This window comes from Castor canadensis, chromosome 12 (assembly GCF_047511655.1).
Source record: "Castor canadensis chromosome 12, mCasCan1.hap1v2, whole genome shotgun sequence".
In the NCBI taxonomy this organism is placed as follows: Eukaryota; Metazoa; Chordata; class Mammalia; order Rodentia; family Castoridae; genus Castor; species Castor canadensis.
In genome coordinates this window covers 122,806,075-122,931,961 of record NC_133397.1, presented here as the reverse complement: position 1 = coordinate 122,931,961, position 125,887 = coordinate 122,806,075, and the positions used below count along the sequence as shown (strand labels likewise).

The 125,887-nt window shown below is 40.1% G+C and overlaps 1 protein-coding gene and 2 pseudogenes across 1 annotated transcript; 2 read left to right on the top strand and 1 right to left on the bottom strand.

Moving 5' to 3' along the window:
* The first annotated feature begins 30,558 nt into the window (after positions 1 to 30,558).
* On the top strand, positions 30,559 to 39,505 carry LOC141414954 (putative MAGE domain-containing protein MAGEA13P; annotated as a pseudogene).
* Positions 39,506 to 78,357: 38,852 nt separating this feature from the next.
* On the top strand, positions 78,358 to 94,674 carry Vcam1 (vascular cell adhesion molecule 1). The gene is made up of 9 exons (XM_020154650.2): positions 78,358 to 78,561; positions 79,103 to 79,378; positions 81,469 to 81,789; positions 83,261 to 83,527; positions 84,721 to 84,996; positions 86,721 to 87,041; positions 87,905 to 88,171; positions 90,392 to 90,658; positions 93,856 to 94,674. Exons 1-9 carry the CDS (start codon positions 78,498 to 78,500, stop codon positions 94,014 to 94,016), a joined length of 2,220 nt encoding a protein of 739 aa, XP_020010239.1. The 5' UTR covers positions 78,358 to 78,497; the 3' UTR covers positions 94,017 to 94,674.
* Positions 94,675 to 102,057: 7,383 nt separating this feature from the next.
* Positions 102,058 to 103,001, bottom strand: LOC109679449 (zinc finger protein 42 homolog; annotated as a pseudogene).
* Positions 103,002 to 125,887: the final 22,886 nt, after the last annotated feature.

The window sequence follows — 125,887 nt, the reverse complement described above, 5'->3', positions numbered from 1 at the left end:
CTGCTTCCTTTTCCACTGGAATCATAATCAGACTACTTTGCTAGGCTCCCTCTAATTTGACATGAGCTAGTGACAGAATTATGTCAAAAGAAATGTGGGTACAAGTGATTTGTATCACTTTCAAACCTGATTTCTAAAACCTCCTGTACGATACTCTATGCTCTGTCTAGGTCCTAGAGTCAGTAGGAGACTCCAAGGTCCTAGGAGATGGAAAGGCCACCAGAGCAGGGTCCTGAACACCCTTTGAGCTATCTGACTAGCAACACCCATGTGGACGACAGCAAGAGTAAAGCTTTATTATAATTCCCCTAAATTTGGGGTTTCTTATAGCCAGTACTTTCTTCTGACGTCCACTGTGACAAAGTGACTTTTTTTCTTTTTTGGTAACACTGGGGTTTGAACTCAGGGCCTCACACTTGCTAGGAAGGCACTCAACCATTTAAACCACTCCACCATCCCAGTGGCTCTTCTTTTCAAGCTCAGATCTAGCACTGGATTTTTTATGTAAATGAAGAAAAAAAAGTTTCTTTTTTCTCAAAATTCACATTCTGGTGGGCAAAACATATAATAAATGCTTAATAAAACTACAAAATATAATTTCTAAGAATGATAAGTGATGTAAAGCAAGAAAAAAACTGGGCAACGGTTTGGGGAATGAAGGGTGTGCAGAATGTAGTCAGCAAGGGAATGGTAAGGACGCTTTGTTGAGTGGACTTGAATGAAGCAAGGGATACTGAGATGGAGTCTGGAATAGAGTGAGGGACCAACTGCAGGAAATAGTACGGCTGTTTACGTCAGGAATCTCAACAGTACAAGAAAGAGCAAGAAGGCCAATGTGGCAGGAGTGAGGTGAATGAGGAGAGAGGCAAAAGGGAGTCAGTTCAGGGAGGTGCAGAGGCACACCAGAGTGCCTAGGATTTTCTCTTATGGAAATGGGGAGTCCCTGGAGGATTGTGAGCAGATGAGTGACATTTTTAAATGATCACTCTGGTGAATGCACAATGAATATTCTGGATCTTGGATTTATGGGGGCAGATTCCCACCTTTCTCCAACATTTTTGGCCCATGAAAGGCTTTCTGGCTGGCTCCCCCTGAGCAATGGGAGCAAAGTTAGTTGCTGCAGCGTCTTGGGTGCCGCAGACCATTGCCTATCTTCTGCTCTCATGCCTAGCCTCAGCCCATTGTCCTAATCTTCACCTGCGTACGATGTTGACAGAAACCCTGATGGCTTCTGTTTTTCTCAGGGCAATAAGAAGCAAATCCTTTGTTGTCAATGAGAGTAGGAGTGTTGGTGGAAAGAGAGAAGAGACTGGTTGGGTTTTGGTGGGAGCATACATTTTTTAATGAGGCAAAAAGAGACTAGACAAGGATTAGTCATTGAACAGATATGGTCCTTCCTCAAGAGACAATGAGTAAAGCACAAAGTAAACAGCTAGATTTTACACATCCAATCATCTATTAATTCAATCATGATTTATGAATACTGGAAGACTAGATTGCAGACCCTGTTCAGAGTCTACTATAGGGTAAAGAAAGTGAGTTCTCCAATGGAAGTATGCACACAGCTGCACTAGGGGAACACCAAGGAGGCCACTATGCGGTTTGTTTGATGGAAGTTATGAGAACTGAGGTGAGTCTTGAAGGATGAACAGATTGAGTCCAGGTACACCATCAGAATGGACAGGCATGAAGAATAGCAGAACACCCAACAAAGAACTGAAAACAACGTGACTCAAAGATGAGATAGTTATTGGGGGTCTGGTGTAGTTTGAGAGAGCTGATAAGGGAAGTAGGACTTGAATGGTTGGAAAGATTTGAAAGGTAGAAGTTTTAGGCTGAAAAAATATGGTTGGCAGAAGCAGGGTTTTATGCAAATGGTGGGGTGCTTAGAAGAAATACATGATGTTAGAAGTTGGAGGCATAAGCACTGTGTATGTCCCAAACTCTCCAAGCTGCCTTCTCCTCCTGCAGGGATGTAGGAGGAAAAGAACTAGACAGTGGTGGCTGACTCCAGGGCAAATCTCTGAGGTTCAGTTGCCCTTGGGTGACTGTGAATGGAGACATTTCCCCTTTTGTCTCCTTGTGGAAGCCAACCTCGTTTCTTTATGACTGAGGACCTTGGGGATAGACTAATATCCCCTAAGAGGGAAGCTAGGGGGCACTGCATTACTGCCCAGTTGCTGGTCTTTAAGGGCCCAGGGTACCTTTGGTTTTAAAAAATATTTGCTGACTGTAAACCTTTCACTGGAGCGTTGAGCTAGATGGCCTGGAAGCCTTCTGTGGAAAAGGAATGTGGGCTTTTTTTGTGCCAATTTTTTTTTTTGGTTCAATCATTAGTATTTGGCTCCATGTTAGCTACCAGATTTTTCTGTATTCTGCTATCAAGAGCCTAATTCTATTTGCAGGTAAAGATTATATTATATGCTACTTGAGAAATTATTTAGTAGGTTCTGTTAAGTAAAGCATTGTCTTCCTAAGCTTTGGTGAGGGGGAAAATGTCCATTTTTGTTTTTCAGTTAGAATTCAAAAGAGAGAAAGGCAGCTTCTCTCCCATCTCCACCCCATACTTGATGATCCAGTCAAGGAATCCCACTGAGGGCGAAGAGCTAAAGAAGTGTTTGCCTGGGTACAGTGCTGTTTTGACTTTCTCAAAACTTTCTTCCTGGGGAAAAGTAGAGTCAAGAACTAATTTAATGACACCCTATACCTGCTAGTCATCGATTCCAAAAACTAATGTTTGCCTCTATTACAGAGTGAGCTGGGGATGTGTCTAGACATTTTCCACTGACAGAACACGTTGGTCTAAAACATAAATTTGCTCTTGAACAAGTTAAGTGCAACACAAAGCAATTTTACCTAACAGTGAAACTTTCTCCAGAGGCATCCTAGTTTATGTTAACATTTTGCTCCCATCCACCATTTTTCTTTTGACTTCTAGTTATTACTGTATGAAACTAATATTATTGGACAAAACATTTGACCGCAATCCTTCTCGAAGCATCAATTGCAGCATCACCCTTTGTAGGAAGTGAAGGGATTATATGACTGTTAGCCGTGGATGAGCCCTTTTAGGGGAGTCAGTGTGAACCATCTGTGGTGGGACATAAACCCACCAGGATCAAATGTAGAGAAAGCTGGGAACCCGATTTTATGGCAGTCTTTGAAGTGCTACAGAAAATAGAGGCACTTGAGGGGTCAGATTCAACCCAGGCACAGGGTAGGATAAGACTGTGAGATTGTGACAGATAAATAGAGCCACTACCCTCCCCTTCCCTTAATGGATGGAAGTTGAAGACAGGACCAGAGAGAGAGGGAAAGAGAGAGGGAGAGAGAGAGAGAGAGCGTGCGGGGGTGCAGGACTGGCCTAAATGTATAGGACGGACCAGTAGTTTTCTGTTCTCAGTCCTTGTTTCATGCTGGTGTATTTTTTATATAGAAATGGTCACGCGTGTTTACTGAGCCTTCACTTTCTTCTATATGGAGGTGACGGAATGAGTGCAACCAACATACATGTAGGCTTGTCTGACTCAGTTTTTACTGTCCAGCTGAATCATTGCTTAGTTTTGTATTTCCAGTATGTTGAAACAGGTGCATTTGGTCCTAGCACTATGAATAAAGTAAAACTGTCCTGATCCAAAGTACTAATAAAAGTGGCCATTCAAAACTCAGCACGATGGTAAATATTCTCCGAGATAAGCAAATTTTTAACAATCTGATTTTTTTTTTTTTTTTTTTTGCTTTAAGACAGGTCTCACCTTGTTGCCCAGGCTGGCCTCAAAATCTTATGCTCAAATGATCCCACTGATTCAGCCTCCTGAGTAGCTGGGACTACGTAGGGCGTGCACCACCATACCTGGGTAACAATCTGATTTTGAAGGACTAGAAAGTCAGAAAACAAGAGCATAGGATGCAGAACGTGTGCGTATTTTGGTTGTTTTAGGTTGAAATCAACAACTGTGATGTTGAAAAGCCTTGAATATTTCTCTACGGAGTATATAGACCAATTTGAAAACCACAAAAGTAAACAAAACCTCTCAGTTCTTGGTAAACAGGCTTATTTTCCATGGTTAGTAAAATTTTCATTGTCAATGTATTTCTCTTCCTCTCAGTCACAATTCTGTCCCTGTTTCATCTCATTGGAGGAACATTTCCTACCTCATAGCCATGAAAATTACAGAGATCTGAGCCAGCCTGAACCCCATGGCATTTTCTTAGGTCCAAGAATCATAACAATTCCTAATAGTAACAGCGAACACTCACGGAGAGATTATTGTGTATGAGAGTGTGCCAGGCTCTAAGTACACGTGACCACCCAAATAATTCTGTGAAGGTGTCAATCCAGTAAGCGTCAAGGCAGTTTTCTGATATCAATGAGTAAGTGATCTTGGAGTCTTCTGAATGACATTAAGCTTTTCTTAATCTAAAATATGCCTTTCATATCAGCTTGGGAGAGAACGTCCTACAGAGCTGTCCTGCTGCCATTCCATTTTCCCCAAACAGAAAGCCGATTGGAGACTTGTGAGGTCTTGATTTCCAATGCAGACATATTGTAGCAAAAAAACCCTTTTCAGCAGTTTCACTGAAAAAACAGATCACATTCTATTGGCTGAGAAAGGAAGGTTTGTTCTTTTAAAAATGCATAATTGTGCATTTTAGTCAAACAAAATTAAGGATTTTTCTCTTTCTCAGAAGGCCCAAATATAGACAGAAGCTTTCTGTCCGTCCAACAGGATGCTTAGGTTGTGGCTAAATTTCCCCTCTGACTTGCTCCTGGGAGTTAAGGGATGTGTTTAATGTCCTCCAGGCCCCTGTCTTAGAAGTAAGGGGAGTACCCTCACTGCAGTTATTGGGGTTGTGACAGTCCCTCATTCAGCAGGACTTGACTTCCCCTTTGGTAACCCAGGACAGTGTGTTCTTGTCCCCTTGGCAGAAGCAGTGCAAGGTGATTGTTAGTAAGCTCTGTCAGATGTCTATATCCTTTTCAGGATTGTTTTTATATTTATTTCCTGCATGAAGACCTTGAGTTAGAGACTGTCAGAAAATGTTCAACCTCTGCAAAATGAGCTGAGCAGAGTCAGCCTCGTGTCCTGAGATAGCCCGGAAGCCCAGGGTCCCACCTCTGCTTCCCTGATCATAGGACAGTCACTCAACCTCATGGAGCCTCAACTTCCTTAACTTTAAATCAGGAGGGTTAGATAACAGCACATAAAGCATTGCACAAAATATTGGGTAAAATTTTTACTGAGTGTGCTGCCAGGAGCCTTGGGTGGCATCTCCACGTAATCTTCACGACGGTATTATGAGGTAGGCAGTATTGCTACGCCACCTCACAGAGGAGCTGCACCCAGCTAGGGAGGGATTCACTCATACACTTATTTAACATCATGGAAGTCACTGAGGCCAGGGTACCGACTTTATCCTCAAAGCGTAGTACACAGACTAGTAGCATCAACACTACCCCAGAACTTGTTAAAAATGCACTTCAGACTGAATGACTCCAAATAGTTGGGTATGGGGTCCATAAATCAGGTCTTTAACCAGTTCTTTGGGTGATTCTTCTTTGCATGAAAGACTTGTTCGTGGCTTCTGTAGTGATTTTCTGTATTCAGTGAATTTGTCAGTGTTGGAAGGTTGACTCTGGTGGTGTCTCCACACCCTCTCTGATTTGTGACTGACCCCTTTTCCCCACAGCAGCCCTTGACCCTGGGGATGGCCTGTGCCAGAAGCAGCTGCCAGCAAGGGCATGTGAAGAACACATTCCTCTGCTGTGACTGCCGGTATCCTCTTCCCGGCTCCCTCCTCACCAAATTCAATGCACATTAAAGTTTTGCAGCTAGAAACTCTTCTATTTTACAATTCAAACAGGGCTCAAACTACTGGAAAGTCTTCTGAATATAAGAACATTTGCCTGTTAAATGCACAAGCTTTCCTTCATTCCTACTCAGGGGACTTTGGTAGACTTTATCTGTTGCAGATTTCAAGGCTTTTGGTCGTGTGAATTAATCAGTGAACACTGCATATTTCTTTCTCTTAGAAAAAAGCCAAGTCTTGTTTATGACCACCAATGATAACAGATGCTGTAAATACAACAATGGGGGTGTTGCCAGATTGCTATGGAAACCTTCAGGGGCCTTGAACATTCTTCTAGAAAAGAAAAAAGAAGTGGAATTTTTCTTTTTTCCATGTGGCCTCCAGTCAATTCTGGAACTATTACATGCCATGTCGTCAATGTCTTCAACGAGTCTGGATTCCATCCACTTGGTTGCAAATTTGATAGAATGTGATTGTGTTACATTTGTAGAGTGTCAAGAAAAAGAAAATTCCAACAGGAAAGAGAAAAGCATGTGGATTTATATCTTTTTCTTTAAAAAAAAAGGTTTAAAAAATAACTGCCAGAAAAATTCAGAAAGCATAATAGAATACAAGAGGGAAATAGGTATCTCTAATATTTCCACTATTCACACTAACTACTCATGTTTCTAGACTTCGTATACATAGACATTTACTCTTTAGATCTAGGTTTCACCAAAATCCAAGCCCTGCTTTGTACACTGTTTTCCAAGGCAGTCACTGGAATCTCACTTCACGTGGCACGTGTACACGCGTGCAGTGATTCTTCTAGCAGAAAAGAATTGATAGTCACTCGTGAACCTCTGCTGTTCTTGGCTTGACATGTCAGCTATTTTGTGATACCTGAGACATCATCGAGTGTCATCTGTTCAGATGTGAGGAAATCACCAGGCCAAGACGATATGTTTCAGATGTGGTCACTTCCAAACCAAATAAAACGACTAAGGTGGAGTGCCCCTGTCACTCGTTCTGTTGTCCATGCTTGTCACATTTGTAAAGTTGTACTCTGCAAAAGTTCAACTTGAAGACACATTTTCTGTGATTAATCACTCCTTTTCCTTACCAATACAGATATTCCAAAATAAAGTCTGACTTCATTTTTTATTTGTTCTGTTTTTCTCAGGGAAATTCTGCCCCAGCACTTTTAGGGAGATTCCAAGGGTCACATTCAGGCCGTTGAGCCATGCCTTAATTATTTGGTTGTTAGAAATGCTTAGAGATAACAAGTTTACCGTAAGTGTAAAAGGCTCTAGACTAAGGTTGTATCCATACATAAATTAGCCTGGGAAGAAGACTTGAATTTAGTGAAACCAGTAGTGATGGGCCAGTTATCAGCTGGGTGTGGCTTGCGGCATTTTGTCAGGCTGATTTTTATGGGGAGACACTTTTCCTTGTGGTGGGTTTTTCTATCTCTTAACAGAAAAGCTTGACCAATCCAAAATACTTTGAGAAGAGATGCTTAATGCAGAGATTTATCTTGAGAACAGAGTAATTTGTTTGAATCTGATGCTAGGCAGTGGCAAGTTCTTTACTTTGTACATTAACCAAAGAGCAAACTTCATTTTCTTTTTTCTCATTTAAAAATTTTATTTTTTAGTTATCATACATTAAACACATGGGGGAATTTCATCATGATAATTCCACACGTGCATACAGCGTATCTTGAACAAGATCACTCTCTCCATTCCCTGTCTTTTCCGAACAGTGTTTGGTGGGTTCCATTATGCTGTCTTCGTGTGGGTATATGTAGTGTATTCCGTCTTTCCCCTCTCCCCTCCTGCTGACCCTCCCCAACAGTCCACCATGTACATTCATGTTCCATGTTATTATTGTCATCACCATCATCATTTTATTTCTAGCTTCCACAGATGAGCGAGAACGTGTGTATTTGGCCATTTTATCTTGGTTTATTCTGCTCAGCATGATGATCTCCAGTTCCATCCATTTTCCTGCAAATAATGTAATTTCATTTTTGCAAAGAACAATCTTTGTTGGCACCATAGAGGAAAGTCACTTCTGCTTAGATCATGGTACCTAAGTAAGTCACAATGGAGTGTGTCTTGGGGCACAGCACAAATTCTCAGAAGTGCACTCATTTGTCCTGAAATGGTCAGTCAGAATTCCATTATCTCTTCTCCCCAGACAGATATTCAAAACACAGACAGTCTTGTCAGTCATTTTCGAAGGTCTTTAGTTTCTCAAACTCTTTCTAAAGAATAGACGTTATTCTTTATTATCTGCAAAGTTGAAGACTACAAACAATGTATTAAAATGTAACAGGTCATTCTAGTTTAGAGGAGGGGCCCTAGAAAAGACATTTAAAACAGAACTAAATATCTTCCATTTACATTAATTCTATAACCACCCGAAGCCAAAACAATCCATTGAGAAACCAGTGAGTAAAAACAGGTATTCAAGGAAACAAAATGTTTTAAAAATTGATCTTAAAAATTTCTATAGCTTCTTCCTTCCCGGGGGCAGAGTATACTTTCCACCCATCATGGAAGAGCTGTGCTAGTGATTTCCTTCCAAGAGTACAGTATGGAAGAGGGGAGAAGGAGGCAATAGTGTCACTGTGGACAAAATGCAAATACTGTCTCAGCTAAGGCATCAAGGTCAACGTTAAGAGTGATAAGACATGTTAATATCATTTATCCTTGATATGATAATATCATATTGACATGTTAATATAATTTATCCTTGATATGATAATATCATATTAACATGTTAATATAATTTATCCTATGATATAGGATAATATCATATATCCTTGATGATAACACAGAGAATGGCAAATTCCTGTAACTCCAAATCCCAGGATAATAATGAAAAAAACTTGACAAGTTCTGCTAGAAAAATCCCATAAAATTCCTGACTATTACTTGTGCAGAGGGCGCAGAGTGTGCAGTGGTGCCAAGGGAGAAATCCCACAGTGAACAGCTGCTGTACAGAGCAGAAGGAGGGAGTGGTGAGAGATGGACCCTGGGGAGGGCAACCAGGGGCCACGCAGTGTCTGATTTTCTATGCTAAGAATTTTTGTCCTTCCCAAGTCGGAGACTTTCAAGAAAGGAAGAGGTGTGATCTTGTCTTGCCATGGAGAGATGACGCCGATACGCCTGGCTCTTCTATTGAATTAGGAAGCAAGAGACAAAATTAAGGCATGAAGTGGACGTGGGAAGAGAAGTTTTTTGGGGGAAAAGTTAAGCCCCTTCTTTATGTTGTTTACTCACTCAGTGGGTCAGTCAGTCCTGACAGTAGCCCACCAGCTGTGAGGCTGTCTAAAGTGACTGCAAGCCTGCAAATGGTGCCCTCTGGAGGTGAGCAATGACCTCCCTGCCTCTAGGGTGTCCGCTCAGGCTGGCACCTTGCTAGATGTGGAGTGACCAGTCCAGGACAGAACAGAACCAGCCACTCTCCATACACAGCTCTCCCCCCAGCCAAGGCCACACTAAGACTGCCAGCATCCCTGGGCAAGGGAATAATCTGTATTCCGTCACACAGAGTGGAATCTGACCTCTGGAGGGTGACAGTACTCTCTGCTCCCTGTCTGGAGTCCAGAGCAATTCAGCTCAGCCTCAAATTTGCAGATCTCACTGAGCAAAGTGAAAACCCTGGGGCTAATATCTTTAGGAGGCTGTTTAATTTGTCCCTTTGATGTTCTACTTCTCTTTGGGTGACAATTTTCTTTCTGTTCATGTTAGGCACTTTAAAAGAGACCAGGCCAATCTCCATGTCTTCTATCTTTTCACATTCTGTGAAATCTCACGCAGTAGGTGGCTTGGGCCTTGCAGTGGCTGGTCGGAGCAGCTCTCTGGCTCGGTTGCCCCTAACTGAGCGCTAGTCTAATGTGGAAGATAGACGTTAAATAAACCTTCATCAATATTGCACTGGAGTTCACTTGATTTTGTGACTTAAAGTAAATAACAGAATCACGCCAGCATCCCTAGGCACGTCTGTTTACCTTTGTTTTCCCTGGCAAATCCTGAATCCTCTCAGGGAATAAGTAGCTCGTGACTCTGTGGACTCCTTGGGGGAAGGTATAAATGGGCCAGGGGGGCAGAGCAGCCCACCTGTGCACGCTGTTCTTTTGTTTTGGGGGAGCCTGCAGCTTCCTTGGTGCATGGCAGAGCTGGGTGGGGACAAACAACGGTTTATACCAGCTGGAGAGTTATGCCACGGAATAGGCTCATTTCTCCAAATAAGCATCTCAATATAAACAGCAGCACGAAGGCAAGAGGTCAGGGGGAGGCTTAGTGTGGGTGTGACCCTAGCTGGGCGGGCCTCCACACGGGGAAGGATGTGCTGGGGGCCAGGGCACATGGCCTGTGAGTCTCTTTTGAATGGGCTGATAGGCAACCAAAATTTGGTAGGTTAAGTTTGACATCAGGGTCTGTATACTTAATTCTGAATATTCTCCTGGTTCCTCCACGCCTCTGTAAGCCACCTGTGCTTTCTCCTCTTCTCCCCAATTTCTGCCAGCTAGAGCTAATTGAGGTGGATCCACACTCATGTCACAGACGACTTTGCTGTGAATTTAAGCCACATTTACTTTCATTTTCTTTTTCTTGTTTTTGGCAGTACTGGGGTTTGAACTCAGGGTCTTGTGCTTGCTAGGCAGGTGCTCTATCACTTGAGCCATCTCTCTAGCCATTTTTACTTTAGTTGTTTTTTGAATAGGGTCTCACTGGCCTGGACAGCAATTGCCTCCTGGAATGATAAGAGTGTGTAGCTATGCTTAGCTTATTGGTTGGGATGGGGTCTTGCTAACTTTTTTGTCTGAGCTAGCCTCCAACTGAGATCCTCCTGGACTCTGGCTCTTGTGTAGCTGAGATTATAGGCATGAGCTACTGCACCTGGCCCCACATTTACATTTGTTTTGGTGGTACTGAGGATTGAACTCAGGGCCTCATGTTTGCGAGGCAAGCGTTCTACCAGTTGAGTCACTCTGCCAGCCATTTTTGCGCTGGTTATTTTTGAGATAGGGGTCTTGCTTTTTACTTGGACTGGCCTGGACTGCATTCTTTCTGTTTGTGCTTCCCCACGTGGGTGAGATGACAGGGACACATCACCACATCCAGTCATTGGCTAAGATGGATCTCACAAATTTTTGCCGGGGCTGGCCTTGAACCCCTATCCTCCCTATCAAGTAGCTAGGATTACAGGCATGAGCCACTGCACCCAGCCTGCATTTACTTTTTAAAGGAATATTTGTGCTCACTTTCATCTTCATGGAGAGCTGTAAAAGTTGGCATTGTAGTGACAGCAGCTCAGCCACACTGGAGTCAGGAGGAAGACTTGCCAGGGACACTTCTGAACTCCTACAGAGTGGGAACCATGGTGCCCAGAGAGGCAGAGCAGAAGCCATCAGCTTCACGGCTGTTGTTGAAGATTCGAGAGATCAGTCAGCCCTCCTCAATTTCCAAGCTCCTGACGTCATGACCATTTGTGAGGCTGGGAACTCAGGGGTTGGAACCCTTTCCTCTGTCAACAGCCTGACTTCATTTTGAACTCCAATTTTCTTTCTTAGTAGTTGGGCAGATTTCTTAACCTTGGAGCTTCAGACACTTCATCTGTAACACTCAGATAATAATAGCTGCCACCTCCCAGGACTGTTTGATTTCTGAAGGTTGATTGAAACGAAGCTGCACAGAGCTCAGGAAGGGAACTTGCACTTAGTCACATGCTCAAGTCAGCTCCTGGCTGTTACTGTGGAGGAGAAACAAAACTGGATTGCGCTTGGTTTCCATTGTGTTTGAACAAACATTGGCCCTGTTTCCACTGAGAGGAAGGGGTGCATAGATAGGGGAGGAAAGGGGGGAGTTTCAGCAAGCTCTAAGTGGTTGTGTCGTGCAGCTGTACCTCAGGCAACTGCAGGGATGTTCTGAGTGACACATCTCCTGCTTCCTAAAGGCTTAGTGCTGAAATAATGACATGGGTGACAGGTTTTCATCCCCCCCCAATCTTCCAGCCTACATGGTTAATCTAGGGACTCTCTCTGTGTGCTGCACCTGAGGAAGAACACAGGATTCCAGCAAAGATGAAGAAAATGTATGAAATTCTTGCATCCAACACCATTGTGTTATGAATCCCTCCAGAGCCTCTCACCTTGGAACATCATCCATAAAACATAAACAAAACCAGACCATGTATCAGAAGTTTTAAGCAGTGGCATTCCAGGCCCAGTAATTTGAGCTTTCACTATATTTAGACAAATTCAAATAGAAAACAAGAAACTTTAGAAAGTGACTGTAGCACTTACTAAACATTAAAATGAGTTATTTAATAGAGAACAAACTCTCACTTCTTTGGGTGACTTAGAGTGACGGTGCCTGAGGGAAGAGAGAGGTAATGGCCTTTACTGAGCTGTATCTTAGCATCTTGCCATCCAGTGAAAGTTCTTGCTTAAATGCTGTGTCCCAGCCATGTCACACAGCATCTCAGATTTAACTATGTTTTTAACTTTGCCTTCTTTGTAAGGTGGACTGTGTCAGTATGCCTACAATGCTATAGATCTGCCTCTGCCCTTACTGTCTACAGCACTTAAAATAGTTGGAAATAACACTGAGCACTTATTACACCTGCTGTGCCTCGACCTTGAGGCCAAACAATTTGCATGTTTTACTTCCTCTGAGCTATAATTGTATTCTGAACTTGCTACTTACCATGTGGATACTGCACAGGCATTCTAATCTTCACAGGAACAAAACAAAACTTACGGTTTGTTCCTATAAATGTGACTTTTTTCCATCTTAGAAAAGATACCGTTGGCCCCCGGGTAGCAGAAATATACAACAGTTAGACTTGATTTTGCCACTTCATTTTATGTATTTATTTATTGAGACAGGGTTTCATTTCACTATGTAGCTCAGGCTGGCCTTGAACTCGTCATCTCCCTGTCTTTGCCTCTTGCGAACTGGGACTAGAGCACCACTGCTTGTACCTGGCTCACCATTGTAGTGATATCCTATATCTAATCAGAGAGTCCCATGGTATCTATTTCCAACGAAAATATAGAATCTGTGCATTTCTCTCCAGCTCCGCTTTCAGGATCGTGGTCACTGGTGTCCCCCTTCACACAGACATTGCCCTGTACTTCAGCCAACGAGACCGTTTCTTCCCACCTCCACCTTCCTCAGTTGCATGCATTAGCTCTGGAGCGTGGCCCCCAGCATGTTCCTGTGATAATCTTCAGACGTAAACAGAATTAATTTTACAGTAAGCACCAACATGCCTATCAGCTACGTTCTGCCACTGACATTTTACGTAATCACGTTCCTGTCCATCTGTCCATCCGTCTATTGGTCCATTAGTCTGTCTTAATTTTGGTACATAGAAATGCTGGATATCACTATCTTTTCTTCTAAGCATGCTGAGATGCATTTAATTAGCTAGAGCTCAATATCTGTGTACTTTTTCCTTTATGCAAAAATTAAAACCCCACATTTGCATTTGAGGTTTGGCAACTGTGTAACCCTAATCCTCATCAAGGAATGGTTACTATCACTCCAGAAAGTTCCTTTATAGCCTGGCAGACGATCCCAGCCTCCATTCCCATCCCAGAGGAAAGCAATGTTCTATTTTTTCCCCACTGTAGACTAGTTTCTTCTATTATAGAATATCATAAAATTGGAACCATATAAAATATTGTTGTCTGTATCAGTAAATTCACCCCTTTTTATTGCTGAGTAATAGTCCATCATTTGCTTTGTTTATAATTCTTTTATTGGTGGAATGGTAGCTTTTCCAGTTTTGGACATTATGAATGAATTTGCTATGAACACTCTCTTTTGGTGCCATCTGACTCTGCCTTCTGCGGCATTTGACCCTGCTAACTAAGTCCTTTTATGAAACACGTGTCTCATGTGTTTTGTAAATACCTAGGAAGAGATCCAAGTAGGAGAATGCTTATTTTTAAAACAGAGTGATCGGTTAACAATATGCTAACTAATGTCACTATCGTGTTTAAATTCTCCAACCACTTCCTGTTGTAATTAGTATGAAATCCATCATTACACAAGCGCAGAAGGATCAGACTTCTAAATCTCATGCCATTCCTGGGGCACATCTCCCACCCCACCTCACCTGCCAGCTTTCCTGGCTCTGGTCTGTTCCTTAATGAACCAAATGTGCTCCCAACTCACACCATTGCTGTTACCCAGGCCAAGAGCCTTCTCCTTCCCACCCATGGTGTGGCTGGCTCAGTCTTTAGGAGGCCAAGTTTCTGGAGCCATGTCACACATTTGGTGGAGCCAATATGCAAATCCAAGCAAACAAGCAACCTTACCTCAGAACCCTATCCCTAATCATCTTTTCTTCTTTTTCTTTCTTTTATTCATATGTGCATACAATGTTTGGGTCAATTCTCCCCCCTTTCCCCCGCCCCCTCCCTCTCCCCTCGACCCCCTTACTACCAGGCAGAAACTATTTTGCCCTTATTTCTAATTTTGTTGTAGAGAGAGTATAAGCAATAATAGGAAGGAACAAGGGGTTTTGCTGGTTGAGATAAGGATAGCTATACAGGGCATTGACTCACATTGATTTCCTGTGCGTGGGTGTTACCTTCTAGGTTAATTCTTTTTGATCTAACCTTTTCTCTAGTTCCTGGTCCCCCTCTCCTATTGGCCTCTGTCCCCTAATCATCTTAAAACACAAAGCATCCTTCAATACTATGCTTATGATAGCTTTTTGCCTTTTCTGACTTAGTTACCATTCACTTCCCTTTTTAATTTTTTTAATTTGCTTTTCCTGTTCCTTGAAACTCTTCCTACCAAGGTTACCCATGACCTTATTTTTTAATAAATAAATTATTAAATTATCAATTTATGCACATATATATGCACATATGAATTAAAAATGATCAATAATGACTAATTATTAAATCAAATTATCAAATATTAATTATTAAATTGAGTGACAATATTATCAGGTACCATAGGACTTTGCCTTCTGTGGCATTTGACCCTGTTAACTTATTTCTTTTTCTTGAAAGGTTGCATTTGGCTTTTTAAGGCATATTTATTTTTAGGGTAGTCTCTCCTTTTATGGCTCCAGACTCTTGGTATCAGTTAGGGGCTTATCTTTCAGATGCTAGCATTCCAGCGTCCTTCCCCTGATCTTATTCTTGCTGTACCCACACTTTCCCCCGGGAGGTCTCTTAGGTCCATAGCTTCAGTCACCACCTACATATTAATCATTCTTCAGCTAGGTCCCCAGTACCCCAATATGTGTGAACTTCTCTAATTGCATGCCCCAGGGAAATGACAATCTCCAGATGGTCCCCAACAAGCCAGACTGCCCAGTCTTCATGCTCTATGGAGTACCCTGCCCTTGAATCTGGACTGACTCTGTGACTCACACTTAACTAATAGAATGCTGCAAAAGTGACACTGTGTGAGTCCCAAGGCCTGGACATTAGAATCCTTGCTGCTTTTGCCTAGGGCTCTTAAATGTTTGTTTTGGGGTACTATTTCTTATAACCTGCCTTTCCTGCCTTAAGAACCTCAAGCCACATGGAGAGGACATGCGTCAGTGGATAAACCCAGCGAGGTCCTTCCCGGTAGCCATAGTCATGCCCTATTGTGTCAAGTCACTAAGTTTATGTAGCACTAGATAACTGAAGGAGGCACATCTGATATCAAGTTCTCAAACTAAACAAGCTGTCTTTCATCTAAACCAAGTTTTCCTCTTATATTCACTGCAATTGTTAGTGACACAGATCTATACCTGATCCTAAATACGGAAGTCTCCTTTCTGTTCCCTCTGAATCAACTTCTCCATTTAGTCAGTGTCCCTGCTGACTTTATAAACTCCATCATTTAAATATCTCCCAGTATCTCTTCCTGCCAGCCCTGTTCTTATTTCCTTAGTTCAATCTTATGATCTTTTGACTGTGTCTCCCAAAAAGCATGTGTTGGAAGCTTCATCACCATTGTAACAGCATGGGGAGGGGGACCTTTAGGACATGATTAAGACATGAGACCTCTGCTCTTGTGAAGGAATTGATGCTGTTATCGTGGGAGTGGGTTGGTTATCATGGGAGTGGGTTGGTTATCATGGGAGTAGCCTTCTTATAAAAGGACAAGTTCAGCTCCCTCTTCTCTCTCTCTCTTTGTTTTTCCCACCATGGGCTGATAAAGCAAGAACACCCTGTCCAATGCCAGTCCCTTAATCTTGGACGTCCTAACCTCTATAATCAGCAAATTTCTGTTCTCTACAAGTGGGCTAGTCTGTAGTGTTCTGTTATAGCAGCAAAGAATGGACTAATGCAGACTCCTCACCATTTCTCACCTGTGTATTACATTGCTGTCTTAACTGGCCTCCTGTCCACTGGCCGCTCCACATCCTTTTTCTACTCCACTGTGAGCCATCTTCCTAAAACTCAGAGCTGATCTGAGTATAAAGTCTTTCACAGCTCCCATGTATCTTTCTGTACACCATCCCATAGTGATTAAGAGTTCCATCTCTGGATATTATTGTGGCCCTGTCACTTTCTAGTAGTATGACTTTCATCAGATTAATTACTTTCTGCACACCAGTTTCCACAATGGAAACGGTGTGGTTCTTATGGGGATTAAAAAGTTTAACACCGGCAAAAGCTTAGAGCAGTTCTTAGCCACAGTGAACATATGGGGCTGACACACCAAGTGAGTGTTGGTTGTTACATCAGCCTTCCTTTCCCTAGTGTTCTGTCTCTCACCACCTTCTCATCTCCCTGACCTTATTTTCCCAGAAACCCCTCTCTGTCCTACAAGACTCAGTTCAGCACCTCACTTTCAAGAAAGTTATCAATGAACACTCTCACAGTTCTTGGTATATGCAATCCCTCCCTGATGGAGGGAAATCTATGCTTTGTTACATTTTGTCATTGTGCTTATCACTCCATACTTCTGATATTTACCTAATGGGCAGAAAAACTGGAACTGAGTCCTAATGCCTAGCATATGACTGGGGCTCTGTATGCACTTGCTGAGAAAATGAGGATGGCCAAATTACTGAATGAAAGAAAACATGGTAGCAAACACTCCCAGTTGTCTTGGGAGGTGAGCGTTAGGGAAGAAAGGAGTGAAGGAGGCTGGGGTTTCATGGGGAACAGTTTTGTGCAGTGAAACTCAGTTGTGGACATCACTGGTCATTAGTAGTTTTTCCTTCGCCTGTCCTCATGAGCTGTAGACACAGCGAGAAGCATCTTAAGCTTGTTGTCATGCAGCCACTTGGCCTGTCTCACTGTGGGAGGTTGACACTTGCAGAAGGGTGGCAGTGCCACCTACTCTTTCCTGGGCAAACTCAAGAAGCCATATCAATCCAAGAGTGGGAGCCACCAAGCTGCTTCCTTTACCTAGGAAATAACTGTGGCCTGACTACAATTCCTGTCAAAGGATTTGACCTGAGGACAGTGCCAAGGAAGTGACTGGCTGGCTTATGACTCAGAGAACCCAGGTTCCTGGCCAGTACTAATGGGGCTGGTAAAAAGACCTCGAGTCTTTGAGATTTAAGACTATTCTTATCCAAGGGGAGAGAGATCTTACTTCAGGTAATGCAAGTGAAGAAGATAGGAGTAAACATGGTATGTCAAGTTTCAAAGGAAGTGCTTATTTATCAGCACATCAGGAAATAATGTACTGGTCCCTCTTGTCAGGGCTCCAGTTGACTATGTCCTCTACCTCCTGGTGACCATCAGCACTGGAGCTAGACAATCAGCTCCAGAAGTGGAGTCCAGAGTGGGCAGAAGTGGAGTCCTGCTAACTGGAAAGAATGCCTACAGCTCACTTATGTCAGGCCACTGCTCAGCTGTGACGGTCAGAGGACACTTTTGGTCCAGAAGCTTCCACCTGGCCAGGCTTGGAACAGAAGCTCACGCTGCAGTGTCCATGCCTGCAGGACTGGAGTCCCCTCAGTGACTGCAACCCTTACTGTCCTCAAAAGTAATGACAAGCGTCCCTTCAGGACCTCAGAGGAGGAGCTAGCCCTTTGTACAGAGTTCCTGGGATACAAAAATGCCCAATTTAGGAAGGCGTCCTGCATATAAAAAGCAAAATTGCAACACATTTTATAAGAGTTTTGCTCAGCGAGCTGAGTTTCTCACCGATATTTATGGAGGTTCACTGTAGGGCAGGAACAACTTGTTTGTCTTCATGTGGACGGAACCTAGTGCATTGCCTGGCTTATAGCGTGGGCTGCAGATTGTTTGCAGCCTGGCTGGAGATCACTGTGCACTGATGGGTGGCCCTGTCTCTGAGCTAAGTACCTTTTTATGGAACTTGGGCTTTCTGATTTTGTCCTTAGTTAACTGAGTCAATTAACTTAGTAAGAGAGACAGTCATTATTTGGAATGCCAGAATGTTATTTAATGAGGATCTTTGTGACTAAGCCCTTAAAGTGGAAACTTAAGAAAGAAACTGGCTAAATAAACTTGTTGTGTAAACATTCCTTTCTTTTTTTGAAAATTCTGGAGTTCCAGCTTAGTGCTAGCCTTTCCTCGCTGTGTCTCTATTTGCTCTGGGCTAGCATTTCTTAAGCTCCCACTGTATATAGAATCCTGCACAGGGTTGTGAGAAATACATGAAACAATGTTTTCTATCTGAGAGTCAGTCACATTTTGAATGGGACTGCAGTAAATGACATAGTCAAACAGCTTAACCATTGTAAATGGGGAACGTAACCTCTATGGACTTGCCAAGTGACTTGCTGTGACGCTGCCTTCTGTCACAGAAAAGTAAAATGTGGAAAGACAGTGAACCGTTCTGGAATTAGTGAATTCCTCCCTCCCTCATCTCATCCCCCTCCCTTCTTTTCCCTCTCCTCTCCTCTCCTCTCCCCTCCTTTCTCTTTCACCTTTTTTGTACATGGTGGTACCCCTATTCCTCTATCACCATATGACTAAAACTCATATTTTAAATATCAATTATGCTTAAATTGTAGACAGAGCCCTTGATGACCACCATTCCCCCCGCCCTCCCCAAACACACACACACACACACACAGAGAAAGAGAGAGAGAGAGAGAGAGAGAGAGGGAGAGAGAGAGAGAGAATGTTGGTTGATTGTATACACCCAATAGCACACTATACTCCCTCCATTGTGACAGCATTTATTATAAGGTTCTGTGATGTGGTTTCCTCTCTTCTTCTTGGTATCCCTCTCCCACGGGAGTGTAAGTTTTGTGGCTGTCGGGACCTCAGCTATCTTGTTCACAGTAGTTCTTCAATAAATTGCTGAATGCTTGGGTGAATGAACGAATGAATGAGTGTCAGAGTCAACATCAGGGTAAAGCTTTGCTTGTTGTTCAATTTCCTTGTGCCTTAACTTCTATGTGTTTTATGGATCTCCATTTCTTGTAGATGGTATAAGATGTTGCAACAATATTTGTTTACTAAACATCTCAGTTACTTGTAAGATTTAGTTCTCATTGCAGAAAGAAGGCTCTGACTGGATCCCTGCAGACACTAGTTGACTTCTCATCTGGAACATTCTCTATTTTAGATTCAGTAGCACCTCGGTCAGCATTTCTCAGATATGTACCATTCACAGTGCTGGGCCCATGGTTCAGACCAGCTAGGAGATGGGATATGAGTAACTTACAATAAACTGCAAAAAAATAATCTTAGGGACACACAATCCTCAAATTCCTTTTCCATCAAAAATCAGACCAACTCCTAAAAATTCATGTGTTGACATCCTAAGTCCCAAAGAAATGACATTAGAAGGTGAAACCTTTTGATAGGTGATTATATCATGAAAGCAGAGCTCTCCTGAATGGAATTAGTGCTCTTATCAAGAGGATTTTTCCTTCCACCATGTGCAAGGCACTGTCTGAGGAGCAAGTCTTTACCAGACAATACCTTAACCCTGGATTCCCAACCTTAGAAAATAAATTTCTGTGCTTTTATTTAAAACAAAAAATCATACCAAAACCCCTGGAAAGCACAGGGAATGTATCCCAGAGATACAGCAGTGGAAATGAGAACTAAATAACCAGCAGTGCTCAATAAAAAAAAAAATGATTTTTTTCCCAAAGAGCAAAGTAGCTAAAAATTACAACTAAGTCTTTGTTTTGAAGTGCCCTTCTCACAGGTCATCAGACTAGGTTTTGATTTAGCTTCCTAAATCCAGTTTTTTCTGTTAGTTATTAGAGATTTTTTTTTTTTTTTCAGTAAACAACTCAGGCAGAACTCTGGACTCTGCCCTGTTGTTTCCTACCTCACCCTGTGGTCATTCAGAAAGGAGTTCTCTTTCGTAGTGGAGGCTGGCAGCTTAGGGATGTAGCACCTCCTCATTGATGTGTCATATTCTTCCCAGGCACTTAGGGATTGAGATGAATTGTGACGAGTGAACACGATCCTAGACAGACACACAAAGGATGGCACACGTTTATTGTAACCTTTGAGAGAGCTCTTCATCCTGCTTACTTATTCTTAAGAGGGTGCCGTCTCCTTCCGCTCCGTGATGAATGAGCTACTGGGACTTCCAGATCTCCTGCTGCCTGTCACTCTGCCATCATTTCCTCAGAGTTCTCAATCACAGGTCGTGCCTTAGTTGTAGGTGTTTAGAAAATAAGGCTACCCTCTTTGAGTAGGACACTCTTGGGTTTCTTGTTTACTCTTTGCTGTGTGAAACTTATCTGATTTTTAGCTTAACACTTGGTTGTTCACACTGGCCACGAATTGCAATTAGTAACTTGAGCTTTGCAAACTATGGACAGAAAATGTTGACCTTAAAAATCTTTAGGACCAAGAGTTGGTGGTGCATGCCTGTAATCCCAGTACCCTGAAGGCTGAGGCCTGAGGATGGCTAGTTCAAGGCCAGCTTGGGCTACATAGTGAGTTTGAGGCCAGCCTAGCTACATAGCAGGGCCTATCTCAAAAACAAAGAAACAAAAATAAATAAACCATAATGACAATAATAAAACCTCTTTCCAGAACCTCAGACTAGGTGTACGGGTGAAAAATTGAGCTGGTTGGGGTCTTTGTAACTCCAGCTTGATCCATTAAGGATTTAAAAGGGAACTGGGAGGTCCATTTGCCACCACCTGCAGCAACAGAAACTGTGTAGTGTAGCTGTTAAATTCCAAGTTCAGAGAGATCTAGAGTCACTCTCACCTCTGCTGCTACTATCTATGTGACCTTGGGCGAGTGTCACATGGAGCTTCTAAGCCTCAGTCTCCTGAACTAAAGAAAAAGTACAATGAAGCTTGGGGCCTGGCTCCAGTGATGGAATGCCTGCCTTGCAGGTGCAAGGCCCTGAGTTCAAACTCCAGTACCTCCCAAAGGGCTAATAATAATATTTTTTCTACTACAGGCTCCTGTGAGATAGTAAGGTCATAATTGAGTTAAGTCATTTAAGAACTAACTGGGATAATGCTTAAAACAAAGAACCTGCTGTAAATTTTATTGCATTCATGGTGAAGGTTTGTATTTAAATGTACTCTGCATTGTCGAATGGGAAGTAGTTTTTAGGCTGAAATTAACTCCTGAATGGTAATAGAGGGACCTGTTACTACAGCGGTATAAGGGAAAAGAAAAACTGAGGGGAAGGGTAAGGTTCCTGACCTTACAGCTTGAGGGAAATACATTTTCAGTACTTGGAAAACAGGGATCTTTTAGGGCCGCCAGAAGAAGGCACATTCCAAAAGAGTTAAAACATCTTCTGTTAGAATAAACAAATTTCCTTCATAAAAAGTTTACTCTAGCTGACGGTGGTGTAATCCTGACATGGGAGACTGAGGCAGGAGGCTTGTGAGTTTGAGGCCAGTCTGGTCTATATAGGAAAAACTTGTCTTTAAAAAAAGAAAAGAAAGTAAAGTTTACTCACATCTAATTGAGGGACTATTCATACATTCAGTGAGAAATAAATCTTTCCTTTGTGGGTGGGCTGTACGAGCAGGGAACCAGTAAATATCCTGGAAGAGAAAAGTTATCCATGAAAATAACGATTGGTATTAAACATCACTGCAATTTTACTTTTTGACAGAAACTGTGCTTAGGTGTAGAGAATCAAATATAAATATGTCCTTTAAAAAAGTCATATTCTGGGATTCTGGGCTGGTGGAGTAGCTCAAGCTGTAAAAGCACCTGCCTACCAAGTATGAGGCCCTGAGTTCAAACCCCAGTGCTGCCCAAAAAAAGTCATATTCTGCATGAAGGGACAAAAACCTTAGAATTAACTGACGGTCGACAGCAGAAGAAAGTGTAATTCTCATCTAGAAAAGGAAGACCTGGACTCTCGTGTTGATTCCACTTCTTACCATGTCTGTAGCCTGTGGGGTTCACTTAAGTTGTTTGATCTTTCAATTTTCAAGGGCAAAATGGCGATGAGAACATCTCTGTACCATTCTCATCAGGTTGACGTGCAGTTCAAATGAGTGAAGATTTCTGAAGGCGTGTAATCAACTGTAATGCTACAGCATTGACCTTGGTGCAATCATTTTCCTTTCTCTGCTCCTCAGAGAAAACCATTTTCCTTTTTGTTTCCTGCCTTAGCTTACGAAATGTCTGAGCGCTCTGTCACTGTGTGTGCATTGTGAGCGCATAATGAAATCTTATCAACCCACAGCACAGAACTAAACACAGATCTCTGGACTCCTAAGCACTTGTCCAACACTAAATTCCGAAGACAAATTTGTCAGAGGAGGAAGGAGGCTCTCCAAGACCGGGTCTATTTCGGAGAGGAGTTAATGTTCCCTCCATTTACAGTGGAGGGAACTGAGTATTTTATTGAATATATCTTCAGTAAAGGTTTATGAGGAGCCTACCCTGCTACCACCTGAAAGGATGAGGTCAAGAAAAGCTGTGAATTCTGTCCCATGGCCACCCTTCGCTGGAAACTTCTTGACATTGATCAATCTTTCGTTTTTCTGTCTTTTAATTTCCTCCTCTGTAAGCTGAGAGTTGGTTAGTTCCATGGCTGGCATTATGTCTGGAAATACTGAAATACAGAGACACAATGAAAAAAGAAGGTGTGACCACCCATCTAATTGGAAGAGGGAAGGTGGGTGCTACTCTGGGAAGTTTGGGTATGGAACTTGAGTGGGGTTCCCTGCTTTGTTAGTTCTCTTCCTCTAGGGAGTGGCGAGGGTGCTGGGGTGAGATAAGATTGCTGGCTTCCAGACTAGGAGCTCCTGGGGGAACTGGGGCGGGTGACTCAGTGTCGGTACTTAGGGAGTTTCAAAACTAACGTCATGGGCCAAAGGAATTTTTGTGGGGTGATGAGAGCTCTTGTACCTAAAAGCAGGTATGGTTCTACACTAGGTGACTTGACACTTTCTTCATCTGGATTGTCCGTTATCTTGTCACAGCTTCCTGTGAAATATATTAAACATAAGTAAGTGCAATATTTAATAAGAAGATAAAGCAAAAAGAAGTTAATGGAATGGTATTCAAGACAGGAGCTGAAATGAGCTCAGGAGGAGGTCTGAGAAGAAGACACCGACATGTGTTGATTTCACCAGGGCCAGCTGGGACCCAGGCACTTTCACATCTGTGACATAACCTGTGACAGCCTTGCAAGGCAGCTATTCTATCACCCTAAGGCACAAGAGTAAGTGGCCTGTCTAAAGTCAGGGAATGGCTATGTCTGAGATCAGATTTGGACTGTGGACTCCTGTCAGAAACTCTGTCACAGACTGAACAGGTTCAGATATTCATCTTATCCTTAAAGTGTGGTCCCTGCTTGGAAAAGGAGAGGCACCTGCCACAGTTACCATTACCAGGTTTGCTAAAGCCGGAGGCACTTGGACTCAGGCACAGGTGTGAAGTTTCTATTGTCACCTTGTGGTAACTATTGGGACTGGAATGTCACTAAGCCTGTTTAGTTAGATGCAGACCCTTAATTCCACTGTCATTTGGAAAGATGCCCAAATGAGAGTAGGTTATTCACTTCCCAGAGGCCAGACATTGGAATCGGTGTATTTTCACAGACTCACAGAATCTCAGAGCTGAAGAAACTGTAGGGGTAGATATTTTGCCCCATTATCCAGTCTAGATTAGGGGAACTCTGGACAAGAATTCATTCCTGGCTCTCCCCGTCCTCCTGTGCTCAGAACTTTCCTCTCTACAGCATTGGGTGCATGATTAAGCTATTTAAGTCCTGAATTTGTAATTTTTGAACCCAGAAAAGGGCATTAATCGTTTGAATCATCCTAGAAGCATGTGTCAGAGATAGGGAGGGGAAAATTTCTTCTAAAAGTGCTATTCTGGGTATTCAAGGTACTGCTTTGGAGAGACAGCCAGACCTTGCTGACCCCGGGCCCAAGTTCTCCCAGCCCTAATGAACCGGGAAGTGTAGGCTGAAGGTTCTGCTCAGTGGTTCTCATCAAAGACAAAACTGAAAATAGGAAGCCTTTGAGTGCTGACTGTGAGATAAACTTGCTTAAGTACTCTGCCAAAAGCAGTCGATCATATGAAAAGCCACATGACTACCCAGAAATAATTGGAGCTTGGAAGATGCCAGGGTCGATGAGTAAGATCTCCCACCATGGGATCTAGTTAAAGCAACTCACCCACTCATAAATTCTTAAGTGCCATTATGTGTTACCCTGGAATATGTCTCTGGCCCTGAGGTGGCAGATTAAATGATTTCATGAACACAGAAATGTCAGCCTTTATTGACTACAACTAGCTGTTCATTTATTTCTGCCTTTTATTAACTTGTTTCTCTACCCAGCCCATCCTTACGACCTACTGTGTGCTAGGTGTGGGGGGAAGAAACAATAGTTCCAGTGTAATGTAATCTTCCAGAGATTTATTAGTCATTTGTTTACGATTCTCCCAAAAGACTTGTGACATGTTGCTTTGTATTGTAGCAGCTTAAAAACATGTTTTTTGTTATTCTTCAAAACTAACACAACTGCTTTATAAAGTTTTATATGTCCCATGGTACTTAAAGTAGTCTTGGCCTAGAGAATGCTCTCAGCATTTTGGAATGAACGACTAAATGAATATTTGTTGAATTGGATAACAATTTGATTCAGTGTAGGCTAAATTATGATGGTATAACAACCAACTCCAGATTTCCGTAACTTACGACACAGTGGTTTATTTCTCATCTATGTTAACTTTCTGTTGAAGGAGGTATAGTCTGCTCCCCCTCTTCTTCATTCTGGGATTTGGGTAGTAGGAACTAAATTAGGATAAGCCTATCTTGTGACAGGAGACAAGAGAGACAGCAGAAACGTCTGCCATCTGGATCAGAAGTAAAATATATCACTTCTGCCAACATTTCATTAGCCAAAGCCAGTCTTGTAGCCAGATCTGTTAGGAGGGGCAGACAAGTATAATTCTCCCAGGAGAAAACAATAAATATCTGACAATAAGACTATAATCTACCAGAGAAGTCATTTCATTTTTAAGGAGCGATGGAAGAACACTGATGGAGAGAACACTGTAGCACAGAGCCAACTAAGATGAGATGGATGAGAAGATAAGGAAGAGGGGAAGACCTATGGTGTCAAACACTTCAGAAAGTGCCAGAAGGATGACAACTCAGAAAATGACATTGAGCTCAGAGTAGGGCATCACTGGTGTTGGCTAGGGAACAAAGGGGAGAGAGAGAGAAATAGAGAGAGGCTGAAAATGACTAGACAGTGGTGACACCATTAGTAGAATTAGAAGCATAAAAGAGAACTGACTTGTAAAGAATGGAATGTTCCTTTGAGATCTGGTAATGAAAATTATGGAGATGGAATGGCAGAGGCAGAGTTGGAAGGGGTGAAATCGAGAGTGCAGTGAGTTAGCAAGGGCCAAAGAAGACAGACATACGTCCTGAGGGGAGTACAGGAGGAAAGACTTGCTAAGAGAAACTGTAAGCCAGGAGGCAGGAGTTAAAGTAGCTCTAACCAAAGTATGACATTAAAAAATGATTTATTACTGAAAAACCAAGGTAACTTTTTTTTTTAGGATTTAAGAATATCTTTTATTTACCTTCAGCAGTTTGCAAAAATAAGCCCATTTTTAGGCTTCTTCAATACTTAATCATTTTGACTTTTTTTAGAAACAAAAATCAGTTTTGTGCAATCAGTGAAGGGGAGCTGAAGAACTTTCCAGCAACTGTATCATGTTCATTTTTGTACATTTGTTGTCTAGTGCTTGGCAACCAAATATTGACATGTGGCAGACAGTTACTGGGAATGTATTATTGGGCTTCATGAATGATAATTTTAAGAAAGTGTTTTTGTGACCTGGAGCTTGTTAATTGGTATAAATGTCCTTTGGGGTGGGGGAGAAGGGCACATTAGACCTTTTTGATGGTACAGTCAAAAGTTCTTACACCCAGTGGTTTGAAATTGTTTGCAACCCACAAAACTCTGAGGGGGAAGTAAGACCCAAGCAGAGCAGAACTAGGTTATTCTAAGCTGCTCTCTGTGATACGAAGAGGGTCCTTGGGCAGGAAGAATGGGTGAATTTAGCAAAAATAGATGTTTGAGAATATTTATTCACATATTCCTTCATTCAGTATTCATCATTCATGTTCATTCAACATTGCACAGTGTTTACTGACTACCTGTCAGTTGCTGTTCTAAGTGTTGCATACAGACAGAGCCTCTCCGTTCATGCAGTTGAGCGAATAAGAATGCCATGTGGTGTCATTCAGACATGAGTACTGTGAAGAAAGGACAAATCAGGTTAAAGGGATACACCATCAAAGGGTGTGGGCATGGGGGGTTGCAGCTATTTTAAATAGAATGGTCTCAGAAAACACTGAACAAGACCTGGATGATCTGGGGGAAGCATGTCGCAGTGAGGGCAGCCAGTGCTAAGATCAGTCTTCAGGCAGGAATGAACTTGGCGTGTTTTGAGAAGTGCAAGGTCAGTGTGGTGGGAGTAAAAGCAGTGAGTGGAGAGTAGCAGTCATGACACTGGAAAGAGAGGCCAGGTCTTATGGGATCTAGAAGGCTTTTGTTCTCAAAGCAATAGGAAATCCTTGAGTGGGTTTTGAGCAAGAGAAAGATAATAGGGATTCTGTTTTTAGAGGATCACATTGACTACTGTGTGGAAATAGACCATAAAAGTGCAAGACCTTATACAGAGACTGGTTAGAAGGCTGTTGCAATAACACAGTCAAGAGGAAACGGAGGTGTGTTTTAGATACAGACTTTGAGGGAAAGAGAGATAGTAAAGCTGTGGCAGAAGCAAAAAAATGAATGCTGGTGCCATTTGCTGAGTTGCAGAGCAGCGGGGAGAAGAAAAGTATCATATCACTGGATTAAGAGATGACCTCTAGGTTCATAGAAAAGTGTCTGGTGTGCTGCAAATGTAAGATAAACTTTCACCTGTTCTTTCTATTTTGGGACACAACGAGTAGATCAAAGGTCCCGTTACTGAAATCCAGATACAGAGTCGGAAAGGTTAAGAAGAGAGACTGATCTGATGTGCAGAAGCCAAGCTAAGAACCTAGGAAGTTGGATATTTCTGATCTCTAGATACTGGATCTGACTCTAAGTTATGGCAGGAGAAAGATTTCTCCTGGAAGACACACAGCAAATTATCACACAGGATGTTTTCTCTGGGAAGCCAGAGAAGAGATTATCTTGTTGGATATTCTTGTCGGCTGTAGAATGACTCTTGTTACTATCCTTTCATGGAAAAAGAACAAAAGAATGTATCAGGTTCTGCATCCTTGTTGCCCAATACATCATTGATAAGTGAAATTTGGTGATCTCCACTGGGATTCCCCACCATTAATTCTGCAAGCTTGATGTTGTGATGTGCCAATTGCTTTTGAATTGTGTGTGTTTACTTAGTAAATTTACAAACTTTAAAATTAATGTGCAGACATATTTACAAGACTCAAACTTAACAGTAATAGTTCACATTCATTACTAAAAGTTAGAGCTAAAAAATTTGAAGAGCAGTCAAGTAAGTGGAACATGGAGAATACCTGGGAGAGACAGAGATGAAGTGTGTTAATCTGAAGTGTTTGGTTTGAACTTTTGCCTTATCTTGAGCATTGGGGCTCGCTTGTCTCAGTTCTGCACCACAGTGTGATCAACCACACTGCTTTGTGACTTAAGACAACCCTTTTTTGTAGTCTCTTCTAGTGTTAGTTGACTGAGCTCCTCTAGACAGTGTTTACCTGGGGTCTCTCATGTGGTTACGATCCCATAACTGCTGGCACTGAAGCCGTGTGAAGGCTCACCTGGCCCCGTGTGCACAATGGCTCTTCATCACCCATGTCTGACACTTCATGCTTGTCCACTTGATCCTTCTTTTCAGCGAAATAACTTGCACCTATGACATGGAAGTTGGGAGCTCCAGGAGTCAGGAAGTCAACACTTCAAGTCCTCATGAAAGCAAGCCCTGGAGCTGACACAGTGTCACTTTTGCCATATTCTATTGGTTGAGCAGTCAGAGATGAGCCCAGATTCAAGGTGGTGGAGGGACAATCCCCATCACTACATGGGGGTGTGGCATGCAGATAGAAGAAGGGAAGAAATTGGTCACAGCCACTTTGGACATGAGCCACATTTCATCATCAGGAGCCCATTCTTGCCTCAGACAGGAATTACCAAGTCTTTTACTAAAGGATAGCTTCTAAGAAATGAATACTCTGATCACCCATTGGGATGGCTACTATGAGACCAACAAACAGAAAATAAGTATTAGCAGGGGGAGGGGTGTAATTGGAAACTTTGTACGTTGGCTGTGGTAAACAGTATGGTGGTTCCTCAAAAGAATTAAAAATGGCCATATGATTCTGCAATTCCACTACTAGGCATGTAATCTGAAGAACCGAAATCAGAGTCTTAATTAAAGAGATATGTGTACACCCACATTCATAACAGCATTATTTATAAAAGCTAAAACATGGCAGTAGCCCAGTGTCCACTGATGGATGAATGAATAAACAAAATATAAGGTGTACATACAATGGAATATCACTGAGCCTTAGAAAGGAAGGAAATTGTGATGTAAGGTGTGACATGGATGAATCTTGAAACCACTAAGCCAAGTGTATTAAGCCAGTCACAAAATGACAAACACTGTACGATTCCACTCAGATGAGCTACTTAGAGCAGTCAAGTTCATACTGTAAGTACAGTAGTTGTCGCCATGGGCTGGAGGAGGGAGAATGGGAAGTTACTGGTGAATTCATATAGTGTTTCAGTTGGAAAAGACGAAGAGTTTTGAAAGTGGATGGTGGTGATAGTTGCACATTATGAAAATATTTAATATCACTGAAATAGACACCTAAAATGATTACAATGATAAGTTTATGTCATGTTTATTTTACCAAAATAAGAAAATTGGAAAAATATCTCTGACTAATTTGATCAAGAAATAAATAAAAACTAAACATAAGTCCATTCTATAGGCCGAAAATCAGAGATTTATAATTGTTTTGCATCTTGCAAAACTTATACAATATCTGAAAAGGATTTGAACCGATAGACCCTTACACTAAAGGTATTAACACACCATGAGATAGTGGTTTTCAAAAATCTAGATAAGTGGATTTCTCTTATAATTTTTTGTTGCTTTTTAAACTAGCCATTTGAATAGAATTTTATTTTATTTTTTTATACAGTTAAAAAATAATTCATTTATTCACATTGCATACATTGTTTGGGCCATTTCTCCCCCCTGCTCCTCTCCCTCTCCCCCCCTCCCCTCACTTCCTGGCAGAACCTGTTCTGCCCTTATCTCTCATTTTGTTGAAGACAGAAGCATAATAAGGAGGACAGCTTAGCTCTCTATAGGCCAATGAAAGGAATGATTAAAGAGTCACCTGGTGACTCTTTAATTAGCTTTTGGCTAATGTAACCCATTTAATTTAAGGTACAGAGGCGTAGTAGACATGGATGTTCAGATGTGCCTTAGTCAATCATGTCCTATGGGTCAAATCCAGAGCAGGGTGGCACAAGAGTTGGAGAGCAAATGAGGTGGAGGAAATCTAGAAGTGACTTGGAGTTGAAGTGATATGCGGAAAGAATCAGCAACACCAGTTGGGAGGTATGAAATGAGAAGGCAGCCAAGCATATTTTCAGGTGTTTCTGGAAAAGAGCAAAGGGAGGGCAGTCCAAGAACAAGAAGCAACCAGAAGAAATCCCCCAGAGAACAGCAGTTAAGCAGTGGTGTAGAAGCAGATAAGTGAATCACCAACAAGCTGCTTTAAATACTTAATGAGGCAGACATGGCTAAAGAGAGCAGGAAGGAGTAATTGAAAAATACTCTCCTGAGTCGAACGAGTAATTCTTCAAGACAGGAAGCTGTCAGCCCCTGCCAGTCATCCCTAAAGATGCTTTCCTCAGACTGGACAAATGGTTGCACAATCTTCAACACCTGTAGGTGAAGGAATTCCTCATTCTGGTCGTGAAGAATTGTCTTACTACTCTGCCATAACATGAGTTTTCAGTTTACCTGTGTGATGTGTTTGCAGTGTTTGGCCATAACTCTCACAGTGAAAGAATTTCTTTGGCCATGTAGCAAGAAGCAGGGCCTGCACCCTCCAACTCCCACCCTGTGAAGGGTTATCTTGCCTTGTCATCCACACGCTGAGTAGGTTCTCGCATAACCTCATGCTACTGACTAACTTAAAAGAATTAGTAGTCACCATAGTTCTTGGAATTGTGCATACAGAGTCCAACGTAGGAACAAATTTGATAGTCACTGAAGAGTGCTTGTCTACGTAGTATGTGCCATACTCTGCTCTGAGCCGATTTCTCCTGAAGGAAAGTTAAATTAGGCCAACAGAAGTTAAGGCCATCAGAAAGGAAAAGGCTTGAGGGTCATATTGGTCTTCATGATAAGGAGTTGATAGAATTCTGTAGAAAGGTCCAACGTTTATTCACTCATTTACTAGGAATCTAAATAAACATTTAAAAATAAAGGTGGAACATCATAAAAATCCATGCCGTTGCATCCTGTCTTAACAGAAACTTTCAGTATCACACCCTGATAGAAAGGGTCAGTGACAAATACCGTAATTCAAGTGAAGAATTCCTAAAGCAGCCTTAATTTCCAGAACTGCCAGTTAATCAAATAGCCTGGAACCCTTCCCAGGATTCTTTTTTAAGTCTAGACAAAACCCCAAGATAACCCTTGTACCATTGATCTAATGCCAATGGGATGTGAGAAGGGAGTTAGAGAACTGTATTATCAAAGGGGTTTTACAGAGAGTAAGGTGCTTTGTGAAAGAAGACTGGGACAGAAAAAGTGAATAGGAATCATTGGTGTGTGGTGATGGGGGTGGGAGAGGGCAGGAGAGCGTTCAAGGGGAAGAAGAAACAGTTCTACAATGAGGAGGAAGTTGATCAGACTTCAGCTTCCCCCAGAGGATAAGCATAATGTTTTTATTAACTTGTACTTGGCAATGGATTTGTTCTCCACAGACTTTAATTCAAGCCTAGGAAAAACCCGAAGAGAGGGGAGGAGACATTTTATTGAAGATGGGTGCTGAGGATGCAACAACGAATGAAAATCTATGTTCACTGGTGAATCCCAAGGGGAAGTTTCAAATCCTACAGTGGCCAATGGAAAGGTAAAGTTATATGAGCACCTCATTAACTTTCCTGGGAGAAAAGGATTGCTTTGTAATTGCTTGGAAGTCCATAGATAGCTGTGGGTTACACCAAAGGTCTTGCCGTTGAGTCTAATCAGAGCATTTCCATCTTTCCAAGAATTTTTAATGACCAGAGTATTTGGAACTTTGGTATTTCCTGAGTCTCAAATAAATTACATAAATAAGTCTCATTGGCTCATATATAGTATGTTAGTGATGTAGTTCAAGTGTCTTCTGACCTTATTCACTTAATCCTTGAGTTTTCACCTAGAAGCACATCTCTGTCAAATAATATAATAGACTCCAGTGGAAGATAATTTTTCTCTTATCACCATTGTTTAAAAACTAGCTAAAGATTAAGGTTCCAAACATAGCATCTTCTATGATCCATAAATTCTACTTGTAATTGGAATTTCAGGAGAAATATTTCCACCTTGAACATGTACATATAGCTTTATTCGTAATAACTGAGAGCTAAAACCAACCCAAATGTCCATCAATGCAAGAATACGACAAAACAAGAGAGAGAGAGAGCAAGCTATAAAGGTATGGAATGACATGGATGAATCTCACAGGCACAGTGGTGAGTGTAAGAAGCTGGACATAAAATATCATTAGGATTCCATTTATATAAGGTTCAAGGACAGATAAGACTAATCTATGGAGAGAGAAGAATGGTGTTTATCTTTGGAGAACATTAACTGGGAATGGCCACCAGAAGATTTCTGGGAAGCTAGAAATGCTTTATCTCTTGTCTGTGTGTATGCACATGTAAATTGTGACTGAGCTGTACATTTAAGATTTGAGAAATTTATAATTTACTGAATGCATATTACAACTTAACTTAAAAAAATAAAGATGGAAGCTGGGTGTAGTGGCTCATGCTTGTAATCCTAGCTACTTGAGAGGTGAAGATTGAAATGATAGTGGTTCAAGGCCAAGCCAGGCAAAAAGTTTGTGACATCCATCTCATCTAATGTCTGGGCATGGTGGCATGAATCTGACATCCCAGCTAGGTAGGAAACATAAGTAGAAGGATTGTGGCCCATGCCAGCTCAGGCAAAAAAGCATGACAAAAAGGGTTGGTGCAATGGCTTAAGTGGTAGAGTGCCTGCCTAGTAAGCACAAGGCTCTGAGTTCAAATCTCAGAAGACGAACAAAAGGCAGGAAAAGAAAATCCCTTTCAGAAATGTATATTTGAAGATCCAAAATTAAGCTTATACTCAACATACCCATCCTTCATTGGTGACACATTGGTGATATGGTGGTGGCTAAATCCAATAATTCCACGCAGTATAGTTTCTAGCCCAGAATTTTAGAAAAACAAACATAATAGCAAATTGCAATCAAAATAGCTCTTGCATATGCATTGACGTCAACCTAGGTAATATAAACCACTGCCAGATATTCACACACACAGTACAGATGGATGCATTTGCCTTCGACAAACATTTGTGCTTGTTTTTATCAACCCGAGTTTAAAGAATCCCTCAAGAATGGTGAAGTATAGGAATATGAACTAGGCAAGTAGCTCTGTTATGAGATTGCCAGGCCAAAGCTGATTTCAGCCTGGCGGCTTTGTGTTACAAGTGCATTATGAAGAGCGACTAAAGAAAGGGAAGCTCAGGCCTTCTTCTCCAGTGGTTTTACTTCTGTTTCCTAAAAGACAGTACCCTCCCATGGTTACTTCTTTGCTTCTGGTAACTAATCCTTAGGAATAATTAGCTTTAGAAGTCTTAGTTTTAAATGGCATAAAATAACTAATGTTTAACTTACTGAATGGAAAATGGAAAAAAATCTTTATGTTGTTTTGTCTGATCTTCCTTTTTTTTTTTGCAGTACTGGGGTTTGAACACAGGGCCTCATGCTTGCCAGGTAAGCATTCTACCACTTGAGCCACTCCACCAGTCCTTGGCTGACTTTCCTAAATGGCTGGAATAAACCATTTCTATAGCTACAGAAACCATAGTCCATTCCAAAGGGGAGAAACTCTTGCCTACTAGGGGATTTAAAATCACTCAGGGATCCAATACACAACAGAGAGCCCAGGGACTGCTAGGGCCCTGTAGACGTTAGTCATGAATATTGAAGAAATCCAAGAGGTAAGGTCAGTTGAGAGCAGTTTCATTTCCAACTGACTATAATTTCATTTGGGGGACATTCTTTGCTGGATAAAACCTCATTCATTTAAAGCTGAGCCCTAATAATCTGTAGTAGAACCAAATGTCTAGAACAGCGATGTCATGAGTTCATAACCTTTGTTCCCGCTTCAATTTCAAAACCCTGTTTCTTGGCTGTTGTTTTGGAATTATGAGAAAAGGTCAATTGAATCACAGCAGTGGCCATGGAGAAATCACAACGAAAAACAAAACACTGGAAAAAAAAGCTTGAACCTCTTATGGAACCTCAGGAAGCTAAAACTTTTAAGGGAGAAGTCCCAGCTCCTAGGACTTCAGGGTGGGTGGAAACTGGTGGGGGGAGAATGGGGTCTGATGGACAGCTTTTTTACGGTGCATTCTAAATTGCTGTTTTCTGAAAAAGGAGTATTGTACCAGTATTTATGGAGATTAGTGGGTAACCTCTAGTCCACATTATTTGTAAGTTTGGAGAATTTGTGATTATTAATATGTTTTTGGAGTGGGATGCTGTGAAGGATTGAGCAAGCAGTTATCTTAGTGACTTAAAATGAATCTCTTCCATATCTGTTTATTCTGAACACCTCTTATGTGCAAGGTACTGCAAGAAACATTGGATATAAAAGGCAGCACCTAACTGCCTTACACACTAGTGATTTAGACAAACAAACATGCAAGTCTTATGTGTCGGATTAACAGGCATTTAGTAAGTGGTGTGTCACTGTGTATAAATGACAACTGGTTTAGCTTAAGATTCTTGGTCTAAGACACTGGTTGTGAGGATTAAACAAGGCTATGCATTTCCACTCTCTTTGCATTGTTTGGCAAGTAGTGAGCTCTCAGTCTTTAGGTAGACACAGGTGTAGGCATAGACTACATAGGATATGGGAGCATATAGGAGTACATTGGTCAACTTGAGGGCAGAGCATCAAGAAAGGTCTCTTTCAGGAGGTGGCTGCCAGAGGCAGTGGTGGGGTATAAGGGCATGGAGACAATTCAGTGTGGGGCTGAAGTGTCAAAGATGAGGCAGAATGGGCTGAGTGCTCTTGTGAGCAATTTCTATGCTGTAAATACTCTTCCTTGGCCTGAATTCAGATTTTAAAAATCAGCTCTGTGGCAGGTATAGCCTTCCAGAATACCATGGTTGCTGGGTTGAAGACTGATTGACTCCAGGGCAATGGGCACACATCATTGATGTGCTTTCGGCCAGGGAGACAGAGAATGGGATTATAATTTTAAAAAGGTAACTGGCTCCAGTGAGAAGAAAGAGGACCATGCCATTCCAGAGGCAGGGAGGCCAGTACAGTGATTCAGATAAGAAATTAAAGTAAACTTAGTGATGGTAGTGGTTATTTAGATGGGGGGGTGGTGTGGATGGAGGTGATTTTAGAGCCAACAGACTGATAGATGTGGAGGCTTACGAAGTGAGTCTCAGTTTGGGGCTTGGGCAGCAGGGTGGGTCCTGACACCATTCTCTAAGAGAGGGAGCTCAGTAGGCAATATTTGGGTGGTGACACACTAAGTTTCACTTTTGAACTCAGTAGGTGTATCTCCTCATCCAAGTGATGGCCTCAAGAGGCTGCTAACTGCATTTCTTGGCCCAGAGATAAGCTAGGAATAGAGAGACATGAAAGCCATCAGCAAAGATGGAAATCAAAGCTTTGATAGTGCCTGAGCTTAAGGAAGAATCTAGAACAGAGTCCTGAGGACACCACTGTGGACAGGATTGGGCCAAGGAAAAGGAGCACATACAGAGGACGAGGAGTGGCCAGATCAATGGAAGAACAGAGGAGATGGCGCTATGGAGCTAGGAGAAGTGAGCCTGTGGAAGAGGGAATAATCTGTGACTTTAAACTCTAGTGACAAGTCAACAAAAAGTGAGAAGCAGCTCTTGGAACCAGCAAGGAGTGTTCAAAGAATGTCCTCAGGAAAGGGTGGATTTAGTGAAGTTTAACTGCAGGAAGTTTGGTTGTAAACACAGGTGAGGAAAGTTGGGCAGTAGATATGGGACACTCAGGAGGTGTGGACAATAGATATATGACAAAGTGTTTGATGTAATCAGTCATCAGGGAAATGCAAATCAAAAGCACAGTGAGCTAGTGTCCCAAGAGCCATTGGTGAAGATGTGAAAAAAAGGAGCTTTCATGTACTCTTCATGGCGATGTGAATTAGTACAGCCACTATGAGAACAGTATGGAGGGTCCTCATAAAACTAAAGATAGAACTATCAGATGACTCTGCTATACCACTTCTGGATAGAAACCCTAGGAAATGACATCAGCACACGATAGAGACACCCATGACCATGCAGCAGTATTCAGAATAGCTAGGGCACAGAGTCTACTAAAGTGCCCATCAAAAGATGAATGAATAAAGAAAATGTGGTATGTGTATACAATGGAATATTACTCAGCCATAAAGAAGAATGAAGTTCTGTCATCTGCAGCAAAATGGATGCAACTGGAGGAAATTATGTTAAATGAAGTAAGTCAAACCCAGAAAGACAAGTACCACATGTTCTCTCTCACATGTGGAAGCTAAATGTAGACTAGTGATGACAAGAGGTTGGGAAAGGTGTGTGTTCATGGGGAGTGAATAAAAGGAGACTGGATTTGATCAGAGCATGCTGTATGTGTGGTCAAAATATCACACTGGACCCCACTAATATGTACAACTAATGCACATTAATAAAAAATAAAACAGGGCTTTACCGCTTCCTCGGCAGTTGAACAGAAAGGAGGCAGTGGAAGTCCTGTCAGGCCATTTGGTTTCATCACCCTTCTTTGTCAGCTGTTCCTGGGACAAGTTATAATGGCTCACAGCCAGAAGCACAGCAGGAGCTTGAGCAAGCCTTTCAGGCCCAAACAGAGCCCCAGCGTCTGGTGGGTGCACAGGTTCCTGCAACTGAGGAGATGCATGCCACAGCTTCCTCCTCCTCTGCTCTGATCTCAGGCAGCCCAGAGGAAGTGCCTGCTTCTGGAAGTCCAAGTGCTCCCCAGAGTCTTGAGGAAGCCGGTTGCTCCTCCACTACCATCGAAGCCACTCCGTCAAGCAAATCAAAGGAAGGTTCCAGTGGCCAAGAAGAGCAAGTTCCAAGCACCTCAGAGGCCTGCCCAGATTCTGAGTTCTTGCTCAGTACTTCTCTGGGGAAGAAAGTGGCTGAGCTGGTGAAGTTCCTGAGTGTCAAGTATACAACACAGGAGCTCATCACAGAGCAGAAATGCTGAAGAATGTCATCAAAGATCACAAGGACTTCTTCCCTATGAGCTTTAGAAATGCCTGCGAATGCATGGAAGTGATCTTTGGCACTGAAGAGAAGGAAGTGGATCCCATCAACCACTGCTACGTGCTTGTCAGAATGCTAGACCTCACCTACGACGGGAGGCTGCGCGATGACCAGGGCCTGCCCAAGACCAGCCTCCCTGTTACTTGTCCTAGGTGTGATCTTCATGGAGGGAATCTGCACCCGTGAGGAAAAGATCTGGGAGGTCCTGCGGACGATTGGGGTGTATGCTGACAGGAGAGATTTCATCTATGGGGATCCCAGAATGGTCATCACTGAAGATTTTGTGCAGGAGCAGTACCTGGAATGTCGACAGATGCCTAACAGTGATCCTGTTAGCTATGAGTTCCTGTGGGGCCCAAGAGCTCATGCAGAAGAAAGTCCTGCAGTTTTTCTCCAAAGTCAGTGGAAATAACCCCACATCCTTCGTATCTTTGTACAGGGAAGCTTTGAGAGATGAGGAAGAGAGAGCCCAGCTTGCAATGGCCACACAGGGAGATCCTCCTGCCGATTCAAGTACTACAGCCAAGTCCAGCGGCTTCTCCTGCCCTAAGTAAAGGCTGAGGCAGGTTCTTCACTCTGTGTTTGAAGACGGAAGTCAGTGTTCTAAGTAATGAAGCGATTTTAGGGTTTTTTTCTTTAAAAGGTTTATTAGTTTCAGAATCTGGGTTCATTAATTACTTTGCTCACATATTTACTACTGCTTATAAGGTTTAAGAATAATACTGGTACTCTAAAATGTAAATTGAGAATCTGTTTATCTTATTTTGTGGTCTGGAACAAGATAACATGGTGGTGGTGTTGGAACAGAATTTTCCTTAGAAATGTAAAAGAGGCCAGTAATAAAATAAATGATACCGGTAAATGTAGAAGAATGTAAAAGATAATTACGGCAAGAGCTCCTGTAACTCTTCTAGTCCATCATTTTGCCAAACTTAAAGATATATACCTTACTTGCCTTGTTTATTCAAGAATGTGTGAGACATTTACATCTTAACAAATAAAAGATAACCCTGGCAAAAAAACAAAACAAAACAAAAAAAAACCAGAACATTTAAAAAAAGTACAACCAGTCAAGGAAGGAGAGGTAGGGGTGCTTACTGGAGAGGGAAGTGGAACTTGGAAGAGCATAGCAAGGGTTTGGCTCATGTGGGAAGGGAGAGACTGTACCTTCAAGAGTTGAGTCAAGGGGAATTACTGTGTAGGGGATCTACATTTGGTATGTTTAAATCTGTGGCCGTTGGTCTATTATGCACATTTTCTAATTTAACATTTCTAATACAACAAAATAATAAGTGTGAAGCAAAAAAAGAAAAAAAAAAGAGTTGAGGCACTGTTGTAAATGCTTTCCATATGCTCACCAATTGCTTCAGTTCTCACAAGGGAGATATTCTTATTATCTCCATTATGGAGTTGGAAAAAGTAGCCTAGGGCCACACAACTAGGACAGATAGGAGTCAGGACCTGCCCCTCGCTGTCTGGCTCAGAGTCCATGCTGTTAACCATTATCCAGTGCACCCCTTGGGGTTGTTCAGCCAGCTATGCTGACAGGAGGGAGTCAAGCATGGAAAGGGGGTTGAAGGCATAGGAGGGGGAATGGCACAAGTTACTTCCTATGGCAGGAGGGGAATGGGCCTAAGAGCTCAGTGAAGTTGGCTATAACAGGAAGAAATGCTGGAACAAGTGGAAAAGAGACTTGACAGAAAAGGGGTAGCTGTATGTAAATTTGTAGGTTCAGTGACAAGAAATAGAGAATTTTTCAAAAGCATAAAGAGAGAAATGATTTGGAAGCAGCAGTGGGGAGGACCTGATCTAATCTCTTGACCCCAAAGTTTTATATGGCCTATGGGAAAAGAAGCAGGATTCATGGGAGAGGGCTGCTCAGTGTCTCAAGGGAGAACCAGGTTTTAGTTAAGTTGAGGAGAGAAGGCTCAGTGAAGTGACCCACAGTGGAGTGGAGCTTAATCACGGCATGAGAGTCGCAGAGGGCTCTGAGGAAATAGAAGATACAGAGGATACGGGGTCGGGAAGAGAATAGGATGTTAGTGGCATCTTGGGTGAGGAGGAAGGATAACAAGGTTGGCTCTACTGCAAGTTGTGAGTTTCCCTGACTGAGAGCACACCAAGAAGTCGGTCTCCTGGTTGGGGGAGCAGGTAGATGAGGTGGTGAGGACAAGAGTGAAGGAAGTGGTGGGCGGTGAGGGTGGTTTAGGAGTCAGGACATCTTGGAGGGCCAGCACTTTCAAAGAGCCGCCATTTTGCAAGATGGGATGACTTCAGCCTCTGCTAGAAGTCACCTGTGAGGGCTCTTGGGAAAAATTTGCTAGGAAGGATTTGCGTGTGTGTTGGGAGAAGTGTCTTCCTGGTGTTTCAGATTGGCAAGTCCTGTGACATTTTGTACCAGTACTCTGGTGTATTTCAGTAAATGGGTATCAGGGAAGGCCGGCCATGTCATACATCAGAAACGAGAAATGTTCAAGCAACTTGGTCACCTGGCTCCAAAAGGTTACCACCAATCAGACCTCTACACTGTGCCCCAAACATCTGCAGCACACATCAGACAACTGGAAAATTGTCTTATTGTTAAAGAGACATACACATAAATAAAAGACAAAATGCCTCAAAGAGGAATGGGTAAAAGACCGAAATGGGCAATTCACAGAAAAAGAAATTCAAGTGCTCAATAAACAAAAATCCTGAACCTAACTGTTAATGAACTACTTTTCACTCTATTTTACAGTACTAATAATACTTTTTAACCTTTTTATTTATAAATATATGAATAAAAATCAATTCAACAGAGAGATGGTGTCTCCTTTTTTTTCCTATACTGAGGCTTGAACTCAGGGTCTTGCACTTGTTAGCACTCTACCACTTGAACCATGGCCCCAAATCTTGTGTGTGTGTGTGTGTGTGTGTGTGTGTGTGTGTGTGTGTGTTTTAAAGTTTGTTTTTCAGATAGAATTGCACTAACTCTGCCTGGGCTGTCCCCAAACTGTGATCCTCCTGTCTTCATTGGCTGGGGTTGCGGGTGTGAACCACCACATCTGGCTCTCTGATGTTTACTTCTAATAGAATAGTAGATACCTATTAATTGGGTAGAATTACGTAGACTTCCTCAATATATTAAGAGGAAAAAATCAAGGTGAAGGATAATATGCTGTGTAAGATTCCACTTGCAACAAGTATGGAATCTGCATATTCATATATGTGCTTGAAAATGGTCAGAAAATGTTTGCAAGAATAAAGAACAAATGTTCATGATGTCTCCTCTGGTGAATGGGATTAGGGACCTTGGGGATACAGACCAGGGGGAGGGATACAAGACCAGGGGGAGGGATACAGACTTTTTTAAAAAAAGTCTTATTATGGAAAAATTCAGACATACACAGGTATAAAGAGTGATACAACAAACTCCTCTCATTCACACTTCCTAAGTTCAGCATTATCAGCATTGTTTGATAATGGTATCCTTTTGTTCTGTTTGAAAAAAATCCTACTTATATGTATTTTTTAATGTTAAAAAAACAACATAATGAAAGTGATTTGTCCTGATGCCCTCATAGCTGTGGTTTATTAGCTCTCCCCTTAGTCCCCAAAAGCAGGAGCAGGTTCCAGGGTTGAGGATTGGGAGCCCTAGCCTCTGTGCTCCTGAACTTTGTAAACTGGGTAGCTACAGGGACTGTGAACTTTGTCCAAATACCATAAAGCATACTTAATTTGAAAAGTGACATCAAAGGAAGGCTGTATTCTCTGTAAGGGAGAATTTAATAAGCTTACCACTCTCCACTCATATCCCCTAGTTCATGTTTTTATGGGGGAAATAACTTGATTTATCTTAAGCTTATTTTCATCTCTGTATTAAGGTTCACTCCATTTTCCAACAGAGAGGAAAGCTAAAACAACAATGGCTTCATTGTCTTTAAATTAGTGCCCCTTGGGCACGAAAACTGCTATGGTCAAGTGCTACCCTTGGTGGTGGATGGATACCGCCTGACAGTGTTCAAGAAATTTGGAGAAATATATGAATTCCCTTCCCAGTCCCCATTTGGGACAGAGTGCCCAATTCGGAGGACTCCAAGTGAAGATGCCACCCTCTACCTGCATCCACTCATTTATTCAACCTTCATTCATTACCGGTACCTTGGTTGGAGTGAGGATGATGAAGTGGTACAGCACTTGACCCTTGACCTTCTGGAGCTTACAGAATCTCGAATGAGGCTCCCATGATTTTCTCTGCTTCCTTTGCCCGGATGGCTTTTTCTTATCTTGCCCATCTAGTCTCACCCATTCTTCAGAATGTAGCCCACAAGTCATCATGTTTGATGAATGATACTTAGAACTTAGGTTTCCTCTGCTGGGAGTGCCCTTCCTGTCTTGTCCATCTATAGTCACCCTGCAAAACTCAGGTCACTGGTCACCATCAGTACAGTGCTGCCCAACTCCAGATCTGAGCAAGTTATGTGCTTTTAAGGGCGTGTTACAGAGTCTTACATGCTTGCTTCCCTTTGGGTGCAGCCTGTGACTTGCCAAGTCCTACATGGTGTGTGGCCCGTATACATTTATTGAATCAATGTGTGAAGCAGGTAACATAATATCTTTGGGTCTTATGCCATTTAGACTTTCCTAAGTGGCTTCAAAGGTAATCTTTGGCCTCAGAACCTCCACAGCTCTTTCCTTTTCTCATGGTCTTCCAAAGTACCAATCTTACTTGAAAGTGCCAAAGGCTCCGAATGGCAGAAGCAGGTGAATGGCCCAGTCCTAAAGTGGATGCCGAAACCATTGGCTGGTCCTTTCTACTTTAAATTCTTTAAGTATAAGAAGAAATTGGGGTTACAAACGTAACCCTGATGTCAATGTCCTGATACAAAGTCATCAGAGGTCTTCTGTGTGATTGCAGAACTTTCAAGAAACACCAGCCAATATATTCAGGAAAAGAATCATAAAGAAGCAGCAGCAGGCTGAGAACCAAGGAACCTGGCCTCAACTTTCCTTTGAGGCCTGCATTATTTCCTTCACCAAGGAGGAAGAAGGGGAAGAAGTTGATGTTTGAGTGATTTCCGCCATTCTCTGGCTCCAAACTCCTATGAGTTCATAATTCAGGAAACTAATATTTTCAGTAAACTAAAACAAAAAACAATTCTCTTATCCAGTGTCATTTTTTCTCATCTGCCAGAAGAGACTCTTTCCTATAAATAGCCATTAGGACATACACTTATTTATGTCATTAATCCTTTCTGTGAATTGAGGCACTTACAGGTAACCAGCAAGAAAAAAATTCCCCTTGGGAAATAGACTTCAAGAGAAAATTCCACCTTCCATTGTTTTCCTTGATTTCTTTTTGGCAAGGTATCCTAATTCTGGCAGCCATTGCATATTTTGAATTTAATCCAATAGAAGAGGAGATTCCATTTTTATTTATAACTCCCTTGCTGATGGCTCCCAGCATGGGTGGGAGCCCGGTTTTCTGGAGCCAGTCTTGGCACCTGAGTTTCTGGGATGTGGCAATCCTAGAGGATCCTGTGACACTTCCTGAACTAGGGTCATTGTCTGTACTACTGTCTTCCCCAGCAGCAAGACTCCAACTGGGCTTCTTTACAGTGTAGCCAAGTTCAAGTTTCTATTTAACATCAGTGATTCTGCTAAGAGACATCAGGTCCTACCGATTGCAATGAATCCTCCCAATTCAGATTTACATCAAATACCGAGGAGGGAGGTAAGAAATGGCTTCTTCCTAAAAGAAAATTAAAATAATGACTAGTAATAATGACCAGTGCTTACTATGTGGCAAGACTGATCTCATTTATTCTTCACAAAACACCATGTGGTGGCTATTATCATATGCTCAGTTTTGTAGATGAAGAAATTGAGGTTTGATTACACATTCCACCAACATGGTGTCAGACCCAGGATGCCTGACTCCATAACTCCTCTCGATACTACCTCTCAAGAACTGTTTGTATATGTGTACTCAGGTATACAATTCTTACGTATGGATAGGAATTGGGAGCTGGTTTTCAATGGATTTTAGGGTGGCAATAAAAGCTAATTGTTGGCATATCTCCCAAGTTTGGATAACAAATAAATAGAAGTCTTAAAAAAACTGAAGAGTAATAAGCTCAAGAAACATCCACTGGATAAGAAACTCAGAAGCCATTAATGAATTATATTAGTTAGAATAAATAGCTTTTAGCTGCTATAAAAGCACTCCCACACCTCAGTGACTTAGAATACTTCCTTCTCAGAGTCCAATGAGGTCAGTAGGTGGAGTCTGTTCCACATATTATTCAATGCAAGGCATGAAATTTTAAGGGGATGACCAAAGCTCTGTATAAAGAAAAGTAATATTTTAATACAAAATTTGAAAAACTTAAAATAAATGCAAAATTTTCATGATGATCATAGTATCAAAGTTTTAAATGAAGGCAAGATCTGACTAACAGGGCTGGGTTGAGAGTGAGGTGAGTGAGAGTGAGTCATACTGGCTAATTAAAGGCTAATTGTTAAAAATTCAACTAAAAGTAGCACGACCTTTGCCAAGGAAATATAGAATCACAGGTATAAGAAAAACAAACACAGGTATTGTTTCCCCCTTTTCATCATGCCCTGACCCCTAAAGGAAAAAGAAGTGTTCCTAGACCAGTGGAGGAGCAAATGTGACATGTCCCATCATTGTAGGCAAGAAACGGAGCCCATGGATGTAGATTCGAGATCGAACCTTGCTTTGGCTTACATGGCATCAGAAGGAGCTGGATTCACTCATCCAGATAGGGATATTTATTCCACTGGGAAGTCCACTCAGTGCCTGTCCTGGAAAAACAGCCCCAGGGAGCCTTTTGTTTCAGGGCTGCCATTTGCCTTTATGGAGTATCACTGAAAACCAATGATTATCTTACAGATCAAATAATTTTAACACCCAAACATAAACTCTTCCATTACAGACAAATTGCATAGATGTACTTTTAATACAGGACCCACAGACTTCAATGAATTTAAACCTCGGTCGAATGGCCTTAGAGAAAGGGCTTTGTCACAAAGTGGCAGAGGCAGGCAAGCCCAGGACTCAGGGGAGTAGGCTCTGGGCACCTATCAGTACACATTTGTTCAGGTGGGGAGGAATTAAAGTGGCTCCCCCATTACTTACTGTCACATGAGTATAGTTAATTTCCTCATGGTACTTATCACATTCTGACATTTTCTTGATTATTTATTAATTTTTTATTGTCCTTTCCCCATCCCAAACTCACCCTGTTGTACCATGAGATCAGAGAGCCTGTCTTTCCTGTTTGGCTCATTATCCTCAAAACACACTCGAATGCCTGGCCACAGAAGGCCTTTGAAAAGTTGGAATGAATAAATAAATAACTTGAAGTCAATGTATTGTTTCTTTCTGAACTATTCTGCCTTCACAAAATTCTTCCAAAGCAATAGCACATTAATATCCTCAGTTAACAATAGCTATAATTGTTATTATTGTGGGGATTACAAAATATCCCTGGATAAGTGAATACTAAGGAAATATAATTACAGGAATACTATATATATATATTTATATTATATATGCTATATTGTATACTAGATATATTATGTATATATTATATATTATATAATACTTTATGTGCTATATAATATAAGGAAATGTAATGTCAATTCAGGTCTTTGGTAAAAGGAATACTTTTATCCAATAAAAGAAGATCAGTTTAGAAAATGGCACTCTAACAGTACGTATAAACACAAACATATATTCGTGCTAATAAGCTTTGTGTTTAGAGCACTGTATTTTCCAGGATTTCCTATGATTTTTGGTGGATGGTGAACGTGAGCAGAATTCTAGAAAGGCAGTCTAGGGGAGGGAGCTTTTAACAGATGCTGAGCACTCAAACTTAATGACTCTCTCTGCACACAAAGTTAGGATAGATAGATAGATAGATGATAGATAGATAGATAGATAGATAGAAAGACAGACATACACACATAGGTATGAAAGTAGAAACATAGATCTGTGTATGTTTCCTGACAGTAACTAGAATAAAAACATGTCAAAACTCAACACATGGTATCAGTGTTCACACCTGGGCTCTCACCCATCAATTTCTGCATTAAGAGTCACTTATCAAACAAATGGCTTGAGCCAATTTATGGTCCAATTTTAATAAGCTCTATTAAAAAATCTAAATCTTTTAGATACTGGGTATCCTATTTTCTCTAGTAGAAGTACTCATCCCATGATATAATCAGCGATAATAATGTACAGAAAATTCACACTGCACTGTACAGAATGAAGTCAGTCCTCCGCTTTGACGTTCTCTACATTTTCGTATTTCAGCATTACCTGCATTTAACATCTCTGAAATCGAAATGTCTTACAATCAGCATCTTACGAATATACTTTTTCCTTTTTCTTCTTAAAAAGATGTCATTGAAGAAATGATGTCTTTCTATCAATGGCAATTGAAGATCAAGAAAGTGCGGTATTTGCAAGAAATATGATAGGCAGGTTTATAGTTTTGATACATTAGTAACTTGTAAAAAATGATAAGACAAGCAGAAAAATCTTGAGAGGTAAAAAGGCAAAGAACATGAAGCTTCCATTCTCAGAATAGAAGTGTAACTAACCAGAAAATATAAAAACCTTATGAGGACTCAAATAAATGCAAATTAAAATAAAAGGGAAACTTTCAGATTAGCAAACAATACTTTTTTAAAAATTCCACTGATAAGGCCAGGTATGGTGGTACGTGTCTATAATCCCAGCTGCACAGAAGGCAGAGGTGGGAGGAATGTGGTTTGTGGTCAACTGAGATGAAAGTTAGCAAGATACTATCTCACATCTGGATGTGGTTATGCATGCCTGTAATCCCAGCTACGAGGGAGGTGGAGGTAGTCCGACCATGGTCCAAGGCAGGCCCTAGGCAAAAGCAAGACTCTACCTGGAAAACTAAAGCCAAAAATGTCTTGGGTGCGTGGCTCTTGCCAAGGGGCAAAACTCTTGCTCAGTAAGCAAAAGGCCCAGAATTCAAACTCCAGTATCATGAAAAAAAAAAAAAAAGAAATCCACAAGTAATGAGGGTGAAATAATGAAAATCCTTATCAAATTCTGGTGGGTAAATTGAGTCAAAATTTCTGGACAGCAATTTGTCAATATAAATCAAAATCCTCTGGTGTTCACATTCTATTGATTCTCCTAGGAAGAATCAGGAAGATCACAAAGACAGTAGGTGGAAAAAAGTCAAGATACAAAATTTATATGCCTCGTTTCAATTACATAAGGCATTTTAAAAGGATTATAAATATGCCAAGATGGTGAGGATTTTGTTCCTGTTCCTTTACACTTGTATGGTTTAGACAAATCAACATGTTTTAATGATCAGAAATTATTAAAAATAAAAATAACTGCAGGATAGTCTGATACAATTTCCATTTAAGAAGGAAAATGGCTTCCCACAAAGCCTGTTGTTGTAGGAGAGGTACACACCAGAAATTATGTGTGGGGGTTTTTACATGTTTGTGTATCATGACATACAAGATAGAACATTTCAGTTTTTGCTAGATTTAGAAAACTTCCACGTCCTGGTTCTTGAATTTGAAGTTTTGGAGCTTGCATTGTTATTGTTGTTATTAATTGTTATTGTTCCTTTCTTTTTTTGCCCAGCCGGCAGCTCCTTGGTTAAAATTCCCCTGGGAAGCCTTGCCTTCCCGGATGAGGAAATTTTCAGTGCCCTTACTAAATACGGGATTAGTCAGCTCTTTATTATCTCTTGCAAATAATATTCGGATACAGTTCATACCATATAAATGTTTATCCAAAAACTCAACAAAGACTGTCTTCTGCTAGTTAACAATTACGCAATAAGAACATTGCAAAATTTCCTCTTCATCAGATGCCTGAGTCCAATTCAGTACTGCTTCAGCAGGGAACAGTACTTTGGAGGTCTCGGCTGAATTTTATTCTCCCTACGCTCTGCCTCATTTCTAATCTGGAGATTTTAGTTTTGCTTACATTTTCTAAAAACTAACAAACACCCAACCTATCTTTGCTTTGCCTCTGATATCAGGAGAGAGAAACTCAGCAAGCAAATTGGATACTAACTTGATAGTCCATATGTTTTATATTTCAGGAACTTTGTAATTATTATTTCACGTGTTTATTTCTTGTATTTTATTTAGGTGTGCTGATAATTTAGGTCCACAAGCATTTTGTCGACTAGTTAGGGGTGGTGAGATCTGGGGGCAGATAATCTGGTTGTATGGTTTAAGGGGAAGACTATCAATTTTTCTTTTACTCGACATAAAACTTTGTGGGCATGATTAACCAGAGAGAGCTGTGGCCATTGAGATTTAGGGGCTAGGCCTTGGAAGACAGTGGGAAGAGATAGGGAAGAGAGGTGGGCTCTCATGCAGCAACTCTGACCCTCCCTCTTTTATCCCCCCATTTCTCCTCCAACCCCTCCCACCCTGAGTTTCTCATTCAGTATTTTTGAGGTAAGAACTAGAGCCTGAAATGTTTTTTTAAAAGTTCTCCTTGATAATTCTGATGCATGACCAAGCTGGAACTTCATAGCCACAATGGTCCCACGTGGAAGTAGGGAAAACGCTGAAAGCAGGTGCTTCCTTCACTGAGTCATGTTTTCCTCACAACATCTTGCTGCTACCAGAATTTTGGTTCAGAACACAAAAATGTCAATCGTATTCTCTCTAACTCAGAACAGCCATAGGTCAGACTGTCCACACTCTTCCATATGGTTTGTAGCCTTTCTAAATCACTGAATTAATGCTCAACTCAAGTTATTTCTTTTGCTTTTATTTTAAGCTGTCTTCTTACGAAAATTATGCTGTGGCCCAGCTTTTTAAAAATTGTTTTTTGGTTGATACAAACCTGTGACTCTTCTCTTTTTCAGTTCCACAAATGTGCCCTATTTTCTTGCCTCTGGGCCTGTGCACACGCTCTGTGCCCTATCCTATTCATTGGCACATTCATACTCAGTGATTTTTAAATTTTATTTTATTGTTGTGCTGGGTGGGGGTACATTGTGGCATTTACAAAGTTTCTTACAATATATCAAATATATCATACTTGATATCACCCCTCCATCATTCTCCTTTATCCGCCCCCCCCTCCATTCCTGAGAAATCTTTTTTCTGTTTACGTTCATTTGTACACAGTGTTTCCATTATGTTCACCATCCCACACCCTTTCCCCACCTCCTCTTCCTTCCCACTGGTACCAACCTCCCAACCTCCCCCCAGGCAGGACCTGTTCCACCCTCCTGTTCTCTGATTTTGCAAAAGAAAGGAAAAAGAAATGACATTTTTGCTTGTTTACGATAGCTACACGGGGAGTTTCCTTGTGGCACTTCCATACAATTTGGTTCATCTCCTCTATTTTTGTCTTCTTTCTACTTTAGTCCCTTATGGTTGTTTCAACCAGTTTAAAAATTCTATATTCATTCTTGGATAGAGAGTGTCACCTTAACCTTCTTCTTTTGCCCTCCCTCTCTCATGTGTGACCTCCCTTTTGTGTGTCCTGTTTTTCATAACATTGCTGCATTTGTTTTAGGTCTACAATCTGCGTATGAGGGAGAACATGAGGCTTTTGGTCTTCTGAGCCTGGATAGCTTCACTTAAGATGATGTTCTCCAGTTCCATCCATTCACCTGAGAATGACAAAATTGAATTCTTCTTCATGGCTGAATAAAATTCCATTGTGTATAGATACCACATTTTCTTGATCCATTCATCAGTAGTGGGCCATCTTGGCTGTTTCCATAACTTGGCTATTGTGAATAGCGGTGCAATAAACATGGGTGTGCAGGTGCCTGAGTCACATTCCTTTGGGTATATCCCCAGGAGTGGCATTGCTGGATCACATGGCAGTTCTAGTTTTAGTTTTTTAAGAAGCCTCCATATTGTTTTCCATAGTGGTTGTACTAACTTACATTCCTACCAGCAGTGTCATACCCAGTTATTAAGTGTAGGAAAGCAATCAATCTTTGCACATACAACGTCTCAAAAAATGTAGCTCCTGTATACCCTTGCCATGGAAAGCTTCTGGAGGACTGGTGGTGCAGGAAAGAGGAAGACAAGCTTGGGAGACAGCTTGTTAAGAAGTAGCAGCCAAGAGAAGGAAAATCCACAATGACAATCATGCAGGAGGATGCACAAATCCATAAGGAAGAGCACCAGGAAAGGAAAAGAAGAGGTCTTGAAAATTATATAAATATTAGACAAATATCTGGCAGACATGATGGATTAATCAGCCACATAGAAAACTTTGGAAATGCCAAAAGCAAGCAAAACAGAAAATTATAATTCTGTCTGACTCAGCAGTAAATGATATTTATACCATTGTCATAGCCATTGATGGTTTCTTTTATTGCAAATTGGGATATGATTTTACTGGGACAAGGTGTTTGAGCAATGGTGGTGTAAGGATGCTAGATTCCCTAAGGATGCAAAAAGGCCATCGTGAAGATGTATGTTTGACAAGTCCAGAATCAATACGCATATTGGAAAAGAGCAGGAAAAAAAATGGCAGAAGCAATGGTGTAAGAATTCAAAGTGGTTTCCTCAGGCAAGGATGGTTGGATGGGGTGGAGGGGTGTGTACAGGGGATGGTGTTGTTTACACATGAAAGTCTGAAACTTTTAGGATGTTTTAATGACTTTCTCATAGCTACACAGATTTCTTTGATTAAAAACAACCCAATATGTATATCTCAAGTTCCTACCATGTGCTTGGCAGAGGCTGACTGTGTCCATGACAGGACACAAGTGATCAGACAGGGTTCTGATGCTCCAGGACTGTCAGTTTCTTTGGAGGGGATATACTTCAACCGTATTTTAAAAAAGTAAATTTTAAAGGGTGGGATTAAATCTGAGAAGAAATCCAAGTAGATTTGTATTGAAATTATATGAATCTTAACCTTTGGAAAAAATGTGTTAAAAAAAAAAAGTCTTGTTGAATTTTTTGCTCTAAGGACAATGACATTGAATTACTTTGTTCCTGCTGTTCCCCAAGTGGCCCCATTGAAGCCACTGTGAGCACAGGACTATTTTGAAGAAGCAGTTCTCTGTACACTGCTGCAATGATGCCTGGGTCAGTCTTCAGTCTTGATTTTACTTAAAGAAAACTTGACTGAGTGCTTGCTTTGTACTGGGTCCTTTGTTCTGACAAGATAAGCATTGGGTTCATGTTCCCTTTTGCCCAATAACTGCCTTCAAGGATGCTGCAGAGACAGCTAGAAAACAGAAAAATAAGGAAATTAAAACCAAAGGGTCAGAAGAATGGAGAGCAGAAAGGAGAAAAGAATACAAATACTGTGTTTGTCAGGACTTTGGGGGTAGTTTCACAAACATATTTCTTGCCATTGTTGCATATTTTACTTGGACCTCCTGTCACTTCCCCTGTGCCCTCTGACATAGAAATGTCTGTGAGAAAGGTTAAAATCACTCAGAAGTTGTTCCTTGGAAGAGATGCATTGCAACTCCTCTGAGAAGTTAAGCTATAGCAGATAATGAAGCTTACAGCAGGATTAAGTAGCTGAGAAGATGAAAAGACATTGAATGCACTTGAATTAGAAAGAGAGAAAGAAATTTCTGGAGGAAGGCTATATCTTAGACATCCACTATTGTGTATGCACTCTGGGCATTTTCCCCTCGAAGTTAATAAACCTGGCAGTCTCAGTGCTGAGACCTGTCTGCTTATTTAGACTACTGGATTGGAAAGTTAATGCTTGCATAGGAATTTTACTTTGGAAAAAGAAGGCAAGTACTCAGAAGAAAACTACCATCTCCTGTAACCGCACTGCTGGAGTAGATTAGTACCAGTTGACAGTGATAATGTGTATGTTTGTATCTGTGAAAATATGTCATACGCACTAGAAAAGAGGTGTGATGTTGTGTTCAGATGATTTGTCCTCAATGTTTCATCCACTGACATTCAGATTTTCTTTTCCCCCATGCTGGATGAAGTTGCTAAGAATTTGAAGTTTTATCCAGGCCTTAAAGGAACAAGGCAAAGCCTTAAAAATCAATAAACAAGAACTCCAGTCTTTTTTTTTTTTTTTTTAACCTAGACCTGAAAACTTGGAGGATTTGGTCTTCACTAGAGTTAAAGGTCAACTTGAAGGTAGAGTACAAAAAAGTCAGGTGTTTTCTATTTCTATTTCTACACAAATAAAAAAATATAAATTTTATCCTGGAAAGATTTGTGCCCAATAAATATTAGATAACATACATAATTAGGCAGGGCTAGCACACGTGGAAATGTGTGCATTGTATCTGAGAATATGTGACACTCTAAGCCACAAGAGCACAGGGCCACAGAGTGAAAGCAGTTTAGGCCTCAGAGTCATCATGTTGAGGAGTGCACCCCAAAAGGACCTTCCTACTGGGAGTTACAGTAGAGTTTGCATGGGGGAGAATTTTATGTTAAGCCACTGAGATTGGGGCCCATTAGTCAACCTTCATTGTCCATCATCGATGTTTCTCTGCCTTATCGCCTGTGTTTTGGTCACCAGGTCACATAGATCGTACTTTTTAAGAGTGTCTGAACTAATTTTCTTCTACCCAAATGCTCTTCCCTGATTTATTTCAAGCAGAGACACACCAAGGGGTAAGGCCAAGCCAGCTGAAGGTCTGGGATGCTAATCTAGAAGGGGTGTTAAGGTCACTGGAAACCTTTCATATGTCGGGTTAGTGCATCTAACCTAATATCAGCCTTTGACTGAGGGCTGAAACCTTCATGGGACTGGCTTTATAACAGTGGTTGACCATCAAACTGTTTTAGGAAGCAGGTGGCTTGTGGGTAATGCAGAACTCCGGTTTTGCTGAGTGGGGATTAGTACCAGTTCCTTCTCCTAACAGACGTTGAGCAAACACATAGAAAATACCAGTTTGTAGGGGAGGTAAATGATCACTCCACACAGGTTCCCCACCCATCTCAGTGTGGCCCTGAGTGGAGGATTCCAAATTGTCCCTTTCCCACTGATCCTTACTTCTGCCTGGCTGATCTGGAAGCCGAACTCTGATCACATTACCTTTCCCTTTAAAACTCAGGCTGCTCATTGCTCAGGGTAATTCTTCTTAGAAAGATTTTGTTTCTCCAGCACTGGGAAGGGAACGGGAGAGAAAACCATTCAAAGAGTGCAGGCTATGATGCTCCATCCCAAACCAGAAGCTCCTATCTGAGAATGAGATATTTTTGGGTGGCAGGAGTCTTCTATGCCTGGATGTTTCTCCCCTGTGTCCCTTTTTCACAATTCCAGAAGAACAATATCCACTTATCTTGCAATCTTAGCTCAAGGTCATCGCTTCCATGAAGTCTTCCCTAACAAACTTTCTGCCCTTTTAGCTCTTCCTTTGGGTCTTCCCTTCTTCTCCAAATCTAGCCAGTGATTGAGAGACTAAAAACTTCTCCTTTGGGCAAAGGAAAGCCCATTTATCTTTTTATCTTTTCCTCTTCCTGAATCCGCTCCTTCATTTGGGGGCAATCAATTATCCTTTTGTTAGGTAAAGGATATTAAATGTCTTACAGTGGGTTTACCTTGTAGTTGGAGCGATGTTAGAGGAAGAATTATCTTTGAGTGGGAAACCCCTTTGTCATGCCATGTGGCTTATGATCCAGCTGACCTGACCATTGTCAGTTTTCAGGAAAAATAGTCCTTTTTAAAACATTTTTTGGCCAGCATGTTGGAAGGGCTCACCACCTGTTGACACTGCTATTATTTAATTAGCAGCCTTTGGGTGTCAGGCCTGCTAGCTTGGATCAGTCAGCCTGTCTGATGGAAAGTGAATGCAATCGATAACATAATTTTGAGATGCCTGTTTTATTTCACTAAACTTTCATTATGAAGCAACAGCCTTATTGAGGATTTAGAACAAAAGCTGATGGTGATAAATAAGGCCTCTATGTGGTCTTTACTCATGTTGGGTTCTATCATGAGCTCTGGCCTTCCAGCCGTAGCTTGTGGTTATCAAAAAACAAAAAACCAAAAAGCATAAAAAAACACTGTGCAAACCAGGTGCAGTGGCTCATGCCTACAATCCTAGCTATTCAGGAATTGGAGATTAGAGTGGTAATGGTTAGAGGCCAGCCTTGGCAAAAGTTCGTGAGATCCCATCTCAGCTGATTAAAAAGCTGGGTGTGGTGGTGCATTCCTTTCATCCCCATGACATAAAGTGGGGGATCTAGGTTGACCTGGGCATAAAATTGAGATCCTATTAAGAAATACTTAAAACAAAAATGGCTGGGTGCATGCTTAAGTGGTAGAACACCTGCCCAGCAAGCACAGGCCCTGAGTTCAACCAAAATCAAAACCACTTGTGCAGTTGACATGTAGATTTGGTTCTGAAAAGAAATGCTTAGTCTCAAGCCAGAGAGGTTTTTGTTTGTTTTGTTTTTTTTGTGAATGTGGTCAGACACTGAGGTAGTATGAACACGTGTTCTTTATTTCTGCAGACAGGTCACCTGGACACCAATACACATGAGTAAAGTTTTCATCACCTTCTTTCTTACCAAAGGCAAATTCACTTATCCATCACATACTGAATGTTTTAACCAAAGGGATGGTAAATCTTATGTCCTCACTCTCCCCCAATTCCCATCCATGAAAACAGCACCAACGGATCACAAGAGCCTTCTCCTCTGAGCCTCGGACTCTTGTACATAGCTCCTGATGGCAATTCATACCTTTGCACTCTCCATGGTCCTTTACGTGCCAGACATCAATTATGCAAAGGTGAACCTCACACAATCTGCTTTCAAGGCCACCTACACTCTCATGAGTGAAAGGTAACAGTGTTTTACCTTCACTTCCACCCCTGGTGGATCTTCTGTTGAGAAATTCATAGTTAAAAGCAAAACGGCCAAGACCATTTCTTTAATTCCCAAGTCTTTCCTTCTTCTGAAAGGTAGAAGATTGAAATGTGTTATTTAATTTAAAAATTTCATAGTTGTGTTTGCTTTTCTCCTAATCGTGGGCTGATTCCTTCTGGCCTAAAAATAGCAGAGTTTCAGAGTGGGAAAAGTCTTAATTTCCTCTTGGTGGTTAGTAAAGGAGCCCTCCCACCTCAACGGGATTTTTTCCCCCTTACTGACAAGGTAGCCACAACATTTCCTTCCTCAAAATCACGGACTAGTAAAGTGGTGTGATTTGAAGCTCACAGCTGGCAGGAGAAAGGAGAATTGTTCACTCCTTTGTCTTGCAGCCCTGCGAATAACTGGCCTAAGCTCTGAGACTTCAAGGGTCCAGGAAGGACCCTTGGCGGCTTCCCCCTGAAGCTTGTCCTGAGTCTTCACACAGTTGTCTTGATGAGGTAACTGAGCCTCTCAGTCAACAATTACGAAGCTTCAAGTGCAAGTGACCCCAGAACAAAGGCTTTCATTTTACCCTGAGGTGTGCATGATTGCAAACTGATTTGTAACCTGAGGAATGAGAAGCTGGAGAAACCTGGCCAGCAGGCAGAAGGGGCCATGGGACTTTCCCAGCATGAAGATTCCGAAACAGGGCATGGGAAGCAAATCCACGGTGGAGACCTCCAGATCTGTCCCCACTGCTCATGGGTCGCCCTTCCCTACTGAGAAAGGCAGCAGGTTCCTGGAAGCTCTTGACAAACCCAGAGAAGAACACATCCCCGAGTTTCAGCTGATTCCACCCCTGCTAAGAAAGGCTGTTTTTTTGTTTCAGCATCTGTTTTTGTTCAGTGCTGTCTGAGAAAACTCCATTGTGAAGGAGGAGAAAAGGAGGCTCCGTATATGTCTGCTGGAATAGACCATCTGAGGAATGCTGACAATGGTGTTAGGCCCTTCCCTGTCATGCTTGGATACCACTGCGTGAGGATGCCTCCTTGCATTTGCAGCAAGCTCTGCAGTGCAGTGAAAGCCCACTGTGGCTTGAATTGTTTCCTTACACCCTCCATACCTCCTTGAGGACTAAGAGGCCATTTCCTTTTCGAGTTTTAACTCCTTTCAGTGTGTCTGTTCATGACAAGGGTTAGACTACTAATTAATTACGTGCATCTGATGGGTATCGTTTTTTTCTATTACTTTAATATCAGTGTTTGATATACAAGGGTTCAGAACCAGCTCTATCTAGCCCAGCGATCCTGGTCAACTTCTATGACCTCTGTGAACCCCAAGTGTCACCGTCTCTAAAGTGAGAGTGCCACTACCTAACTTGTCAGGTACCAAAACTAACTGGGCAATATTATATATTTGATAGACATATGTGACAGTATTATGACATGGAACTGTACTATCCTTAATGTCACTTCTTAGAGACTTTTAAGATCATCGTGAAGTTGAGAAAGAATAGAGATGTCCCAGCTACTCCACGGTGCATCGTCTCTGCCATTGTCCACACCCCCATCAGAATGGTCCATTCTTACAGTTGATGAACCCACATCAACCATCATTGTCACTAGAGTCCATAGTTTACATGAAGGTTGGCTCCTGGTTTTTGGAAGTATATATATATATATATATTGTATAACGACACGTATCCACCATCGTATGTGAATAGTTTCACTGCCTTAAAACCCTCTGTGTTCTGCCTATTCTTCCCTTCCTCTGTCCGTAGCCCAGGCAACCACTGATTCTTCTTTTCTCACCATCGTTTTTGCCTTTTCCTGAATATCATATAAGTGTAACTAGACACTATGGAGTCTTTTCAGATTGGCTTCTTTCACATACCAATGCGTATTTAAATTACATTTCCTTAATGTCTTTTCGTGGCTTGGTAGCTTATTTTTTTTAGTGCTGAATACTCTCCATTGTCTGGATTATTACCACAGTGTATTTATCCATTCAACTACTGAAGACATCTTGTAATTTTTAAAACATTGAGCAAAATTGCTGCTATCATGATGACAACAACTAAAATACTATGACATTCATGGAACAGAACCTTGCTACAAACACTTTTTACATACTTTTTTTTCATTTGAGTCTTATCAATCTGGTGAATTTGACAGAGCAGGTGTTTAAAAATATCTATTTTAGAAATTTGAAATTGACAATTTCAAGAGAACCAGATTTCAAGTCACACAGCCAGCTGAACAAATTAATGAATGAATTAATAGTGCTCACTCTTTTGATTAAAATATCAAACATTTTTTGAGTGGTGGGACAGTACTGGGATTCAAACTTAGGGCCTCACACTTGCTAGGCGGGCGCTCTACCACTGGAGCCACTCCACCAGCCTGGCAAGCAGGTCTTGTGTATTCTATTGTCGGGGAAAAAGCTAGTGACATTCAAAGAAGAGTGACTCTTTGCGAGGTGCAAAACTAGTAAGCAGAGATGAAAACCGGAAGCCAGATCTGATATCAAAGCTCACACTTTTTTTGTCATGATAAACTAATTTTAATTTTCAATCATGGAATTCTGCATAAAGGTATTAAAATACTTTTTTTGTGAATTGAAACGACATTCAATAACTTTATTTAACTTTTGAAATTTGCTTCATCCATCACTTCCTGAGAGAGGAATATCAATCTTCTCAACTATCATCTGTGATTTCTTGAGCTTTGTGCATTTTCTCAGCATTGTGGGATAGCTCTCTTCAACTCTTAGGATGTTTTTATTTGGAATTGTATTTTAATATTAAATTTTCTACCCTAGCTTTCTTTTGGTTCATACTCACTTTCTATTGTTTTATTTTCAACTCCTCTTGTTCATTTCTTATAATCCCATGACTCTTGTAGACTACTTAGTCCTTGGTTTTCTAAACACAACATGGAGGTTGCCTCTTTTTTGATCACTGAGCTTATCTATGCATTTCTCTTGTAATTACTGTTTTAGTAAAACTTATTACTGCTAATTCATTTCACATCTTCTAATTATTTTCATGTCCTTAAAATCCTTTCCTGCCCCTGTCTGGATACATTATTTTCTAGCCATTTAAATGTCAAATATTCTCTTTTATTCTCTAGTGGTTTAATTCCTGTACTATTACTTTATTAATTGACAGAATAGTTTCTCTTATGTAAGCAGACAAGCACCCTGACATATTTTCATCTTTTCTTGTTTGAAAAATCTTTCTTTTTTTGTCTTCCATCTCTACTCTTTGCCTCGTTATTTTCTAGAATTTAGTTCATGAATGATACAAATATTTTTGAGAATTGGGAGTTTTATTGCTATTTTCTTGTTTTGGATATTTTTTAAATAGCAATATATTTTGGTAAGTTTTTTTTAGGCCATTCTTTTTTTAGGTATGGTGGCTTAAAAGGTGTCTATAAATTCTTCACACTTTTCCCAAAAGAGGTAGATCTAACTCTTGGCACCTTTGATATGGTCTCAGTGACTCACTCTTTTTTTTTTTTTAATAGCTTCACTAAGATAAAATTAATGACAATAAACTGCACCCATCTAAGTGTACACACCATGGTTTTGACACACATATGCTCCCATGAAATCAAGTTGAGAAACAAATCCACCCTCCCTTCTCTCCTAATTCTCCCTATAGCCCTCCCCGCCCTCCACATCACCAGACAACTCCAGATCTGCTTTCTGTCTCTATAGATCAGTTTTCATTTTACAGAATTTTATATCAATGTAATAATATAGAAAGTAATGTATGGGCTGACTTCTTTTATTCAACACAGTTATTCTGAGGTTCATATGTGTGTTTGTGTGTAGTTTATACCATTTTAGTGCTGAATGTCAGACATAGCACAATTTGCTTTTTTATTCCACTATCAGAAGACATTGGGGCTTTATGATCTATACATTCAGTATAGTGTCTAAGAAAGCTCTGCCTAACCCAAACTCACAAAAATTTGCTTCTATGCTTTCTTCTAAAAGTTCTGTAGCTTTTGTTCTTACATTTGGATCAATGATCCTTTTTGAGTTAAATTTCATACATGGAAAGAGTGAATAATATTAAAATATATCACATCTATGTAGGAACAAGATACAACAAAACACACCACTGAACAATATGGGATAGGGGAAAGGGCAAGGAAAGTAATAGAGGGGGTCAGACTGATTAAAGGACAGTACATTTGCAGGTAAAATAGCAATGCAAAATCCCACTGAACAACAGACACTTCAACAATAAGGACAGAAATGTAAAACAGGTCATGTTAAAGGGGATGATGAAGGAGGTGAATATGGTTGATGTACCGTCTATACATGTATGAACATGGGACCTTGAAAGTTGTCAAGGTCACTGTAGTAAGTGGGAGAGGGAAGAGGGAGAATAGTGGAGGGGATGAACCAAACCATGATACACTGACTGCATACATGGAAATGTTAACCAAAACCCCTTGTGAGAACTATTATATGTTAGTAAAAACATTTAAAAAATCTGAATGCTGCTTTACTTCCATTTCCCAATATTTGAAAAAGAAAAGAAGAGTCTTTAACTCTAACTGGAAATACAGGGAAAGAAACTCTGGGAAACAGTTCATCCTGGCAAGGTAACACATCACAAACCACCACTGGGGGATACAGCTCAGGGATAGAAGCGGCACAAAGCCACCACCACCTCAGTGTATGGAGGGAGAGGAGGGAAAGAAACGGAAGGAACGTCCCAAGATTACCTGCTGGGCACTGCCCAGCAGAAACCCTGTGGTTTCTGGGCAGCACTGTATTAACCTGGCCGTTTATCTTCTTGGAAGCTGCAATGAAGAAAACAGAAACAGCCCTTCTATACCATAGGAAGGGAGAGAAACAAGCACACTCCAAATCTCTCCCTTAGCTTATTTCTTTTCTAAAAATTATTGTTGTACTGGGGATTTACAGAATCCCCAGTGACATTTACAGAAGTTCTTACAATATATCATAGTTGACTTCACCCCCTCCATCCTCCTCCTCTACCCTCCCTCTCCCCATTCCTGGAACAGTTTCAACAGGTCTCATTTTTCCATTTATATACATGTGTACACAGTATTTCCACCATATTCACCCTCCTACACCCTTTCTTTATATCCTCTCCCCTCCCACTGGTACCTACTCTCCAGATAGGACCTACTTTGCCTTCCTATTCTCCATTTTTGTAATAAAAAAATCATTTTTGTTTGTTTAAGAGAGCTATACAGGGTGTTTTTCTGTGACATTTCCATGTATAAATGTGTTTTAGCCCGAATTGGTTCATCCCCTCTATATTTCTCTTAGTTCCCATTTTATGGTGATTTCAGCAGGTTTAAAATTCTATGTTCATTCTTGTATAGGAAGCACATCAACCATATTCACCTTCTTGACTTCCTTCATTTACCCTCCTTCTCTCCTATGTGACCTCCCCTTCACATGTCCTGTTTTTCATAATATTGCTTGCATTTGTATTAGGTTTCTATTCCACATATGAGAGAACATGCAGCCTTTCGCCTTCTGAACCTGGTCAACTTCACGTTCCCTCAGCCTCTTTCTCATCCATATTCCCCAGCATCAGCCTTAGGCTGCTGTTTTTCCCATCCTCATGCTCCCTGTTAACTGCAACACAACTGCCTTCCAATGGGGCCTCTGAATTCTGTTAGTGTTTTGTCCCCATCACATGTGTGGTGACACCAAGAGGAAAAGCTAATAGGTCATTGTTTACGATCATGTCAGCTAAAAACCACCATGCATACAAATTAAACTTTTTTTACACATAAGAAATTATTAAAATAATCTAAGGAAATAATAGAATAAATGACTAGTTTTGTTGATTATATTGCTCAGCTTTTCTGGAGAATTGTTTGGCATAATGCATTTCATTTCTGACAAGAGAAAAGAGCCAGTTAAGATTATTCCTTGAACCATCTGGTTTTTTAAAGAGTTCTCCATTTTTGTCTCATGCATCAGAGCAGAAATGCATTTAAAGAAAGTTGGTCATCTCAATTACTCTCATGATGACAGAGCAAGCCTATACCATGGCCAACAGCTGCTCTTACTATTTTGGAATACCATCCATCCATAAAATTCTTCCCTTCGGCTCCATAAATTGCTGCCATGTATCCTTAGAACCTGAAAGGGAAAAACACACTTTCCAGGCCTTTCATATCTAATGCTGGTTTGTGATTGGTTAGAGCAAATGGTAGCTTCCAGCCTGGCCAACAGATTTCTGTGTGTCTCTGAGATGAATTTTCCAGAGTTGTAATACTAAAGCACAGGAAACACAGGCAACCTTTTGTCCTTCTTCTGGTAATGACAATAGAACTTAAGCTGCCACAAATCATTAAAATTAAACCCAACCACTTAATGAAGTCTACCAAAAATAATGGTGTCTCAAAACTGTTTATTTTTTAGCAACTAAGAAATCAATATTTGGAACTTTTGGGAAGTCACAGAGCATGCTGGCCCAATAACACCACAGAAATGCTCCTAAGTCAAGTCAACAAAAGACAACAGCAGGGGGTAATACTTCTGCATGTTAGTGTTCCCTTTGCAATCTATTTCTGGAAGCCAAACTTCTGTGGGCAGGCTGGATGCCATGCTTTCTCATTACCTTATGGGATCTGCAAAGCTGAGTAATTAAGATTGAGTGAAAAACACAGAGTGTCTGCAACACTTCAACTTTACAGAGAAGTTTCCAAGTAGAAGGGGACAAGTTCAGTGACTGATCTTCCTGACAAAATGACAGTGTCTTGTCAATGGCTATGAAAGCCTGATGACCCCTGACAACTCATGAAACAAAGAAGTCAGTAGAACGAGGTGAAATGTTACAGGGGGAATAGAAGAGACACAAAAGAGAGATGACAAGGTGACAAGTTAAACATAATCCACAGAATAAGAAACGTCAGAAACCTCCCCCGCAGCACACCTACAAACACCTGCCCTTTTAACACATAAAAGAGAGCCTCTCTGTAACCCCTTAACTTCCTTAGTGAGGGAAGGCATCCATGCCTGGGGTGTCTGTGGGGGAGATTTCACTGGACAATGCACCCAGCAAGGTGTACCTTACCTTTAATAAGTGTCCTATTTGTTACCCCCAAATCCTGGTTATTCAAGTCTTCCAACTTGATCTTACTTCTTCTTTGATCACCCCACTACAAATCTCAAATAAGTTAGTAGGTTAAAGTAGACATATTCACTGAATAATCCATGTGTGTTGGGAAGATTGTAGATAGACCACCTTGACATGAAAACTTCTCACAGAGCCAACTTTCAGAGATAAGAGCACAACCAGCCACTTGTGATAGTTCTTCTTTGATTATATGAGACCCCATCTGAATTTTCAGTCTATAGTCACTGACTTTTGGGGATCCTTGATGTCTCTCCTGGCAGCAGTGGAGTGCATTGAAGAGCTCCCCAGTAATTCAACTGTTTGCCTTGCCTTAACTTCCATGATGAAAGGGTGAGCCCTTTATTTTAAGTGTTTCTAATAATAATAAAAAAAATAGTATTGGAGTGAATAAGACAGTGAGATTCAAATAACTTAATGTAAATGAGTTATTCATTTCAGTTTCTCTAATGGAAGAAATGTGATATTTGAATAAAGATCAGAGGAAGGAAAATCCATCAATGAAGTGTTGAAAGAAAGATAAAGAGTGTGGGGTAGGAGCCCATATTATCTTCTTAACAAATATCATTCGTAGGATGTACTGTTTTCCTTTCTGGACATCACACAGAGCAGTGAATTAACAGATCTCTTAGCTCATGGCACAGTCTCTTCATGGTCAAAGAAAGACCTCATTTGTTTTTCATTTTATTTCCCATCGGTAGCCCTTTTAATGTATTAATTTTGTGTATTTTGTTCACACATGTTCTTGCAAAGTGTATATTACATACATTTAATTTGCATAAGTAATGTCATATTATACATTTCAATGCATTTTTCAATCTCCTTTTCCTCAGGACCATATTTTAGCCCATGTTGCTGTGTGTACATCTGCTTACTTGCCTCTAACCACCTCACAAGGTATTGAGTTTCTAGACATCTGAGCAATGTGGCTCAGATTTAGTCTAGTTACCTCACCTCAAATGACACTGTCATCAATATCCACGTATGTGAGTCTCAACAGACTGTGTGAGAATCTCTTTAGACTCTCTACCCAAGAGCAAAATTGCTGGTAACAAGGTTAGAATATTTACATTCTGGTTTTATTTTTTGTTGTTGTTGTTTTCACTACTTTTTCTTAAAGGTGAGGTTGGTGTTATCACCATCATCTTTTACAGGTTAATAAATGGAAGGGCACTCACAGTCACTTAGAGAATAAGGAGTGGAGCCCAGGTATGGACTTATCTCTTCTGGTTACAGTGTTCTCTCTTTCTCGCATGAGATCACAAGCCTCCATGAGATCAGAAAGTGTTGGGATTAGATTCATAGTAACACATCTCCTCCATTGTCGGTACCATGAAGAAGCAGCTCATGTCGTTGGGCTAATGATGTAGGAGAAACAAGCATTTCATCAAAGCCTTGTTAAAATGTTTCCTGGTGAACTAGAAATGGGATTGTGCATTAAGATGAAGGACAAGCAAATGCCTGTAACTGATCGGCACGGGTCTTAGAGGTGGATGTTCTCCTGGAGGTCTATCAAGGCAAGGGCTGTACAGCTTTTTTATACCTATTGTAAGTCAACATAGAGAAGACCTGACCAAAAAATGACCCTGGGCTTACATAAAAGGAGATTAGGCTTAACGCTGCTAAAAATATAAAATGAAGTAAAAGTATTTTGTGATAGATTCCTCAAAAATAGTTTACAAATACTTTATGATAACTTATCTTAGGGCTAGAACAATCATATTTTAAAATTCATATAATCATTTTATATGCATTATCTTGGGGTTTTTTTTTTTTTGTGGTACTGGGAATTGAACTCAAGGCCTCATGCATGCTAGGCAAGTGATCTACCACTTGAGCCATGGCCTCAACCCTTATTTTGCTTTTAGTTTTTCAGATAGGATCTCAGGCTAATTTTGCCCAGGCTGGCCTTGAACCGGGATCCTTCTGTCTTCACCTCCCAAGTAGCTGGAATTATGGTGTGTGTTTATTTTTAATGTTCTCAACAAAGCCCTTACATTCTTCTGATGCATGGCAGCCCCCGTGGGAGCTACTCCTTTTTATCAACACTAGGTTCTCACCACTCAAGAAAGTCTGATATGGTCATTCCAGACATTCTCTCACAGACATGTCTGTCTTTTACAAGGGTTTCAAGTTTTGATGCTGAATCAAAAGAATCTGCTTACAAGGGAGACTGCATCCTATTATTAATCACAATAGACACTTCATAAGAATAGTGATTAATCTCAACTTGGGAAGAGGAAGACGGAGAGTTTTCTTCAGTCTCCTGGATGCAGGAGTGTGTGTCAGGGAGTGGGAGCTCTTAAACACTGCTGTCCTTTACCTAAAAGATCTAATCTCCTCCTCCAGAGGTTTTCCAAATGCCCATTCCACCCCTTCTCATTCTATGACTTTTAGGACAACTTTCTCCATGACTCTTTGGACAATCTGCCCCTATAGACTGTCACCAGCTACTTGAGTAGATGTTTTTACAGTGTAATAAAACAAATATTAGGAAACAGGTGGTGGGATGGGCCAAATGTCTTTTACAGTGTTTATAAAGCAAGCATTAAGAAACTGGGTGGAGTGATAGGCCAGAAGAGAGCTTTAAAAGAAAAATGGTCTTGGGTTTCCCCAATTGAAATGATATTTTTATTTTTCAAAGAGTAGCAAAATATGTTTTTCTGGGACTGGGGCATGGCTCAAGTGGTAGAGTGCTTATGTAGCAAGCACAGGCCCTGAGTTCAAACCTCAGTAACACCAAAAATTAAGAAGTGTCTATTTCTACTGAAAAATCAGTGACATAATTTTAAACAGAAGCCTGGGTTGCACTTGCCCTTTCTGTGGCAAGCAGACATGTGTGTTTGCGATCATGCTGATTCTTCTGGGCTTTAGACAGACTAGGAAAATGCCAAGATCATGTCCAGTTCAAAAATTATTAAGCTATTTAACATAGAGGAAAAAGTAGTCTTTACTGGGACCTTCAAATATTTTCAGTTGTCCTCATTTTCAGGCTGGGAGTGTGGCTCCGGTGGTAGAGCACCTGCCTAGCAAGTGCAAGGCCTTGAGTTCAAGCCCCAGGATTGCCACAAGCAATTGTTTTCCCTTTCTAATATTTTGGATCAAGAATGTGAAATGCTGTTTCCTCTTGACACTCTTTCCACGATTTATTCTTCTCTGGAGCAAAACAAATATGTGGAGGCTCAGTTCTAAGAACAGGTTGGACCACAGGGAGGATGGATAGCCTGGGAAGAAAGGGGGACTCTCTAGGGAAGGAGTCTTCAGAAAACAAGTTCTTTCACATACTTCAACAACATCAGAAATCACACAGATTTCTGGGTTCCACCCCAAGATACTGATCCAGTATATCTGAGGTGGGGTCTGAGAGTTTGTATTTCTAACATGCTCCCATGTTAGACACCACACTTGGAGAAACACCTTTGTAGAACATCATTTACTCACTATGGAGACAGTGATCTCAATCTTTTCATGTCAACCTTGTCCCCTGCTTAGAGCAGGTGATGTCAAGACTTCTGTTATGTTTCCAGAAGATTCTGTTTTCCAGTTATAATCACTATACAAAAGAGGAAAACAGCAACATAGAAAATGGAGGGCAGGAAAAACTTACAGTCACTGTTTTCCTATTCTTACTCTTATTGTGGCTCAAAACTGTAGACAGCGCAGTTCAGCTCATGGCCCTACATTAATAAAAAGATGGATGTATTTTGGATGATACACCATCAGTTTTCACCAGAATGCAATAGATGAAGGCCATAAGCCAGAGTTCACTAAGGGATCAGCGTCCCTCCCTTTGTCTCAGGAGTAGTTAATACTTACTGAATACTTTGGGCTTACTGTGAAATATGCTACTAACTTTACGTTTTATCTCATGTAACCCTGGAGGCAATCCAACCGGATGGACACCATAGACAGACAGAGAACCCAAAACTTAGGCAGAGTAGCCTGAGGTTGTTCATAAAAGAAGTGGTGGAACTAGGGCTTGCTACACAAAACTACCTCCAATACTATACTAGAAAACCACAAAGCATCCTCTTTATTGCCTACATTCTGGGTTTGTCTCCCAGGGATAGAGTGGGAAGGAATAATAGGTTTATTGATGTTTATTGCAGCACTATTCACAATAGCCAAGTTATGGAAACAGCCAAGATGCCCCAGCACTGACGAATGGATTAAGAAAATGTGGTATCTGTACACAATGGAATTTTATGCAGCCATGAAGAAGAACGAAATGTTATCATTTGCTGGTAAATGGATGGAATTGGAGAACATCATTCTGAGTGAGGTTAGCCTGGCCCAAAAGACCAAAAATCATATGTTCTCCCTCATATGTGGACATTAGATCAAGGGCAAACACAACAAGGGGATTGGACTTTGAGCACATGATAAAACAAGAGCACACAAGGGAGGGGCGAGGATAGGTAAGACACCTAAAAAACTAGCTAGCATTTGTTGCCCTTAACGCAGAGAAACTAAAGCAGATACCTTAAAAGCAACTGAGGCCAATAGGAAAAGGGGACCAGGAAGTAGAGAAAAGGTTAGATCAAAAAGAATTAACCTAGAAGGTAACACCCACGCACAGGAAATCAATGTGAGTCAATGCCCTGTATAGCTATCCTTATCTCAACCAGCAAAAACCCTTGTTCCTTCCTATTATTGCTTACACTCTCTCTACAACAAAATTAGAAATAAGGGCAAAATAGTTTCTGCTGGGTATTGGGGGGTGGTGAGGGAGGGGGCGGAGTGGGTGGTAAGGGAGGGGGTGGGGGCAGGGGGGAGAAATGAACCAAGCCTTGTATGCACATATGAATAATAAAAGAAAAATGAAAAAAAAAGAATAATGACAATTATTTGGAATCCAAAGCAATTTATTAAAAAATAAATTGATATTTATTTCAAACAAAAGAATATTGTTATTAACAATAAATTATTGATAGCCAGGCATAGTTGTACATACCTGTAATCCAAACTACTTGGGAGGCAGAAGTGAGATTGAGCTCCAAGGCTAGCCCAGGCAAAAGCATGAGACCCTATCTGAAAAAGGAACTAAAAGCAAAAGGACTAAGATGGCTCAAGAGGTAGAGCACTTGATGGAACAGGAGAACATCATCTTAAGTGAAGTTAGCCAGGTTCAGAAGGCCAGAAGTCATGTTTTCTCTCATATGTGGAATACAGACCTAATATAAATAAAGGCAATATTATGAAAAACGGGTCATGCTAAGGGGAGGTCACATACAAGAGGGGTAGGGTAAAAGAAGGAATTTAAGGTGAATGTGATTGATGCACTCTCTATCCAAGAATGAATATAGAATTTTTAAACCAGTTGAAATAACCATAAGAAAGGAACTAAGGTTAGAAGGAAGAAAAATAGAGGGATGAACTAAATTGGGTTATAATACAGATAAACATTGAAGTGCCATAAGGAAACTTCCTGTGTAGCTATCTCAAATAACTAAAAATGTCATTTTTTTCTTATACAAAATTGGAGAACAGGAAAGTAGAACAGGTCCTGCCTGGGGGGTTGGTAGCAATGTGAGGAGAGAGGAGGTGGGGAAAGGGTGAAGAAGGGTGAATAAGATGCAAATATTATGTACACATGTATATAAATGGAAATTTGATATATTGTAAGAACTTTTGTAGATGCCACAATGTACCCCTACCCAGCACAACAATTAAAAAAAAAGTTAGAGTACTTGCTTAGCAAGTGCAAGACCCTGACTTTACTCCCCAGTTTTGAAATAATAATAATGAAGAATAATAATAAAATTGGTGATAGCTCTCACACCTGCTCATCACTCTGTGGCTGAGAACCACAGGACTAGATGACTTTCAGATCCCTTCTCACAAACATCTCCTCTATGGTCGTGGACTTTTATCCAGTAGACCTCCATGATAGTCTTTGCTGCTTTGAAGATGAGTTTTACTGCCCAATTACTTCTATGCTTTGCCCAGTTTGCTAACCTACAAAAACAGGGTGTGTGTTACAATCATTTCTTTAAGAAAAAACAAAAAACAAAAAACAAAAACCCCAAAACTCAGCCCTGAGAAACAAATGAGCTTGCCAGATTCTATCATTTATTTCCTATGGAATTTCAAGAGGAGTGGAAGACATCAATCAGGCTACACAATTCTAGATGGCTGGTGAGGATTGTTGTCATCTGAAGCAAAGATGGCACTGTCCCCAGAGGGGGAGACATCAGAAACCCCTGACTCATAGGGGGTCGAACCCTTCAGATGGAGAAAGTTTTTAGGTTCAACTGCTCACTTGCATTTTTCTATTAGCATTTCTCCCTAGTCACATCTTTATTTCCCTTTGGGTTCTTAAAAACCTGACTGGAGAACTGTTGGAAAAGATTTGTAGCCTCTATAAGGACAGAGAAATATCTGTTATAATTTCCTCTTTAACATTTAATCACTTGGTATATTTATCCTACTTATCCTGGCACAAAGGCAAAAACAGGATATTCTCCCTAAGTTCTATTTTAGCTGTAATATGGCAAATCACAGGCAAGCTTTTCTAATTTTTATATGAAAGCCTTGGAATTTCCACAGCTCTGTTCTGAGCCAACAAAAATATACAGAGATGGAAAGCAGGGAATTTTTGAATTCCTATTACTCTTTTTGCAGATAGACTTGCCTAGCAGGGCAGTCGATTTTAAGTCTGACTTAGAAAGGGAAAGTTAGGTTGTGTGAACTCAGACGAAAAAAATGGTAAAAATACTTTGTATCCGATGATCCCACATCCCAAGAAAAGGTGGTACCTATGTTATCTACAAGGCTTTCCTGGACGTCTACCAGTACAGGAAAATCGAAAAAGGGCCGAGGTGAAGTTGAGTTGACACTGTTTTGAAAGTAGACACTGACCTAGAGTGGAAAGGACACCCAATGGAGAATCAGAAAACTCAACATCTAGTCCTGGTTTTCTTATTACCTAACTATGTGCCTTTGAGCAGGTCAGTTAACCTCTCTGATCCCCAGTTTCCTCCTCCTCACCCTGCACACTTCCTAGGAGGAAGGTTTGTTAGGAGGTTCTTATAAAATTTAATATCTTTATAAATTTATGCCAGGTATGGTGGTACACACCCATAATCTCAGCTACTATAAAGACTAAGGCAGGAGGATCTTAAGTTCAATGCTATTCTGGGCTACAAAGTGAGAATATGTCTCAAAAGCTGAAAAATAAAAAATAAAAAAGGACTGTTGATGTAGTTCAGTGGTACAGTGCTTGTCTACAATGTGTGAGGCCTGGGTTCAATCTCTAGTACTCCCTCCCCCCAAATAAAATAAGTAAAATGAAATAAAACAACCTTAAGAATTTTTACAATTACAAAGCAGGTTACAAATGTGAGAGATCTTTATAGCATCTCTCTAAAACTCAGCTAACTTTGAATACTGAATGTTAGAATTGGGTAGGATGTCAAGGTCGTTTGGAACATTTTTGCTTTTTTATATTATTTAGCTTATACCTTTGTAAGTCTATCCAACTGTCTCTTCAGCTCAACAAATATTAATAGTTCTGCTATGAAATGCAAAGGAAACCTACCAAGTGCCTATTAGTGTGTTAAGACAATACTCCTCCATTCTGCTCTTCTTCCAAAGCAGAAAGACCACCCTCCCCTGCCTGTCTTATCAGTACAGAAGATGGTAACTAGAACTGGTCTCAGGGCATCTTCTAACAGATCATTGGGTCTAATCCCACCTCTACTTACATCCCATTGACAAGATCAAACTTGTGCACTCATTGTCAATCATGTCTACACATTCTTTATTCTGAGCCACTTCTGGGTTTCCCAAGACATCCGCTGTGCACTCTAGAATTTGAGATTAGTCATTTTCAAAATCCTTGATGCTGTATACTTTTACTAAGCCTTCCCTTCATCTTTTTATCCTCATAGAAGCTTGGTTTGGACAAACAACATTCTACCAGAGCCCCGTTGATGGAGAATCCCACATGCCTTCCTACTGGTACTTTCAAAACATTGCTCCTCTCCACTACTGCCAAAAACCCACCTCCTTTAACCTTCTGATACCTTTTAGGAGCTCTACTTCAATCTTGAATGATTTTTGGTTCTATCTCTCCTCTCCAGCATGCCTATCTTTATCATGGACCAGGCCTCTGAGTTCCTTGACTCCTTGCTTGTACTACCATTGCACCTGTCTAACATTAGCCATTTCCTGTTGTGGCCATTCTCTAATACTTGTCATCACCTATAATATTCCTAGCTGAAATCTTGAAATCAAGAGTTCATTTTCTGACCATCACATCCTTACAGAACTCACTTACTATATTACAATCCCAACTAAATGGTTCTTTGACTCTGTCTTATTGTCCCTCTTCACCATATTTTAGGTTCACCCTCATTTCCTGTGCCTCTCTTTTTCCCCCAACATTGGTTAATTCAACATATCCTCCATGCTGAGTCTGCACTGCTGCAGCTAAACCTGACAAGGTGTGTGACCTCTTAAGATTCTTATTTCACCCCACCCATAGTTCATATTTCAGGCCACTGACATCTCTCCCATTTTTGAGACAGGGTCTTTCTTTATAGGTGAGGCAGGTCTCAAACTCTCGATCCTCAGCATCCCAAGTGTTGGGGTTATAGGAGTGTACGCCACACCTGGCTTATATCTCTTCTTGTAAAAATAGACTAGAGAGCAGTTTCTGAAAGAAACTCACAAACTCACCTTCTCCCCACTCCCTGTTTTTTGGTCATACTGACATTGGAACTCACACTTGCTAGACTGGTGCTCTACCACTTGAGCCAGTCCATCAGCCCTTATTTTGTGTTGAGTGTTTTTGAGATAGGGTCTTGCAAACTATTTACCCAGGCTGACTTTAAACCACTCACCCATCTCCCTGTCTTGTTCAAGCATTTTGTATTTCTACCTGGTATTTGCTTTGCTTCTCTGTCTTCTCTAACTACCGCCCTCTGCTAGTCATTTGTTTTTCATTTTTCTTTGTTCTGTTCCACTAGAATATAAACATCAAAGTAGGGACACCACTGTATTTTTGAACATGTATCACAGTAGATGGAACTCATTTTGTCGCTAACATAGAGGGGAAATAGCCATAACCACATCTATCCAGGGACTCAAATAGAAACACTGGAGTACGCAGAGTAAACTCAAGAGCCAGGGCCTGCAGCCAACAGCTGAAAGCCTGTCTACAGCAGGATCTTCGTGAAGTTTCTACAAAGATGGTACGCCTTGTCAGAGGACCTGTGTTGGTTTGCTGCTGTCATAAAACCTGACCCACAGATACGGTCAATTCGTCTGTGGTTCTCTACTTACTCATTATTGGCTCAGAAATCATAATGATGAAAGGATATTTATTAACCCACCAGCTTCACAGGAAGAGGGCAGAGAGCATTTTGATCCATCTTTGGGTACAGATGTGGACTTTAGTTTTAAATCGTGGAAGAACTGGGGCAGGAGGCAATATACATAATCAGGCAGCCCCAGGCAAAGTGTGGCTTGTTATCTTACTTCTGATTCTGCATGGGATTCCCAAAGAGTTGTCATTGCTGTCATCTCTTGAGGGGAGCAATCTGATTCTCACTGCTGATTATTCCTGCCCCAGGGTGTGGACTTATCATCATTGGTAATTATACTCATTTGGGGGGTGGTCTGTCCTGCAAGGCTCTGTTGCTCCTTGGGGTAATTTGAGCCCCTTGCCATAAAGATGTTATTGATCAGTCCTGTTCTTCCAGATCACCAAGGTGACTGTAAGAAAGAGACTCAGAGCAAAGGAGATATGTGTAAAATGGAGGCAGGGATACCAAGCATTTATCCTGCTTTTAGTTAACTTGTGGACCCGAGTAAGAAGTCAGTGCTTTTCACTATTCACAATAGCCAAATTATGGAAACAGCCAAGATGCCCCACTACTGACGAATGGATTAAGAAAATGTGATATTTATACATTATGGAATTCTACTCAGCCATAAGGAAGAATGGATGGAACTGGAGAACATCATCCTAAGCGAGGTTAGCCAGGCTCAGAAGACCAAAAATCATATGTTCTCCCTCATATGTGGACTTTAGATCTAGGGCAAAGGCAGTAATAATATGGGACTTGGGTCACATGCCAAGAGGAGGACACATACAGGAGGAATAGGGAAAGGTAGGAAACCCATAACTTGAAATTGTTTGATGTGCCCCCACCTTGATTAAAGTTAATACAGTAACCTTAATACGACAAAGGTCAATATGGGAAGGTGACCGGGAAGTAGTGAAAGGTCAGGTAGAGATGAATCAATTCAGGTTATACACACATGTGCATGGAAGCAATGCTAGGAATCGCTCTGTATAGCTTTCCTTATCTCAACTAGCAAAAATGCTTTGTATTTCTTATTATTGCTTATGTCTTCTCTTCAACAAAATTGGAGAAAAGGGCAAAACAAGTTCTGCCAGGAAGTGAGGGGGGTTGAGGCGGAGAGGGAGTGTGTGTGTGTGTGTGTGGGGCAGCAAGGAGAAATGGCCCAAACAATGTATGCACATATGAATAAATGAATAAATAAACCAAAATAAAAAAAGAAGTTTGCTTTTGAGCAAATGCAGTCTCTAGCACCAATTAAAAAAATGGCAGAAAAAATTATTTTTCTCATGTGCTGTGTATAGTGAACTCTGGTCACCGTAATTATGAGATCACTCCTGACTTATATGAGAAGACCTTTGGTTTAGCATGATTTTCTCCTAAAGCCCTTGCTCTTTTTTTCCTTTCTCATGTATTTACTTATCATTGACTACTACAAGATCATGAAATGTTTTCTTCAATTCTCCTCTCACTAATATAAATAGATATTTTGCAATCATTTTAGAATGAGAAGAGATCTGAATAGTTTCATCTCCTCCACTTCTTAGTGTTATCCATTACTGTGCAAATGAGTAATGAAGTTGCGTTCATTTGGGCTCAGGAAGCATGGTAGGATGGGCTTTGGGGGCTGCTTTACCAGGCTACAAGATCACGGGGAAGAGGTATGTTTTGGGGCTCAGGGATGCCATTAATTTTCCTCTAAGCTCCAACAAGGGCCTTCAACAAGGGAATTCCACTCTTGAATTGATAGCTTTCAGTCCCTAGTGTGTTCCCATACCATCTGCTCATCCCTTTCCTTCTAGGATACCTGCTACAGATTCTGAATGCTCAGTAATGGTTCTTATGGTATTTAAAATTCAAAAATGGCTTCAGTGGTGGTATTAAGAAGGTGTAGCATCGACTTGAGAAATGGGTGCAGTCTTACAGTCATAACACCCGCCATATTGATAGTGTTGGATTGCAATTTGATCTCAGGGCTTCTGAGACACCTAAGTGATGTTCATATTTGAAAAGAAGGTGGATCCCTTCAACAAACACTGAAGCAACTTGGAATAGTGCATCAGGTGGTGAGAAGAACTGGGTTTAAGATCCAACTTCTGGTCCTCATTATCTGTGTGCTGCTTCACACCAAACTTCTGTTTTCCGATCAACACCGTGAAGGTGTTACATTCACTTTACTTCTCTCATATGGCCGTTGTGAGGCTTGTAGGCGACAATCTCAAGGTACCTTTAGATGAAGAGTTATTTAAATAGGAAGTGTTATTCGAAACTAAAAGAAATTTCTTCAATATTGCCTCAGAAAGCATGCACTTATTTATTTCCTATCAGTTCATAGACACTCAAGACAGACCAGGCAACATATAAAGATAAGCAAAACTTCTGCATCTAAAGAAGCAAAATCTATCAAGAAAGTGAAGGCTATGCTGGAAATAGTAAGTAACAGAATAACTTCAGGGAAGATGTTTTTAAGAAGGCCAGAGATGGGGCTGGGAAGAGAGGATGGAAAGTCATCCCAAAGGGAACTGAAACACACAAGTGCCTTTGTAAATATCACAAGTAATAGAATCTATTTTGAGAGGGGTATTCAGAAGAGGTGCAAAGAAATCTCCACATCTCTGTCTCAGATCTCTCTAAAATATAGCATAAATTACCTACACAGTGCCTGAAAAAAATAATTGCTCAACAAATTGCAGCTGTTATGATTTTACACACACACACACACACAAACACACACACACACACACAAAGCCAAAAGCACCTTTGTCCACCTGAATGCTGCACTTAAATACATGGGATAGTCAAAGTATAAAGATTAAATTCTGAATTCTGTTAAATAAACTTATGAAAAGGAAAGAAGAAATAACTTTTATGTTAGCAGTCTTCTCCCTATTATTATTTTATGTAATATTCTACTTCTTTATTAACATTCAATAAACCACTCACTTAGGATGTATGTGCTTTATTAAACAGAACATTTTTTACTTTTAATGGCAAGCAACATTTTCCTCAAAATTCCAGAATGTCACAATAAATTCATGGTGAAGTAGGCTTCTGAACACACAATGATCCTTCCTGTAGTTTGCTTTACAGAAAATCTCATACTTTTATCAGTTCTCTGGAAGACATTTTATTTCCTGATAACTAAATAAATGGTCCCTTTATTGAGTTGAATGATATGAAACTTCTTCACTGATCCATGCAGGTCTTTTTCATCCTGGTTAGGACCTGTGTCCAGCTCTTCATTTATGTACACCCAGGGCTTGTGTGATGGCTATAGAGTACTTTCTCAATATACCTTCTATGAATTGAACTGAATTAGGAAATTATAACAGATACTGCTAGTTGCCTGCCCACACCTTATCCATCCATCCTTTGTTCTTATGAATGGAATTCTGATTTATTTGGGGGCATGAATGTATTGACTTGAATTACTTAATATCCTCTCTTTCAATGATATATCAGTGGAAGTTACTGTTTGAGACTTCTTGGGAATCTCTTAAAAAAGGGACACTGGCTTTGACTTCTTGCCCTTCACTTTTTCCTGTTTCCTATTTGAAATATTGATGTAATGCTTAATGATGGAACAGCCATGTTAGATCAGGAGAGTAAGTCACATAATAAGAATTACAGAATCAGAAGTAGAATTAATGTTGGTCTTCATTGTTTTCTTCAAATAGCTGATCCAGACTTAAATTTCAGACTCAGGCCTCTATTTAAGATGTCATTGTGAAAGATTTATATAGCTATAAATGGAATCACAGATGTAAGTTGTGAAAATCTATCTAGCATAGTGATTCTCAAACAAAGAAGGCTTCAACATTGTAGAATCTTGCATGTCATTTTTTTTTTATTTCCTTGCTACATTTGATATGCTCTGCAAAAAGGCATTACTCTTTCTTTCACTGCTACAATAATGAGCCACACTGGCTGCTGTGGGAAGATTGCTTCCCTCAGATGTGTTGGGCCACTCAAGAAAAAAGGTTAGGAATCTCTGTTCCAGGGAGGCTCATGTTAAATTAACTTCATGGAATCCATGACAGGGATGGAGATGATGTGAAAGAAATTCATGTTTATTTCATATGAAAGAAGCATATCTCAGCATCTCAGAGTTCGACCCCAGCCACATCAAAAGATGCCCACAATTTCAAGTGAACAGTGAGCGGACTGCCGATGTTAGGCTGCGAGAGACAGACAGCACTGACCGTGAAAACAGAATGTTAGCCTTGGAGGGAACTTGGTGGGCATCCAGCTAGATATCTTGTACAAGGCAAAATCTGACTTGTATCACATTGTTGAGAGATATTATCCAAACTTTTAATATTTCAGGTGATTCCCAAAAAACTAGATAGCATTTGTTGCCCTCAACACAGAGAAACTAAAGCAGATACTTTAAAAAGCAACTGAGGCCAATAGGAGAAGGGGACCAGGAACTAGAGAAAAGGTTAGATCAAGAAGAATTAGCCTAGAAGGTAACACACACGCACAGGAAATTAATGTGAGTCAACTCCCTGTATAGCTATCCTTATCTCAATTAGCAAAAACCCTTGTTCCTTCCTATTATTGCTTATACTCTCTCTTCAACAAAATTAGAGATAAGGGCAGAATAGTTTCTGCCTGGTAGTGAGGGGTAAGGGGGGTAAGGGAGGGAGCGGGGGGGGGGGGGGTAAGGGAGGAGGAGGGGGGAAGAGGGGAGAAATGACCCAAACATTGTATGCACATATGAATAAAATAAAAATTTAAAAATTTTTCAGGTGACTTGTAGCTGTTGCATTCCCAAGTCAGCCCTTACCTTGTTGAACAGATTTAATAACTGGAAAGTCCTTCATCTATGAACTTAATATGGCTGTACCTTATTGCTACTTACCATTTATATAACACTCTGTTCTATTTATTTAGAATTCACCTGGTCAGTTTTGATTGGTTGATCATAAAATCATGTGAATTAGTTGAAATGGTACTACTCCTCCTAGCTGAACGCATATAAACCTGCTCAGAAAGACTAAATATTCTTAGGTAGAATAGCTGGATTTGAACTCAGGGCTATTGGTTCTAAGTTAAGCTGTTTTTCAAATATATTCAGTGGTGTTTTGCTGAGCCCTACTTTCTACTTGTCACTGTGTTAAGTGCTAGAGCTGTAACAGTGCATAGGACACACACATTGCTGGCCCTTCTAGAACAGATAATCTTGTAACTACTCACCTGTGAGTCCACCTTTTAGCCTTTGTTATAACAGAAAAAGAACTCTCTAGCCAGTAATCATTCGGGCATCACACTGCTTCAGACATGTCTCTTCTCCGTTTCACTCTTCAATAGCTCCTGCTGGGTAGGGATTTTGAAGCTATTCACCATCCTCATCACTTTTCTCAGGAACATTTTATTATGTGAAGTTTTTCTCCTAAGGAATGGTACCCCAAATTGGACACCCTGACTCCCAAGATGGTCTGGAGAATGTGCAAGTGCTCAGAGATCATGGCCTCAGCAATTAGGCTGAGTTACTATGAGTACAACCTGAACTCATCACAGTGAGGTTGCTTTCTTGTGCCAATGTAAGCTCATGTTCACTTCATAGTTGACCAAAACTACTAGAGCACCTTCTCATGAGTGATGACCAAGTCAAACCTGCCCCTGCTATACTCTAGCTTTTGATACTTCACACTTACATACTGGAATTTAAGGCACTCCTGTTACATTTTACATCACCATCTGGACCATTACTGCATCTCTTGAGACCCTCCTTGTCTTAATTCTGTCACCTCTAAGGTTAACTATCCCAGTTTTACATTATGAAAAAAATCAGGTAACCATGTGTTCCATGTTACTGATAGAAATGTTTAACTGAGCAAGTTCAAAGACAAAAGCCAGTGATATTCTATTCAGACAGGGAGGTAAGTCTTAATCTGCTAACCATATACTGTAATACTATTCAGTTATTCATTCATTCATTCCATAAACTTTAAGAAATGCCTAATTCTGACTTAGATGCTAAGATGAAAAAAATGAAACCATATGAGTTATCAGATTAAGAAAGTTGGACGTGTTGTCAGGTAACTACAGACTCACAGGAGCTCTGTTGGTATGTACTTGTAGTAGGGAGGCCATGGAAGAGGGTACAATCACCTTCACTTGAGAGGAGCAGGTAGGCCCTCAGGTGGCACCCAACTCAAGAAACAATAAAAAGCTTCATCAAATATTTGCTGAGACCACTAGGAGTGAAACAAATAGATTAGGCACTTTTTCCAAGTTCCAAGCTTGGACTCATACCCAAACTCAAAACTGAAGTAGTATATCATGACTTGGTCATCGTGATCCCATTTTGGATTCTTTTTTTTTTTTTTATGATTTTCTTTTTTTTTTTCTTTTATTATTCATATGTGCATACAAGGCTTGGGTCATTTCTCCCCCCTGCCCCCACCCCCTCCCTTACCACCCACTCCACCCCCTCCCTCTCCCCCCCCAATACCCAGCAGAAACTATTTTGTCCTTATCTCTAATTTTGTTGTAGAGAGAGTATAAGCAATAATAGGAAGGAACAAGGGGTTTTGCTGGTTGAGATAAGGATAGCTATACAGGGCATTGACTCACATTGATTTCCTGTGCGTGGGTGTTACCTTCTAGGTTAATTCTTTTTGATCTAACCTTTTCTCTAGTTCCTGTTCCCCTTTTCCTATTGGCCTCAGTTGCTTTTAAGGTATCTGCTTTAGTTTCTCTGCATTAAGGGCAACAAATGCTAGCTAGTTTTTTAGGCGTCTTACCTATCCTCAGCCCTCCCTTGTGGATTCTATTGGTCATTTGTCTTTGAGCCTCAGAGAAATGTATTACTCCTTAACAGCCTTTAGATCCATCCTAAAGTTGAGCAGTGAACTCTCACAATGCTGATAATCTTCAGTGACACAAACGTGCTGAAGGTCCTCTAGGCTACTGTTTGCCAGCTAATTTGGCTTGAATTCACCTGTGTGATCCCTAGACATTTGATGGGTGAAATTGCACTTACATATCATCCTAACCTTAGAATATATTCTTCCACTGCATTTTTCTCTCTTTGCCTCATGCTGGAAGCCACATCAATACCCCAGGGGAGGCCCTGAAGCCTCTCCAGACATGTGGGGGCAAACTTCACATGTGGACTTTGTCACATAGTACAGGATTATTTATTTTCCACATAGCTGTGGGTGGGAGCTTTGGAATTGTCTTGTAGAATTTAAAACTTTTCTCATGTAGTACTTACATATTATTAATATTTTGGAAGTTTCTTTTCCAGATTTTTAATATTTAGTTTTGCATTTCCACTAAGTGCAAAGTCATGCATTGGATATTGTAGAGATAGAAACAACCATGAACAAGAACTGGGTCTGGCCATGAAAGGAACTGATAACCCAATGGGGGAGGTAAACTGTGTGTATAATACAAGGAAGTCTCCATTCCGGTTTCTTTTTGATGGACAAGCATTTTGCAAAGACTTGGGCTATTTGTGCAATACTAAATCAGTCAGTTAACTGAGGCTTTAAAAATTCATTTTACTGGGAGGAAAACAAATAATATAACATTAGTTATCATCCCTCTTCTGTAGGGAAACCAAGTTGTCTTTCATGTTTTAATTGGGTTTGTGGTTAAATCACACAGCCAGAGAGATTTATCATAAAAGATTTATCAGATAAATCCCACACATTTGCACTCAAGTCTGCAAAAGACTTTCAATTATCCAGCAATGAAACAAAAGGTTGGTAACTTTTCTGAAAAAAATAAGAAAATTATTTCCCTTATTTTGCATTAATAGTCAGTTATATTCCTTTATTTCCATTCTAGAAAATCATTTCAGAAAGCTGATTTTTTTTGTCAAAAAAACTATTTTTATGAATAAAAAGTAAAATATTAAGAGGTTTGCTATCTTGCTTTTTAAAAGTGACTCATCAAAAGGGAGTGCTGGATTTTTTTTTTCTTGAAAGAGAAAATTTAATATGTATTTTAGAACTGCAAATACATTTTCTTAATGGAGAAAATTAGTTCCTGTGGCAGTGGTTACTTATCCAGTTTAAATGTATGTAGTGTAATCTGTGTCTCTCTGCTCCCACCCCCTGCCCCATTGGATTTCAACAGTACATTCTGTAGTGAGCATTGTCCTCTATCTTTCCAGCAGAGAAATCCTTTTGGAGTTGAAGATCAGAAAAAGTCTGTGTTTTATAGTCTTGGAAGTGTCTTGTACTTTCAGGACAGAGTAATTTAGCTCTGAGATTAACGGAAGGGGTTAATCCTGGAACTTGGCTGGATGTCAGTTAAACTTTTTTTCCCTGGCTCTGCCCCGGGTTTCCCCTTGAAGGGATTTCCCTCCCTCTGCTTGCCTGTGCAGCAAGACCCTTTATAAAGAGCAGACTTTCCATTTCACTCACATCAACCTTGCAGGCTGTAGGAGCTGAAGACTTCCCAGGCTCCTTCAAGTGGGGCAGAAACAAGGGTTTGCCAACCATTATCTTCTCAGCACAGCAGCTACTTAAAATGCCTGGGAAGGTGGCCGTGAACTTTGGAGTCTCAAATATACTTTGGATAGTATTTGCAGCTTGTAAGTTCTTCTTGATCTATTTCAAACGTTAGCATTCCATTTAAGCCTTGGCTTTGGCTTTAGTCAGCTTTACTATGGACGTGAAGAAAGCCACTAGGGTTTTAAACAATGGGAAAACCTAATTTAACCTAATTTTTAATGTGCTATTGAGTTTTGCAATAGAACACTGCATTGTCATCGTTTGGGCTGCACATTGATGGGTTTTGATATCTTTTTTCCAATGTCAAATGGGAAAAAAAATCGGATTCTGTCTGTAGTAGGTCTATCTCTTCAGTTTCCTGTACTTGATAATGAGGGCAAACTTAGAGAATAACAAAATGACTTTGATAAATGGGCACCAAGATCAGAACTCAGAGTTCTCATGAGTGATGATGATTCCAACACCTTTGGCAGTGGCTTCAGGGCTTTTTAGTCACCCTGCAGTCCATTTGGGGGCAATTTAGGAAGGAGATTAGCCAGGCTGTATTTTGGACATTGTACAAGAAAAGAGAATACTGGACAAATCAGTAAGTTTGCTTGTTTTCTTTTTTCGCTTTTGCAGCTCAAGCTTTTAAAATAGACACCTCCCCGGAATACAGAACTCTGGCTCAGATTGGTAACTCCATCATGTTGACTTGTAGCACGGAAGGCTGTGAGTCCCCATCTTTCTCCTGGAGAACTCAGATAGACAGTCCATTGAATGGGAAGGTGAAGAACGAGGGGACCAAGTCTACGCTGACCATGGATCCTGTTAGTTTCGAGAATGAACACTCTTACCTGTGTACAGCAACTTGCGGATCTGGGAAGCTAGAAAAAGAAATCCAGGTGGCTATCTACTGTGAGTGCTTTAAAAAATCTTTGATTTATGCTCTCAATTTTGCCTTAGATTGTTAGAGGATATTCATGCCTAAATTCTTGGCTGGAAAACACCTGGCATCAAGAAACCTAGAGAGAGCTGAGACCAGCACTAGACCAGGAACCCAAATTTTGTCTTCTATTTCCATGTCTGTCACAAATATGGTGACATGAGTTCTAATTTCCTTAGCTATAAAATGAAATCTTGAAGGTTCTTTTAATTTTTTTTTAATTTCCATTTGTTTATATCCATCCATGTTTACTTGCTCACAAATCTAAATGATTTATAAATTTTATCCTGCAGGGAATTTTCATTCATTTATTCTTATGCAGTTTGGTGCCTGCAATCACTTTAAAGATTAAGGACAAAATCTATAATTTAGTGATAGGCTTCTGTATAAAAGTTTCTCCTTAAACACAATGAAAGTGTCTGTAAACATGTCACTCATTTGACCTTGGTGTTGATAAATTCAGGAATTTGTTGTTGCCGTAAAGTGTTGGTGCTCACATTCAAAAGGGCTTCTTAGAATGGGTTAGGTATACCTCGTTAATGTGAATGAATACCCTCAGTGGACCAGCCTACCAAAAATGCATCACACTCCATTCTCAATTCAGCAAGTAAAATTAGCAAGAAGACTAAAAAGACCAACCTTATATAAGTCATTTGCCTTTGGCTATTGATGGCCTCTTTTTCTAAAACGTCTATGTTCAGATATGGTAACCTCATTTGATTATCTTATAATTACAGTGGTTCCTTTCTACTGGGCCAAAGCCCAACTTTGCCCAGTAACCTTAATTGAATTTCAACCCCATGTGTTGCTAAAGCTTCCCAAGGAACTGTGCCTAGCCAGCTGCTTTCAATTATGCTGTTGTACATGAATAGTTTATGTCTGTACAGCCTCCTGAGCGCCTTGAAAGGCCCCCTTATGTAAATAAAGGGAAAAGTGTAAGTGCTTATATTACCTGTCATAAAATTGTGTGGATTATATGCATATTTCCTACAGAGTATGAGGAACAGAAATAATTGGTGGAAATAATAAAAATACCATGTTTTCAGATAAGAAATCATTTCTACTTGTCTTTTGCCCACTAGTACCAAACCATTGAAGATTTTAAAAAGGAAAAACTGAAGACCCTTCTGGCTTTAATTATGTTGCCTGAGGTTTTTCTTTTTCTTTTTCTTTTTCTGGAAGAATGTCTGCTTTTCATTATGTTCAGCAGTTCTGCTCCATTCTGCATTTGGTTGCAATATTCTTTGGCATGGGGCCTTTGTCTTCTTACTACATAGTTTTGAATTTACCACTGTGTTACCATCACGACAAGAGTATAAGGAAGAAAGTAACCAGTGCGAAGGAGATGAGACAGTGTGGTCCTCTGGACCAGAAGGCTCAGTAGCGTGCTGGTTGGAGCATTGAGTTAGGTATCTCAGGAAGCAAAATCTAGCATTGAAAGCTTGCACAGAAGTATCTGTCTTTCTGATGGATGAATTCTTGTCAAAGACACCATTTTTAAAGCCATCTTTCTGAAGTCACTTTTAATTTCTTAGCATATCTTGCATAACTATTCTTTGCAAAGATTGTAAAATAGAACTATGTCTTTCCTGACTAAAACAAGAGAATAGTATTAATCCGCAATAATAGAAATCTCAAATTTCAATCCCAGCTTTGGTGTTCACCATGTGTGTGTCCTCAGGCAAGATGCACAAATGATAATCCAAATTTTCTTAACTGAGAAATATGGTCCTTATCGCTTATGGTTATTGTGAGGATAAAACAATCATTTATTCTAAATCTACAACAAATACAAGTCTCAATAAATGTTAAGGTTTCCTCTCTTCTTTTACTCTAACAACCTACAACTTTTAATATTTACAGATCAAAATTGAAGAACCCTCTATTATGTGGTTAATTCTGAATCTTACTTCTAAGGTATAAAAAGCTACTTAAACAATTAATTCTGCTATTTTAATATGACATTAACAAAAACATTAGATTTGATTTGCATGGTTTTAGAGCAGTAAGACATTTTATCAACCCAAGCAGAAAGCCCCCTTAATGTATTCATGTCTTGCAGCTTTCCCAAAGGATCCAGAGATTCATTTGAGTGGCCCTCTAGAGGTCGGGAAGCCTATCACAGTCAAGTGTGTTGTCCCTGATGTATACCCGTTTGACAGGCTGGAGATGGATTTATTGAAAGATGACCATCTCATGAAGAAGGAGGAGTTTCTGGAGGATATGGACAGGAAGTCTCTGGAAACCAAGAGTTTAGAAGTAACCTTTACTCCTGTCATTGAGGATATTGGAAAAGCTCTTGTTTGCAGAGCTAAATTACACATTGATGAAATTGATTCTGTGCCCAAAGAAAGGGAGACTACCAAAGAACTTGAGGTCTACAGTAAGTATTTGTATAGTATGGTCCAGTCTATGGGAAGTCAATGAGAATTCAACCCTGGTTACATATGTGCTTAGCAGCCAGGCTAATAAAAAACTCATTTGCTGTTTGTCACTTTGTTCTTATTTATTGTGAGCACAGTATTTTCCAGTAGTATTATGAAATGAAAAGAACAGTGGATTCACATTGAGAAGACTTGAGTTTAATTCCTGGCTCTGTCAACTGTGTGACCAAGGGTTACTTAATTTCTCTATTTCCCTGTCTATCAAAGGGGAATATAATAATATCTAGTTGGGTAGTAGGAAATAGGCTCAAGTGATAAAATGTTTTCAATCATAATTTGTAAACTCTTATACTATGCCTTGAAGTATTATTTCATAGAGATAGAAACTTGAGAAAGTGGGTGCTTACTCTGTGTGTGCATGCATATACGCCTGCACTCATGTGTACATACATGCATTGGGTGGGGAGGTGATGGAGTTTGACTGCCTTTCATGTCCTTGAGACTGCCACGGAATTTAAAGAGGTCTTAGTGTCCTAGAATTGTGTACAAGGGGACTCACTGTGCTCTGTTTTAGACTAAAATGTGTTCTTCCTTGGACACTATATCTAAATGGACTAGCACCAACTAAAACATATTTAACCAAAATCAGATGGAAGGGCTTTTAACAATGTTTTGAGAAGAATAATCAAGATAGGGAATATTTTCCCCAGAGAGGATAAAGCTTAGAAACCGGAGCTCTAATTAAGTAACTAAAAGACAGTTGTGTGTGAAAGGATTTAATTTATTCTGTAACAACACAGGGCTGAACTGTGACCAATGTGTAAAAGTTAGCTACGAAAAAGGAAGATTTCAGCTCAATAGGGAAATTTCTCAATAACTACAGATGTTCAAAAGTCAGATGGACCATTCTGTAAGACAATGGGGTGCCTTGCTGAGTCAGTGTTGGAGCTGACTTGGATAAGTTCTTCACAAGGATACTTAGATGGGATTTCTCTCCTTATGTAGGAGACTCTAAGGGCCCCTTTTAATGTCTAAATAGTTATGTCCATCTAAAAATAACAAGCATTATACTCTCTCTACAACAAAATTAGAAATAAGGACAAAATAGTTTCTGCTGGGTATTGAGGGGGTGGGGGGGAGAGGGAGGGGGCGGAGTGGGTGGTAAGGGAGGGGGTGGGGGCAGGGGGAGAAATGACCCAAGCCTTGTATGCACATATGAATAATAAAAGAAAAAGGAAAAAACAAACAAACAAACAAACAAAATAAATAAATAAAAATAACAAGCATCAAAAAGTAACTCAATCAAGCTAGTCGGAAGTGAGAGTGACTTTTTTCACGACTCAGCATTTGTAGCAATGGCGGGCTTTGTCAGGTTTGTGCAGTTGTGTACACGCAGTCTGCAGAAGTACATTTCCCTGTTGGATGGAGGTGATTCTCAGTGATTGCTAATGTTGTGCTCTGCCTTTTCAGTCTCACCCAAGAACACAGTTATCTCTGTGCATCCCTCCACGAGGCTGCAGGAAGGTGACTCTGTGACAATGACATGTTCTAGTGAGGGCTTACCTGCTCCAGAGATTTTCTGGAGCAAGAAATTAGATAATGAGTATGTTCAGCTTCTCTCTGGGAACGCAACTCTCACTTTAATTGCCATGAGGATGGAAGATTCTGGAATTTATGTGTGTGAAGGAGTTAACTTGATTGGAAGAAATAGAAAAGAGGTGGAATTAATTGTTCAAGGTGAGTAGAAAGTGAAAGAAGAATGATAAAGTTGCTGAGTTTGGAGTTGAGCCATAGTGACACTATTTCAATGCTGAAATTGTTTCTGTGTCTTTCATTGATGACCATCTGATCATCATGTATTTTAGCACAAATGTATACATTTATCACACTCATTCTGTTAGGAAGTCTCTCTTCCCATGGCTTCCATGGCTCTGCTTTTCTGATTCTTTTCTAGTCGACATCATTTCCTCACTGCCTTCTTCCTTGGCTTTCTCCTTTCCTTCTGCCCCATGGATGTTGACAGTTTCATGTTACCATACCTGGTCCTCTTCTCTGTTCACTCTAAATACCCAAGAACAGAACTCTTACACACTGGATATTCCTGAACTCATGCTCCCACTTTGTGTCACCAACTCTTGTCAGGTCTATCTCCATGTGATCCCTAGCATCTGGTCTCTTCTTCAGCCCTCTTGCTAATCTGTCAGTTATTAATTCTGAGTTGGGCTTTACATGGTGTTCTTAGATAACAGCATTTACCAAACACCTGCTGTGTTCCTGGCACTTAATATAACTTAACTATAATCTTCAACAAATGACTAAGGGTTTAGTCTCCATTTACAGATAAGAGAATGGAGTCCCGGATTAATGATGGGACCATGTGCTGATTGCACCCATAATATTTGCAGGAGTTCTATATTCCATTTTATGTATGTTCTCAGACTTCACCATAACTCTATAAGGTAGCTGCAAACTCAGCCTCAATAGAGAAGAGAATGTGAAGACAAAGAGAAAATAACAGCACTAGCTCATGAAATTGTTGTCAAGATTAAATGCAATAACATATGTAAAGTGGTGTGCATGAAGCCTGACACACAAGAATTGTTTGAGCTGTTGTTGACTATTATAGTAACTTGTCAAACTACAGCTAAGCAGAGTTTGGATTATTGCCATGAAACAATGCCGACCACTCTATTGAGACATTTGTATCTACATTCATTCTGATCGTCTGATTAGGCGATCATGGATTCACCCTGAAAAGGTGTGGTCTCATTCCTGATGGTTCCAAAGTGAAAGGAGTAATTTTTTCTTGACACAGATAGAAGCTGAAAGGACATCAGGATAAATGAAGGTCACATATAAGAAAATGATGAAAGAAGAAAAGAATCGTAACTGCTATTTATCTTGTTCTTTTTTTTTTTTTTCCTTCCCAGAAAAACCATTTACTGTCGACATCTCCCCTGGGCCCTGGGTTGCTGCTCAGATTGGTGACTCAGTCGTGCTGACATGTGGTGTCACAGGTTGTGAGTCCCCTTCTTTCTCTTGGAGAACGCAGATAGACAGCCCTCTGAGCGGGAAGGTGAGGAGTGAGGGGACAGAGTCCACGCTGACCCTGAGCCCTGTGAGTTTGGAGAATGAACACTCTTACCTGTGTACTGTGACATGTGGACGTAAGAAACAGGAGAAGGGAATCCACATCGAGCTCTACTGTAAGTGACTTTCAGAACTGGTTATTGTTTTGCTTTCCATTTCCATTGGAAGAAAAAAATTAGAGTCTGTGATACGCAATGAGATTCATTTGTTTAGGAAGAGAATTTAACATTGTAAATACTTCCTAAGTCTCTGAAACAAAACAGCTTAATGCAACATAATTGGCCTAAATCTTAAGGGCAGTATGCATTGCATATGTACACAGAATGTACAATCCTTAGTTTGTGTCTGTCACACTGTCTCATCACGCATTTTATCACACTCCATGCCCCCTTCCCGTTCCTTCCATGGGAAAATGAGGTGTATAACTGTAGAGGTGATTGCCACTCAGCTATTCAAGTTGAGGCTAGAGTCTGAGCCTACTGTATTAAAGGCACTTTGGAAAAGCTGATCTGTAGAATGGGGGAAAATGGGAAGCAGAGAAAAGTTGAAAATAAAAAGAGAGTGGACTGGAGATGAGGAGGGTCAGTAGCAGTAAGTTGGAGGCAACCCCAGATCTTAAAACTGATTTACACAGCAAGGGCTTACTACACCATAATAAAAGAACTCCAAATCTGCATGAACTTGGTGTTGCTAGAGTTCCCCAGTCTGTAATGAGTGAGGAAAAAAATATGCTAGCTGGCCATGAAGTTATTTTTTTGTTTTGGAGATGTCACCCTGTCCTGTTTATTCAGTGAACTCCAGAGAACATATTGTGAAGATTTTTCACCAGAAACCCTGTGCAAACTTGAGCTACCCTTCAGGATTTAGTGCAGAATGAAAGTGCACATGTAAAGGGATTTAAATCTCTCAGAGGAAGGGTAAATTTTATTGCCTTATCATATTACCCAGAGTCTGCTGATGCAGGCACATTCCCAAGAGAAATGAGAACCAGTGCCCAAGTCTTTATTGTGATACGGAAATATTTGAAAACAACATTTTGCTTGAGGAAGAGAGTTTTTGAAGCATTACTCTCATTTGCCCTCAATAGCTATTGTAGTCTCAATTTATTGATCCATATAAATGCTATTATAAGGATTAGATTCTAAATAACAAGTTCTTTCCTTAATCACAAGAATTATCTGAGAAATAGTTAAAATGTTATCTAAAGTCAGTCATTAGCTATTAAACTGTCTAGATTGAGAACTGCCTTGTGGGTCTCATGTGGCATCAAGAAGCTGCAGAGCCTGGATTCTGAGGTCAGAGAACAGGGATTTTGAGCTTAGCTCAAGGACTTACCAAGTATGATGCATAATGAAAAGTCTCTTAAACGCTGAAAGTTTCAGTTTTCCTAAGCTATAAAATAAGGTAAATAATACCAACTTTATCAGGCAGCTTTGAAGACTGACATGATGAATATCCTGAGGGATTAGTTCACACTAAGCATTCAGTATATTGATATTACTTAAAACATCTGACACATAGAGTTAATAAATAAAATGACAAAAAACGAAGCATGCTTAGAAAACATCACGCAGGAGCTCAACAAGATGGCATCTTAAGAAGAGAAAAATAGGCAGTTAAAAATTCATTCCTTGTTGTACTGTGTATTTTTGTTCCCAGCATTCTCTTTAACTAACATTATAGTTATGTGTGTAAACTTGATGTCATTAGGTGAGTGTTCAGGTCAGTCTCCTTCAGCTGAGTTAAAGCTATCATTTTGAAACCTTTGCACTTAATAGAGTTTAACTCAGTTTTCCTTTGAATGTCTAAGAAAAGCGTAAGTTTTGCTTGACATTTGCAGCATTCCCTAGAGATCCAGAAATTGAGATGAGTGGCTTGCTGGTGAATGGGAACCCTGCCACGGTGAGCTGTACGGTTTCTGATGTGTACCCCCTTGACCATCTGGAAATTAGACTACTGAAGGGGGAGGCTGTTCTGATGAATAAGCACTTTTTGGAGGAAACGGACATGAAATCCCTAGAGACCAGAAGTCTGGAAATGACTTTCACCCCCAGCCCTGAAGATTCTGGAAAAGTTCTTATTTGTCAGGCTAAGTTACATATTGGTGAAATGGAATCTGAACCCAAACAAAGGCAGAACACACAGACCCTTTATGTCAACGGTAAGTGTGCACACGGTATGGCCACTGTTTAACATGGATTTCTTCACCATGTTTGCCAGGCAAAAGTTAGCAGAAGGTTAACAGCTAAAAACTCCGTGCAAAAACAATAACCAAAAAGAAAAGTCCAAACAATAATGATCATGGCAAGCCATCCCCCAAATGTAAAATAATAGCCATTTATTTGTTTATGATTCTATGCATTGGGATTCAGGAATGCCAGCTGGGCAGATATTCTGCTCAGCATGGTATCAGCAGAACTGATTCACACGTGTTCAGTTAATGATCATCAGGGTGGATGGACTCAGATGGCCTTGAGTACATGTCTGGGGTCTCCCTATCTTCACGTAGTGTCATCCTTAGGGGAGGTAGCGACGTTTACTCTCCAGAGCACAGCATTTGCAACATTTCAGGGAGGTGATAATGCAGGCAGCCTCTAAAGCTGTGTGCTTGGGAGTCCCATGGTGTCAATTCATCCACATTCCTCTGGTCTAAGTGAGTCCAAAGGCCAGCCAGATTCAATGGGTAGAAAAACAGATTCTGTTTATACACAGAGGAGACTCAAATAAGAAACAGTCATGCTTAATGCATCAAATGGCAAGATTCTATCACTGACCACCCATGCTCTGGTAGTAAAAGAGTTCTGTAGAACTTACTTCCACTAGAAAATACCCACCTTTGTCCATGTTTTATCTATTATTCTGCATCACCCAAAGTAAGCGGGGACAGAAACCTCCCGTGCTAGTTATCAAGATTTATAAACTTTTCCAATCCACTGAATCCATAATAGTTTTGCAACACTTTTAAAACTCTTTGGAACTCAGGGCCTAAGCATGTCAAACTAACAAGTGTCTCTACCTTTTCAGTCGCCCCCAAAGATCCTACCATCTTGGTCAGCCCCTCCTCTATCCTGGAGGAGGGCAGTTCTGTGAATATGACATGCTACAGTGATGGCTTTCCAGCTCCAAAAACCCTGTGGAGTAGACAGCTAAATAATGGGGATGTTCAGCCCCTTTCTGAGAATACAACTCTCACCTTACCTTCTACAAAAATGGAAGATTCTGGCATTTATGTGTGTGAAGGGATTAACCAGGCTGGAATAAGCAGAAAAGAAGTTGAATTAATCATCCAAGGTGAGCAGAGTGTGATTTTTGAGTAATCATTAGTAGTGCCTTTTATATTATGTTTCTGATTATGAACAAAATCCTCTTTGGAAGCAAAAACTTTTACTTTAAAAATGTATTGAAGGTTTTTAGCACTGGTGGCTCATGCCTGTAATCCTTGCTACTTGGGAGGCTGAGATCAATAGAATCACAGTCTGAGGTCACCCCGGGAAAAAAATTCAGGATACACCATCTCAACCAATAAGGTTCGGTGTTCCATGCTTGTCATCCCAGCAGCAGTGGAAAGCCGAAAGTAGGAGGATCACAGTCTAGGCCAACCTGGGATAAAAATGAGACCCTATCTCCAAAATAACCAGAGCTAAAAAGGGCACTGGAGGCACGGCTCAAGTGGTAAAGCACCTGCCTAGCAAGCCTGAAGTCCAAAGTTCAAACCCCAGCACCAGGGAAAAAAGAGTATTGAGGGTTTTTAAAGCGTTCATGATGCATACTACACGTGAAGAGCTCCTTTAATGGTACTTTCTCATGAACCAGGCCAAGTCACTTACCTCCAAATTCTCTTAACCTCAAGTTAGCCCAGTGACCCTGTGGCATTCCTTACAGTATTAAAGTAAGGCTAGGAAGAGATACATGTATTTGGAAGCTGTGAAGGCTTAAAACCACCATATCGGGCTAGACTGGGCCATGAGGGATAATCTCACAAGACGCCTGTTAATATTTGCTTACAAGGCTAGGAAGGCACCTTTAATAAATTCAGAGATTAAGAGTATCAGTGATGGTGCCCTGGTGCCTGGTGACATCAAACCACTGGAGTGGGTCAAGTCATCAGATGTGTGTCTGTCCTCTCCAGGATGAAGACCCAAGGCTGTGAGCAAAACAAGCTCTACTTGGCACATTGAAGAACAAAATCATGAAGTGATCTATTGGGATTGTCCCCACACTTTCCCTTTGGAGCATTAGGGGTACTTTTCTTCTCCAAGGCTGTCATTTACTCTTGTATCGCTTGTGTTTATGGTACTAGTCCCACCAAAATATTAATGATTTCTTGTTAGGTCATTTCAGTGATCCCTCTCCTCTCTGTCTCTCTCCATCTATAATTTTTTGGCAGTGCTGGGGTTGGAACTCAGGGCCTGGTGCTTGCTAGGCAGGCGCTCTACCATTTGATTTATATTTTATAGTAAGAACATTGGAAGGATAATGTACAACCTCAAAGAAAACCTTTAGATGCTAAAGTAGGAGGATCACAAGTTTGAGGCTAACCTGGGATACATAGGGAGACCTTATCTCAAGAAACAGCAGCAACACAACAAAACAACAACCAACCTCCCCTTAAAAAAAAAAAAGGCAAAAACCCTTTAGGATGGATGTCATGCCACTGTGGCTTTGGGTGGGGAAAGAGTCTCAAATAAAATAAAAAAATAGATGACCTTACCAGGAATGTCTTTTATAAAATGGTGATCTGGTACTTTCCTGTCAGGGTTGTAGCAGAGTTTGGAACTTGATAAATGGTGACTATGTTGTTAAGGAAAGCATAAAGCCCATCTCTGTACAACTTCATTTCCTTCTGGGAGGATCTAGCTCAAAACTCAGAAGTCTGCAGAGACCTTTGTACTTCAAGGGAAAGTTTGGTACACAGTGTGACAAAAATTTTTAATTTTTTTCACGGTTGAATTCTATGGCTATTGAATACCTATTCTTTGTGCTGGCTAAGCCAAAGAATTCTATTAAGGGGCGTGGAAAAAGCATAAGACACAATTATTAGCCAGGCACAGCAGCTCAAACTAATCCTAGCTACTTGGGAGGTGGAGATCAGGGAGATCAAGATTGCAGGCTAGCCTGGCAAAAAAGTTCACAAGACCTCATCTTAACCAATGGCTGGGTGCTGTGGTGTATACCTGTCATCCCAGCTACACAGGTTCAGCCCAGTCCAGGCATAAAGCAAGACCCTATCTGAAAAATAAGCAGGGCAAAAAAGGCAGGTGGAGTGGCTCAAATAGCAGAGTGTCTACCTGGGAAGACAAAGCCCTGATTTCAACCTCTAGAACCATGGCAAAAAGTAGTTGCCACGTCACTGGCAATAATTCAGTAAATGCTTGACTTCCTCACTCGTCTTTCCTAACATTTCACGCAAACAGCAAGCTCCTTGGTGGCTACTGTTGGTGTCGTTAGATTAATACGGAAGTGGTTTTATCCTTCACTCAATCAGAAGTACATTTTCAATTCTCTTTTCAGTTTCTCCAAAAGACATGCAGCTTACAGCTTTTCCCTCTGAGAGCGTCAAGGAAGGAGATACCGTCATTATCTCCTGCACATGTGCAAATGTTCCAGAGACTTGGATAATCCTGAAGAAAAAAGCGGAGTCGGGGGACACGGTGCTGAAGTCTATTGATGGCGCGTACACCATCCGCAAAGCCCAGCTGCAGGATGCAGGCGTGTACGAGTGCGAATCGAAAAATGAAGTCGGCTCCCAGTCGAGGAGTTTAACACTTGATGTTAAAGGTGTGCTTTTCGTTTTACTTTTGTGTGGGTGTGTGATTGTCCAGAGGTTCTGTGCGTGCTAATGACATTCTCATATTAGGTGAGTGGGCTGGCAAAATGAGGCTGAATTTCGTGTTGACTGTGGTTAGGTCCTGAAATAATTAGGAACAGCTGTTCTATCTTCCAGAGCTTAGCGAGGAAGTTGACGTGAAGCGTTGCTGAAAGTGGAATTCCCATGTGCTTTTTCTCAAAGTTGACAATTCATCATTGGTCTCTGAGGCCTTGGATTTGCTAAGTGTTTCGCCATATTTTCAAAACCTTTCCATGGTTTTTAGTTACAGGGAAACTAAACAAGCAGGTGAGGCCCATCGGAAAAAAGGAATTCTATCCAGACCCTCCTTCCTACCGGAAGGAATGCTGTTTTCTGAACATGTGGAGTCGCTTCATATTTTCTTGAGTGATTCTTTTCAAGACAATCAGGAATGGCAATCTTGATCCTAGTAACACAAAAAGATCTCTAGACTATAGAATAACCCCATGCCTCCACCCCTACCCTATTGTGATGAGAGAGAGACAGTGGGCAATGGCCTCATGAGAAAAAAAAAAACATGGTGGGGGAAGGGGATTAATGTCTTACTCCCTCTTGTGAATGCACAGCAAGTAGGATCTGTTGATCTGATTGGAATAAGGGAACTCTGTCAGCCTTCACTAATCAGTCTCACACTTCTCACACACTAATGAGCTCCTATTGTGTAGTTGGGGCACTTCTTGGCTGCTGAGTGAATAGTCCTGCAAATAAATGCCATCTCGTAAGAGGTCTGGTGTGGACTATCAGAGTTAGCAACTACTTGTCAATGTAGAGAAATCAGAGCCAAAGTCAAAAAGTAAGTAAAAAGTTACTAACCTGGCCAAGTTTTTCAAGATTACCAGCCTTGCCATACATTTTCTGTCTTTGCTGTACCTCCTCAAAACATAGCATTATCAATACAGCCTTCTGGAAATGTTAAAGGAGAAACATCCTAATTACATCCAAAACTGACAGTCACTCAGTGGCAGTGGTGATCCTGAAGAGCTGACCTAGCCAATAAAGTCACTGTGTGTTCTTACCTTGTATGGTGTCACCCAGAACCACACAGGGGTTTATGGGATAAGTGCTTCCAGTGAGGTTGGGGATGATTCTAGACAAGTTGAAGTCTCAGTTATGAAATTCATTTCTTCTTATTTTCTTTAATTCTGGATGCCTCTGACCACTTGTAATTCACCCTAGCCCCAGAAACTGAACTCTGAACATTTTATTAAGACATTAAAGCTTCTTCTTCACTCTTAAACTCTTTCTCTTTCATGCATTTCTTTTCTAATTGCTTTATTAAATTAATCACTTACATATTTGCTACTCTTTATTCATTATTTAAATGAACAAAGAATATTAGGCACTCAGCTAGAAGTGCAAATTCATTCCTCACAATGACTATGGTTTAAAACAGCTGGAAATGAATGGAAGACCGAAGTTCGACATTTGGGGAGATTTTGAATTCATTTTCCTTTGTGTTTTGCTGGGTTTTTAAATTATTTTGTTTCATCTTGGCTTGACTTTATTCGATTGATGGAAATGGTCAGGAGTAGTCTGAGATTTTCAGTGTTTATATAACTAATAGAAAATCTTATTAAAAGATTGCCTTGGCAATTGACTCAATAGTGAATCTGTTTTTCTGTGGATGCCTGAGGGAAAAACTGGAAGGCAAAAGATAGCATTTATCAAGTTGAAAGGAAAATAGTAGGGTTAGAAATATTTTTGCCCCGTATGTCATCAATACTGATACTTAGTCACAATTATGATGATGAATACCCCATTAAAATATTACTCTAATACTTTGATTAGCTCAACTCTACCAGAGAAAATAGAAAAATGAGGCAAATATCATTAAGTTTAGAATGAAGTGTTTTTTGTTCAGTAATTTGAAAAAACTCACTTCACATCATCTGATACTAATGATTCTTTTCTACTTGGGTGACTTTCAGTGTTTAGAAAGCTCCAGAAGGAATGCAGTGATGCCCAAAGACAGATTACTACTTCCTGCCAGGACTGAGGCAACACATACACCACTTAGTGAAATTTAATCGTGAGACCATCACGCAGTGCTGTGAGAACAAAGTGTAGACAGAAGCAATGTTGTGTTCTTTGCAGATGTCCTTACACGGTTCAGATGTTAAACAATAGTGTTGCTGTCAGATGATTTCCCAGTAGGGTAGGAAGATTACTAATTTAAAAATTTTTGTCTACTATTATCTCCTGCACTCTAGTTATGATTAAATGGCAAAATGACAGATTTAAAAAGAAAAAAAAATCAGCGTTCAAAAAAGATTTTACAAGTACCCTTTATGCCAAGTAGTGACGTTAAGTGATGGCTATTCAGTGGTAGACCAAAAAAAACCAGACATCCCTGTCTTTATGTAGCTTACAGTCAGCAGAAGGCACCAAATTTAACAGGTAATCATATGGACACACGTTAGTCAGAAGCTATGATGGGGGCTATTAGGAGAAATTATGGCGGGTGGTTTGAGAGTATGTTAGTGTTCTTAATTTAGTTTAGGGGAGACGTAGATCAGAGTGAGTAATGTTTACGCTGACACACAATACTATCAAAGACCTTCAGTAAGTCAGAGAGGACATAAATGCTGACGAGAAATGACACATATTAAGATGCCCCTGCTTTGGACATACAAAGCATAACACATAAGCATATGCACACCTTCAACGAGAATTCTCCCTCTTACTGTCTCACTATATGTGACGATAACGGTCACATTGTAAATGCTACGAGGAATTTTTGGAGAACTGGTGAGTCATTTCAATTCAGGATGACTAAAATCCCAGTACTTTAATCATCAAACAAGCACCCCTCTCTGATTCCTGCTCTTATGACAGCTCCCTAAAGTCTTGCACGTTCCCTTCCATTTTACACCCGAAACTGAATCTTTTTTATTCAAGTTTGTAGAAGTCAACAGCTGTCTTGTTTAGTTCCGCCATGAACATAGCAACCACTAACTAGTTATTTTGATAATTTAGAGAAATATGAATTTGGGGTCCTGAAGTCTCTCATCACTTTTTGATTTCCATCTCTTTGGAGAACTACTTGTACTGTTATAATAAAACACTTATTATTAAAAGATTTCTTTTTGTACTGGACATTAATTGCATCCCTTTGGTTATTTTCCAGGAAGAGTAAATAACAAGGATTATTTTTCTCCTGAACTTCTGGTGCTCTATTGTGCTTCCTCCCTAATAATTCCTGCCATTGGGATGCTTATCTACTTTGCAAGAAAAGCCAACATGAAAGGATCATACAGTCTTGTCGAGGCACAGAAAGCAAAAGTGTAGCTAACACCTGAAAGGTTCACCCGGAAACACGATTTGTAAGACCAAATCATCGTTCCACCATCAAGAGCAAAAGACTTCACAGAGAATGCAGCAAAAAAAGTCACTGCCCTTGAGACGAGATGACAGGAAGGGATTCTCAGATGTGTACATATAATGACATGACCTGTACATATGTAAAATAAAATTATGCCAAGGCAAGTTTGCTTGGTATAGCAGCACTCTATATTCAGCTCACAGTGCTGTTTGGACTGACTGTTATAACTTAATGCATCTTAGGAAAATTTAATGTTAATATTGACTGGCAGCTGACTAGTATTATCTTTCTTATGTTTTAAATTTTTAAACAAAATTTGGATCCTATGAATTCTATTGACAATAATTTCAGGTGTAAAAAAAAAGCCAGGGTCTTATTTTTTTTATAGGAAAATTATAAACAAAGAGGGCACTGGGTTGACTTTCAGGTACTAAATACCTCAACTGATGGTATGGTTGACCGGGTTTCTCTGTATGGTACGGCATGGTAAGGAGATGTTTTATGATGATTGTTCATTGAAATCTTTGTAACTTGACTAACTTGGTTTAAAATGCAGTTATTTTGATTTTCCTTTGTAAATGTTTTGTGTTTTGTATAGTAAAGTAATAATTTTTGGAACTGGAAGAGTTGTGTGCTCATTTAATTATGTTGTAAGTTTTTGGGAGATGCCAAGTTCCAAGGGTGACAACTTCAAACTCTGAAAATACTCAAAATGTGGTCCTTTGACTACTTTGATCAAAATGACCATGGGAACTAAGTTGATAAAAATTCAGATTTCTTGGTGCCCTTTTAACCGAATGAATTGAGATACCTGATTTGGTGTCCTTGGATTTTACAATTTCTTTAATTAAAAAATATACAGCATACATCAAAGCACGAGCACAAATGAACACACAGGTCAATGAGCAATCAGGAATGTCTATGTGCAGATCACAAAGTCCAAGACTGAGCGTTACTGCTTTTGAGAGCCTCTTCTACACCACATGCGGATGGCAACTCTCTCCCTCGCTGAGCAGCAACCATCATACATGCTGACTTCTACAGTGATCCTTCTCCTGCTGTTCGGGGAGGTTTTACACCTATGTAAGTTTTCCTAAGTAGTACATTATTTAGTTTTGCCCAGTTTTGAATTTTACATAAATACAATCAAATGATACATTTGCCTTGTGACTTTATTCTTTCACTCAAAATTACTTTCTTGCATAATTCATCTACATTGTTGTGTATAGTTATAGGCCATTCGTTTTTCATTGCTGTGTACTATTATTCCACTATAAGACTTTGTCCCAATTTATTTACCCATTCTATTATTGATGGGTATTTGGGCTGCTGTGTTTAGTCTTTTCCTTTTCTTGATTTTAATTCCTTTCTGCCTTTTCTATTGCCAAAAAAGCTTCTGTAAACATTATTGTACATGTTCCTGGTTAACATGGACAAAAATTTACCAAATGTGTAATAATTTCTCTAGAGCTTAACAAATTTTTTGCATAGGCTAACCTGGAACTGTGATCCTCCTGATCTCAACCTTCTGCAACCAGGGATAACAGGCATACACCACCACCACCAGCAAATCAGTGAGAGAGGGTTTTGTGAAATGTTTGCCTGGGGTGGCCTTGAGCAAAAATCTCCTAATCTCAGCCTCCTGAGTAGCTAAGATTACAGGCATGAGTCATTTGTGCCTGGCTTAAAATATTTTAAAATAATCTACTTGAAATTATAAATGCACATTCAATGCATAAAAGAAAATCATGTATACTATGAGTATGCTAGCAAAATCAAAGGATATTTTTAACAATTGCACCTTTTAGAAGATAAAATCTTTATGCATTAATTTTGTTCTTTTTTCTTTTTGAGTTTTTGAGTCCCCCCCCTTTTTTTTATCACATTGCTACAAGGGGATTTTAGATTGGTATAAAAATACAAATAGAAAGAATAGTTAGCACACTTTCCCCCCTCTTTTTAAAATTATTGTTGTACTGAAGGTACAGTGTGACACTTACAAAAGTTCTTTCAATATATCATAGTTGAATTCACCCCTCCATCATCCTCCTTTATCCTCCCTCCTCCCCCCATTCCTGGAAGAGTTTCAACTGTTGACTTTTTTCAAATTTCAAATGTAGTTTCTTGGACTATGGATACATGCAACATGTATGAATTTCACAAAAACAATATTGAGTAAAATCATGTCTAAACGGGCAGGTACCATTTGGTTTCACGTATGTATAGCTTAAAAGCCAGAACAATTAATACATGGTGTTAGCAATCAGAATATTACTTACTCTTTGTGTGACAGTGACTGGATGGGGACCCAAGAGAACATTTTTTGGGCTGTTTTTGTTCAGTTGCTTGATCACAGTGGTGGTAATTTTAATGAAATTTACACTTAATCAAAAAAATTCTTGAAAGTCAACGGTCTACAGGAAAGGAGGGCATAGAATCTGTGTATGGGGAAGAGAAGAGGGAGAAGCAGCGACCTTGCTAAGCCCACACCCCATCTTTCATCTGCCTTCAGGTAGCAGGAAGGAGAGTCATGTGGTTAGACCCCATGGGAAATGGAGTGAAGGAGAGAGCTCAGCATGGGGAGACTGGCAAACACCAGGAAGCCTCCTGTGAGCCAAGCCAAGGCCTACAGAGAGGCCACACCTGACACTGTCAACACCTATCCCATCCCCTGTTCTATTCAACAGGTGTCTATAAATCTGTTCATTTGCAGGAATAATGCCAATAATGCCTGTGCGTGACCTGAGATTTTACTGAGCCTCAGGCCTTGCCAACAGCTCAAGGTATTTCATTAAATCCCCTCAGAACCAGAGCTGGATTCTCTGTGTCCCAGAAGTTGTGGGGAATGGGGTGGAAGGAAGAAAAGGGAAGTGAATCATTCTTGACTTGGGAACAGAGAAGACTCCACTTCTTCATCTTGGTTAAGAGTATCTTTAGGAAGATAGGTAAGGCTGACCAGTAGTTGACAGATGTTTAGGAAGAATTTCTGTCCCTGACTCTCTTTGTCCCTGACAAGGTGGGGGTGATTCGTAATGGTTGCTGTCGAGTTTCTCTGGCTGACTTGCATCACAGTGAAACCTAGGACACACTTTCCAGAGCTCTCCCTGCAGGAGATTTCCTTCATATTATCTACAAATTTAAACATGAGACTCTCTCATTCCTTTCCTAATATTCTGCTAGAAAAAATGGTAAATGATTTGGGGGTGAACACAAACACTTTACTAGTGAACTCTCTCACAATACATTCTGTAGTCTGATTTCCCTAGAAATGGATTCAAATCTGGTTGTTCATTTTTGGTAGCATTGGTCCTCAGCTATAGGAATTTCCCCTCTCCTACTCTGATACTGTGTCTGTCAAACCAGGACTAATTAATGGATTGAAAAACTTCATGGCAGTCTGCCTCATGAAGCCACTACCATCAGCCTTTCTTGTCTGGATTAAACAGACTCAAGATTACTTGTAGAATATGTCTGTAATAGTGGAACTAGTCTATGGAACTTGGGGAAAGAGGGAAAGGAAAGAAGAATGACAGAGCAAAACAGTATAAAACATAACATCTGTGAAGGTAGAGGATATAAGGATGTGCACTGAAAGATGCTGAAAAATGAGGTGAGGGAGGGAAGGGGTAAGGAAGAGTAAAGGAAGGGGTTGAATGGACCAAAGTAAAGCACAGCCACAGTGGGGACCCATTGAGAAATGCCTTTGAACATTGACTTAGAAATTAACAATGAAAGACAGGTACAGTGCGTGTAGGGGGTACTATTGGGAGGGGGAGGGTGAATGAAGGAGATTAAGGTGAGCGAATGTGGTTGATGGACTTCAAATACCTGTATGAAACAGAACTAAGAAACCTCTTGCAATTGCTTTAAGTGGGGCGGGGAGGGAGTTGAGGGGGAGAGACGATGGGGGTGATCAAACCAATGTACAATAGAAGCCTATATGGAGTTATCACAATGAATTCCCCCTGTACAATGAATACATCCCTATAATTTTTTTAAATGTTCCTTCTAAATAAAGAGTAGCTGTGCAGGCTCACAACAATTTTCTGAGGGATACAGATTCAAGTAACAGTTTAACACAGAAACTTTTCTTTTTATCTGCTTGCCATAAAGGAATCCCCAGGCTTTACTCTGCCAATTGCAAATTTGAGGAAAATGCAGATATCAATTACAGAGAGCACTGAAATTATTAGGGAAGTAAGAGTTGGAGCACTTATCTTCTGTAGGAAGGACCTTCAGCGTTCTTGTATGTTAAATTAAGATTTTGGGCTAGTTACATTTTAAGGTCTCTTCCAGTTCTTAAGCAGAGGGCTCTACGAAAATTTACACATGTGCCTTTGGTGACGTTTTCCTACTTTATTTTTGAGACTCTTTCTTTGTATTTAGCTAAACAAGTGCCTACATGTCTTCTTTTCAACCCTTGCCTAATCAACCTTAAATAGAGCCTTGAGAAGATAAATAAGAGACTTAAATGAATCCCAACACTGGCAAGTAGCTCCCACTAGAGTTTCAGAGTAACCACTTTCCTGCAGAGAGGCAAAGGACATTTGTAATGTCTTTTGTTTCAGTCACAATGATTATGAAAATTTCACTTCTGAAAAAAAATGTGTGCAGTGGCTTTCAGGCTTTGCTGCTTTCAGAGAGAACAGCTCCTAACGGGACTTATTTGTAAGGCTTCCTTGAGAAGGGTGTAACAAATTGAGTGGTATCAAATGCCAGTTATACAGGGAAGGACAATGCCTTTGGGAGAGAGCCTTTCATGGGGTCCAGTTGTTTCTTTGTTGGCAGCAACTCTTGGGGGCGTGGTCATGAAGCAGTGAAAGAAGCTGATTATGTCAATAAAAAGGCAATGCTTCACGCTTGGAAAGAAAAAGAACGAGACGACATTGACTTTGTGAGACAAGGTGGGTCCTGTGAGTCGCTCCTACCTTGAACTGTACTGTGAACAATTTCAAATAACTTTCTCAAACAAAAGTTTCAGTCTGTATGAAAGAATTTTAAAAAAAAGAATTTGTAATTAAGAATGTTATGACTACTTTTCTTAATCCGACTTCCATGTAATTAAAATTCACCCAGTTATCAGAACATTGAATGCTATCATGCTAAAGATCCAACAAGAAATATTATTAAATATGGACCTTAAAAACATAGCAGAAATGAACAGAATTACTTTGACTTGAGGTCATAGGTAGTAGTTAGCAATTTTTAAGAATAGAGTCATATATCACTTAGTGATTGAGTTACGGGTTTTAAGAAGCAGGTTGTTAGGCAAATGTCATAGAGTGTACTTACACAAATCCACCCGTGGGCTATGTGGTAGACCCTGTCTCTCTTAGGCTACAAACCCGTATAGTGTGTAATTGCAAGGATACTCCACTGTAGGTAACTATGTCACAATGGTAAGCACTTGAGTATCTAAAACCAGAAAGGGTACAGTCAAAGTCTGGCATAAAAGATAAAAATGGCCCAGCTATTTGGGGCACTCAGGATGAACGGATCTTGCAGGCCTGGAAGTTGCTCTGGCTGCGTCAGTGAGTGAGTGGGGAGGGCATGTGAAAGCTTAGCACATTACCATACATGTAAGGCCACCCTAGATTTATATGAAATATTCTTTCTCCAATTACAAATTAACCTTAGCTCACTACAACTTTTTACTTTGTGATCTTTTAATTTTTTTAAACTTTCTGACTCATTTATAATAGCTCTCAGCTTACATTTTGTACAGATGTACAAAAATATCTAGTTTCTTTATATCCTTCTTTATAAGCTTATTTTCTATTCAATTGTTTAGCCTTCTAAACATTTTAGTTAAAATCCAGACATGAATGTACACAGTATCACTGGCCTGCTCAGGTCAGGACCAGTATCACTGTCTTAACCTTTCCACATCTTGTCCCCTGGAGGGTCCTCAGAGGCAGTAACATGGTGGAGTCATCATCTGTGATAATAAGGTTTTCCTCTGGAATGCCTCCTGCAGGATGTGAAGGACACCTGCCTGAGGATGTTTGACAGTTAATTTTTTTTTTAATAAACAGAAGGAGTATACTCTGAAATAAAGATAAAAGTGTGGTAGAGTAAACACATGACCTGGTAGCATGGTCATTTATTATTACCAAGTATCTCGTACGGAACGTGTAACATATTTTTATATGGCTGGCAGCAGAGGAGGTTTGTTTCACCAACATCATCACAAACGCAGGATGGATGCATTTTGCTGCGACTTCTGACAGCTACGACATCACTAGGCAATGGGAAGCTTTTAGCTTCATTGCATTCTCATGAGACACTCTCACCTAGGTGGTCGTCACTGATTGAACCTCACTACGTGGCATATGTCTGTTTACATCAAGCCCACTTAAACTCCAGGAGCTGTTTTCACTGGGTGTTCTGTTGTTTTCTTGCCAAGGTTGACACTTTTACAGCACTGAAAACAACTGCACACTCCTAGGTAGAAAAATGAACCAATGAGTTTATTTAGCCTTGTATCAATCTCATCAGGTTCTGTTTCTCCTTATTTGTTTGGGTTCCTCTTATTTAAGTGGCCTGGACACTTTCTAGTTAACCCTTAATATTACACACTCCTATATTCTGTGGTCATTTAGCAGTGTTCTGGAAGTGTTCCCAAGCTCTATCCACAGTGAGAGTTTCATAGGGCACTCATTAAAAACACAGCCTTCTGAGACTGATCCTAGACCTAGCTATCTCTTAGGTGGGACCTGCAAATCTAAATCTTTTAAAATACCTATGGTGATCATTCTGTCTGTATTTAGAGAAAACTGCTCTTATAAGATTAAGTATTTAACTATTCAATAGGTGTTCTCTTCAGAAGGCATTGATTGAACTTGAACTTTGGCCAGCTCTCACCTACCCAACTCATTTTATCTCCTGTAACCTGCAACCTTTCTCACCTTTTTGGAAAACTTGATCTCTCAGTCAAATATTTTTTGTCTTCAAACTTCTATCTCTACCAGCACATATAAAACTCCAATCTTGTCATCATATACATATATATTTTAATTTATATATGCAATATATAACATGTATATTGTTATATATAAATATATGTATAACAAAAAATTCTCAACCCCTCTGCCAGCCATGGTCTTATTCTACTTGTCTACATTCTCACCAACACCTTCTGCATTTATTTTTGTAATTTCCATCCTAACAGGTGTGAGGTACCACCTCCTTGTGGCTTTGAGTTGTACTTTTCTGATCATGAGTGATATTGGATATCCTGATACTCTTTGTGATGCTCACGCATCCTGTATTGCTTGTGGGTTGAATGATCTGCTCAGAATATAATGAAATATAAATATGTCTATCTTGATGTGGAAGTTCCAAAAATGACTCAGAACATTCTATGACTTCGAACTTTTTTTTTTTGTTTTATGTCCCTTTATTTTGAAATATCTAAAATACTCACATGCATTAACATCAAATAGCCACTTACACAAATGATTTCAATTTCATTTGATATAATGATGGAAACAAAAACCATAAAATTAAATACATTTGGCTTTAAAGAATATGCAATTATTTATTATCTGTTGCAAAAAATATTCATTCTCTAAGATTATCACAGCATATGAAGTATGTTTTTAAAGCTAAAAGCTACACAATTGGAAACTACAAAATTAAGAATCACATGTAATATGTGAAAATAACTATCATATTCAATAATCTAACAAAAATATTAAAGACTATTTTTGAAGTATATTTATCACTGACCATTCTGTTGTAAGGTCACTACAGGACACACAATGTTCTTAAAATGGTCTCACAAAGTATAAAAGTATCTTAATAGAATAAAAAATATGCCTTGCAAGGTTGAAATATTATCTTAAAAATCTCTTCCTCTGGGGACTAAGAAGAGGAAGGAGAAATTGGTTAATGGGAAAAAGGAAGGGGGGACAAGAGGGCACTGGATGTGCACATATCATCAAAGTACATTTTATACATATATGAAAATGTTTTAATTTAAAAAAATCCCTTCCTACAATCTATGAAACATATTTTCCCCCACAATTTTGTTAATGCTTATCCTGTTGAAGGATTACTTTCCATTTTTTTCCAGTGATTCTTTCTTTGCCTTTGAATGAGTTAAGATGTGAGCTTTCAGGTTATTTGACTAAACAAACCTCTACTTGCACCCTTCAAAGAGACACACAAAACGTTTTTCCCCAGTATGGATATATACATGAGTGCACAAGTTCAAGTTCAAGGAAAAGCGTTTTCCACACCCTTCAAAAGTGCACTGAAATGGCTTCTCTCCAGTATGCACCACAAAATGCCTCTTTAGTTTTGCACTCTCTACAAATGCCCTCCCATACTCTGCACACACGTGCTGACAGCAGCCATGAACGAGGAGATGCTTTCTCAGGATAGCTCTATCCCTCAACTTTCTTGGGCATCCACTCTGAGGACAAGCTAATGCCTCTGGAGCTGGAGCGTCTTTATTAGGATCTGGTAAGTCAATGCCAGGTAGTTCCCCAGAAGGCAGCTTCTTGTCTGTCACGTGCTCAGAATATCCATGAGATGAATTCTTTTCAGCAAGCTCTTGTTGTGCCCCCCTTTTCATGTATGCCAAAGAACATTCAAGAAAGGAGCCTGCTTCAAGAACCTGTTGAGAGAGACTTTGTTCTGATCCTTCCTTTAGGTTTTCAAAGGACTTAAAAAGTAAATCCTCATCCAGGATGGGCTCAGAAAACTCACCTCTTATTATGCACTCTATGTAGCAGTCAGGGAAATCATCTTTGTCATCAACAGTCTGATGGCTAATCTCATAGTGCATACCTTCATCATGTAGGGTGCACAGTGTGTCGAGAGGTGGCTTTTGGGGCTGCTGGGTTCCCCTGGCCTTGCCTTGTTTTGGTTTAACTCTGTTGAGGGCTCTTCTGCCCAGGCCTTTCCGCCATTGTCTTTGCCCTTTTCTTCGTTTGCTGACTCATGTCCTCCTGAAGGCTTCCTTATCCATCAATCAATCACTTGCAGATAGAAATGATCCAGGTAAGTCTCCTCCAACAAACACCTGCTGTGAGACTATCAGCTCTATAAAAGTAAAGACCTCTTCTGTTTTCTTCCCCACGTGTCCCAGCAATTACTTATCTGTGCTGCTGTGATACGCACTGCTTTCTACTCCGCTTCCTTCCAAAGGTAAGAACAGGAGGAATGGCCGACTTCGAACCTCTCTTCTGTGGAGTTAACCAGGTCTGTGCACTCAAGTGTTTGATGAGGGATACGTCAAAGAAAAGCAGTTGCACTTCCTTTTTAAGACCATTGATAGTACATTTTCCCCTCAATCAACAATTCCTAGAAATGTTAGGAAGGTAACTTTTGCAAATGCATTTATAACTTCAGTCAAAGCATGAAGGTTGAGCTGGGGTGTAACTCAGTGCTATGGCACTTGATTAGCACACGGAAGGCTCTGGGCTCCATCCTCAGCATGGCAAACAAACAAACAAGAAAAGGGGCTAGATTAGAAATTTGGGGAGATGAAAAACACATGATCTAGGATGATTAGAAGATGGAAAGAAACACCTACACCACTACTGACAAACATACAAAACCCCAAATCTAAACACACTGTGGTAAAGTTTCAGACTGTTGTAATAGAGACTAAAGTCTAAAAGTTACCAAAGACAAAACAAAGATTTTCTATAAGGGGAAATATGATCAGATTGACATCAGATAAACATCAGAATTCTCATCACCAACACTAGTTCCGTGTTGAGTCAATAACTTGTGAGAACAATATGCAACATTTATTGAGCACTGATCAAAGCATTTTTTACTGAATTCTCATACCACTATGATGTAGGTATTACCGTGCCTGTTTTACAGATAAGGAACTGAAGCACAGAGATGTCGCGTGGCCTGCTCAAGATCACAGCTAGCAAATGACATGGTTTTGGGTGACTGAAAGCACACCATGCTAAGGGTGAGAGTGATGAATGAAGTCGCCGCGGGTGATCGTTGCCGCCTCTTCCAGGTCTAGGAATCTGCCATGATGCGAATCTGCTATACTTAAGGCATTGTGGTAGGTGCTATTGAGAATTCAAAATTGTCTCAGATACTGGACTGCACTTAGCAAATTCAAAAGCAGATCAAGGTCAAATCTGGTATTCAATATGTGATACAGGGAAAAACATTTTTTTAAAAAAATGTGAATTATAACACCATATGATCTTACTTATAAGTGGAATCTAAAAGTAGCTGATCCATAGAAGTTGAGAGAATAGAGGTTATTAGGGCTGCTCGATGAGCAGTGTTACAGTTAGCTAGGAAGAACAAGTCCTGACAGTCTATGGCACAGTAGGGAGATGGAGCTAACAAAAACACATCACATATCGGAAAACACAAGAGAAGATTTTGAATCTACTCACTGTAAAACAATAAAAAGTTTAAGATGATGATATGCTTACCATGACTTGATCATTACTCAATGTTTATATGAAGCAAACTGTGACATTGTTCTTCATAAATACATACAGATAGGATACGTCAATCCAAAAAGAAAATTAATTAATAAAAAATCTTTTCAAGCCAGTTATGTGTTTATTTTTACCTCTACTTTTGTCAAGCCATTGGCTCTCCATTTTTGAGAAGGATATGTTTCATCCAAATTAATTTGTTTGAATAAAGCAACAGTGTAGCTACTCACAGAGTGGGTATGAAAATGTGCCCCAAATCATGAGGGTGGTATGAAGAGAAGTGAAGTTTGGAAAAGCTAGTCTTGGATGGGGTTCTCTCTGGTGTTGCATACAGGCACTGGAATATCCAGCACCCATCTGTTGACCAACACGTAACATATTTCTTTTCATCTACTGTTGTTATTACTTACATGAATCTGATTTTTAACTACTCTTTACTGAAAGTTATCATGTGCTTGGAATAAGAGCTGACAGGGATAAAGTGATATAAGGCATTACTTGTATCAGATTGAACTGTATGAAACTGCCCGCCCCAAACAACCCAATATCAGCAGTTCACAGGATTCAACTTGCATATTAGTGTTGAGCTTAACTGCTGTGTAACAAACTCTGCCAAAACTCAGTGTCTTCAACGAGAACCAGTTCACCCTGGCTAGTGATTTTAGACTACGAGTGTCAGTTGTATGGGTTGGGTAATTCTGTTTGGGTACCATTGCTTGGGGCTCAGTCTTTTAGGGACTTGACTGGACTGGAGCTTACAAGATGGTTCCCTTACACGATACACGATGGCTTTCTGATGAGACCTCAGCTGTGACTGTCAGCCAGACAGCACAAATTTCCCACTTTCTCACAGCATGGCTGGAACATAGAAGTCCCAACTACTATTTTCACTGGACTCTACTCATTTTTCTTATTGTTGTGCTGGGTGGGGTACATTGTGGCATTTATGCAGGTTCTTACAATATATCAAATACATCATACTTGGATTCACCTCCTCAACCATTCTCCTTCACGCCCCAACCCATTCCTGGAGTAGTTTTAATAGGTACTGTTTTTGCATTTACATACATGTGTGGGGAGAGGAGGTAGGAGGGAGAACACAGTGCATTGCACTTGTTGAAGTGTGTTCACAAGGTCAGATCCTGAGGGCTGGGGATGGGAGATAGTGCATACATTGATGTGGGGGTCAGTGTGCATCCACAGGAAGAAAAAGAAACACCGGGAGCAACCTTTGATGACCAGGTTCCACAAAAAAAACCATTTCTGATGAAGATGAGAGAGATGAGTTAGGGCAGTTCTCTTCAAACAAGGACACAATGTGACAAGTGAGTAGGATAATTTTGGGTGCTATTTTTTCCTTAGAGTAGGCCAATAAAAGTTTAATGCTCGAGAGAATACTGCAGTAGGAAAGTGTCCAAAAATACTGATCCACATTCTAAGAAGGGGAGATGTGTCCAAATACTTATAATACGAGTAAAAGCTGACTCCTAAGACAGAGGTAAGAAGTAAGAGAAGGAAAACACCAACTCTGGCCAGGAAGGACTGGAGAACTCAGGCATGGCGCTATGAGGGAGGGGCTGTTTGGGCTGGGTCAGGAGTCACTGCGTAAGGTTTAGACACATCAACCTGAAGAAGGGCAGAGACATTCAAATTCAAAGTAAGACGGAGTAGATGGCATAGGTGTGGAGTTAGCAAAAGCCTTGGTCTACATAGGGAAGGGTATATTGGCCCATTTGGTAGAAACAAGAGGGAGGAGAAAAGAATATGGAGAGAAGCAAAGTTGGAAAAATGAGTAAATGATGAATGCCAAACTCGGGAGACTGGGCTTTGTTCAGCAGTGAGCCATTGACAGGAAGACATAAGATGAAGGAAGAGCTTAAAGGGCCAGGATTGCATGCTTGATACTTTCCATCCACATGCCTGTCTCCTGACTATTCCCACCAATACTTTCTACCAATTCACCTTCCTGCCTTTAGTGGTTATTTAGTTCCAGGACTGCCATATTAGTGGGAAATAAAAGAACCACTTCTTTATGCTACACATGGATATAACAGACTATTATCTAGCTCTTAAAATAGCATTCTCCAAAATCCACTTATTGACATGGGAAAAATGTCTATGCTACTAAATTTATAAAAGCATAATACAAGGTATATATACAATTTGAAAGCATGAGCTGGGTGCTGTGATTCATGCCTAGTTGCTTGGGCAAAGACTGAGAAGAATGCAGTTTGAGACCATCCCAGGCAAAACGTTTGCAAGACCTCATTTCAACCAATAAAAAGCTGGGTGTAGTGGTGTATGACTGTCACCTCAGCTATGCATAAAGTGTAAATGCCCAGGGTGGCCTGGGCATGAATGTGAGACCCCTGGGCTGGAGGTGTGGCTCAAATGGTAGAGCACCTGCTTCACAATCATGGAGTCTTGAGTTCAAAATCCAGTACTGCCAAAAGAAAAAAAAAGGTTCATAAATATGAGAACTTATTTGAAAAATACCTAAAACAAAAAGGACTGAGGGCATGACTCAAGTGGTAGAGCACCTGCCTGGTAGGCACAAGACCCTGAGTACTGCCAAAACCAAAAAAAGAAACCATCATAAATTTCTGAATGGCGTGCATCTATGCACACGTACATACAGAGAGAAGCAGAAGTGTTAGCACTGAGAGTGGTATTCTGAGTATTTTAATTTTCTTATTTAATACCATTCTCTATTTATCAAATCAGATATATTTCAGTTATAGTAAGGAAAGTTCCTTTTTACTGTGTTAATTATAGCGTGTAAGTCTTCAAACAATAAAGTTCAAGTGAAATTCTTATGTGAATGTGCGAACTACAGTTTTCAAAGACCTGTAACTATGCAGGCTCTGAGATCCAGACGCGAGCTGCTTTGGCTTCCTGAGTGCTGGATGTGCGTTCAGGGCAGGAGGGGAAGACCCTTCACCACTAAGCTGCCTCTGTGAACTTCTAAATAAGGCTTTGGGTGGCAGGAAGATGGCAAGCAGAAGCCTGCACACCATCACTCCACACTCTCCCGGGGCTTGGGCTCAGAGGACCTGGACTTAACAGTTTGGGAAAAATGCCACACTGAAGAGAAATATTGAGGTCTGAACTTGAGGTATAGTTACAGACTCACCAAGAGATCCGGCCTTGCACCTGGGCCTCATACAAATTTTAACTTCATAACTCAAGTGTCTTTTGTTCTCTCTGTCCCAGCCTTGCACAGTTTACAGTGATGGGAACTGAATATGCTTTAGCAGGAGGATTTAGGGATCTCCTAGGAAAGGAGAAAAATTAATTGCTGCACTTGAGCAACCAGATTTGTGAATTCCTTGACTTAGAAATTTTCAACCACGTACATACAGAGAGAAGCAGAAGTGTTAGCACTGAGAGTGGTATTCTGAGTATTTTAATTTTCTTATTTAATACCATTCTCTATCAAATCAGAATATATTTCAGTTATAGTAAGGAAAGTTCCTTTTTAACTCTAGAATTTTGTCTTTGTTAGAGACATAAGAAAGTTATTCTCCTGTTTGTCCCTTCCAGATTCACCCATACTAACCAAGAAGGTCTTCGTGGCCTTTTTTTCTGCAATGCAATGGGAACATGGGTTCCTCTAAGATTTATCTGAATAACTGTACTGCTAATTTTTCAAATTCTCCAAACCAAGTAAAGAAACTTTAGGAGTCTTTTAGTAATACTTTTATGGCTTTCACAGAAAGAGGAAGAAGAAATGTAACAGAAATTCTAGAAGGCTAGATCTTATTTTTCTTGGTCCCTTTAAAAAAAAATATACCTATCCTCAGGACAGATTTATGGCAGCCCAAACCAGCTAATTTCTCTTTACTCAGTGAGGGAGGTGGGGAAGCATGGGCCTCGAGAGCTTCCCTTCCTCAGTGCCTCAGGGTTTTAGGGCTGCCTCCAATGTTTATACCAAAAGCTGGGGAAGGGTACCTCTGGTATGTCTGCCACATTTTTAATGGACCTGAGAGCTAATATTTATCAAGAAATTAGAACATGACTGTCCTTGCATGAATTATCTCACTACATGCTTTTAACAACCTAGCGAAGTACTATTGTCTGAGCAATAAAAAACCAAAATAGAGCACATAATTTTCCAAAGGTCACAACAAGATGGAGCTGTGGTTGAGCACAGTTTGATTCCAGAGCCTACACTGTAGTTCTAAATGCTGTGCTGACTTCAATCACATACACAAAGTGGACTTCCACAGGCTTGGACATCTTTGAAGGGCAGAGAATAAGCAATTCTAAAAAAGAAACTTATCTTGGTTTGTTATGGGAAGGCGGAAGGGCTGATTATATTGTCCAGATAAGTTTTTTGCTGTGTGCTTGTCTGAAGGGCATAAGAATCCCTGATTATCCAGGTGTAGGGATGCCTATAATTCTAACTATTTAGGGGGCTGAGACTTGGGTAGGGGATCAAGGTTCCAGGCCAGTCCAGGCAAAAGTTTGAGAGACCCCATCTCATCTAACAGCTGGGCATGGTGTGTGCTTGTCTTTCCAAGCAAAGCAGGAGGTATGTAATAGAAGAATCATGGTCTATGCTGGCCTAGGCAGAAAGGGAGGACCTTATCTCAAAAAATAACCAGAACAAAAAGAACTGGGGGCATGGCTCAAGCAGTAGAGCACCTGCCTAACAAGCATGAAGGCTTGAGTTAAAATCCTAGTACTACCCCACTCAAAAAAGAATCCCAGACTACTTAAGCTAATTATCTAAAACTGCTCACTGGATACTTCACGTCTTTCTGTTGAATTTAAAAAGAAACATATGGATTATTATGCCTGAACAGTCATCCTCCATTATGAGTAAACTCTTGAAGAAATTGCTTTGGACCTAAAGTATAGCACATGTTTGGTCTTTATGTAGATCATACTTTTCCAGTTTGTAACTTTGAAAGAAAGAGATGATGGAAAAGCAAACAAAACAACACAAAAAGAAAACAAGAAAAGGCATTATTTTAAAAGGCAAAGTGAGTGTTTCATGGTGTTCCATACTAGTGAGAGTAAGAAGCAGAGAACTGAAGATGCCCAAATAGACACAAAATAGTATGCTGCACAGAGACTGCAAGAAGATAATGCAGAATATTTTATTTTATTAATATGTGTTAATTTCAATTAGTCATTTTGGAAAAGAGAAGGATAGTCCAAATTTTATGAATAGTAGGCTGAATAATGATTCCTTATAGACATCCATGTCCTAATCCTCAGAACCTGGATATGTTAACTTACTTGCTAAAGAGGCTCTGCATGTGTGGTTAAGTTAAAGATCCTGAGGTTGGAAGAGTTCCCACATTACTGAAGTGGGTCCCGTGGAATCACAAGTGGTGTTGACAGAGGTCACAAAAGGAGATGTGATGACAGAGTAGTGATCAACTTTGGAAAAGGAGGAAGGGGCCACAAGCCAAGGAATGAGGGTTGCCTCTAGAAGCTGGAAAAGGCTAGTGAACAGATTCTCCTCTGGAGCCTTCAGAAGCAACGCAGCCCTTGATTCATTCTGTAAGATTCATTTTGGGTTTTTCCCTGAAGACTTCTAAGACAGTAGATTGCGTTGTTTTAAGTTATGTAGTTTGTGACAATTTGCTATAGTCACAATAGGAAATTAATACATATGTTTCAGAGAATCATAAGGATTCACAATGGGAAAAATAATGAGCTCCTTCAGTCCTCTTATCCTTCATTCTAATATCTAGTCCCTCCCCAAACCCACCTACCTTCCTCCCTTCCTGAGCATCTCTCCTTCCCATTCTTTTCCTGCTGGTCCTCATCTCTTCAGTGACTTTAAAAAGAAGCTCTAACATCTCCATTCTCTCTGGCCTACCTGGAATGTGCCCCACACTCAACCAAGCTAAATCTTATAATAATCTGTGCCAAAAACTTTGTTGGATACACATTATCCAAAGGTCAAAGGCCCCAACTCTTCCCAGTAGCATCCAAGACACTCTGTCCTTCCGTTTTTTTCTATTTCCACACTCAGCACGACCAATACTACCTTCCTCTAAAGGCCATTCTGTCCTGCCTCTGCGCCTGTGGTAACACTGTGGCCCCTGCCTGGCCTGCTTTTCTCCATCTCAGTCATTTCAACCATCACATAACATGCACCAAAACCCAACTCAAGTCCCACCTTTTCCAGAAAGCTTTCCTCAACCATCGTAGATCTGTCTTCTCGTGGTACTTGCCTCTTGGTAACTAGCCTGTTGAAATTGTCTCCATCCTTCCAGGTCTATCCTGGGTACTACTTTCTCCCTACAACTTTCTCAGCAGATCACTCAGCAGGAAGCATTAGCACGCTCATCTTTACTGGCAGCACATTCGTTTGTAAATTTGTCAAAGCATTTCATCACCTTCTGTTTTCTATCACAATTGTTCCTATATATAAACACTTCCTTTGCGTTTAAAGCAGGGAACATGTCTTGTTCCTCATTACCCTGCTGTGCAGAGCCTCGGGTATACGATGTCATAAATTCTTGATGAATTAAGTCACGGAACTTCATGAACTTCGGGAACATGGCAGCCCATTTGCTGTTTTTCCTCTTCAGGCTCCAGTTTGTCTACCTATCTGGAATCAGTTGCTGCAGACCAAAACTGTAAGCAGTGAGGTCGTGGTGCCTAGAGAAAGCTGCAGGGGCTTCTCTCTCATAAGCAGGGCATTTGTCTATAATCCCTAAAAGGCACAAGGTATAGTAATTCAGAGAGCTGAGTCTTTTGAGGATGGAAGGGTATTATACTCATAACAGGTGCCTTGCAAGGTCCCAGCAACTTCTGTTCTGCTGCATCATTAGCACCAGGGCTAGAGCCCCATACATAGCTGGGGTCTTCCAACACATGGAGTGCTCCATCAACGAGACTCATGCCCTAATAATCTAGTGTTTATTGGGAAAACAGCCACCCCTCCTTTTGTGGTAATGGAGCACAAGCTTTGGGACTTGTGCATGATAGGCAAGCACTGTACCATTTGAGCCACACCCCCATCCTTTTGCTTGTAGTCTGTTTTTCAGATAGGGTCTTGTGCTTTTGCCTGACTTAGACCACAATCCACCTACCTACACCTCCCTTGTAGCTGGTATTATAGTTGTGAGCTATAGCACCTGTCTAAAAATAATCCCTCATTTAAATAAGGGAGGAGGGGAAGAGGGGGAAGGGAGGAAAAAGGAGAGGGAGAGAGGGAGAGAGAACATGCCAGCAAAACAGAGGTTTTGGAGGGGACTTTTTAGAGGAGACAAATATTTGATCAAAACTAATAAGAATTCCTAAGGATACTAATGTGCATCACATGTACCAAAAATATTTTCTGAATTGGGAAAAAGCATGACTTCCCAACTAAATAAATAAGCATTTGAATTGAAGAAACTGATCACTAGTGAGATCCAAATTAGGATCAGTGGAAAACACTGCAAAGCATAGAACCAATGAGGGAAGAGACCACAGACCTGACGGACAGGGGCATAGAAATGAGACTTAAAAATAAGTGCTGATAATTTTACATTTTATACAGGAAAATATAGAAAAAGGCAACGATAAATGAATAAAAGAACCTAGACCTAATCTGAAGAAATACCTGAGTCAAAGGCTGAAAAGGCATGCCCAGCTCCTGAAAGGACTGGTAAAAAGGAAGACACACATATAGGAGTATTTTATGAAAATTCCTTAATGCCAAGATTGAAGAGATAAGTCATAAATTTCCAGATAAAAAGAAACTTTAAAGAAAAACCACAGACTGGGATCAAAATTTTTATTTTTATTACTAGATGCTTGAAAATGTAGGATATACAGATTCTAGAAATTCTAAGAAATGGTGCAACACCAGAATTCTATACCCAACCAAGCTGTTTCCACCAGGCAAACGTAAGACATCACTGAATAAGCAGGAACTCAGAAGGTACACATTATTTAAGGCATTTGAGGGAAATTCTCAAATTTTAACTAAACACTACCTGAATGGAAAAAGTCTAATCAATGATGAACAATGTGTATGCCAACAAAGACTCTCAGATTACAGCTGAAGAATCCCCTATCCAAAATGCTTGGGACTAAAAGTGTTTCAGATTTCACTTTTTTTTTTTTGATTTTGGAATATCTGCATATGGATCATGAGATATCTTGGCTATGGGACTTGTCTAATCATGAAATTTATGCTTCACGGACACACTGTTCACATAGCCTAAAGGTAATTTTAGAGAACATTTAATGTACCTGTGTTTTAACTGTGAATTGTCAAAAGAGGTTAAGTGCGGAATTTTAAATTTTGGGTGTCATGTCAGCATTCAAAGGATTTCAGATGCTACAACATTTCAGGTTTTGGATTTTCAGTTTAGAGGGTATGCATGAAGGTCAAATTTTTCCCATGATATTTACACTGGTTGTTCTCAATTGACTGCAAGTGAGAATCACCAGGGAATTTTTAAGTGACCCAATGCCTGGACCCCATCCCAGACTGATTAAAGGATGAACACAGAAGCAGGCATCAGAATGTTAAGTCTCTCCAGTTTCCCAATATAAGGCCAAGTGTGTAGGCCACCATTTAAGTTGTTCCAGGACATATAAAAATACAGAAGGCTTTCCCAATTCATTTTTATAAAGCCAACAGAGGTGGCTTAAAACTAAAATTTAATAATTACTACAAGGAAATTAAAATTACCAACTAGTATCATTTTATTAATAAAAATGTGAAATGTCTAAATAAAATAGTTATAGGACTCAGAAATGTATCAAAAGACTACCCTATGTCTAAAAGGGTTATATTCTGAAAATTCAAGAGTGACTCAAAATCAGGAAAGTTATTATCTATTCATAAATATTTTAATAAGAAAAAATGATAATAGAGTGTGCAGGCATTGTTATGCCTGAGAAGTTCTAGAAAACACAAAACAATAAGAACATGGAATACCTGGTTTGAAAAAAATGAAATGAAGTTTTCTGCTTTTGCCGATTGCATGACTGGAAACCTGGGACAGCAGACAAATTTCAGCAACATCAATAAAAAGAGACAATGGTAAGACAGTTGAATGGAAGCTAAATAGTCAAACATTATTTTAAAAAAGCTATTTTTGGTAGTACTGGGGTTTGGACTCAGGGCTTTCTGCTTGCAAAGTAGGCGACCTATTGCTTGAGCCACATCTCCAGTCCACTTTGCTCTGGTTATTTTGGAAATGGAGTCTTGCAAACTATTTGCCTGGGCTGGCCTCAAACCACAATCCTCCCAATCTCAGCCTCCAAGGTAGCTAGGATTATAGGCATGAGCTACTGGTGCCCGGCTGGCTTTTCATTATGTTAGCAATAGGCCTTGAAATGGAAATGAGAAAATATCTCCCACTACCAAGAAACACTACAAAATTATTAGGGAAATATTTGCTGATAAAGTTTATAAAGAAAACCAGAAAATTGTATTGAAAGATACAAAATGAAATATAAAGGATGGGAAAGTTATGAATAAAAAAAGGCAACAGACAAGCGATAAATTTGAAAAGAGCCTTTGTAAATGCTAAGGCCTGGCAGACAATAAGTATCGATGACGCACAAATGCTTAGAACAGGAAGACAGCAGAGTGTGTGAAAATTCACACGAAGGAAAATAAAATGGTTAAAAATGTACAAAATGCAAGCTCATTGGTAAGTCTGCCACAAACAGGTAATAATGAGTTATTATTTTAAACACCTGTGCCTGATCCCTGAACTACTTAGAGGGATGGGAAGGGCAGCTCTCAGCCGTGATGGGAGAGGTGTGCTGGAGGCTTTTGGAGAAAGGAACATAACAGCAGCTGATATTCAAAACAGAAATGTTTTCCTGGGGGCTCTGCGCCACTGAAGTGAAGAGGCCAGGACAGAGGGCATCTGTGCTAAGAGATTCCCTGCAACAGTAGTCACAGCTGACAAAGCTAACACGTCTTTTGGGTTTTGTTTTTAACTGGAGATAGTTGGGCAAGCCCTCTATCACTGAAGCCACACTCCCAGTCCTTTTGCTTTTATGTGGCTTTTGGGTTTGTTTGGGTTTTTTTTCACATTTTATTAAAAAGATTTTTTTTGTCTACCTCATCTTTTTAAAAAATTTACATTAATTTTTTTTATCATTATGCTGGGGTTTTAGATTGTTTTTGAGATAGGGTCTTGCTAACTTTTGCCCAGGCTATCTTGGAAAAATGTTCCTCCTCCTGCTGCCCACTGAGTTGTTGGAATTACAGACACCAGCCACCACAACCAGCTAACAAGTTTTTAAGATGTCTTCTCTTTCATCCATTCAGAAACTGTTGTTGTTGAGTTTCTGCTAGGGTCTTTGCTCTACACAGACACCATGAAGTACAGAAAAGGGCTCCCCCCCAACCCCCAGCAGAACTCTGGTGGTAGCTGAGAAGCCAAGGACACAGACATAAAAACAATGAGCAGGACATTTCAGACAGAGGTCCCTATAAGCAAAGGTAAAGAGAGCAAGAAAAACAGAGTGGTCAGGAGAGGTGAAATGGCCCAACCGCTACTTCAAAAACCACTAATTCTGGAGTGATTCTGGTGAATGGAGGCAGATTGCCAAAAAGGAATTGGGAGCTTGGCATAGACCTTTGCTAAGATTTTAATACTTTTAAAGATAAAAATACAGCAGCAATAACCAGGATTTGAAAGAGGAAAGAAAGGTATGCCAAATTAAATTAATTTTCACTTCTCATGAAGTCTCAAAATAAGGGAAATGTGGTAGACATTATGAAATTAAAATCTTTCCCACAGATGTGGAACAGTCATTGTACTGATTAAATGACTCTGCACAAAGTGGCCTGTCTGGAGAAAGGGTCAGGCACCTAGAGGAAAGTCCTGTATGTGGGAGTGTCTCAGCTGGAGGAGACAGATGTGCAAATGTGTGTCAACCAGTTGAATGTGACAAGAACTTGGTACAAGTACTAGAAAGTAAATTACCATGGGATCCAAGTCTCTCCTCTATAAATGCCTGCTTCATTGGCAGATATTTTAGGAGAATGAGGGAAAAGGAAGGGAGTCACAATTAGCAAGAAGAAACGTTCACAACCCTCAAACGTTCATAAGGCACCTGGTTGAACCCACAGCGACAAGCTGTGACTCTGCCCTTTGCTCATAGAAACTATGGAAAACTGTTACCTTCATGGTTAGAAGCATGGCTCTCTGGTTCCTGCTTCTTTAGTTGGACCTGAGGTGAGGCTGGAGCTGGAAGTAGCTCATCTATTGATTCCAGAACAAAAAGATTTTGAGAGATCTCAACCTATATCACCAAAAAGGGTAGGAAAAAGTTAATTGTATAGTACAAAGCCTCATTCTAGTCCCAACTAGTCAGAACATAATTGGGACATTGCTCTGAAATTCTGCCCTTCAACCATTGCAAAAAGGGCACTAATTAAATGATGTTAATCCACAGGAAATCAACCAGGCTGGAGACCGTGATTAAAGGGGCGGAGATGCTGAGATTACAAAGAGAAGATTTAGGGATAGGAAACCTGCCTTCAAATATGTGGCGTCCTATCCTAAAAATGGAAAAATGAGAGAAAGAACATAGGACTTTTGATGAGATAAGGATTCCTTTTAAACTTGAGAGTCCAGGAAATAATGTAGTGTGATTTTATTTAAAAAAAAAAAAATCAGAAGGGCTGATTTTGGAATGCCCAGGGCCCATTCCTCTTATGTCAAAATGAGAGAATAGAGCAGAGCCCACATTCCTGGGCCGTTGCCAGCAGGGCTTCCTGTAGTGGCTGTTCTAAGGAGTGCATCCAGAGGACAAGCCAAGGGGTTAGTTAACAAACAGGAAAGTTGGACAAATTCCATGATGATGAGAAAACACAACTCCTAAATAATAAGGTAGCAAAAGTGAGCCGAGAAGCCAAAAAATCAAGATGCTACCACCAGGGGAACTGGACTAGAAGGGAAGTAAAATAATGAAGCTGGTGTTTGGGGTGGGGTGACACAGTGACAGAGCAAAAGTCAGTTGGAACAAAGGTTATTTGGTGTTAAATCTTGTGACCCCCCCCCACCACATATTAAGAACGGTTTGTACTCTGCACAGAGTAAACACTCAATAAATGTGAGCTGTAATTATTTGCAACTTTTCCCTGATCAGGTAGTTAAAGTGACGAGGACATTCCAGTCAGGACTACATCGTGGAGGCCTTGAATGCTACCTTAAGGATGTTATTCTACAGGAAAAAGAAGCCCACGAAGTTATTTGAACTTCGGGAACATTACTCATTTAGCATTGTAAAAAGGAGATGCGTATGACTGGAAAGGAGACAAAGCCAGAAGGCAAGGCTTCTTGCAAAAATAAAGGAAGTGGCGATGGCCATAGTGGGAGGGTCAGGAATAGGGGATGTCAGAAGCAGGCCAGAGTGGGAAACTAAGGACTCTTGCCTAACTGAGACATGAAGCTGGTTATGAAAGAATCAAGAGCGACTGTCATTAGTACCTTACCTAGGATGTGACAGAGGAGGTGAGAACAACCAACTCCATTCAACACTACTCACTCCAGTTCATCTCAGAATAAAGGGAAGGGTGGAGGCATGGCTCAAGCTGTAGAGCACTTGCATAGCAAGCTTGAAGCCTTAGTTCAAAACCTGGTGCTGCCAGACGGCAAATAAAGAAACAGCAGCAGCAACAACAGCAAAATCCCAGGGGATCCCTTAACGAGTATGAAATCTCAAGCACTTGAAATTTAAAGCGTTCAAGTGTATCACATAATGTTAAATTTAAAATTCTACTTAAGAGCCAGCTGTCCATGGCTCATGCCTGCAATACTACCTGATCAGAAGGCAGAGATCAGGAGGATCAAGGTTTGAAGGCAGGCTGGGCAAATAGTTTGTGAGACCCTATCTCAAAAAAACCCACCACAAAAAAGGACTGGCGAAGTGGCTCAAGGGGTAGGCTCTGAATTCAAACCTCAGTACCTCAAAAATAAATAAATAAAATACAATTCTACTTAAGGACTAGAGGTGTGACTTAAGTGAGAGCACCTGCTTTGTAATGGGAAGTTCTGGGTTCAAACCCCAGTCCCACCAAAGAAAATTCTTGAATCTGAGCTTGTCAATCTATCCACTAGAAGGGTATTGAGAGAAGGAAACAAGGGAGGGGAGGCGGGGGAGGGGGAAGGGAGGGAAGGAGAAAAGGAAGGAAGGAGGGAGGGAGGGAAGGAAGGGAGATAGAGAAAGAAAGGAGGGAGGGAGAGAAGATGGAAGGAAGGAAGAAAGAAAGGAAGGAAGGAAGGAAGGAAGAAGGGAAGAAAGAAAGAAAAGAAAGAAAGGATGTGTGGCATTGGTGGTATAGTGGTGAGCATAGCTGCCTTCCAAGAAAGAAAAAGAGAGAGAGAGAGAGAGAAAGAAAGAAAACTTCAAGGGTAGATAGAGTGTTCCACAATTTCAGAGGTTTCAAAGTAGTAATGTATTGAAAAGTGACCATGTATTTAGAATCAAGGCATATGGTCTACAGATTTGTATATTAATGCCAAGATTTAGAAACTGGTGTGAACTTTTAAATATATGGTAATAAATAAAATCTTGTAATCATTATTGGGATTAGGGCAAATAGAATTCAGTTAGAATCTAATAAAGGATGGATATTTTTAAATGCTACAATGGGCTGCTTAACACAGCATAAAACGTCATTAATGGGGAAGAAAATCTTGTCAAAATGATATACGTGTCACAATGTTCCTGTGGACCTTAAGGCAGAGGGACTACAGGGAACATTAGGATGGGTAGAAAGTGGACAGTGACTGATTTACTGAGTACTGTGTTTGCCACTGACATATTCTTATCAATATAAACTGTTGAGAGGCTAATTCATTCACTCCCTCCTGTATTTACTCAGGAATTGCGTCTAATTTTAAAGATGCTGATGCCCCTCCAAAATAGATCATATCCTAGGGCACAAAGCAAGCCTCAGCAAATATAAGAAAATAGAAATTATACTGTGCGTACTATCTGATCACAATGCAGTAAAAGTAGAACTCAACAACAAAAGTAAAGACAAAAAACATGCAAATAGCTGGAAACTAAATAACTCATTACTTAATGAAGAATGGATCATCAATGAAATAAAAGAGGAAATTAAAAGGTTCCTGGAAGTCAATGAAAATGAAAACACAACCTACCGGAACCTATGGAACACAGCTAAAGGCAGTCCTGAGAGGAAAGTTTATAGCCATGAGTGCATATATTAAAAAGACTGAAAGATCTCAAATCAATGACTTAATGATACATCTCAAACCCCTAGAAAAACAAGAACAAGCAAATCCCAAAACAAATAGAAGGAGAGAAATAATAAAAATAAGAGCTGAAATCAACGAAATAGAAACCAAAAAAACCATACAAAGAATTAATGAAACAAAAAGTTGGTTCTTTGAAAAAATGAACAAGATCGAAATACCCCTGGCAAACTTGACTAAAATGAGGAGAGAAAAAACCCAAATTAGTAGAATCAGGAACGCAAAAGGGGAGATAACAACAAACACCATGGAAGTCCAGGAAATCATCAGAGACTACTTTGAGAACCTACATTCAAATAAATTCGAAAATCTTAAAGAAATAGACAGATTTCTAGATATTTATGATCATCCAAAACTGAACCAAGAGGAAATTAATCACCTGAATAGACCTATAACACAAAATGAAATTGAAGCAGCAATCAAGAGTCTCCCCAAAAAGAAAAGTCCAGGACCTGATGGATTCTCTGCTGAATTCTATCAGACCTTTAAAGAAGAACTGATACCAACTCTCCTTAAACTGTTTCATGAAATAGAAAGGGAAGGAAAACTGCCAAACACATTTTATGAAGCCAGTATTACACTTATCCCAAAACCAGGCAAAGACACCTCCAAAAAGGAGAACTATAGGCCAATCTTCTTAATGAACATTGACGCAAAAATCCTCAACAAAATAATGGCAAATCGAATTCAACAACACATCAAAAAGATTATTCACCACGACCAAGTAGGCTTCATCCCAGGAATGCAGGGGTGGTTCAACATATGAAAATCAATAAACGTAATAAACCACATTAACAGAAGCAAAGACAAAAACCACTTGATCATCTCAATAGATGCAGAAAAAGCCTTTGATAAGATCCAACACCATTTCATGATAAAAGCTCTAAGAAAACTAGAAATAGAAGGAATGTACCTCAACATTATAAAAGCTATATATGACAAACCTACAGCCAGCATTATACTTAACGGAGAAAAACTGAAACCATTCCCTCTAAAATCAGGAACCAGACAAGGATTCCCACTATCTCCACTCTTATTCAACATAGAACTGGAATTCCTAGCCAGAGCAATTAGGCAAGAAGAAGGAATAAAAGGAATACAAATAGGTAAAGAAACTGTCAAAATATCCCTATTTGCAGACAACATGATCCTATACCTTAAAGACCCAAAAAAACTCTACTCAGAAGCTTCTAGACATCATCAATAGCTATAGCAAGGTAGCAGGATATAAAATCAACATAGAAAAATCATTAGCATTTCTATACACTAACAATGAGCAAACTGAAAAAGAATGCATGAAAACAATTTCATTTACAATAGCCTCAAAACAAATCAAATACCTGGGTGTAAACCTAACAAAAGATGTGAACAACCTCTACAAGGAAAACTATAAACTTCTGAAGAAAGAGATTGAGGAAGACTATAGAAAGTGGAGAGATCTTCCATGCTCATAGATTGGTAGAATCAACATCGTAAAAATGTCTATACTCCCAAAAGTAATCTACATGTTTAATGCAATTCCCATCAAAATTCCAATGACATTCATTAAAGAGATTGAAAAATCTACTGTGAAATTTATATGGAAACACAAGAGGCCACGAATAGCCAAGGCAATACTCAGTCAAAAGAACAATGCAGGAGGTATCACAATACCTGACTTCAAACTATATTACAAAGCAATAACGATAAAAACAGCATGGTACTGGCACAAAAACAGACATGAAGACCAGTGGAACAGAATAGAGGACCCAGATATTGAAGCCACACAACTATAACCAACTTGTCTTTGACAAAAGAGCTGAAAATATACAATGGAGAAATAGCAGCCTCTTCAACAAAAACTGCAGGGAAAACTGGTTAGCAGTCTGCAAAAAACTGAAACTAGATCCATGTATATCACCCTATACCAAGATTAACTCAAAATGGATCAAGGATCTTAATATCAGACCCCAAACTCTAAAGTTGATACAGGAAAGAGTAGGAAATACTCTGGAGTTAGTAGGTATAGGTAGAACTTTCTCAACGAAACCCCAGCAGCACAGCAACTAAGAGATAGCATAGATAAATGGGACCTCATAAAACTAAAAAGCTTCTGTTCATCAAAAGAAATGGTCTCTAAACTGAAGAGAACACCCGCAGAGTGGGAGAAAATATTTGCCAGCTACACATCAAAGGACTGATAACCAGAATATATAGGAAACTTAAAAAACTAAATTCTCCCAAAACTAATGAACCAATAAAGAAATGGGCAAGTGAACTAAACAGAACTTTCTCAAAAGAAGAAATTCAAATGGACAAAAAACACATGAAAAAATGCTCACCATCTCTAGCAATAAAGGAAATGCAAATTAAAACCACGCTAAGGTTCCACCTCACCCCTGTTAGACCAGCCATCATCAGCAACACCACCAACAACAGGTGTTGGCGAGGATGTGGGGAAAAAGAAACCCTCTTACACTGTTGGTGGGAATGTAGACTAGTACAACCACTCTGGAAAAAAATTTGGAGGCTACTTAAAGAGCTAGACATTGATCTACCCTTTGATCCAGCAATACCACTCTTGGGGATATACCCAAAACAATGTGACACAGGTTACTCCAGAGGCACCTGCACACTCATGTTTATTGCGGCACTATTCACAATAGCCAAGTTATGGAAACAGCCAAGATGTCCCACCACTGACGAATGGATTAAGAAAATGTGGTATCTATACACAATGGAATTTTATGCAGCCATGAAGAAGAACGAAATGTTATCATTCGCTGGTAAATGGATGGAATTGGAGAACATCATTCTGAGTGGGGTTAGCTTGTCCCAAAAGACCAAAAATTGCATGTTCTCCCTCATATGTGGACATTAGATCAAGGGCAAACACAACAATGGGATTGGACTTTGAGCACATGATAAAAGCGAGAGCACACAAGGGAAGGGGTGAGGATAGGTAAGACACCTAAAAAACTAGCTAGCATTTGTTGCCCTTAACGCAGAGAAACTAAAGCAGATACCTTAAAAGCAACTGAGGCCAATAGGAAAAGAGGACCAGGAACTAGAGAAAAGGTTAGATCAAGAAGAATTAGCCTAGAAGTTAACACACACGCACAGGAAATCAATGTGAGTCAATGCCCTGTATAGCTATCCTTATCTCAACCAGCAAGAATCCTTGTTCCTTCCTATTATGGCTTATACTCTCTCTACAACAAAATTAGAAATAAGGGCAAAATAGTTTCTGCTGGGTATCGAGGGGGGGAGAGGGAGGGGGCGGAGTGGGTGGTAAGGGAGGGGGTGGGAGCAGGGGGGAGAAATGACCCAAGCCTTGTATGCACATATGAATAATAAAAAAAAGAAAAAAAAAAGATTCTGATGCCTTCCCTTAGGTCACTCACACCTGACCAGGAATTCCAGAGAAAGGGGCCAAGAGGTGAGTGGGTCCTGAGTAGGGTAAGCCCTACTCCAAATGAAAGGGTCTGGGAAGAACCCTCTAAGCAAGACTTCAAGTTAAACAAAATGAATGAAATAAATATGGCTGTGGTCTCTGGTTGCAAAGGACAGAAAACTCATTTAATAAGGTAAATGAGGAATTGTTTGAGCCTACATTGCTAAGCCTTGGGAAGGTAGGCGTAGATTGTTGCAGTACACACTCAGAACTCTCTTTCCCCATGTTTTCTCTCTGGTCCTTGCTATGAGCCTAATTCTACTCTCTGATGAAATTCTCCATAAGCATAAACTTAGTTTATGGAAGCTCTTAGTCTTCTGACCTGAGAGGAAAGACTCTGGTTTCAGTTTGAAAATGTCTAGAAAAACAATCATCCCACCCGATACATAACCATGGTGGGAAGTGTACCTACCTGGTCTCAGGGGGAAAGGTGACCAAGCATCTCTGATCGTGTCTGTTCCAATGGTGTATTCAGGGAATTATAAATGATTACAGTCCCAAGTGATTCACTGTGATCTTATGGAAGGCTGAAGGTGACATTCTAGTTTAGAAGTTATTTACTCACACAAGTAAAAAAGTGAGTGAAAGCTTGGTCTAAGGCAGTAGGAGTTCACACAGAGATGGGATGGATATAAAAAAATGAAAAAGCAAAGCTGATAGAACTTGGTGATAGATTTGATATAAAAAAATAGGGGAGAACATGAAGGAAAAATCCAAGGGTCTCAAATGTAGACATTGGCAAAGGGAATGAGAGGGACAATAGTCACCAAAAGATGAATTAAATATGACTTAGTGATAGAGATCATGAATTATAGGAATAAAGATATCAGTTACATAGGTGACTATACAGAACAGAGTTTGGAAAGAAACCAGAAGTAAGACAATAATCGATAAAGTATGGGATGGAAATTTCAAGCAGGGAAAACACTCAAATGCACCACTTGCTGCAGAGAAACTAAGAACAATATGAAAGCGTGAGCTCCGTCTTTAGCAACTAAGGACATTGGTGAGTTTTTCAAAATAATTTCAGAAGAGTCAAGAATGATGCTTGATGACAATGATTTGAGAAGTAAATGAGAGGCAAAGAAATGGAAACATGAAGTGTGCATTAATATTTTAGAAACTTTATTTGTGAAAATGTAATTTGAGGAGGTCAGAATCAACACCAAGTGTGTTTTTATTTTTTTTAGGTAAAAATTAGGAACAAAATTCCTGCATCACAGTCACTTCATAAGAAATTATCAAGCTATTTTTCAAAGTGGTCATACTAGTCATTCCTTGTCACCCCAAAGTCTGAGAGCTCCTCTTACTCCATGATAGCCCTTATATTGTTGGCCTTTTTCTTTTTGTTTTGTTTTTGGCAGGACTGGGGTTTGAACTCATAGCCTTGCACTTTCAAGGCAGGTGCTCTACCACTTGAGCCACTCCATCAATCAGGTCTTTTTCATTTTAACCACTCCAGTTAGGTGACAGTGACATATGGTGGAGTTTCAGCATTTCTCTGAAGACTGGTGATGTTGAGAACGTCATCCAGGTTTATTGATCATTCATCTACTCTCTTCTGTTGAATGGTCTCTTCAATCTTCTGCCTTTTTTTTTTTTAATCAAAATAGGTTGTTAGTTTTAAAAAATATTATTATTGTATAGGAAGGAATTTCTTTATTTGACCAAGGAATGAGTTCTTTGTCAGCTATACCTATTGTAAATGTTTTCTCCCAGTCTATGGCTTACATTTTTGTTTTATTACCAGGGTTTTGTTGAGAGCAGAAGTTCTTAATATTCATAAATTATAGTTTTTCTTTATGGTTAGTGTTTTTAGAGTTCTAAGACATCTTTGTGTACCAGAAAGTCATGAAGATGTTTTTTTACGTTTTTTCCTTCTAGAAGCTTCCTGTAGTTTTAGCTCAGTCCTATCATCCATCTCAAATAACATTTATGTATCATGTGACAGCCATGTATATTCTGCTGTGTGTGTCAACATTGCTGAAAATCTTTCTTCTTTTTCCATTGAATTGTCTTGGATCATTGTGAATAATCAATGGACTTTTAAAAAACACGTGTGCTTGTTTTTGGACTTCCTACCTAGCTGCATTAATCTATGTTTTCATTAATACTTAACTACTTTCATTATGTAGCTTTTAACTAAGTTAATAATTTTTGGAGTCAGTTTAAGAACTACAGTTTTATTCCTTTTAAAGATTGTTCTATGTCTGATGCATTTTGTAGAAAATTTCAGACTCAGTTTATCAGTTTCTAACAAACTAAAAAAAGAAAGCCTGCGTAGAGGTCAAATGAGATGGCCTTGAACTCTACACGTCATCGTAGGGCGGGCTGATGTCTTAATCATAGTTGGTCTTACAATTCATGTGTCCACAGACACTTCTCAGGAGATGGAAACCAGCCCATGTAACAAAAATCTATTTGTTCCTCCCTTGAGCTCTATCACCTTATGTTTCATACTATTTGTGAAACTATGTTATTAGGAGCATATATATTAAGGTCATTAGGTTTTCTTAATAAGCAAACCTTTTAATCATTAGGGAATAACGTCATCTCTGATGATATTCCCTGTCTCGAAGACTTTTTTTTACATATTAATAGCAGATTGGAGAGGCTGTATTATATTCACCATCTCTATTGCATATGCTTCAATTTTTATTTTCATTTTTTATTTTTGTATGTCTTTATATTTAAATTCTATTCCTTTTAAGCTGTGTAGAGTTTGACTTGACTTTAAAAAATAACCCAGTCTGCAATCATTGCCTTTTCGTTCATTTGCATTTGCTGTCATGGATGGTAGAATGGGGCTTAAATCTATCATTTTACTACGTGTTTTTTTTTTCTTTTTTTGTGGTTGGTAGCGGTTCTGTTTTTAAAATTGTTGCTATTTGTTTTTTATTTGCTTTGTTTTGTAGTTTTCTTGTTCTTCCCTGTCTTCTCTTTGCTTGAGTTTTTGAGAATTTCCGTTTGCATGTTTAACTACCTCTTCATATATTCCCGTCTATAGTTTCTCTAGGGATTATAAAATGCATTTAATCTGTCATGGTCTGATTAGACCTCATGTTATACTATTGCATATATGAAGCAAGAGCAATGTCACTTGTGCTATTGTCATACATTGTACTTGTACATATGTTTTGCACCCAAAATGCACTTAAAAATTATTTTTGTTTTAGCTAATTAACATTTAGAGAAATTAAGAAAAGACAGATCTTTACATTTTCCCACATTATTTAACTTTTCCTTTTTTCCTTCCTTCCTTTTCCCATCTCCTTTCAGGCTGAAAAACTTCCTTTGACCTTTCTTGTTTGCAGAGATACAGGCAACATCGTCACCCTGACTCTGCCATTTTTAAAAGTTCTGTTTGCTTTCCTTTTTCTTATACTTATCTTTGAAGTTTTTCTTTGCAGTAAAATGAATGTGATACACAGTTTTAACTGTTTTAAGTGTATAGCTCAGTGGTGCTAGCCACATTCATTAAGTTGTGCAATCATTGCCACCATTTCCAAAACTTGTCACTTTCCAATAACTGTTATTTTTATTTCTGTTATTCAGGATAATTTCCTGAAATAGAATTCTATGTTGACAGTTGATGTTTTTCTTTCAGTACTTGTAAAGTTTAAAGTTTAATTCCATTAGCTTCTATCTTACAGAGTCTCATCCAACTTTCTTACTGCTGTTCTTCTAAATTTAATATGCTTTTGATTTTTCTGCCTACTTTCAAGCCCGGTTTTCAGCATATCTATGGCATGCCT

Bases quoted from the DNA above. Each gene is read 5' to 3' on its own strand.
- Vcam1 (XM_020154650.2), top strand. From the start codon at position 78,498: ATGCCTGGGAAGGTGGCCGTGAACTTTGGAGTCTCAAATATACTTTGG. The intron at 84,997-86,720 runs GTAAGTGACTTT...TGACATTTGCAG, and splicing joins AATCCACATCGAGCTCTACT to CATTCCCTAGAGATCCAGAA. The intron at 88,172-90,391 runs GTGAGCAGAGTG...TTCTCTTTTCAG, and splicing joins AGTTGAATTAATCATCCAAG to TTTCTCCAAAAGACATGCAG.